Source organism: Typha latifolia, chromosome 2 (genome assembly GCF_019914945.1).
Source record: "Typha latifolia isolate L0001 chromosome 2, TyphaL0001v2, whole genome shotgun sequence".
NCBI lineage: Eukaryota > Viridiplantae > Streptophyta > Magnoliopsida > Poales > Typhaceae > Typha > Typha latifolia.
Genome location: NC_133087.1, coordinates 4,174,116 through 4,312,226, shown reverse-complemented (window position 1 = coordinate 4,312,226; position 138,111 = coordinate 4,174,116). Strand labels below are relative to the sequence as shown.

General features: G+C 37.2%; 16 protein-coding genes and 1 long non-coding RNA gene across 28 annotated transcripts; 9 read left to right on the top strand and 8 right to left on the bottom strand.

Moving 5' to 3' along the window:
* Positions 1-3,126: 3,126 nt before the first annotated feature.
* Positions 3,127-4,083, bottom strand: LOC140782579 (early nodulin-like protein 7). Its single transcript, XM_073129216.1, has 2 exons — positions 3,677-4,083; positions 3,127-3,583 (listed from the first exon to the last, which is right to left on the bottom strand). The coding sequence occupies exons 1-2, from the start codon at positions 3,864-3,866 to the stop codon at positions 3,231-3,233; spliced, it is 543 nt and encodes a 180-aa protein (XP_072985317.1). The 5' UTR covers positions 3,867-4,083; the 3' UTR covers positions 3,127-3,230.
* Positions 4,084-4,720: 637 nt separating this feature from the next.
* Positions 4,721-9,786, bottom strand: LOC140781542 (protein phosphatase 1 regulatory inhibitor subunit PPP1R7 homolog). The gene is made up of 6 exons (XM_073127557.1): positions 9,320-9,786; positions 8,034-8,264; positions 7,677-7,823; positions 7,452-7,594; positions 7,262-7,376; positions 4,721-5,104 (listed from the first exon to the last, which is right to left on the bottom strand). The coding sequence occupies exons 1-6, from the start codon at positions 9,569-9,571 to the stop codon at positions 5,024-5,026; spliced, it is 969 nt and encodes a 322-aa protein (XP_072983658.1). The 5' UTR covers positions 9,572-9,786; the 3' UTR covers positions 4,721-5,023.
* Positions 9,787-10,258: 472 nt separating this feature from the next.
* LOC140782646 (uncharacterized) lies at positions 10,259-11,153 on the bottom strand. 2 transcript variants are annotated; one of them, XM_073129334.1, is made up of 3 exons: positions 11,008-11,153; positions 10,811-10,922; positions 10,259-10,539 (listed from the first exon to the last, which is right to left on the bottom strand). In XM_073129334.1, exons 1-3 carry the CDS (start codon positions 11,013-11,015, stop codon positions 10,345-10,347), a joined length of 315 nt encoding a protein of 104 aa, XP_072985435.1. In that variant the 5' UTR covers positions 11,016-11,153; the 3' UTR covers positions 10,259-10,344. The 2 variants fall into 2 exon arrangements, with proteins under 2 accessions (XP_072985435.1, XP_072985434.1); XM_073129333.1 differs by having other exon boundaries at positions 10,811-10,870.
* Positions 11,154-15,960: 4,807 nt separating this feature from the next.
* Positions 15,961-23,936, top strand: LOC140782696 (homeobox-leucine zipper protein ATHB-15-like). The gene is made up of 18 exons (XM_073129414.1): positions 15,961-16,978; positions 17,061-17,220; positions 17,324-17,424; positions 17,505-17,595; positions 17,692-17,787; positions 17,880-17,993; positions 18,096-18,179; positions 18,297-18,452; positions 18,593-18,667; positions 18,903-19,009; positions 19,086-19,275; positions 20,092-20,277; positions 20,404-20,481; positions 21,784-21,918; positions 22,036-22,355; positions 22,531-22,636; positions 23,253-23,402; positions 23,573-23,936. Exons 1-18 carry the CDS (start codon positions 16,776-16,778, stop codon positions 23,717-23,719), a joined length of 2,499 nt encoding a protein of 832 aa, XP_072985515.1. The 5' UTR covers positions 15,961-16,775; the 3' UTR covers positions 23,720-23,936.
* A 159-nt stretch (positions 23,937-24,095) lies between these two features.
* Positions 24,096-26,620, bottom strand: LOC140782697 (uncharacterized). Its single transcript, XM_073129415.1, has 2 exons — positions 26,341-26,620; positions 24,096-25,987 (listed from the first exon to the last, which is right to left on the bottom strand). Exon 2 carries the CDS (start codon positions 25,981-25,983, stop codon positions 24,367-24,369), a length of 1,617 nt encoding a protein of 538 aa, XP_072985516.1. The 5' UTR covers positions 25,984-25,987; positions 26,341-26,620; the 3' UTR covers positions 24,096-24,366.
* A 6,476-nt stretch (positions 26,621-33,096) lies between these two features.
* Positions 33,097-34,184, top strand: LOC140781084 (uncharacterized). The gene has a single exon (XM_073126882.1). It carries the CDS (start codon positions 33,268-33,270, stop codon positions 33,943-33,945), a length of 678 nt encoding a protein of 225 aa, XP_072982983.1. The 5' UTR covers positions 33,097-33,267; the 3' UTR covers positions 33,946-34,184.
* A 4,721-nt stretch (positions 34,185-38,905) lies between these two features.
* On the top strand, positions 38,906-45,216 carry LOC140782348 (casein kinase 1-like protein HD16). Of its 3 annotated transcripts, none has more exons than XM_073128871.1 (17): positions 38,906-39,484; positions 39,836-39,940; positions 40,045-40,179; positions 40,282-40,355; positions 40,434-40,503; positions 40,617-40,672; positions 40,746-40,817; positions 40,928-41,022; positions 41,145-41,211; positions 41,347-41,476; positions 41,561-41,779; positions 41,873-42,015; positions 43,813-43,987; positions 44,114-44,204; positions 44,299-44,456; positions 44,562-44,750; positions 44,828-45,216. In XM_073128871.1, exons 5-17 carry the CDS (start codon positions 40,501-40,503, stop codon positions 44,885-44,887), a joined length of 1,458 nt encoding a protein of 485 aa, XP_072984972.1. In that variant the 5' UTR covers positions 38,906-39,484; positions 39,836-39,940; positions 40,045-40,179; positions 40,282-40,355; positions 40,434-40,500; the 3' UTR covers positions 44,888-45,216. The 3 variants fall into 3 exon arrangements, with proteins under 3 accessions (XP_072984972.1, XP_072984970.1, XP_072984971.1); XM_073128870.1 differs by having other exon boundaries at positions 39,344-39,484; positions 39,836-39,954; XM_073128869.1 differs by lacking the exon at positions 39,836-39,940 and having other exon boundaries at positions 39,023-39,484.
* A 1,534-nt stretch (positions 45,217-46,750) lies between these two features.
* Positions 46,751-47,317, top strand: LOC140782349 (uncharacterized). Its single transcript, XR_012107852.1, has 2 exons — positions 46,751-46,978; positions 47,110-47,317. It is a non-coding gene; the product is annotated as an uncharacterized lncRNA (long non-coding RNA).
* Positions 47,318-48,149: 832 nt separating this feature from the next.
* Positions 48,150-58,887, top strand: LOC140782493 (kinesin-like protein KIN-14M). Of its 3 annotated transcripts, XM_073129084.1 has the most exons (22): positions 48,150-48,683; positions 48,773-48,930; positions 49,016-49,102; positions 49,196-49,472; positions 50,734-50,861; positions 50,953-51,036; positions 51,181-51,258; positions 51,328-51,420; positions 51,540-51,569; positions 52,979-53,446; positions 53,522-53,603; positions 53,705-53,800; positions 53,895-54,074; positions 54,236-54,342; positions 54,444-54,623; positions 54,822-54,985; positions 55,059-55,312; positions 55,404-55,567; positions 56,695-57,046; positions 57,122-57,230; positions 57,924-58,018; positions 58,623-58,887. In XM_073129084.1, the coding sequence occupies exons 1-22, from the start codon at positions 48,662-48,664 to the stop codon at positions 58,685-58,687; spliced, it is 3,273 nt and encodes a 1,090-aa protein (XP_072985185.1). In that variant the 5' UTR covers positions 48,150-48,661; the 3' UTR covers positions 58,688-58,887. The 3 variants fall into 3 exon arrangements, with proteins under 3 accessions (XP_072985185.1, XP_072985183.1, XP_072985184.1); XM_073129082.1 differs by having other exon boundaries at positions 56,695-57,230; XM_073129083.1 differs by having other exon boundaries at positions 48,233-48,683; positions 50,764-50,861; positions 56,695-57,230.
* Positions 58,888-60,800: 1,913 nt separating this feature from the next.
* LOC140782037 (ABC transporter G family member 42-like) lies at positions 60,801-70,431 on the bottom strand. The gene is made up of 23 exons (XM_073128374.1): positions 69,869-70,431; positions 69,077-69,286; positions 68,891-68,975; positions 68,566-68,725; positions 68,374-68,450; positions 68,238-68,291; positions 67,548-67,638; positions 66,718-67,019; positions 66,063-66,344; positions 65,664-65,980; positions 65,380-65,540; positions 65,179-65,294; positions 64,822-64,975; positions 64,541-64,696; positions 64,253-64,431; positions 63,733-64,065; positions 63,065-63,355; positions 62,857-62,940; positions 62,508-62,641; positions 62,139-62,366; positions 61,851-62,022; positions 61,499-61,753; positions 60,801-61,421 (listed from the first exon to the last, which is right to left on the bottom strand). Exons 1-23 carry the CDS (start codon positions 70,285-70,287, stop codon positions 61,152-61,154), a joined length of 4,530 nt encoding a protein of 1,509 aa, XP_072984475.1. The 5' UTR covers positions 70,288-70,431; the 3' UTR covers positions 60,801-61,151.
* A 3,337-nt stretch (positions 70,432-73,768) lies between these two features.
* On the bottom strand, positions 73,769-78,061 carry LOC140782410 (B3 domain-containing protein Os01g0723500-like). Of its 2 annotated transcripts, XM_073128947.1 has the most exons (5): positions 77,853-78,061; positions 77,382-77,757; positions 76,497-76,738; positions 74,546-74,704; positions 73,769-74,165 (listed from the first exon to the last, which is right to left on the bottom strand). In XM_073128947.1, the coding sequence occupies exons 1-5, from the start codon at positions 77,940-77,942 to the stop codon at positions 74,106-74,108; spliced, it is 927 nt and encodes a 308-aa protein (XP_072985048.1). In that variant the 5' UTR covers positions 77,943-78,061; the 3' UTR covers positions 73,769-74,105. The 2 variants fall into 2 exon arrangements, with proteins under 2 accessions (XP_072985048.1, XP_072985047.1); XM_073128946.1 differs by lacking the exon at positions 73,769-74,165 and having other exon boundaries at positions 74,178-74,704.
* Positions 78,062-80,712: 2,651 nt separating this feature from the next.
* Positions 80,713-83,773, top strand: LOC140782645 (small ribosomal subunit protein eS24z-like). Its single transcript, XM_073129332.1, has 4 exons — positions 80,713-80,981; positions 81,068-81,238; positions 83,198-83,284; positions 83,524-83,773. The coding sequence occupies exons 1-4, from the start codon at positions 80,865-80,867 to the stop codon at positions 83,563-83,565; spliced, it is 417 nt and encodes a 138-aa protein (XP_072985433.1). The 5' UTR covers positions 80,713-80,864; the 3' UTR covers positions 83,566-83,773.
* A 7,500-nt stretch (positions 83,774-91,273) lies between these two features.
* LOC140782228 (protein DETOXIFICATION 51-like) lies at positions 91,274-93,222 on the top strand. The gene has a single exon (XM_073128697.1). It carries the CDS (start codon positions 91,488-91,490, stop codon positions 93,054-93,056), a length of 1,569 nt encoding a protein of 522 aa, XP_072984798.1. The 5' UTR covers positions 91,274-91,487; the 3' UTR covers positions 93,057-93,222.
* Positions 93,223-98,240: 5,018 nt separating this feature from the next.
* Positions 98,241-101,408, bottom strand: LOC140781009 (auxin-responsive protein IAA16-like). Of its 2 annotated transcripts, none has more exons than XM_073126757.1 (7): positions 100,972-101,408; positions 100,587-100,885; positions 100,361-100,466; positions 99,146-99,405; positions 98,810-98,957; positions 98,626-98,689; positions 98,241-98,516 (listed from the first exon to the last, which is right to left on the bottom strand). In XM_073126757.1, exons 2-7 carry the CDS (start codon positions 100,870-100,872, stop codon positions 98,475-98,477), a joined length of 906 nt encoding a protein of 301 aa, XP_072982858.1. In that variant the 5' UTR covers positions 100,873-100,885; positions 100,972-101,408; the 3' UTR covers positions 98,241-98,474. The 2 variants fall into 2 exon arrangements, with proteins under 2 accessions (XP_072982858.1, XP_072982859.1); XM_073126758.1 differs by having other exon boundaries at positions 100,587-100,882; positions 100,972-101,337.
* Positions 101,409-106,347: 4,939 nt separating this feature from the next.
* Positions 106,348-118,074, top strand: LOC140782650 (tRNA A64-2'-O-ribosylphosphate transferase). 3 transcript variants are annotated; one of them, XR_012107925.1, is made up of 9 exons: positions 106,348-106,697; positions 106,842-107,002; positions 107,690-108,410; positions 109,372-109,475; positions 109,575-109,683; positions 109,825-109,884; positions 116,988-117,216; positions 117,432-117,650; positions 117,782-118,074. XR_012107925.1 is itself a non-coding variant. In XM_073129341.1 (8 exons), exons 1-7 carry the CDS (start codon positions 106,415-106,417, stop codon positions 117,179-117,181), a joined length of 1,632 nt encoding a protein of 543 aa, XP_072985442.1. In that variant the 5' UTR covers positions 106,348-106,414; the 3' UTR covers positions 117,182-117,216; positions 117,432-118,074. The 3 variants fall into 3 exon arrangements, 2 of the variants coding, with proteins under 2 accessions (XP_072985442.1, XP_072985443.1); XM_073129341.1 differs by having other exon boundaries at positions 117,432-118,074; XM_073129342.1 differs by having other exon boundaries at positions 106,363-106,697; positions 106,847-107,002; positions 117,432-118,074.
* A 1,033-nt stretch (positions 118,075-119,107) lies between these two features.
* LOC140781639 (nuclear poly(A) polymerase 4-like) lies at positions 119,108-129,763 on the bottom strand. 2 transcript variants are annotated; one of them, XM_073127712.1, is made up of 12 exons: positions 129,504-129,763; positions 129,336-129,413; positions 127,431-127,538; positions 123,460-123,522; positions 123,212-123,373; positions 121,993-122,106; positions 121,843-121,905; positions 121,434-121,763; positions 121,171-121,335; positions 119,945-121,003; positions 119,757-119,833; positions 119,108-119,656 (listed from the first exon to the last, which is right to left on the bottom strand). In XM_073127712.1, the coding sequence occupies exons 1-12, from the start codon at positions 129,627-129,629 to the stop codon at positions 119,632-119,634; spliced, it is 2,370 nt and encodes a 789-aa protein (XP_072983813.1). In that variant the 5' UTR covers positions 129,630-129,763; the 3' UTR covers positions 119,108-119,631. The 2 variants fall into 2 exon arrangements, with proteins under 2 accessions (XP_072983813.1, XP_072983812.1); XM_073127711.1 differs by having other exon boundaries at positions 119,108-119,624.
* A 5,569-nt stretch (positions 129,764-135,332) lies between these two features.
* LOC140781112 (protein IQ-domain 26-like) lies at positions 135,333-137,091 on the top strand. Of its 2 annotated transcripts, none has more exons than XM_073126917.1 (3): positions 135,333-135,923; positions 136,014-136,223; positions 136,308-137,091. In XM_073126917.1, exons 1-3 carry the CDS (start codon positions 135,540-135,542, stop codon positions 136,899-136,901), a joined length of 1,188 nt encoding a protein of 395 aa, XP_072983018.1. In that variant the 5' UTR covers positions 135,333-135,539; the 3' UTR covers positions 136,902-137,091. The 2 variants fall into 2 exon arrangements, with proteins under 2 accessions (XP_072983018.1, XP_072983019.1); XM_073126918.1 differs by having other exon boundaries at positions 135,357-135,923; positions 136,311-137,091.
* The last annotated feature ends 1,020 nt before the right edge of the window (positions 137,092-138,111 follow it).

Sequence of the window (138,111 nt, the reverse complement as noted above, 5' to 3'; positions counted from 1 at the left end):
TAAATTATTGTGGCATTATCAAGTACTATTTGTCAACATCTAGCTTGGCTGTAAATAATAAACGTGTATACTAACAATAAAATCTTTGGGACCCCAAAAGCTAAAGCTATGATGATGAGTATGAGATATGTCTCAATTTTTTCTCACAATCATATGATATATTATAAACTGAGGCTTCTTCGCGACTCCCCCTAGTGGTTATCTTGGGATAAAAATATATTTATGCATGGTTGAATATTTATACATAGAAGTATCGTGACATTTATTCACATCTATCTCTCTCTCTCTCTCTCTCTCTCTCTCTCTCTCTCCTCTTATTTGTTGTTCAATGTTTGCCATGAGAGTGGTGGGATCTGAAACAATCTGTAATGAATTGTGGGATTTGAGCAAATAGAAGTGTTATGGCTAAAGAGGTCAATATTTTGTTAGGAGAGTCTCAGTTTGCTTGTTCTCTTTGATTCCTTTGAGGGTTTTCTTGATACGTATGCTTGGTGGAGTTTTACTGATATTAATTCACTTGGAATGCAACATGTGAATTAATGGTTCAAAGGATAACATAAAATATGAATGCGTAATACATATGTACGTATTTATGTATATATAGAGAAGTATTATAACATTTATTATAATAAGAGGTTATATATATTTATATAGGGCACTAGGGCTAGATTATTATTTTTTAGATTATAAATTTATGTTAAATTATTGAAGAATAGAGTATGTATTAAAAATAAACTTCAACTCTTTTATAAGTATTGAATATCCTCATGTGAAAACAATAGCAGACTTCTAATTTTTCTCCACCTTGGCATTTATTTTTCGAGACATATTTAATAATTTTCCTAGAGAGAAGCAAGAACTTAAAAATATTATATATATATATATTGCCTTGAGTAGGAACATATCAGTATTGTAGCCTTGATAATATAAGTTCACTACAATGGACTATCAATATAATAATAGAGAAAATCTTTCATAAACGAGAGGTTTTGTAATCGCCACGTCTCTCCTTTTCATGGCACCTCTCTCTCTCTCTCTCTATATATATATATATTATATATTATATATTGATGACATGCACAAAGAAGACAAATTAGTGGGTAGATCTATATACATACGTGGATGCTCATCTAGTTTACGTGGTCAAGTGTCCTAAACATTAACGTGAAATAACACTTGTCATGTTAGGCCAAATCAACGATCAAGAATTAAAGGCAAAGATGATGTATAAGATGGAACTTTCTAATGCTCTCAATGTCACGAATCATACCTAATATCCCACTCACTGTGGATAAATTAAGCTTCTGATCTTCATCTCCTTTGAGAGCTTTGTATATATGAGGATTCTCACCCATGGATTCTTTTGACATTTTGTTCGAGATCCAGTGGTGTCATGTAGCTGGGATTTGTTTAGAGATGACACTGTTGAATGATATGTGCCAACTTTCCATATCCGGAGCTATATCATCTTCACATAAACAAATTGGTGTGATTATATATATATATATATATATATATATATATATATATATATATATATATATATTTATAGTTGTGTAATTAGATTATATAGCTAAAGCTTTGGAATCTTCAGTCGAATTATATTGTATTTAGTCATAGTGTGGGTTTACATATCTTCAAAGTTTGATTGTGACATTACCATCTCAAAAATATTTATTCTTTATAAATAAATAAATTTTGTATTTAATATTCTGTCTTGAAATTAATCTCATGTCCCAAAAGAAAGAAGATAAAAGAAAAAGAAAAGAAAAGGAATTTTTTTTAATCTAATTTGTTTTGTTTCTTTTATTTTATCTAACAATATCACATTGTTACACATAAAAATAGCTAGAATTGAGTAGCCAACTAATTGACTGACTCACAAATAAAATTTGGATGGTAAAATATGACAAATGTATGTATGTATGTATGTATATATAATCAAAATAAATCTACTTATTAACTATAACTTATCATCCGATCTATAAAATAGGGATTTTCCGGTGAAATTTTTTTTACTTTGGCTTGTAGGAAGTGACAGAAGGGATTTTTCCTTCTAGTTGTAAATAAGGCCGTCATTATTGGAACTAGATCTAACATGATCGATCTGGTTTTTTCCCTACACCGATCGTGTGGGACCATAGGTACGTAAGACAACTACAACCTCAAAAACAGTCTTACGACGCAGGGAAGAAATAGTGGTAATATTCTGGAATAGTTTTATTATGATGTTTAACTAATATTTTAGAATAAGAGATATCCTAGAATAAGCAATTTTGTTACTGGTGCTTAGAGTCTCTTGCCTAAAGAAAAAGAAGTAAGATCATTCTAGTTATTTTAAGAAAAAATATTTGTAGTTAATAGAATATATTTCCTCTTTTTATGCCATTTGTGTAAATAGTGTTAGTGTTAACCTAACCTAGGAAGATATTGTGTATAAATTGCAAATACTTTAAAAGAGAGAGTGTTAAATATAAATTTTCCTGTAGATAATAGATCTGTGAGTAATTTAATACCACTACCACCTTCCAATTCGAAAACAATCGAGACTGGCCTAATCTCTCACAAAGTACAAGTGCTATCTTATACCAGGAAGGAGAAATGGAATGAATACTTAAATGACGTGTGCTGAAATATAACATAACACGTCAAGAAATAAATCTTTGGCAAGAAATCTTGGGCAGAGTAAATAAATTTATTTAATGTTTGATAAAAAGCAGTAGCTTGTTGAGAAAAGATGCTTTGCTGGCCAAATTAATACAAAAGAGAAAAAGTTAGGCTAATTAATGCAACAACTATTATTTATGCAACTAGTAGTCATTCTGGTGGTAAATGAACATATAATTTCTGTGGCTGTAGACAAGAAAAGAAAACATATAATTGTGAAGGCTGGTAGTTTCAATTATTTAAACATTAATTAAAAAAATAGTTGCTTCTACTCCAGAAAGACTGAACAAATTAACAACTCAGACATATATATGGAAGTTGAAATATAAACATGCATTTGCTTTTATTTTAGTTATTATTATTCTAAGAATGCATGTAAACTTTGTAACTTTTGATGTTGTTCTTAATAGACACACCAGAAATATTGAGGGAAAAAGAAAGTTCATAAAAAACGAAATAGAAATCTAAATAAAAACGTTAAATATATATCGAAATAATAAGCTCCCACAATATATATCAATTAACCTAAATCAAATCTGCTACAATATAATTAAGGCGAGTAATTAATTAGATAAATATTTAAAACACCAAGGCATCATCAAGACTGCACTTATACACACTAATGCATGACGAGATGCATCTCCCCGTGAGGCCGCAGCACTCGGAAGCGGCCCCGGCGAAGGCCCCGATATTGCCGACGTCGCCGGCGACTGCTCCGCCACCACCTCCACCATCAACCTCTGCCCTTCCTTGCAGTGCTCAAGGTATCCGCTGACAAAGTAGTAGTACCCAGGCTTATCGAGAATAACTACAGTGTTGCCATCCTTGAACAGAGTACCACGGCTTGTGCTCTCGTTGCAGTGGTAGTAGCCTCTCTTGTCCACACCGATCACTGAGTCATTCTTGTACACGAACACTGAGCCAAAATATTAAATATAGCCAACTTAATTACTTTGTCATATGTGCTAAGAGAAGGAAAAATTAAGGGATGATTACATAAAGAACTCACCAATTGAGTCACCGACATGGAAAGTGATCTTGCTAGCCCAATCCTCGTACATGTTGGGGTTGTTACGGTCCGGCAGCCGCCAGCCCTCGGCGTCGCCGACTTTGTATTGGTTGGTTGCCATTGTGGGGATCAGTGAGGAGGCGGTGATGATGGTGGTTGCTGTGACGAGGAAGGTGAAGAATGAAGCCATTTCTTCTTCCTTAGTATCTTTAACTCAGCACTAGAAATATATTATTTGTCTTCGTTGGATTGCTTAGTAGCACTTGTTGAGAGGTTAGAGGAGTTCTAACGAGAGGTTATAGAATTTTTGGGTTATGCATGGAACGTTGCAACGAAGGGAAGCGGAGGGTTTTAACGTGGACAAAATTAATGACCGTTGCATGGAGTTAGTTTTGGTTGCTCGGCTAGAGAAGCGGAGAACGTGGTACTGGAATGAAGGTAGCAGTTACAACGGTTATCAGACAAATCTAGATACTTGTCAAAAGAAAAAACTAATAATAAGATAACGATTTAAGGGATATATTTGTATTTCTCTTGTTGGTGTTTTGGTCTTTAGTTGGAAAAATGACGAATTTATATATCCCGTTTTCTAGGCTCAGGCTTGGTTACAAAGAAGCAGTCGGGTTACTAAAAAGGATCGTGTTTAGATCCTAATTCCTACAAGTAAACACAATACAACTGTTAGAATTCATTTTCCCTGCGAGTCCCATTAAGAGGAATGATGCCTTTTTAACAATATGAGAATTAACATATTCGCCGAGTGACTTATATTGGCATCTAAGTCACCAACAGGATTCGATCTAGATGAGAGGAATGAGAAACTGAAGGCTGGCTTGATTTGAGGCTAAGCCTCGAAATTGATTAGTTGATTTTATTTTTTGGTCTGAAATTTTTTGAAAAATAAACTTAGTTAAGTATAAAAAAAATTAAAATGATCTTTAGTTACTAAAGAGGCCCTAAGGTGACGCATGCATGAAAGCAACTATAGTGGCTTCATTATTTGTAACACAGGAAGACTAGTGCACCAAAAAAGCAAATGCTAAATTTGAAGAGATCAACCACTACTAATTTCGGCTAACATTATTTGAATATTTGCAAAGTCTAAACATCCATAGTTTCTTCCAACTTACAGGAAGCATTTATCCCAAAACTAGGTTACAATTACTGATGTATCATGGAAGAAAAACATTCGGCACAATGAGAAGAAAGCCTCTCTCCAAATGATAAATAGGATGCTCTCCAATTAGATAGTTCTGACATATGATTACCAGTCTCTAACTCTGTATGTCAGATATATTCATCTTGGTAACCTCTTTCAATTGTTGGTATGAGATGCTGATTGGTAGATCACATCAATATATCTGAATCAATCTGCTGAAGGTTTGGAAATATTTGCTTTAAAGTAGTAGAGTATTTCGGGGAGCTAGCCTGCAAAATATGTACCAAAAAAAAGCATTTCAATACCATGCTCCATCAGAAGAAAGAACAACATGACTTGCCCTAGTCGTCCACTTTCAACATATTGCAATATTTGTATACATTCATAATATAAGGCCAATATATTGTTAGCTGTGCATGAATCTTTGGCAATTAATTATATTTACAACACCAGTTCACATAACAAATAACAATTTTCAGTCTCCATCAAAACAAAACCATATTCTGTTCCTAGCGATGTATGAACCTTTGTTTCACAAGAAATTACTTAGTATGTAAGCAATCAACTTATATACTAGACTAATCATGTTTTATTACCGAGAGATTTGAGGAAATAAGCTTAGAAGCATGCCCAAAGCCAAGGTGGGAGTTCTGGACTAAAATGTCAGATAAAAAAGATGGACTCTCCCTTACAGTGTGGTCATGAATGAACTATGACAGATGACTGAATTTATGTTTCAGTTGCAACTAACTGTGGGAATACTCTTCATACAGACAACCATTTTGTTAAAATTTGCTGCTTCCTTTACTCATTTTGATGTATGTTTATCTGATAACTAAACTAGTAATTAGTCAAAAAACTTTCAGGTCCATCAATGCTGAAGAATAATAGAGGGTGCATATAACTTTGAAATTTAATGAAACTGGATGAAGTGAAAAAGAAAATGTTCAGTTAGGTAAAAGAGCCATCAATATAGAACTAAAAGATGAACATATCTATTGGTTACTACTAAACAATGACAAAATAAAATTACAAAAAAAATTATGAGGAACCATGACTCATTGTAAAGTTAATTCCCTGATAATTTGGTTGTTTCTTAGATGCCTTACGTTGCAGAATCGCAGATAGACTGATCAGATTTTAAGCAAGTAAGTTGGTACTTGGTACATGCTGACATTTTCATGAAAGTCTACAGCTCTCTCCAGATGGGTTTAACAAATAAGCTGTAGAGGAGACAAGACTTGTAGAACCAAAATAATTATGGGCATGGCTTAAGTTATAGCTGGCAGAAAAATCCAGTTAATGCCCTAAAAGCATGAATTTGTATGGATTGGCCTCCCACATATGCCAAGAACTTGGATATTTTTGTATTGATTCTAAGATATGAGGAACTCATTACTAGAACACTACGCAGTTAGAGTATAGACCTTAGTCCATATCATTCTTTCAGTCTTTCTTCCTCTTAGAGTCTCTATTCAAAATTATGTAAAAGCACCCTCGTGGCACCAATAAATTCAGTGTGATTTGTTCTCCCTTTATTCAATTTATTTTGATTGTGACCTTCAAGTTTCCAAGAAAAAATTTGATAATTGCAAACAACATTTATGTTACGATCCGACAACAAGAGTCGAGGCGAGTCGAGTCGAATCGAGTTAATTGGTTTTGCTTATTATTTTTAAATTAAAATTAAAGCGAATTGGATCCGACCTACTATAGCTCTACTCCTATAAATATGAGTAGTCATGGGTTATTTATTAGTTTAATTAATTTTTATTATCTCATATTTACCGTTTAATCGTAACCGTCTATTTTCCTAGGAGTAAATTTAATTTAGAAACCATAACTCTACCTCCAAACCCTAGCCCATCTTCTTCCTCCACGAGCCACTCACTCATATGGCCGATCTCTTACTATCCCACGGCCATTCACCACCTTCCGACAACCGCCGCAATTTGGTATTTTATTTCTGTCCAGATTTGACCTTTCTCTATTGCTTCATTAATATCTTTTCACTCCAACTTCGGAATCACTTTATTCCAAAGCTATTAGATTCGTGACTTCTAAGGCTACCACCATAAAATTTTCAAAAAATTTCTGCAAAAAGATTGGTCTAGATTTGGTCTGTAATAATGTACATTGAATATATGCTTTTAAATCCTATGATAAAGTCAATAAGTGTAAAGGAGGCAGAACACATCGTCTAGCTTATGGAAGGAGCAGAGAGACCCCATGAAGCTCCATAAAACCTAACAGACTCTTTTAAAATGGGCACCTTTAAGACAAGCTCCAGAGTCAATCTACTATATACTTCAGTGTTCAAAGTTTACGTGTAAAAAGGAAAAAAAATCCAATATACCTGAAAGATTTAGAGTCTAGGAAGTACAATAAAAAAATAATAACTTCCAAATAAGAGTAGGAAAGCTTACACATGGATTGCGTTCAAGGTATATGGTTGTAAGTTTCTCCCTTGAACCAGAGACAGCAACTTCTATTCCCTCTAGCGATGCTATTTGGTTGTCATTCAGCCATAAGTCTTCTAACCTGTATTGTGCAACCGAAAAGAATGAAAGAGCAAGAGTATTGACATATGGTAAATATAAGGACATGCATCCGTACCTTGGCAAGTTCTCAATATCGTCTATAGCAATTAATTTATTAGAAGAAATGTCTAAAACACGAAGATTTTGCAATGTAGATAAACCTTCCATCTTTTCAATACCATTATGGCTCAGATATAGTTCTTCTAATGCTATACATTCCTGAAAATAAAGAAGCAGTAAATGAGTATCTATTAGAGACATGTATAACATAATAGCAACAAGGATAGAATGAAGTTCATACTTCAAATCCTGACATTGAAATCAACCGGTTGCTCTGCAAGCTTAATTTTCTGATGGACTTCAGCCCACATAAGTTGACAGTCCTGATACGATTACGCCCCAGCCACAACTCTTGTAAATTAGTCAAGGCCTGCAGATTCTCCATTATCTGAAATGCAACTGGAACCAATCAACAAAAAGGACAGAAAAAATAAAAAAGAAAGGGGAAGTACAGATTATGAAGTAAAAGTTTCAAGCAAAATTCTACTTTGCTGAATGTTTACAACATTGATACAAGAAATTACATATTAAATCATCTAAAATCTTTCAAGAAACCATTAAGCTAATGAAATTCACAAATAAGAAGAAAAAAACTCACCCTTAATCTATTGGAACCAAGTTCAAGAATTTCTAATACATGGAACCGTTCAAGTTCCTCTATCTTTGTGACTTCATTCTTTGAAACATAAAGTTCCTTAAGTGTGCTTGAAACCTTTGACAAACCATTCAAGGATGATATCTCGTTGAAGGAAACATCGAATACTAGAAGACTCCTAAATATGCTTGCATCAGGTATCTTAGTGAGCTTGTTATCCCTGAGAACTAGCTCCTGCAGAACAGAAAAACTTTCAGATAACAATTCATAGCATGTAAGATTTCTCTTCAACTACATGAAAGCTCTAAAACTATTTTGGAATGATAATAGGTACTTCTCAGGTGCATTACTAAGATAAGGTACAAGTGTTTCCAACTAAATGTTCTTGAAGGGCCTCCAGAAATCCTGCACTCGTTCTAGTCCTTACTCAAGTAATGTACTAAAAGATAGGTGCTAAACTCTTTGAGAGAGCACAATATGGTATGCTCTGTGCTGAACAAGAGAATCACAAGTTGTCTCCTCAAGCCTTCAGGTTTACAGTTCTGAAGAGAAAATAGCACTGCCAGTACATTAAGTAGAGACTAAGAACTAATACCACAAATTCAGAAATAGAAGAACTTTAAAAAAGAAAACCCTTACATGCCTGACTCTCGTCACTCCATGACACCAGGTGCAGGATAGTCAATGGCAAGCCTTACTGAGTCAAAGCAGTCGCCAATAGCAGTAGAAGTAAAGAACTGGATTTTTAGGTTAAAGCCCTAAAAAATTAGTATGTGAAGGCATCCATATGCAGAAGGCTCGCACCAATGAGGGGCTTGGGGAAGTCACAACATACATAATCTTACCTCCATTACTGGAGAACTAGCTCCTATAACTAGAAGCAATGACTGCAAGGAGGCTAGCCTAACTATCCTTTTCAATTTCTGATAGGTTGGTATAGTAAATCCTTATACATGATTAAATCCAACCTGATTAAAGATGTCTTCCAAATTATTTTGTATTCTTCTAATATTGCATGCAATTGTCAAACCAGTAATTTGATTCCAACGAAAAGAATCGGTGCGTTACTATTAGACTATCACATCAAAATAACGCAAATGCTAAAAATCAACAGGATTCTCGATCAAGAAACAGCACCAATACCGACGCAATCATATAGTTACTTGTCTTCAACCAAAGTTACCAAACTCAGCAGCAAGATTCACCAAATTGCCGACACTCCTCGATTGCATATTAGGGGAAAACATCAAGAAAAATAAAGAAAATAAACGAAGTATGCGAGGGTTTACTAGCAATCCGGCGATCGCATTCCACCCGGAGATAGGCTCTATTCCGTCATTGTCGAAGAGATTCTGGCGAAGGGAGAGCTTCCTCAGACGCGATAAGAGAGCGATCCGTGGGTCCAGCTTGGTCAACCGATTCGCCGTGAGATCCAACTCTTCGAGGGTCTCGGGGATATCGACCTCGCTAAGATCGTGGAGTTGGTAGCTCGTGAGATCGAGACACTCGGCCTGCGTCTCCTCCTCCTCGTCCACATCCATCCTTCCTCGCCCAAATCCCTAGGGTTTAGAAACCTAGGAGGGATTTAGAAGACAAGGGCGTGGATGTGGTTACCGCTCCTGTGAGGTTACCCGTGAAGGGACGCTGGGAGAGGGGGGATATAAGAGAGGGGAATTCGAGAGTTGGAAAGGAAGAGATACCGGGAACGGTGACGGAGAGGTGGCGGAAAGTAGCGTAGGCGAACCTCTGCACGCGCTCCTCGCGTGCCATTCTTCACAGTAGTTAACGGGTCGGGTATGGTTCAACGAATCCAGTTTAATTAACTGATCAAGGTATTGAGTCACTAGTTTTTCTTTTTATTATGACATTAGTTATACGACTCTCTGAACTATTCTAAGTAGGCCCCTCTCTAATCGTAACGCATTGACTCTTTTAACTATAAAAAATCTTTCCATGAATTATCTGCTAGATTTTTCTATTAAAAAATAATATATAAGTGTCACATATTTAATCAATTTAAAACTCTACTGAGACTATTTTAATCTTATTTTAATGAAAAAAAGAAACTTAGAAAGTCAACGGGTACCATTAAAAATAACAAAGTGCATCAGAAGGTTCTGGTGTATCTTCTTTTTATTAGAGAATAGAGAGTCATAGAGCTTCTTTATTTCATTAATAGAGATTAAAAAAAATGTATGAATTGTATACATTCACTCAGACCACTCCAAGCAACCTATATAATTTATTGCTCCTTATGATACTATAATACATACATATATATATATATATATATATATAGATGAATTGGTACGTCTCAAAATGGAGATGATAGAGTCTCTCTTCTGGTGATCCTTTCAGAATGTTCTTCAGCGTTGTTCCAGGAGCATGAAGCATCCCAGGATTCACTACAAACTTCACTTTCCTCTTTAATCTCCATAAGCCTATGGACATTATTCTGCCTCTCCAACTCCTTTTCCTTTTCTTGTATGGTTGATATGCCCTTCATTCCCTACAATACTTAGTCAATTAATACTATTGAAAATTAACACACTATATATTTTGTCTTTACTATCTTTCACATCCTATCATATATAATAACCTTAAAATCTGTAGCTAACTTTTTTCAAGATAAAGATAACAGCAAAAGAGGTATCAGATTTTAAGTTCTAGTTAAAAAGAATCAAATGATAAAGATCCATATAGTAGAGCATGAAAAATAATAAAAGCAATATGTGTAGTGCTTTTGATAAATTTTCTTAATTTTTTTAGTACGAGATTACCTCAGTAAAGATGTTTGAAGCTTCCATGGGCTCCTTCTCTTGGATCTCCATTGCTTCCTCCTGCACGGCGTGCATATATCTTTCAGTGCCATTAGCACCAAAATAATCATAGCTATCTAACAAGAAACCAAGGGGATCTCATGTAACAATTAGAGTTAGGAGATATGCATGCATGCATGCAGTGATAATGTACATACCCTGGCATTGCTCAGCTCTCCTACGTTCAAGGTTCTCGGTTCCATTTCAATTGACCAGCGAAGCTTCTCCATCTCCAGCAATTATATATTGCATCCAAAGAGTGTTGATGAGATTACTAATAGTAAGCTTTGAGCTGAGAAATGGCTTTGAGAAGAAGAGAAGAAGAAGAGAAGGGAAGGGAATGAGAAGAGAAAAAGAAAGGATGGCAGTTTGGTCTCATGCATGCACGTAGTGATCCCCATGTGATGTTGTTGATGGCTTTAATTAGTTTCACATGGCTAATGAAGTTATCGTCGTAGTCCAAAACTTGGTGGAAGAAATGGATGGCCGAGAGGAAGCATCGATCACATGATCGATGTGGTTGGGAACACAATTTGTTAGAAAGACTACCTTTCGCTCACTCACTACTTATTGACACAAGTCTGATCGTTTGTTAGGTTGTGACAATACGCTCAGACTTGATGTGATAATGGTACAATGTAATTATCAATAGATCGATATTGTTAGAGATCACATTAAATTTTTTTAATCTATGTCATGTCACACATAAATAGATCTTTTGCAAGATAAATGAAAAGAATAGTAGGAGAAATAAGTATAAAGTGGGATTATAATAATAGCTTAGTGATTGAGTCACACTAACTTATGATAAGATATTATAACTTTGATTCCACCACTGCATGCTTATGATTTGGACTTATTATTATCATGATTTAGAAGAGTTTAATTTTTTTTAAATTTATCGCCATAGTTACAAAGAGTGTTGTTGATATTAGCAGCCAAAAGAGTAATTAAATGAGTAGAGTAAAATCTTTCCCAAGTAACGCCAAGGCCCATAGTTTTACCTAAGTTTGCGAGCTAGCCCGCAAACTTAAAAGCTTCACGATTGATATGGTATACATGGAAAGAAAGATAAAAGGATAACAAATGTTTGTAGTCATTGATGATAAAAGAGATAGTCCAAGAAGCTGGATGAATGCCATTGATGATGTTGACCAGGAGCAACTAATCAAGTTTGTAGTGACTACTAGCTATAATCGGGGGGAGCGCAAACTGAAGCTCATCCCACTGAGCTCGTTGGGACCCGAATATGAGTCATTAGTGTTGAGTTTGAAGAACCAAGAGCAGAAGATTCACAACGAATGAAACCAGCGGGAGGGGGGAGTTTGTTGGGTTAAGCGCCAGCGACTCAAAATATTTGTAAGGGATTGAGTTCTGCCAGATTAATTATGGAAGTTCTTTAACAGAGTCCAACACTAGATTATTTTGGTAATTCCATATTTTTCCATAGTAAAACACTAATTACAGTAAACGGCGGTTTTGTCCGGGCAGCAGAGGGGCATGGAGCCGGGACCCATCGGCCCAGCTTGGGCCTGACGGCCCAATGGGCCAGATACCATTAAGGCCCTTTCTCTATAATATTATGAGCCTATGGGCTCATTCATAAGGTGCAAAAGCCGCTGATGATTCCACGTAGGCTGCAGACTTCGGTTCTAGCCTCCACACGACTAGGGTTTTCATTTCCCTCGAGCTAAAACCCTTTCCTTTTCGTCCACCGCTCTCCTCCTCCTGACAGCCATGGCTTGTCGCTATAGCTCGATATCAGCCCGCGCCGTCTCTTTCCTCAGGCACGCCTCGTCGAAGTCCACTCGTCCCCTCCTCTCTCCCGCCTCGCTTCCTCGACCTCCTCCTCCGTTTCCAAGGTAAACGATCCACGCATCCGTTTCCCTTTATTCTCCAACTCGAATGCGTTCTTAGGGTTTTCGTGCCGTCGCCTCTTCTGTCTAGGATTTCAAGAGAGTTGGGTGCGCTCCAATCTCTTATGCCGTTCCACAGCGCGGTGTCGTCTGCTCGGCTGACCTCGCGGCTCGGGATCGATTCGGCGGGCGGTTCGAGATCTTTGTCGCAGGGTACGCTTTGCAGTTCCAACCCTGGGGTCTGATATCTCCCGTGTTTTGTTTTAATTGCTTTGAGTAAGGCACTGCCTCTTTATTTGTATTTTTAATTTACCAAAGTTTACTTTTGCCGTTTGTTCTTCTTTTAATTGATTAATTTTAAATAGCTCCCTTTTTTTTGGGTATTATGATTAAAATCTTGGTTAAATATGGAGGCTTGAGTAATAAGTGCATTGTCGATTTAATTGTTGATCTGATCGTGTTTATGTAGGTTGGGTGAATCCATTTAGCTATTGGAAATGTGAGTAAGTAAGTAGGTTTACTGCTTACTGGGAGTCTGGGAAATTTTAAGGAACAAACAAAGGTTGAAGTACCAAACTTATCGGGCAAGAAACTTGCAGGACTGACTTTGGACATTGTTCATGTGACTGACTTATGTGACTTATAATTAAGATGAATTTGGAAAAATTAGGTCGACCATTTGATGTATTACAATATGAATATGTTTTGTGGAGGCTTCCTCAACTCAAAATAGAGTAACGAGTTTCATATTTAATTTGCAAAGGAGTTGAAATTTTATTTGTGACATGAGCTGTAGGAATGTAAGGTAGAGTAATAAAGAGTGGGCATGGTTTTATTGTTTATACATAATTATGAGTGGACTTTCTCTTTGGTGGTAGCATGTTATAATTTCCTAAAAACTCGATGGTAAACTTAAACTGTGTACATGCTAACTTCAAATTGTTGATGCTTATAGTATTTGAGAGTCGTAAGGAAAAGTACAAGTAGAGCGATGTTACAACAACAATTCACTCATCATATCTATAAATATGTTTTGGCAGCATAAACTTTATAGTTTGGCTGATTGAACTGAAATATGATATGTGATGGGGTATACTTGATTTTGCCCTAATTTTCTTGTGTTGGACGAAACACGAGAGCTGTTCTAGTTGAATACATAGTGTTATGGTTAATTTTGTTTTGTTTGACATCATTGCGGTGGGACCATGGTTAGCACAGCATTTTTTGCTGCATGGGGGGCTGTTGGTGAGTTTTTGGCACACGTATTGATCTGTATGTTTCAGTGCACCAAGGTGGCTAGTCGCCATTGTATGAGAGCTGTCATCTTTCCTTGCTCCATAATTCTCACTTTCTCTATTGATGCTTGTTATATATGTTGTTTTGTCGATAGCATGATTCTTGAACTGTATTTGTTTCACATGAGAAGTTATCATATGTGGCCTAATTTTGTTTCAAAGGATTTGCTAGATATATGAAGAAATAAATTTCAGTAAAATGTACTGTGCTCTTACAGAACTAGGAGATGAACAGCTGAAACTAAGCTTTTATCAAGCTAGGACCTAGGTAATGCCTAGACTTTCATTGAAACGTCTGTGAGAATTGAGTCATCCTCAGGGTTGAGGCTTTTGCTGTCTTCCATAGTTTCCATGGTTCTGTGGCCTTCATAGTCCTGGAGTTAAGGTGTTATTGCAAGTTGGCCTTACCATATCACTTTTTGTTCTTTTGCTTTACATTACTTATAACAAAGCTTAATAATTACCTTTTTGGTATCTTTCAGAAACTGGTCTCAGCGTGCCTCGATGAAGGTTTATTATGTTGACTGGTGGAGCTTACTGTCTTCTGTTCCAATAAATCTCTTTTCACCTCCCTAGTTAGCTATATAATATGAGACATCAGCTGTGCGGTGTTCGGAGGAATCCAGGCATTTGTAGCTGCCAGACATTTTTTTTTGTAATCAATTTGGTCATGCTGGACCATTGTATGGCGACTAAAATCCAAGGATCAGTTTTTTCTCGGATGCTTCCAAAGAGACAAATAAAATGATCAGTTGCTTGGTTTATATTTTGCTTCTTCCTACAGTTTTTTGATTGTGGTAATGGTTAAAAAGCTTTCTGATTTCATAAATTTTGCTGTATGTCTTCTAACTAGAGTTTTGAACCTGTGGGTTTCTCCTATCATCATTGAGATGAAGTTTGGTTGGTTAATAGTTCCCAACCATCCTCATATTCTCAAGTTGGTCACCAGCTCAAAGGTTCCAATGACAAGAATTCACCATATCAAACTATGCAGTTAAAAGTGCATCAACGACTCATCCAAAAGACTGAAATGGTGGCCTTGCAAACACTTCCAACATGTGCCATAAATGATAAAGTCAAACGAAAGATACCAGTGGGATTATGTTGCCCATTTGGGGGCTCTTGTCATTAGAAATGGATTGGCAATCTAACCTTTTAAACCCCACCAGCACTGCAGCACATTGCCACCACTTCTGGTATATTTTTAAGACCAAATAAAGCCCAAGTTTGGTGGTATCAAGGTAAGAATAAGATATTATTAGCATAACAACTTTATTCAGTGAAGAATAAAGCTGAGCTTGGTGCTAATAAAGTAAGAATAAGACATGCGCATTTATCCGGTCACGTCTGAGTCCAGTGGATGCAAATTGCAAATGACAAGTTCACCCTTTTTCTTTTTCTCTCTTTCCCGCCGTCCGTGGGCCAAATGATACTGGCTATCTCCTCCGAGTTTCTAATATTTTATTGCATTGGATTTTATCCTTTTAATGCTCAATGATGATTACTGGGCACATAGCATGCATCCTTGTTAAGCAAAACTACTATAAGGATAAAGGAAGAACTTATCCATCTGGTTGGTTCACAGTATACTATTGTTTTATCTATATAAGAATTTTTTTTCTCTTTTACTATTATGAGTTTTTTTTTATTATTCATGAGCCCAAATGCTAGATTTAAGCGGGACAAAAATTTAACCCTTCTTAGATACAGAAAAACTTATGTCCCACCGAGCTTTTAGTTATCTAATCTTAACTTCAAGCTATATGCGTCGTCGAATAATTACTCCGAACTAAACGCTTTCGAGACCTACTCTAAGTTATTGCATTGTCGAGCTCAAACTAATAACCATCAAATAATTTTTTCACACTATTATTTGGGATTGAAATTGAACTCATAATCTCATTTATCATGCACAAGGTAGCTAGCTACGAGTTTTCGCTATTACGAGTTAGTAGTGAAATGTTTCCTCCCGGTAGAGCGGAAAAAAGTTTTCAGCTCTATTTTCGATTACCCGAAACCAAAAAAGAAGAAGAAAGAAAAAGTGTTTGAGAATGAACGTACGAAGTCAGCATGGATACTATTCTGGGTTAAAGACGAGATCGAGATCGATCTTTTTCCGTTCTCTTTTTCGTTGTTTAATCCCTCGTTTGTGTACTGGAGATGACTTTTTCGGCGCCGATCCGATAACGAGCTGCGAATCTTGAAAGATATCCAGATGCCGAGGAATCGCCTTTATTCTTCGATCTGAATCGGCGACTCGTCCTTGTCTAAATGGTTGCTTCTCAAATTTGTCCGAAAGCTAAAGGTACGACGGCTCCAATCTCGAGAGACCATTCTCTCTTTATTTTTTAGCTTCGGACAACGAGAAATCAGAAGCTGGGAGGAGATATTCTCGTAAAATATTTAAGAAAGGGGGAGAGAAAAAGAAGATTCCTCGGTTAGAATAAGAAAAGAACAAAGCAAAGCTTCCGAATCTTTGAAGGCATCTGATAAAGCTTTTCAATTATTTGAGGCTTCCCGCTGCTAGCACTATTGGATATACCGCAGGTCTACAAGAATCTGTGAGCCATCGTTGGTTTTGAACTCCTTGGACGACTCCGATCTCAAAGGTGCGGTCTTTCTCGTGCTCGCTGTTGTCTGGATATTGGATGATTGCTTATTTCCTCTGAGAAGGGAGCTCAGTTTAGGATAGAATGGTAACAAGGAAGAAAATGTTGTAAATTTTGGTGCTCTCTGACTTCCTAGTTTGAATTCTTGAGGAAGATTTGGGGCTAGATGATGTCTTGCAAGGAAGGGTCGAGCGGAATGGATTCTGGGAAGTATGTTAGATACACCCCTGAGCAGGTGGAAGCCCTCGAGAGGCTATACCATGAGTGCCCAAAGCCGAGCTCGCTGAGGCGGCAGCAGCTGATCAGGGAGTACTCCATCCTCTCCAATGTGGAATCTAAGCAGATCAAAGTTTGGTTCCAGAACAGGAGGTATACAATTTAATGCGGTTCTTGAGCTCTTCTATATATATATAAACTTTGTTTTCCAATTGATTTGTTTTGTTATTCTTAGGTGCCGTGAGAAACAGAGGAAGGAAGCATCGCGGCTTCAGGCTGTGAATAGGAAGCTGACTGCTATGAACAAGCTTTTAATGGAGGAGAACGACCGGTTGCAGAAGCAGGTGTCGCAGTTGGTGTTTGAGAATAGCTACTTCCGGCAACAAACTCCGAACGTAAGAATTGGAGTGATTAATGAATAATAGATAGGATCTTTGATTCCATCATCCTCTAATTTGGATTGTGAGATATGCTTTTGCTTTGTGTGTCTAATGGTAGGATACGGTAGCGATAAGAGACACGAGCTGTGATTCAGTTGTTACAAGTGGTCAGCTCCAATTGACGCCTCAGCATCGTCCAAGGGATTCTTCCGCTGCTGGGTGTGTGGACTTGGCTTTTACTCATTCACATATTATATTTGTTTTGGATTATGGCTCATTGTTTGCTATGCTTGCTGTAGGCTTATATCCATAGCAGAGGAAACTCTAACAGAGTTTCTAAAGAAGGCCACAGGAACTTCTGTGGAGTGGGTCCAAATGCCTGGAATGAAGGTTGATCGAAAATATCTCAGCTAATTAATTTACTTCTTAGAAGTTATTCGTGCATGTTTCCCTCCATGACACATTGTTACTTTTATTATCATGTAGCCTGGTCCAGATTCCATTGGAATCATAGCTATCTCACGCAGTTGCACTGGTGTGGCAGCACGAGCTTGTGGCCTTGTAGGCTTGGAAGCTACGAAGGCAAGTTCTAGTTTTCTTCAACTTTGTTGTAGTTTCTAATTCTAATTTTAAGATTGGCTAGTTAAACTTGTACTAGTTATTGTACATATCAGGTAGCAGAAGTTCTTAAAGATCGACTATCCTGGTTCCGTGATTGTCGGTCTGTGGATGTAGTAAATGTACTGCCGACTGGAAATAATGGAACAATTGAGCTGCTTTACATGCAGGTAAATTTTTTTGGGGGGTAAAGATTAATGTGTTTGGGCCTTTGGGTTTTGGTTTTCGAGTTACAGTATACATTTCAACAAACTTACATCTCTTATTGATAGCTATATGCTCCTACAACTTTAGCACCTGCTCGTGACTTCTGGTTGCTGAGATATTCATCATCTCTGGAAGATGGAAGTCTAGTGGTAAGTTAGCATGTTCTACATCACAGTCTGTGGGATCAATATACAATTGCTATTCTGCCCCTTAAGTAATGCTTTCTTATTTTGAAACTATTAGTCTATATTATTTTCATTCTCCAGGTATGTGAAAGATCACTTGATAGCAGACAAGGCGGTCCAAGCTTGCCAACAATGCAGTCCTTTGTCAGGGCAGAAATGTTTCCTAGTGGATACCTAGTAAGGCCCTGTGAAGGTGGTGGTTCTATTATACACATCGTCAATCATGTCGATTTGGAGGTACTAACAGTTTTAACTACCTTGACTGGATTCCTTGGTTCTTTATGTTCATTTTAATGAACCATTCAGTTCACTTCAAAAAAAAAAAAAAGGATTTTTCAAATATGTTACTGAAAGTGATCTGCTTCTTGATGAACCAGCCTTGGAGTGTCCCTGAAGTTATACGGCCCGTATATGAGTCATCTACTATACTTGCTCAGAGGATGACAATGGCGGTTAGAAGCACTTCTTGTACCTGAATGTTGCTGAAGAATAGAACTTGTCATAGAATGCTTTCTTTTTCATTGAAATTTGTGTATCAGTTATTTCAACATGAAAGGATGAGAATTGAGAAGAATCTCTCTAGTGCATGTGCTACATATACCAAAGTAGCATATGAAGGAAGATTAATACTGAACTGCCAATTTTTGTTACTTGTTTTGTTGATTCATCATTTCTTCTGTGGTTCAGGCTTTACGCCATCTTAGGCAGATTGTGTGTGATGCCAATCATTCTACTGTCAGCAGGTGGGGCAGGCAACCTTCTGCCATAAGAGCACTTGGGCAGAGGCTCCTTCGGTGAGCATATATCTTCACTTATTCTTCCGATATTCGTTGTTTTCCTTTCAGGAGGCTTACAGGTTTACACATGCAGGGGTTTCAATGAAGCTCTTAACAGCTTTGCAGACGATGGATGGTCCATGATCAGTAGTGATGGCATGGATGATGTCACTGTCCTTGTCAATCCATCACCTAATAGGATCATGGTTAATTCTGATGTTACCAATATATTTCCCTCCATCAATAATTCTGTGCTCTGTGCAAAGGCATCTATGCTTTTACAGGTCAGTCAATCGAAGTTTGAAAATTTCATCAGCCAAAAATTTCAAGGTTTGAAACAAACAATTAAAATGGAAGCGGCTTAGTAGATCTTTTATTGACTTTAAGCAAGTGATGCTTGATAGGGACACTGGATATGGCAGAACACAGATATCGGTTATATATATATATATATATATATATATATATATATATATATATATATATATATATAAGCCTCTACAAATATTACATACTTGTGTATGCTTATATTGTTGTTTCATTCTGGAGCAAAGAAGAGAAACTAGATATATAAATAATTAGTTGATTGTGGCGTGAAAATGCAAAGTTGGTCTTCTTCAATTTAGTGCATCATTTCCAATAGAATAGCATTTAGGAACAAGTTCCGTTATAAATAGAAACATCCAACCTAGTAAGAGATTTTCAAATTGACCTATCTTTGAACTCTCAAAGGTATCCCAGAAGTTTCCGGATTTTAATCTTGTTTTTATAAAAAGAAGAGTTTGTAACGGAAATGATACAATGCACATCTGTGAAGTATCCAACAAACGATTGCATTGGATGTGTCATCCGATGCAATGCGGATCGTAGTAGCTATGCATGCTTCCTCTTCAATAATCTAGTATACTCTTCTAGTCACATACATGGTGGTGTGCGAGGCTTTCCAGATGATAGTCTTGTGTAGAGTCCAGGGTAACTAGTTACAATACCATACTGCCTCCTTTCAATATTTTCTGAATGCCTAAATTTTTTTGTTCACTGAATATTCTAGAGATTCAGACCACCTTTATACGTGGGAAATTTTCTCAATTTCTTAATAGGATATATCTCCAGCAGTGCTCCTGAGGTTCTTACGAGAGCACCGATCAGAATGGGATGACCGTAACATGGATGCATATTCTGCTGCAGCCATCAAAGATAATGGATGTACTTCTCCAGTTTCTTGCTTTGGTACTGTTGATGGTCAGGTCATACTACCTCTGGCTCATACACTTGATCATGAGGTGGTGAGTAATTTGTTCAATTGGTACAATGAGTTCTGTAAGCATATGTTAGTAAAATTTCATCTTTTTTTTTCTCTTCTCTATTTTGCAAGCTTCTGCTTATAACTGTACTTATCCTTTTCGTAACAGCTTTTGGAGGTTCTTAAATTGGAAAATGCTGACCAGTACCAAGATGCTCTTATGCCTCTAGATCTGCTTCTCTTGCAGGTGAGTCTGATGCTCCTTGCTATTGTTCTATGCACACAAATTTGCTTGTCTACTCAGTGCTGAATGTGGTGCATGCTATCCTTCTCGAGAATGAGTAAGAAAGCATAAGGAGAAGTCAAATAACTTGTAAAAGCTGTGGTTCTTGTATAACTCCTTACAAGATTATAAAGGTTCAACTAAAACCTTCACGCTGCTAGGAAAGCACACAAATATTATGATCCAGAGAAGATAATGTTATGCAAATTAGCCAAATGGATGAACGAAGCGGAAGCAAGATCTTCACCCTAAATATCTTAAATGGGAATAGTGAAAGAAAACTAATGCAATGCTTGGGAAAACCTCCAAAAAGATGTTAATGGTGATAGAAAAACCCTAAGCAAGTTCTAATCACGGATTATACACCCTAATGCAAACAATCACCAACAATGGAGACAATAAAGAGAGTGAGAGACAAGATTTATGTGATTCGGCAATGTGCCTATGTCCACGGACGGAGCAATTTTCTTTACTATACAAATACATCACTTACAAAGAGTTTAACAACTCAAATCACTCTCAATATAATGGTGGCTCAACTTTCATAAATGTTCTTCCAACTACCAAGCCCTAAAAACCCTCATTGGTATTTAAATTCAGGTTCATATTTGGAGATTTTCTGCGTCGCGTTCGAACGCCCTCGGGGGCGCGTTCGAACGTGCCCAATATCAATACAGCAGAACCAAAAGGGCGTTTGAACGTAGGAGGGGGTCGTTCGAACTCCTGCAGAAAGTCTGCTCTCGGGTTGGCTCGCGTTCGAACGCAGCTGGGCCATTCGAACACCTTCAGAAAAGTCTGCTCTTGGGTTGGCTCGCGTTCGAACACGGCTAGGCCATTCGAACGCCTGCAGAATAGTCTGCTCGTGTTCGAATGCGGCTAGGCCATTCGAACGCCTGCATCACAGACTGCTCCCTGTCTGGAGCCCGCGTTCGAACGCCCTCAAGGCCTGTTCGAATGCGCGGTGCATAAATACTGATACATGTTGAAAATTTGTTGAAACTGAATTTGAGCCAAATTTTAACAGATAATGTAAATCTAGTAGTGACCATTTCTTTCTCTTCAATTTGTTAGTTCTTACTGGTACGTATGTGATTGAAAATCAAATTGTATGACAGTAACAGTAGAATCCCATTAAATCAGGTTGATTTAGTGCAGTTCGCATTTCTTCTTACTGGAATAACATTGTCATGTTTTGTTTGTACCATTTTGACTATACATAAAGTTGTAATGAACTAATCATATTCATGCTAATGCTTGCCTTGGCAGCTTTCAAGTGGAGTGGATGAAAATTCTGTAGGAACCTATTCTGAGCTTATCTTTGCCCCGATAGATGCATCTTTTTCAGATGATGCACCATTACTACCTTCTGGTTTTCGTATTATACCTCTTCATTCTACTGTGGTAAGAACCAACTGATCAAGAGAGAAGGGTTATCTTGTAGTTACAGCTGGTTGCATAAAGAAGTATATCTATCAATAGGCTTTCATTCTTCTCCTGTGGCTTAACTTTGCAACACAGGATTCCGCAACCTCTGATCGGACACTGGACCTCGCTTCTGCTCTTGAAGTGGGACAAACTGGAACCATGTCTTCTGGCGATCACTGTGGACATTGTTCTAGATATGTTATGATGATTTCATTTCAATTTGCTTTTGAAAGCCGCCTACTAGATAATGTTGCATCCATGGCTCGACAGTACATCCGAAGCATTATATCATCCGTCCAAAGGGTTGCACTTGCTCTCTCGCCTTCACATCTTTCTTCTTGTGATGGTTTCTTTGCAACACCTAGAGGTCCAGAAGCAGTCACACTTGCTCGTTGGATTTGCAGAAGCTACAGGTTTGCCATCTCCATCATCGACTTAAATCTTTATAATGTTCAAACTTTTATTCGTTCTAATGTAATGTTTTGAAGAAGCAAAAAGGCAACAATGACTCACCAAACAAGATTAGTTGGTTTCTTGCTTTCATGAAGCAAAAAATGTAAAATACTTTTTTATCTGTTTTCCGTACAGGGGTCATTCTGGAGTTGAACTTTTTAAACATAATATAGAAGGCAGTGAATCACTTCTCAAATTGCTTTGGCATCATCCAGATGCTGTCTTCTGCTGCTCTGTGAAGGTCTGCATTTGCTCTTATTCATTTCCCATTTCAATCTTTACAAAGAAACCATTTCTTAAAGTTTGGCCAAGGAACTGGTTGTGGTTTAACTTGGGTTTTGGAAAGTCAGCATTACTATATGCAAAATAGATGCATATGACACTTCTACCTTCTAGGTTATCTTAAAATTCTTGATTGGATTTTTATATCTATTTCTTTAATTATATGATTCTGCATTTGTTCATTTCTCAATAATTCTGGTCGAAATTACAAGGCCCTGTTTTGTTGGACATCATTTAGAGTGAATGTTACATCTTTCATTTTGCCTTCATGAGCTCCATATGCAAGGAAAGTGTAAATCCTACCAACAAAAAAAAAAGAAAGGGTAAAAGTATGTAAGGAAATATGGCCTTATTATGATGTTGCCTGAAGGGAAAACTGATGCCTTCTATATTTCATGACATAGTTTGTTAGGAGTTAGGATGATATAATATAAATTCCAACAGTCTGTCATCTAACAACTTGGAATAAATGTTGGGGAATTACTAAGGAAATATGCAGTCGTGGCTCATAACCTCTCTGAATGATTCTTCTCTTTCATGATCAGTGTGCTGTTGCTTCTGTGTATTTTATGCAGGCTCTGGCCATCTTCAAATGTGCAAATCAGGCAGGTATTAACATGCTTGAGACAACATCTGTGGAGCTGCAAGATATAACTCTGGAGAAGATATTTGATGACAGTGGAAGGAAGACTCTTTGCACAGAGTTGCCTCGCATAATGCAGAAGGTTTGTGTCATTTCCTCATTTAAGTGTTGATGCAATTGGAAAGTATTTGGATTCTATCAATTGGAAATAATGCTTACTAGTTTTCCTCAAAAGAAAAGAACGAGCTGTGCAGATTATCTACAAACTGTATTTATTTCCTGGGATTAACATCAGATACTTTCTCTTGGCAGGGTTTTGCATGCATTCAAGGTGGGCTATGCATTTCAAGCATGGGCAGGCCTGTTTCTTTTGATAAACTAGTGGCATGGAAGGTGCTGAATGATGAAGGCGATGCCCACTGCATCTGCTTCATGTTTGTCAACTGGTCATTTGTTTAGGTCTCAGAGCAACTAAAGCGAAACAAAAAGAAAAAATAATAATAATAACAGATGCTTGTTCATGCTTATTGTGCTAACTTCCAATCTAGCATCCCCATTTTGTACGGAAAATATTTTCCTCAATGTATACTAGCTTATCATTCAACAAAATGTATCTAAAGAATATATTTTGAGCTCGTTCCCTATTGTCATTTTATGGAATTATTTTCTTTCTTCATGTTTAAGTTGCTTATGCTCTCTCGAAATCAGTGGATATCAGAACAAACACCAGACCGTGCAACTCATGGCAAGATGTGCATATAGGAAGGAGGTTTTAAATTAATATATTGCTTAAAGGAGGTGGTGCACAAAGAAAAACTAAAACAAGTCCACTATATGGATATACTCTGCAAATTTCTTACTTAATCAATTCAACGAAAGATGCATAGAGAAGACATGGCAGTTCAGATATGAAAGGAAGAAAGGGCATAAACGTGACGAAATTTCAATGGACCTATACAGTTGCACTAAGAGAAATTACCCAGTTGCAACACCTACACCATCTCTCTTCCTTGCTTAGACTAACTTCAAAAAAAATTTGGCCGTTTCAATGTCTGTAAGCTCTTCATCATCCTTCTGAGGAATCATCAAATAGCTAAACGCCATTCTTACTCTGCACTAACTTCTTCCCCTTTGTCTTCATTCGCATTACCAGCCAACAGGGGCATATTATCACCAGAGTTGGAGCTGGTTTCGTTTTCCTCCTTCAGTTCTATCTGTATGTCCTCAGAGCCACCAGTGGTACTCGCAGCCACAGAAACACTATTACCTTGGGATCCACCTAGCTCACCATCATTAGAGGCATCAATTTGTTCATTCTTATCTGATGAATTTGCTGCTCCATCAACTGAGCTCTCGTCGGTCTTTGTTTCTTCTGGAGGGTTGTTGCCAACTTTTTCAACCTCGGAAGTTCCATCAACTGAGCTCTCTTCGGTCTTTGTTTCTTCTGGAGGGTTGTTGCCAACTTTTTCAACATCTGATCTAACTGCCTCTCCTGCAGTAGTAACACCATCAGCTGTCCTTTCTACTTTATCATCTTTAAGGTTAGAGACATCTTCTGCTATAGTAGCATTTTGACCTTCAGAGTGAACTGATTTCAGATCCAACACCTCACTGTTTGTTGTCATTTCTAGATTCTCTTGGTCATTACCAAATGGTAATTTAGAAAGCTCGTTATCAGATCCTGTGTCAGTATGATCCTCTGAAGTAATGTCTATTTGGGATTCTACAGTTTCCCCTTTAGCAGTCTCATTATTAGCTGGCTTCGCAATGTCATCTTGCTCTAAACCGGATGCAGTGGTGACTTCTTCCACAGATCTTGGGTTGGTTTTAGCAGCTTCCATCGTGAGCTGCTCAGTAGTTTCAGAATTAGGAGTGGTATCTCCTCGGGATTCATCTGTATCTCTCTGCGCATTCTCATCATTGGTTGATGCTGGACCTTCTTCATCACTAAAACTTACAATGTTTTTGGCATCTTCAGCTGTGTCAATACCCATAATATCGGACTTGGAGCTAATGCTTCCTTGTGAATCAATTCCTTCCCTTTCATGAACTTCATCATTAACGGATCCTTCCTCTGTGTTATCACTATTTTCCTTATCAAATGTGGAGTTTTGAACAACATTCTCATCCCCTTGGTGTTCATTCTCTTCTAAGGAACCATCTTCTCCATTTGTACTTTCACTTTGATCTGAAAAATTAATGCCATTCCTTTGACTATCAAGCCTGAGAGCACCCTCAGGGTCTTCTCTTGTACCCTCACTATTTACTTCATGTCCATCATTGATATTGGAATCGGTATGATCTCCATAGCCAATTTGCTCCTGTTCATGTTCTTGATTGAGAATGTTTGTCACATCTCCTTCTTGTAATTCCTCAGTTTCCTTCACAAAAACATTTTCACCATCCTTCTCTGGTTCAAAGTCATCAGGTTGACCTCCATTAGTTTCCTCAGATTTGAAGATCTCATCAAAGTGACTATCATGGTTGTCTAGGTTGACATTCCTTTCGTAGCCTGCTTTCTCCTTGCGCCCCGAGAATACGTCATCATCTCCCATCCTAATCCTCTTCTCCTCGTATTCATTCTTCTTATCATGTGAATGCTTAACCTGGTAGAGCAGCCAGATAACAACTCCCAAAAGCAAAGCCACCTGAAGTATCTTCTTGACATTGGACCCTTTGTTCCTCTGGCTCCGGCTTGTTGAATAGTGAGGCATTGTAAACATGAGACTGCTTTGCCAAACAAAACAAGAAATCGAACACATTAATAATTCAATACAGAATGAAACAAAAACACACAAGATCTATATTGTCTCAAAAGCTAGCAAACTAAGAATGCCACTCTATCAAGAAATCTCCGAAAAAGGAACCCAAAACAACTAGATCGAGAACGCATGACGTCGAACAAGATCAAGTAACAAAAGATTCCACCGCTAGAGAAAGAAACCTTTAAAACCGAAACAGAAACCAAGAGGGCATATGTCGAGAAATCCAAATCCGCATTTCCACTCACTACCTTATACAAATGCAAAGCTTTAACCTTGGAATCATCAATACGCTAGTGGCCAGAGAGGTTATCGTACCGAATAGTTTCCAGCAGGAGGAGGAGAAATCTCGGAACAGGGACCGGAACGAAGCGATCGAGGACAGAGCACTCAGTAGATCTGGAGCATTCGTGTCCTAAAGTAGCACAATGCGGAGAGATCTCGAACCTTTAATTGGACGAGACGATCAAGCGCGGAGGGGAGAGCCACTCAGCTACTGAGAGAGATCTGGGATAAAAAAAAAAGAAAAAGAAAGGCGGTTGCTTTCTTGATTCCTTTTCTTTTATATTTAATGGCTTTCGTACTCTAATGGAGTAGCGGGACAGAAGGAAGACGAGCCTTTTCTATTGGACGAAGTCCATCCATTCGCACCACCTGACTCGTGTCGGTTGATCCAAAATTTAAAAAAATTCACTTTGGATTCTAGTTTTGGCTTACTATGAGGTGTCCCATTTTAATTACATGATTTTCTTTAAAAAAATTAATTTAGTTTTAATTTAAATATTAAAAATAGGGAAGTTCTTTTAAGGCTGTAAACGAGCCCAGTTGTTCCGGCTCAGGCTCGGCTACAAATTAATTTTGAGCTTTAGAATTAGGCTTAAGCTCAGCTCAGCTCAGCTCAACTCGAGCTGAGATCGAGCCTGAAATGAGCCTATCATTAAGTCTCATTCAAGCCGAATTGGATCGAGCCTAAGCCGAGCTGAAGAAGAAGAAAGAGGAGGAGGCAATGAACCGCGGCGGCTTGCTGCTGCCGAAGGAGAAGGAGGCGGCACCACAGCGGCTTGCCGCTGCCGAAGAAGAAGAAGAAGAAGAAGAAGAAGGAGAAAGAGGAGGAGGAGGAGGAGGAGGAGGCCCACCATGGCAGAGGACTAGGCGTGGATTTATACCGAGCCTATCGAGCCAGTTTTAGCGGCTCGGGCTCAGATCAGCTCTGATCGAGATGAGTCGGACTTTAGCTTCAGCCGAGCCGAGCCCAAGCTAAGCCTGAGCCGCTCATCGAGCTTGACAACCCTAAATTCTTTAAAGTGAATACTTTCTTTCGCTTTCTAATAATCAAACACTAATTAAAAAATAAAAAATTATAGTTTACTAATGTCCAAGTTGCAATGATTAGACTTTCTATCAAAAAAATTAACCTACACAAATGACCAAATTATATCTATCATAAGTGGGGTCGATATATTTTTGTCATAAGCACTGGGTGTTTGGCATCACCACTAAAAGTTACTTTGGTAGTAGATCTAAAATTATAGAAATTCTAGTATAGAATTTTACATTCCTAGAAAAAGTCTTGTAATTTTGAGGTAAATACTTTTAGCTATGTACTTTCTAGCTATCCGGGACTAAAGGTGATCGTCAGGTGGTTCGAGCTAGGTATGGCCGAAGTTTTTCAAGCTAAATTATTTGTAGTCTGGTTCACTAATTAATCAAGCTAGTAGAATTCAGGCCAAGTTAAAATATTATAATTTGTTATTGTGTCATATATTGGTATTGGGCCGAGTGTAACATGCCCGATTATAACAAAAATATCATATGTCACTGTGGGTCAAGTGTAATAAGCTTTTATCAAAATAGTTTAGGTTAATTTTTCATCGAAACATACTCATATAATGAGCGTAATGAGTCGGGCTCAAACCGAGCTTGGGCCGAACTTAGCCCGATTAAATTTGAGCGGGCTCCGGTCAAGTCTAAACGGGATAATACTGTTTTATGAGAAAAAGATAGTTATTAGATCAGTTATATCATCACCTATTAATAACTGTTAGTTAATATTCATACAGTGGTATAATTAGGGTGGGTCAGATGAAATTTGTGACGAGAGTGGTTTGAAGAAGATAGAGCTAATATTTCGACAGGTGTCCAATACGTTACCATATAATATATATTTCTTTTGGCCATTATAAAGAAAGGCTGTGGCGGAAATGAACGAAAAGCGAGATGAACCTTGAAAATAGATTGAAGCTCCCACTCACTCGTTAAGATTGTGACATGAAAGCAAATGTCTCGATTTTGACAAACTAGCCCTCCAGAAATTTTCTTTTCGGTATTTAGTACAATTCAAGACAAATTTAATGAGTTTTATCGGTGTAAATGGTTGAATCGAAAATAAATATAGCTTATGTCTTATTATGTCTCTCGGAAACTGCGGAATTGGAGGATGACCACTTCTAAATATATGTCACTGAAAATTAAATGACTTATGTGAAAATTTCTCCCCGGCAAAAGTCATATAAATTTATATTTTTAATTTTGAAATGAATTAAACATAAGTAGACCCGCCCTGTATATTTATTGTGACTTGTCATCATTTTTTTTAATATAAATGGAGCGTAAATTAGAATAAGTGCTAGGATGTGAAAATGAAAGGAAGGAAAAAAAAAAAAAAAGCACTTTGTGCATAGGATTTTGATACGACTCGGTCGGATTAAATTCACTCGCGACACTGGGTTTATTGGGATGGGTATATTTATTTAGTTTAAATTTGCTTGAGAAAATAAGACCTTTTATTGGGGGGCGTTCGAACGCTAGGGATCCGCGTTCGAACGGGTCATGCAAACACTTGTACGTGTTCAACAGAACACGAAAATTGCGTTTTTGAACGGCCATGGCCGTTCAAACGTCTGCACGCATTCGCAAAGATAGAGAACGGTATTTACGAGTTTGAACACGATCAGGCGCGTTCGAACGCACTGCGGCGAGAACTTTTGATTTTTAGGATTTTAATTTGGTTGTTTGGATCAAAAGGGTGAGCTTCTATAAATATGTGGAGAAAATCTTAATTGGAGTTTATTTGATAATTGTATTGGCATTGTTGCCCTTGTCTCCCTTCTTCTTGCTCTAGCCATTGGCGCCCTCTCCTATCTCCCTTCCTCTACCGCCCGCCCAAGTCCTTAGTCGGCCTCCTCCAACTCTTAATCCCTCTCTTCTGTAGTAACTTCTTCCCCTTCACTCTAAAAGAGTTCTCCTAGCACTTATCTAGCCATTGAAGAGCTAATAAGCTAGGGTTCATCCAACCTTCGACTACTATTCGACCGATATCTTAAGATCTAGCCATCCAAATCCTGAGATCTTAGATTTGTTGGAAAATTCTCTTCAAGAGCGACAACATATTTAAAATTCAATAAAATCCAACAGCTAGATCCTCCAACATTCTATTCGAACATCTTCAAACCTATCCAGAATTATTACGGGTCGGATCAAGTCGATTATTTATAGTGAGAAACTTAATATTTAAATCTCCCCATAACTATAAGTTTTATGTCTCAACTTGCCTAATAATCAACTATTACGTACTTTGTCTTAATCCTTGGTTCTTATCTCTTATTGGCCCTACCACTTATTAATCCCTAATCCTTCCAACCGAAGAAAGAGCAAAGGACATAAATCTCAAAGTTAAGGAGGCATGGACCTCCCAATTGACTTTACTTTAAGAGTTTTCTCATCTAACTAATTAATAAATTTGCAGTTTGGTTCACTTCACTAGAAGATTCATAATTCACATCCGTTATCATATTAGAATTTAGTACTATTTTAAACAAATTATAGTTTATCTCATGTGATTTAGTTTGATTTTAACTTATATTTTTAATACTTTTATACATAAGCACTTAACTCATCGATCCTAAACTAATGATGTTATAAAATTATTTCTAGCAGTTAACTAATAATTGAAATTTAAAATTCTCTCAAGATAAACTGTAATTTTTCATAATACTTTTCTCATGTAATTAAATTCTTGGTTTGCTAAATCATACCTTCGCTCCTTGAACTATGACTCAGTATCACGATATATTTTTAAGAACAAAACATTTGGCGAATCATACATTATTATTCTTCCAAAGGGTAATGTGACATATATTGAGACATTATAAAAAGTGTTAAAAGTATAGTAATCTAGGATAATGAAGAACATCAAACACTTTGTTGTTTATAGTATGTTGTTGGATTGGAAGACTTCCGGAACCCACTAAGAAATTAAAGAGAAATCTCACTGAACCCAAACATAAAATTTAATGTAGTATTAGTCTCTATCCTGAGGAGAAAAGCAATATAAAAAAAATAACAATGAAACAAAGAGAACTCAATAATACTTTATTTATTTATTTATTTATTTTGTGGACATTGTTCTCCAGTGCAACCTCCATGAATCTATCAAGAAAGTAGGAGGAAAGAAAAGACTTTGATTTCATATAATATATTGGTAAAAGGTGCTTTCACTTTGTTAACACTACTAGTCCATGGTGAGCTCTGAGTTATCATAAGAAAGGAACATTAATTCCTCTATATATGGCTTTGCTTATAGTTGTAAGAACTATGAGAGATTAAAATATATATTTTTCTTAATTTTTTTTTTCTCTCTCTCTCTACAGCAGCAGTATTAATATCAATATTTTGTAAACTTCATCAATTTACAAGAAGCACAAATTCCTAATTCCATGGTTTGGTTTTCCTGCCAATACCACCTAATAAGTATAAGTTGTTCATGGTTTTGTGATAAAAGAAAACCACCATGCATGCATAGATAATATATTATTGCACACAATCCTTATCACTTCTCTCCCTCTCTCGCATTGTCTCTAATAATTATCCAGCAAAGGATCAAAGTTGGAATAAAGAGCAACACTTTGTGTCAGTGGAGGAAAAATAAATGAATAGATCTCTGGTTTTTCCCTTTGCTTTGGTTTCTTTGATAAAAGAATACATCAGTTTGGGTTCATTTGCTCAGTCTTTATCCTTCCAATGGATAAGCTTGAAGCTGTAAGGTGGATTCCCGGCAAGTATATATATATATATATAGTGTAACTTACACTTGTATTTTAAATCTAAGAATTTAATTACCATTACTAAATTGCAACAGTTAATTCTTTATTATAAAAAGAAATAATGATATAGATGGACAACTTATTCTTACTATTATCAAATCGGAGTATTTTATGTGGAATGATTAAGTCTTTTCGCATCCCCACTAAACTAACAGTCGTTATAATTTAATCTAGATTGGAGATTAAGTGAGTAACTTGAAATTTTTTTGAATCATTAAATTGATAAGGTTACTGGAAAGAATCTGCGTACTAAGTAGTACGTACCCACCACTGGATTGGAATTTGTCAAGATTTCCACGTGCATACTCAGCAGGCCAATAGGATTCCTTTTTGGCTGAATGGTGTTCAACTTTTTGCCAACCAACTCGGCCACTAACTTGACTGCTTTTAAGCTTTAACCCAAATAAGAATACAGAGAGTATATATACTAAGTGGGGGTGATTCGTATCAAAAATTTATTTAGTTTTTATTTGTATTATTTTGACCCATTTTTTATTTTCTTCGCAACTGAGACTTTTTTTTTAAAAAAAAATTCTTTCATAGTTTACCCTTATGCGATAGGCGATAGGCGCAATGGTTGAAATATTGACAATCGATTGAGTTTGAATGAAAAAATTAATTGTGTTTTATAGTTTTGTTACTGATTTGATAGTTATTGAACACTTATATTTTTTTTATTTCATAGTCTTTTTATATAATTCATAATTATTGAATATTTATAATTTTTTTACGAGTTTTATAATTTTATTATGAAATTCGTAATTATTAAATATTTGTATTTTCTATTTCATAGTTTTCTTCACAGTTTGTCGAATATTTTATATATATATATATTTTTTGTTCCATATTTTTATTACAAAATTTATTAAACATTTGTCTTTCTTTTTAAAGGAACCAAAGTATCATTGTCTTTCTTTATTCCTTTGCCTTTACTTCTCATATTGCCTCAAATACAATGGTAAAATCCAAACTTCCTCAAGAACACAAAATATATTTTAGTTGTTCCTTATTTGTTTAGCCAAATTCCCAAGAGTATTCCCAAGGACCTAATTAGTGGAATCCTTCATCTTTGTGGATCTCTTAAGGTGTGAATTAAGCAAGCAACCATCCATTATACTACTATAGCTTCTTTTTAGAAGCAAAAGTAATTAATGAATAGAAAAGAAAAATTAGAACCGCTTTAATGGCAATGGAGAGGTCCCCCACCCCACCCCACCCCACCCTATATGAATCATAGCAATTCCAATCAAACTAAGCAACCATTGGATTCATCAGCCTCAACTGGCCTGTGGAAAGCCAGCCCCAAATCCCCTAATACAAGAAAAAGACACTTAGAAAAGTCTTCTTGAGCTCTGAGCTCTTACCAACTTTTGGTGAAGAGGGTAGGGTGGAGGAGGGAGAGGGGTTGGAATAAAGACTGGAATTCCATCTCTTGGAGGCTAAGTAATGAGCTTTGTTTCCTGCAAAAATGTGCTACTAAAGTTGCATTACAGCTTCAGTAATTATGACCCAAAAAGACAAAGATGTCTGGGTTTGAAGGTTTCTAGGCAATCTATTGTATGCCCAAAACAATTAAATTGGGAGAGTATAAGAAATGCTCCCATTGCCATTATAATAAAATTAAGAAAAAGAGAAAATGGGTGTCCCCTTTTGGAAATTAATAGGAGAAGAGGACCGTTGGAGTCCAAACAGCGCAGACACCTCTTTCTGCCATTAAGGGGATACGGTGTAACGTACACGTCACATTTAAAACCGGGCCCACTTTGGCCACGTGGCCAGCAGGTGTCGGCCATTCATTGTCTCGGTGGTCCCTTTCGAGCTGGCCAAAAAACCACTTCATTCACGAGTTACCATTTCCACTCCGTCCTCCGATCTACAAATTTTCCCTTGTTCGAGGACCTTTTCGTAAAATGCGACGGCAACGTCGCTCTCCTCCGCTCTCTTTACCTCCCCTTTAAATACCCCACCTCCTCCTTCCATCTCACTCGCACCAAAACCAACATCGAAGAGATCTCTCTCCTCTTCCTCCTCTACTTGACTAGTACTATATACTACAATTCTCCCTCTTTTATTTATTTCAGGAAAGCCCTCGTGAGAAAGAGAATTAATAGAAACAAGGACAGAATCCGACACGGCCGGCGAGATGGAGTCGAGCGTAGCCAAGCGACTCTTGAACGTAGTGCGCGTAGTCTACTACATGCTACGTAAAGGCTTCTCCAAGAGGAAGCTGACGATGGATCTCCACCTCCTCCTCAAGCGTGGCAAACTTGCAGGAAAGGCCCTGGGAAACCTTATAAACTTCCACCACCACCACCACCACCACGCCACCGCCGGTGCCGCAGCAGGGGCAGCAGCCTTCTCCTGCCGCCAGGTGGACCCAAACCTCGCATTCTACAACCCGAGGGAGGTGGAGTTCAGCTGCAGTAACACCCCCTCCTTCCCTTCCTTCCACGTCACCAAGCGAAAGAATCGCCACCGCGACCGCCGCTACGGCGACGGCGAGGAGGACTACTACGAGTACGACGCGGTGGCGATCGCGAAGGCGTTCGAGATGCTGAACGACGAGGCGTCGGAGTGCGGGTCGGTGGCGGCGACGCCGATGTGGAGCTCCGGGAAGAGCCCCGCGGTGGTGCGCCAGCTGCGGATAACGGACTCGCCGTACCCGATAAGGGAGGAGGAGGGCGAGGCTGACGGCCGAGTCGACAAGGAAGCGGAGGAGTTTATTAAGAGGTTCTACGAGCAGCTACGGCGGCAGAGGAGCGTGGCCGCCACCCCGGAGTATAGTCACAGCCGCCGGGGTCCGGTGGGTGGCCGGGGTTGAGTTTTTATTGAAGGGTTTAGTTTAATTAATTATCCTCTTATGGGTTAATTAATTAATATTGGCTAGCTGGTAAGTACTGCAAGGGTGTTATGGCTGCAGTGATGATCATATTATTATATATAAGGTCTTGGGGGTCTCAGATTTTCTTGCTACCTTTTTTTTACACCTTTGTCTTCTTTTTTCATATGATCAGGGATCATAATGCTACATATAAAAATTTTCTACGATTTGGTTGCAAATTTGGGTAGATTTGCATAATGGAATTCTTAGTTTTTTTTTTCTTTGCAAATTCTTCTTTGTTCTTGTTAGAGTATATGATCAGAATATTCTTCAAAGTTTAATCTTACTATTACCAAAATCTAATGCCCTCCTATTTGTTGGTATGCTGTCTGGATTACTATATACAACTACTCTCTACTATGTGTGAAATTAATCATGATGTTTGTTTACAACTTAAGCCCTGAATTTGCGGTAGTTCTTCAATCCAATGTACCTAATGCAGTATATAGTTAAATTGCCAATTTGGGTCGACTTTGTCCACCATTGTAGATATTGACTAGTTCAAAAGAATCAATACCAAAATGGTACCTATCATCTCATCTACCATTGTTAACAAATATTTAATAAAATTAATATATATTTTTTAATATTTACGCCGCTCAGATTTGCTCTAAGCCGTCACCCTATCGAGCTGCTCCTCTAAGTTAACTGTAATGTCGAGTCATCAATCGAGTCGAGTCGAGAGCTAAGCTATCAAACTATCAAATAATTTTTTCTACAAATTCTTTGGTCTCTAGAGTAGATGGCTGGTTTAATCGTACCAACTTTTGGCAACTCATTAGAAGAGTGAACAATTGAAGTGGTGGGTTTCCTCCAATGACACTTGTTGCTAAGGCAACAGCTTTGATGGCAAAAGCCAAATCAATGGACGGCCAGGATCTAATTTGCAAGAAAGAGAAAAATCCCACTTTGCCCTTTGATGACCCACGTTATATTAGAATAATATGTACATGAGAACCACGAGAGACGCACACTAAAGTTAATAACTTTAGCTTTTTTTCCCCTCCTTTTGATGACCATGGAGTTCAAGTTGGTAGTTTAATAGAGACCATGCAATTCTGAAGTGTTCTCATTTAGGTCTAGCAGACGTCTTTTTCCGTTGGTTTTAATTAATTACTTAACAAGAAAGCTAACTCTTAGAGGGTTGACGCCATGGCCGGTGCTTCACATTTTCCTCTCCATTTATTTACTAGGGTTTATAATCACGGTCAAATTTGTAAGAGTTTCAGAGTTTATAGGGTTAGCGGAGATTCAGTGCGAGTCAGATCTGTGCAGATTAGTTTGGTGTATCATCAAAACTTAGATACACGTTAATACATCGATTACGTGCATCAAGTAACTAAGATGGTGCCCCATTAGTATAATATTTTATAAAAGAATGAAAACAAAATTATGAAAGGAGAAATGGTCAAATATGATGGTACCAAAGTGCTTTATTTTGTTATGGGAATTTCATGCTGCCATTTAAAAATTGCGTGTAATTAAAATTTGATATAAGATCAATTTACCTTTTTAACTTCACCAAATTTGGTGCTCAAAAGTGACCTCTTGATTCGAATATACCAGAGTGGGTGTGCACTTTGGAGAAGAATGATTCAATTGGATTCAAGGGTCAACTAAATTATGTCACATTGTCTTCTATGGAAAGCTTGTCGACCATTTTGATCAAGTGGTCGATCATGGCCCCAAATTGGCTGCCTAGCTTTTTAACACAAATGTTGTATCCATAGGATTAGTTTGGTTTTTATTTGGTTTTAATCATTAAATTGCATAATTACTAATCTAATTAAATTGCCCCAAAACACACTGATGTGATTTGCTATTATTCTCCTGCCCTGAATCAACCAGTTGTAGGGTCATTTCTTGCAAAAACAAAAGGGAAAAAAAATTATAGTTATGATGTGGATCAAGTGAAAGCTTTGCAGAAAAGGACCTTCTTGAAGAGGGAGGAAAGTTTTTTGAGGCCTTAGTTGCCTTTTGTGTTTGAGAAAAAGCCCCTTTCAATGCACTAAAGAAGATTCACATCAAGATTCCCAGGAGGGTTAATTTCCTAGCTTCGTTTCAGAAATTTCTTTTATGGACCAGATGATTATGATTGCTAATTAAGAATGGAGTACTTCTGTAAACCATATTGGGCCACATCTCAGGCCAACAGCCACTAATTAATGGAGATGGTTGAGAAGAAAAAAAAAATCTCTTGCAAAGATTCTATCTTTAGTTCATGATCATTATTAATCTAAACCACCATTAGAAGTTACAGTGACTAGCAACATTTATGGTAAAATATTGTGGAAGATTGAAAGTGCATGGCACTGCACTTTGAGGGTTCATGTGGTTTTTTTTAAAGGTTTGGTAGACAATTAACACCATAATTTATGTTAAGATAAGTGTCAAAAGACTTTATAAGCATGCTTGTGGTACTTATTCAAATGCTACTTTAAAGTAATACACCATTAGCTATATATTAATGAAAATAAAAGGTTTGTTAATTTCCATTAAGCACCACTAATACTCTTAACCATTCTCATGTAAAGCTTCAAGTTAAGGCATACTTGATTGGTACCTGATCATTAAGAGTTTTTACTGCATAAAATCCTAGAAGAAAGTAGTCATTTATTTCTATCTAACACTGCGATAATTTGAAACTTGATCTACTGAAATAACTATTAAACCATTCAGAAGAACATCAGGTAGATCTCAAGTTCTCAACTATCACTGATATTTACTTTCTAAAAGATATATTTGTTAGCAGCAGTACTGCATACCTGAAGGTTTCTTCGTTGCATGAGAGTGAGTTTTCTATTGGTCATAGCTTCCTTTTCATTTTGATAACTTTACAATTCAATACAATTGTACAACAAAAGGTGTTGAAAGATTATAGAGGCTTCTGCAGATGAATTGAAAAAAATAATTTGTGACACACTGAACATGTGGGAAACTCAGATTTACATATTAACCCCGCAACGTCGATGAGATTGTGCGTTTTCACCTTTTATGCCTAGCAATTGCAGAAAGACGTCTAAGATCTAAGATGCAACCTAATGAAAATATCTAAAAAGAAAGTCCATCTGCTTTTCTAGTAAGCTTTATCTGAAAAAGGTTATCAGACAAGCTTAGTGCATGCTGTCTTTCTGTCGAGCCATTCAAAAGGATCCACTACTTCACCTTATTGTGTTTCTTTGATCTACCATCTTTTCTTTCCTTTTCTTTGTTGTTTTCCCTTGGATGAGTATTTGCTCACATGAAGTGTTCAACACTATCTACATTCAGAAGACTACAAAAGTTAACAGCTAACTAGGCAGAACCACAAAACTTTATGCAGACGACAATACATTTCAGCAGTGAATAGGAGAGCTCTAATTCCATTAGGGACAGAAAACTAAAGGGAGCACAAGAGGTTCATAACAAATCCTTCTAGAAGCACAGAGTGATTGCATTTTGATTCTGAAATAAAGGCTCGATAGGCGATTAGCCGTTATCCGTGACAAACACCAATTATAGATACTCTAATTGTAAATGCTGAAGAAAGAGAGATATATGTGGTCTGTGATTTTGTTTTTCCTTGTTTTCCTAAGTGCTTCTTTTGGAATTCGGAGACATTTAAAAAATCGAAAGAGTAAAAGAATAGAAGTAATTAAATTTGCTCCATTCCCATAACATGGCAATTGTGTAACCTGATGGCATAAACAAATCTATCGTGTGAAGTTAGTGATTTAGTTCTGATGTAATGGTTTCAGATGCCATGATGGTTCTGACGATGAGTAGATTTCAGAGCCACTACTTCTGCAACTGGTGAAATAAAAGGAAACGTTCTAGCAGTTCAAAAACTAGAAAACTAATGCAACATATGATGGAAGAATTAAACGAATAGTCGATCTCCAATGATCACTTCAGCTCAAAAACAGGAATCATTCTTCTTCAAATTCCAAACAGCCCAAGTTTACCTGCCATATAGGCTGTTCAAGGAAAGCTTCCTAAAGACACAGTAATGGATATAATGGAGCGTAAGAAAACTAGATGTAAGATAATCAAATTGGCGAATTGCCCCCTCTTGATTGGTAGACTAGATTTAAGATGATCACAAGCACAGCCAAGCTAATAGACAGGGATCAGAGCCTGCTGTCTTCCTATCTTTTCATCCTTTGTTCCCAGATCCTTTCTGCTATTCTGAACTCGACTGCTTGGCTTTGGCTCTCTCCCTGGTTTTGCTTTCCCAGGTATCACCCTTCTTCGAACTCCAGGACATAGTGGAGTACAAGAAACTTTTACTGTAAAGAACTTGTGATTCATCTATAACGAATTGAAGAAAAGAGTGAAGCTGTTCATGTCTCTGTTCATCGAAATTTACTTGTTCGACTTGCTTTGAGATTTACTCACGAATCTAAAATCCAAGCGTTTGATGAATTTAGATGGATTTGGTTCAGGCCTAATTCCAAGTCTAATCCTTTTGTAAAGGCCCAACCTGACTAGGGATCTGCGTCCATATAACTAGTCGAGATTTTTTTTTATCCAATCTTGAAACCTGGATTCCTACTTGTATCCGAGTATCTAATAAAATATGATTTAAATCTCTTTTTTTCTTTTCTTTTTTGAGATAAAAGTCCTTAGACTCACAGCTCACTTTACATAATAAAAAGAAGAAAATATATCTACTCGATATTTTGATAAATGACTAACATATCCTATGATTGGGTTTATCCATTGGCACACACAAAAAAAGTAATATGGGCATTTTACTGAGAATAGTCTCTCTAATCAGATATTTACAAATATTGTTAAAAATATAGGAGCCGATTTGCAAATATTTTAGAAAAGAAAGTTCTGTAATAAGGTAAACGTTAGAGGTGATTTGTGCAAAAAGGAGTTCCTAAATCTCACTGATACTTCGGTTACAAATAGCAGTTACTAGAAATTTCCGTGCCTCTCTCTCTCTCTCTCTCTCTCTCTCTCGATCACCTCCGTAACCTCGAGAGCTCAATCCACCGTCTTATCCCTCCACTCTCTCTAAAATCTTCCTATACGTGAAATCGAATTCCGAATCACCCGTTCCCCCCTCGATCTCGGTCCCGAATCCGACATCCGTTCATCTTTAGGAGGCATCGCTGTCTTGTTCTGCGATTTAAAGGAATCTAGGGTTACCGGGATGGGATTGCGTAGGTGAGCGATGCCGGAGCTCCGCAGCGGGGTGCGCAGGGGCCGGGCACAGCCGAATCCGATAGTGCAGGCGGAGAGGCCGACGACGACAAGGAGGAAGAGGGCGGCGAGGAACAGGCAGGATTGCTATGAGAACGTGGTGACGAGGTCCGTTGAAAGGGAGGAAGTATTTAGGTTTCTTGAAGGGGTGGGTGAGATCGGGGACGAGAACAAGGAGGAAGGGGTTGGTGAGAGGAAGATGGACGAGTTTGATAGCGGAGCAAGGAGTGCAGATAAAATCCATGTTGCTGAGGACGAGGGGAGCAACGCGCCTCTCCCGGAAAAGGTTGGTTTTCTAGCTTTCTATCTGGTGCGATTTGATATAATCATGGAGTTCTTTGTTATGTAATGAATGATTGTTGCATTGGTTTTCTCCTGTTTATTTTTCCTTTCTCTACCAGTACGTTGATGTTGTGATGCTGTTTACATAGTGTTCATAGTATTGCAAGTAGAATATGACGGGGACTCCACATTACTGCAAGTTATGATGGAAGAATTCACTGTTCTTTCCCCCTAATGTGTCCTTTCTTTGATTAGATGTACATGGTAGTTTTTTGGTGAAATGAATTAATATCCAAATGATCAAGAATTTATGTGCCACCGACATGTTTATGCCTGGTGGCATTCTACTATGCAGATATAGGGTTCTCATGCCAGGCTGTGCTGGATTTCTGTAGTAGTGTGCCTATCCATTGATGGCTCGGACTGTGCCATCCTGCACAAAGATCGATGCTCTTGATATGTAAAAGAAAGAGTGTATTCTACCTTATTCATAGAGGATTTTCATAGCTTTCCTTGCTATGTTCAATAATCATTTCTCTCATTTACCTTCTTTCTTTGCCACAGGTCCAGATTGGCAATTCACCTATTTATAGAATTGAAAGAAAGCTAGGAAAGGGAGGATTTGGACAAGTATACGTTGGTCGTCGCATTACTCCTATCAATGCAACTGAGCGGGCTACTGGTTCCAATGCTTTAGAGGTGATACTCTTTCTTGTGCTGAGGCCTGATGATTTTTTCTTCTTCTGTAAATGAAACTAAACCTTATTCTTATGCTTGCTTTCATGCATCCATATATTTCAGGTGGCACTAAAATTTGAACATGGCAGTAGCAAAGGATGTAACTATGGACCTCCTTATGAATGGCAGGTGTACAAGTGAGTAGTGTCTATCCCTTTCTTTCTCTTATACAAATTAAAGCTTTTTAACTGAGTAGATGAAATGACTCTGTGCAGCACTCTTGGAGGCATTCACGGTGTGCCACGAGCCCATTATAAAGGACGCCAAGGCGACTATTATGTCATGGTAATGAAGCTTTTCTTACGATATAGTCTACAATGATATGTGATGTTAAAATTTCTCATGTAGGTTATGTTTCAGTTGTCTAATTTATGAAACAATGGCCGATGACTATGCAGGTTATGGATATTTTGGGTCCCAGTCTATGGGATGTTTGGAACAATAATTCTCATACGTGAGTGTGATTGCACCTTGTTTTGCTTGTTTTTTGACAACTTGACTGAGATATTTCTTTGGAGATTGTGCAGAATGTCTGTTGAAATGGTTGCCTGTATTGCTATTGAGGCAATTTCTATACTGGAGAAGGTGCACTCCAAGGGGTAGGTCTATTGCATTAGTTTCTTTTGTCTTCTCTAGACTTTTCACTGCTGCCTTGTTGCACAAGAAACATTTGTTTTCTGATGCTGTAAGCATGTCATCACTATGACAGATATGTGCATGGAGATGTAAAGCCTGAAAACTTCTTACTTGGCCCCCCAGGGACTCCTGAAGAGAAAAATCTTTTTCTTGTTGATCTTGGATTAGGTAATCTACTGATACTGTTGACATTTCATTCTGTTATCTTATCTTGGTATTTACTTTTTACTTAGTTCCAGGGTTTATTAATAGTGAAATGTCTTATTTATTTCCATTTATCTTAATACCAGCGACTAGATGGAAGAACAGTGCTACAGGGCAACACGTTGACTATGACCAAAGACCTGATGTTTTCAGGTGATATGAAACTCATTGTTGGAATTGTAGTTTCCATCAACTAATTTGTTACCTTGTCTTGTTCTTAAATAGTTCAGTCCTCATTACCCTCTTATTGTGCTTTTTGTTGCTTAATTTATTTACTGCACACTGCAGGGGAACTGTTCGCTATGCGAGCGTGCATGCTCATCTCGGAAGAACTGGAAGCAGGAGAGACGATATGGAATCACTTGCATATACACTTATTTTTCTCCTCCGAGGCCGCCTGCCTTGGCAAGGGTACCAGGTTAATTTTTGAACTCCATTGTGAATCACTAGATATGTTTCGCACTTGATTATCTCATCCATCCTTTTCTTTTCCTGTTTGTAGGGTGAGAATAAAGGCTTCCTTGTCTGCAAGAAGAAGATGGCGACCTCTCCAGAGTCTCTCTGTTGCTTTTGCCCTCAACCTTTTAGACATTTTGTCGAGTATGTGGTAAATTTGAAGTTTGACGAAGAACCTAACTATGCAAAATGCATCTCTCTTTTTGATGGCATAGTAGGTCCCAATCCAGATATTAGGCCAATTAATACAGATGGTGCACAAAAGGTACATTTAAGTTCTACAGTGTAAATCCAACTTTTAATTTTTTTTTTCTTCCCAAATGACTTGTCTATCTCATTGCTGGTTCGACATGTACAGCTAATTCATCAAGTTGGGCAGAAAAGAGGTCGACTCTTAATGGAAGAAGAGAATGAAGAGCAACCAAAGAAGAAAGTCCGAATGGGGATGCCTACAACACAATGGATTAGTGTTTATAATGCAAAGCGGCCTATGAAGCAAAGGTGAGTGCCTTAAATAATGAAGTATGCTTTATGAAGGTGGAAAAAGCAAAATCATGATGTAGAATTGTTAGTTATCAAGTTGAGTGCCTTTGGATGTCTTTTGTTAGGTGTAGAAATGGTTCATATCTTTATGCATATTAGCCCTTGTGGCGTTGGAAATTATTGGGTTTTTTTTCCTGTTTTACATTATATTTATTTTATATGCAAATGCTTTATTGCCATTGCAATTGAACCTTTATTCTTGAGTATGAAAGCCTGTTTGAGAGCAACCAAAGCAAGGTGCATTTGTCAGATGCACTTCCAGGACACTTTATTTGTTCACCCTATAATGCGATGGTTCACCATGCTTTGATCCTAAAAGACCTATCGTAGGTGCCAACTGCCAAGTGATCATACATGTAATTGATCCTTCAAAGTTCAGACTTCCTTAAAAAAATATGCAGTAACTCAATGAAATATAAAAATGATAAAATATTTGAAAGCAAGGATGGTTGTGCCAACCAGCACTTGTTGTGCTGGTGGTGGCACGACACTTGGCACGGGGTGTGCCTGTGGCACACCCAGGTGTTGAGCCGTGCCAATTTGGCACAGCCGCGTGCCAATATGGATGTTATTCTATGTTCAATTAGATATTAGTTTTAATTATTGAACTATTATTAACTAATATTATGTGTTAAATGTTACTATGTATTTAATAATATTATATAATATTCGATTATATTATGGAGTATTCTGGTTCTTGGCTTCATAGTGGAGCGTTGTCATCGACCATGTCATGACGCCACCTCCTTCTCTCCCTTGCCACCTCTCCGTCTACCCTCTAGAGCAATACCCCATGTGGGACTTGCAATGACTCAATGAAATATTAAAATGATAAAATACTTGAAAGCAAGGATAGCTGTGCCGACCGGTACTTGCCGTGCTGGTGGTGGCACGACACCTGGCACAAGGTGTGCCAGTGGCATACCCAGGTGTTGAGCCGTGCCAATTTGGCACAGCCGCGTGCCAATGTAGATATTATTCTACGTCAACTAAATATTAGTTTTAATTATTGAACTATTATCAACTAATATTATATGTTGAATGTTATTATGTATTCAATTATATTATATAATATTCGATCATATTGTGGAGTATTCAATCATATTTTGTGTTGAATAATATTTATATTTGACTATTGTTTAATCTTTAATAAAATTGGTCAGTTACAAAAATAATCTAAAAATAAAACACTATAATGTAAGTTTTAATATATATATATATATATATATATATATATATATATATATATTTAAACCAAAAATAAAAAATTGACATGCCAAAGATCCAAAAACATATTTAAATATACTAAATTTTTTATTAAAAATATGTTGAATGCGTGCAAATGACATGCATGAATGTGCTGTTCAGCACGTCGGAGCGTGCTGTTTGACACGCCCCATGCCACTAGCATGGGCTATCATTGCTTGAAAGAGTACGTAATTATATGTAGAAAACAAAGAAGCTCTTTAAATGTATTTCTTGGAGGAAAGAATTATTGGTCTGATGGAATAAGTCAACAAATATTATAGTTTGGTAATAGAAGTAGAAAAGCTCAAGGAAAGGTAAACATTTTTCTAGGAAAGGAGCTGCAAACTAATGAAATCGCTAGACTTTTGAAGAAGCTCAATTTTTGCTAATACAAAGTATAAGGTTAAAGTCAGAAAGCTACCAACAATATCTCGGAATTACTATGTATATGCATATTTTAAATATTAAGTATTTGTTAATTGGTTATTTTTGAATTGTTTGTCGTAGGTACCACTACAACGTCGCAGATGCTAGGCTGGCACAGCATATTGAGAAAGGAAATGAAGATGGTTTATTTATTAGCTCAGTTGCTTCTTGCTCAAATCTATGGGCCCTGATCATGGATGCTGGCACTTGTTATACTGCTCAAGTTTATGAACTCTCTCCGTGTTTTCTTCACAAGGTGAGTAGTTACTTCTTAATTCATTCTGTTTTTGTACACTTCAGGAACATGATAATTCCATTTAGGGAACTCATATACTTGTAAATCTCTCTGCATATTAAATTTTACTTTCTTTGTCCATGAAAGGAGTGGATAATGGAGCAATGGGAGAAAAATTATTATATTAGTGCACTGGCAGGAACAAACAATGGTAGCTCTTTGGTAGTAATGTCTAAAGGTAATTCTATTTATTTTTATCAGGTTGAAGCATAAACAAAAATGATAAAAATGTTTACACATATGCTCAAAATTTATGATATAATCTTCTTTAGGTACACAATACTCACAGCAGTCCTATAAGGTTAGCGATTCATTTCCCTTCAAGTGGATAAACAAAAAATGGAAGGAGGGTTTCTTCGTAACTGCCATGGCCACTGCAGGAAGCCGTTGGGCCATTGTTATGTCCAGGAATACTGGCTTTTCAGATCAGGTCAGTTATTTTCTCTACTAAACTTGGAGAAAAAGCCTGTGGGATATGTTCCAATTAGCTTGAATTGGGAGTAAGCATACTGAATTGTTGATTTTATATTTCCAGGTAGTTGAGCTTGACTTCTTGTACCCTAGTGAAGGTATACACCATAGGTGGGATAATGGTTTTCGAATTACTGCAACTGCTGCAACATGGGACCAGGCAGCCTTTGTCTTGAGTGTACCCAGAAGAAAACCTGCAGATGAAACACAAGAGACACTTAGAACATCTGCCTTTCCTAGTCAACATGTAAAGGTGAGAATTTCTCTTTTCCTTTGTCTTGTAGATTAAAATGATAGAGCACTTATAATGACTAAGCTTTATGCTTGCAGGAGAAATGGGCAAAAAATCTATACATTGCATCTGTTTGTTATGGAAGAACGGTTTCTTGAAGTTCATTTCTACTTGGGATGGTGGAGAACATGCAACTTAAGCAACAATCCTCATACATCTTTTCTCTTTGGGTCAAAATGCCCATATGAAATGAGGCTACAAAGTTTGATATGCAATATAATTTTAAACTTTTACTTGTCTTACATGTTAGTTATAGCTAACAAGTGGTGAAACCACTGTCAATTTCTGATATTGCCCTTGCATGATCTATCATATGATGTAGTAGGCATCTTTAATTATTTTTGAGTTTGTCGTTTGTACAGCAATTAAGTGTTTACTTGACGATTTAGAAATTTATGGATGTCAAGCTTAAAGCTTTAACTTTTTATGCCATGACATACAACATGCAGTTTGTCAATTGAACTTATGTTTACTAAGTTTCTTCTGGCTACTAACTCCACATAAAGAAAGAGAACTGCCTAAATTTTCATCTTGTTTGTTGATAGCATTTGCATTTGTTTTGCCTACTTCATGTACTCCCAAGGCAATGTTATCTCGTATTCTTTGTATTCTTATCTTTAATTATGGTGCTTTGGCTTGTTAATTTGTATTTCGCTGTTCCTCTTGTGGCTTTCAGTTAGCTTTTTGTAAGATTAGGCAGAGCATTAACATGCTTGCAGCATGTGCATCATAGTGATCTTTTTTCTATGTAACTATGTTAACCAGCATGTGAGATATAGGAATCTTATCTCTACTTCAACATTATCTCTGAACGACATTATATAAATCTAAATCATATCTCAGTGGCCCTTTCAAAGTGCTTTAAGGAACTGTTATACTGACATCCATATTCTTGATGCTTATTGAGAATGGACCTGTTATTGGCTATTTTTAAGAAGCTTTGCCCTGTCCTACTATTTTTTTCCGAAGGAAATTTGCCTACATTAGTTCACATAATCTGGAAGCAGTAAACAGTGGACGAGTATTTTGTCTTTCATCTTCATGGTACAAAATTTTGTACTATGCAACATATACATGGTAACCAAAATTATTTACTGCGTCTGAATGTACTCGTATTTCAATTATCGGCTTGGTAAACTGGTTGTAACTTTGTTTTTTACGTTGTAGTTCGCGAAGCAAGCATGAGCATTTCAATGGAGGTCTCACTCAGTCAATGAACTTCCTACAGTGATTAAATTTGCTTCTTTTTTCCTTTCTTCGATTCTTTATGTTTCCTCTAGCACTTTTGTGAATTTTATTTGATTATCATTTCAGAAAAAGCATTGTAAAATGGTTAACTTGACTCTTCGGCATGTGCTTCTGCGCAAGATGCTCAAGAGTACATGGTTGTGCACAGGAAACTAGTTGTGTTCTGTTAGTAAGATACTGATGACCAGATATGTTACGTTGGACTGGTAGCTTGGGAGGTTGATCTATTATGTCTGTATGTTAACCTGACATCAAATGTGACCCAGTTTTTGAGTTAGGACCGAGTATATTTAGGATATCAGTCTTCTGCTATCAGGCTAAAGTGGCTTTTATGAGATATTAATCATGAATTGTACTGTTTTTTTCATCATAATTGTGTCTATTCAGAACATGTAAGATTCTTTTGGTTGCAGTACCTCATCACTTTATCTTTCAGTGGCTTCAATATTCTCTGATCGTTCAGCATAAAACTATCTGAAGGATGAATTCTTTTAGCGTTACCTGCTTAATATCAAATGTTGGAACAGCTCCCATGTACCTAAGAATCCCAAGTGGCACAAATTTTTTCCCGCTCTTGTTTAAATTTGATGTTGTATGAGAAATTGAAAGTTCTTCACTAACTTTTGTGATAATTGCTAATCTTACTTTCATGGAGAGTAATAGGGTAAACATCTGCTCGTATTATTCTTCATAATTGATTAGAATATATGACTGATCTGTAGGAGAATCTTATAATTTTTAATGAAGTTTTATGAAATGGTCTTAGGTGATACTTATACCAGAATGCCGTCAAAGGGTGACAAATAAACTAGTGAAGTATAAAGCGACTGGAGCCGTGAACGGTGAACCATTATCAAGGATGCAGGATGAAGACTGGCGGGAATTCCGTTGGATATTGATATCATGAGGATTGGCCTGAATTTGACTTGGATATAGATTTGGTACACTGTTATCCTTGTGACACTCAGAATGATGTCCAATATTCTATGCGAATGACAATAATTTCATACAGATGAAAAGATCAACCTGACCAATACTGAGAATTTTTTTCTGCTGTCTTTTCTTTTATTAGAAGCCTTGCTGCAGTTACTGTGATAAAGCAGAGCCAGGAAAAACAAAATAATGGGCGTGTTTTATTTCTATTATATCCTGCACAGAGAGTCAGAGACCATAATTTGGTGCCCATGTATTCTTCTTCTTTAGTTTCAATCATGTCCTTTGTTTTTTAAATTCTAAAACTGCAATTAATGCCAATTATTCTACTTGCCAATTGCTATTAATTTTTTTTCATCAACACTCTATTATTTGATTCCCTTTTCTAAGGTTTGTGCTTTCATGTATCCCATATTGTTTAGACCAAATATCATTGCAGGGTTCCCTGTTGCATTGTTACTAAACGTGCAATATAGTTAAACTCGACTGCTTTCAGAAGACTACCGGGTCAAAATAAATTCCCGAGAAAGACGTGCTTTTATGGTTGGAATACTAACATTGCTTTTTCTAAAAAGAGCCTGTCTTTTACAAAAATTATCTAATTAACTCCCTACTGTTATAATCTTTTCGCAAAGAATCCTAAAGTTTAAATTGATAAGACTCTGAACCTGATACTTTAACTTCCAGTGATATTTATTGTAAGAGTGAGTGAAGACGTTATATTCTCAACAAAAAAAATAATAATAATAATAATAACAATAATAATACAATGCCCGTGCCCTAATATTGTCATATCAAAAATTAAGTAGATATACTCGTCAAATTATACCTTTGCTGAAATTATTATTTGAATACCCATTGTGATATAAATAATTAGTAAGAATATTAATCTAAATTCTTTTGCGGAGTAAAAATATAATAATATTCTAGTTAAATAAGTAGAAATTAACTCGGCAAACACTCATATAACATAACTCTTGTTAGCTCGGCAAACACTCGTATATATTTACACCGGGAAACCACAACAGTGCTCAATGCCAGACGCCGTGCCAATCACTACTAACTCCGACAATCGAGTCATATTTAAAATTTCGATTACACGTTGCCACGCCATTTCGTCCTAAATTACCTTCGTGCCCTCCTTAGCCGCGAAATAACTGCTCCTCGTCGAAAACTAACAACCTCGTCCGGATCGTTGCGAAATTAACGCCGTTATCTCAGCAAACGGAAAAGAAGAGAAGCTTTTCAGCTCTCCCTCCCTCCTCTCCGCTTTCCTTTCGTCTTCCTCCCTCTCCTCTACTTGTCTCTACGAACTAAAAATAGAATCCAAGGTTTTTCTTTCTTTACCAAAAAAAAATGAGAGGAAAAAGATAACCCATAAAAAGGTCTCTTGAGAGAAGTCCAGGGGTTGTCCACTTGGCCACGACTCCCGCGTCTTTCGATCTCCTCTCTTCCCTCTCCTCCTCTCCCTCTCGTCGCGCAAGATTCTGCCCTCCTCTTGTGGCCTCGATCATTTTGTCCTTCATTTCATTGATGGAACCGTACGATTCGATCCAGCTTGGTCAACGTCGGTAGGAATCGAAGCTGGATTGATGCGAGAACCGGAGCCTCGTCCTATGATTAGTCCGGTGTTGTAGGAACGAGGAGAGAGAGAGGCAGAGGCAGAGAAAGAGAAAGAGGGGGAAGAAGACATGGCGAGCAACCACGAGATGGGTAAAGTTTGAAACTTAGATTTGGTTATTTCGTTGATCTCTTCGTTTTTTGTATCTGAAGCGGTTCAGTTATTGTTCCGATGCAAGCAGCTAAGAAGCGATCGGATGTCATAGGATGGCTTAATAGCTTGTTCTCAGATTTTAACATGTCTTTGGATGCATCCGAGGAGGAATTTAGAGCGCGGTTGGTTGATGGAACAGTGTTATGTGCAATTCTTAGAAGGCTCTGTCCTGATTATTTGGAAGAGGTCTATAATTGCAGAAAACGGTGTTTTTTTTTCATAATTCTTGGACTGGGTATAGGCGGCAATCTAATCATGATCTATACTGCAGGCTCGAGGAGGTGATCATGTAAACATGTTTCTTTCAGCTCTAGAGAGATTGAAAATGCCTCATTTCAAGATTTCAGACCTCGAACAGGTATATTGCATTGATATGACTGAATTTAAAAAAGATTGCACCTTGTCTTCCACTAACACTTCGAGTTGTTTTATATTCTTTATATTGATACAGGGACCCATATCTGCAGTAGTAGTGTGTCTTCTATCGTTGAGGGATCGTCTGATCTCTCGCGTTGGAGAAGGCATGGAGCCCAATTCACCAGTCAAGGGTGACAGTGAGGCGAGAAGGAGATGGAGACTATTAGAAGGTAGTAGGTTGGAGGCTATGGATGTTTTAAGAAGGGAGAATGCTCAAGGTAGTCAGAACACTGAAGGCCTAGGACAGGAAAGAAAGCAAAGTTTATTGGAAACAAAGTTCCAACGGATCCTAAGGAATTCTGTTATGTCAGGTATGCCCATGCTCACATTTGTTTGCACTTGTACAATTGAAAACTTGATATGTTGAAGTTGGTTGGGCTAACGTAGAAACATAAGGAAATATCTGGTGTTGTGTATAAATATGTAGAGTTACAGGTAAAGATAGGTGATCTGGAGGAGTATTTATAACAATACTACAGGTGCTTAATATCCAACATGAAAAGGAAGAGATAAGTTTATTGTAGGTTCCCCTTATCAATTCTAGTTTCACACTGCATATATTAGCTTGCCTAACAGGTTATGGCAGAGTAGCGCACATCTAGTTTACTGATCAGATCAAAGAGTATTAAATTGAGAACTTTGACCCTCAGAAATTAATTGTATAGCTGATTATACTCTAGTTACAACTATACATAATCTAAACATAAAGATTTACTTAATCAAATTTAATCTAGAAACTAATGTAGTTCCTGGGTTTGTAATTTGTAAAACCTTTTAAACGAATTCCCGGAAGTGTTTAGACTGAAGTTGATCTGATGGCTCTAGCCCTAAAATTTCACCGATATCATAAATATTTTCCTGTAGATTTAATATTGTCAAGGAAAATCTCAAGTTTTTGAGCCAAGGTAGTATCATTAAGGTGATGTAGCCATTAGACATGAAATGATGATTATAATAATGTGCAATATTTGCCTTTCTTATGTGCCTTCAAATGTCTGATTCTGTCCCCCTCAGAGAAGACCTTTTTCTAGCATCTTCATCTGAGAATTTGAGCACAAATTATACTAGCATCAGTCATCTTTACATTCTAAAGAAAATGTGCCCGTTCTATAAGATGAATGGTTATGTTTCTGCTAATTGGCTGCTTACATAGTACACGACTAATTGTTGGATAAAATCTCAATATCCTGCTAGAAATAGAATTACCTTATCAAATTTTTGTTTCCTTTTTCAATCTTTTTCGCATCATCTTGCGCTTGGCCTCATTTTGTTTTACAGTCCTCAGTTCTGGCATGTAAGAGCTGAATGCTTCAGATGATTTCTGCATGAAAATGGAACTTCTTTTATCTGAAATTTTATTAAATAGTTCATATTAGTTAATTAGATGTATCAGAATAGATCATCGTTATGCACCACTATTACATATTATTGCTTACATTCTTTATGATGCCCATTAATTTCTCTTAAAAGAAGGCCATCAATTGTATATATGTAATAATGCCCTAGAAGAAAGTTCCATTGAAATATTTTCAAGGAATATATTGAGTTAAATGAATTACGATTCTTTTGTAGAACCATCAAGTCCTCTCTCCCGTCACGCAGGGCACAAGTTCCATGAGGTTTTCCAAATGAAACAAGGGGGTTATTCTGATATTCCTGCTGCTAAGATTTCTGAAATGATGAAATCAAATAGCTTGGATGTAAGCTCTAAATAATAGCCTCAAGAGTCTACTTCTTACTTCTAATACAAAATGGATATATGCCTTGTTTTTATAAGAATTCTTGCTGCAGAATGCACCAACACAGTCACTGCTGAGTGTCGTGAATGGGATTCTTGATGAAAGTATCGAGAGAAAGAATGGGGAAATACCTTATGTAGGCTACTGAAATCAACACAGTTAGTTTATTTATATCATCCAAATAGTTAACTTTTGTTCTTTTACATTTATTTCTTTCACTTATTATGAAATGTAACTCTCTCTTTTCTAACATAGTCATGCTACCATTGTTTTCATCTAGCGTGTAGCTTGCTTGTTGAGAAAGGTCATACAGGAGATTGAACGTCGTATTTCAACTCAAGCAGAACATATACGAAATGTAAGATGGGATCCTTTTGCATTCATACTTCCATGGAATATTTATTATGACTTACTTACATGTCTACAGCAAAACAATCTTATTAAAGCACGTGAAGAGAAGTACCAGTCAAGGATCAAAGTGCTTGAGACACTAGCCACTGGGACAAGTGAAGAAACTCAGGTAGTTATGTGGATGGTGATCATATCACGTGGGTAAATAATGCACTGTTAAGTCCTTGTTGCTATTAGAGCTTGCTGTTGTGAGATGATGTACTAATTGCTTTTTTTTCCATCTTTCAGATTGTTGTGAACCAGCTCAAACAGATTAAGGTCCATTTCACATCTATGAATCTGCTAGTTGTCTTTTATGCTCTTCATTTAAGTTCTTTTGTAAACTATTTCATTTTCAAGTTTTATTGAACTTATAGATTTCTATTTCTATCTGTCCAACACGTTGCTTCCTTTACATTTTGGTGGTCCTTTTTGTTTTTTTGATTGACATAATTTCATTGCTTTCCACAATCATAAATAACACAGTTTAACTTCTTACATAATCATATATACAGTTATGTATAGTATATACACACATAAATAGGTACACAAATGATGTGTGTGTGTGTGTGTTTATATATGTTTAATTGTACCTAATGGATAACCTAAATGAACACTCCGGTTGTTTTTTCTTTGCACAAGCATGATGATGTCAAAAGTTGATTTACCATGGAATAAAATATGTATTGTCCATTCACAACGATATTCCAGTTAATTCTATGGATTGATTGAATTCAAGTAGTTAACCAGGAGTACAGGTTTGCATTTCTTAGGAACCAATAAACCTGAGAATGCAAAGATCAGTTATATCAATCACATCTTGTTGCTGGATTCAATTGAAATCAAATTCATCTCTAGTTCAGCTTAATCCAAGGCACCAAGTACTCTATGTAGTATGTAGTATGTAGCATTGTATTTGCTGTTGTCTTGCAGTAGCATTCATGATATAACTTTACTGAAGGATCTGTGAAGTCTTGGTTTCTGAAAGGACACATTAGAATGACCATGCTTAATACCACTACAGGTTAACAATTGCATGAAGAAATTTGAGATAGATCAGACACCAGATTATAGATTCAGTATGAGAATCCTGTTCCAGTTCTTTAAAACAGTGCGCTGTTTAAATGCATGTGCTGTTTTATCTGTGACAACTGGCAAGTAATAAGTTGTGATTCTGTTGTTATGTTGTTTTAACTTTTAATGTAATTGTGGGGTGCAAGGATGTTATGCAATATCTTTGTTTTCTAGGAAATTTATTAAGTAATAACATTGAAGGCTAAACACCAATATCAAACTCCATAAGTTTAAAACTTTTCTAATGAAGAGGACTATATACACTATAGTCCACCTATGTATTAGAAATCCATGGGCCAATAGCCAAAGAGAATGCATAAGCCTAACTTTAATACCAGAAAGAGGAAATTTAGGTAAGGGCTAATAAAGGATAAACATACGTTATTTGTATGGTCAGAACTTAGAAATTAGAAGGTCAGCACTCAAGTCAAACAACTGTATCATTGTTGCAGACCCAGGATTATCTCAACCTAGGAGGCTAGGATGGCTGCATGAATAGATACAACTTCGTACATGTTAAATAGCTAACGTTCCTGAACACTATTCTTTATGTATTCTGAAATATGAAGCTTCCATTCTCTAATATTACACTATAACCATAATTCTTGTTTCAGACAGAGAAAAACAGGGTTGAAGAGAAAAAGAAACTTGAGGAGGAAGATGTGGTTAGCCTGATGAAGGAAAAGGAAAATAATGATTTTATAATTTCAAAACTTAAGCAAGACCTAGAAGAGACTAAAAAATCATATGAAGAACAGCATCGACTACTCGAAACTAAGAAGGAAGATGTAGTTAGGATCATGAAGGACAAAGAAAATAGTGATCATATAATCTCCAATCTCAAACAAGAACTGGAAATAACAAAAAGGTTACATGAGCAACAATGTCATTGGTTGGAAGCCAAGGCTATGGAAATAAAAGTGGAGTTGGAGCAGAGGATAAAAGAAGTTGAACTCTTATTAGAAGAGTCAAGGAGGAGGACAAAAGATCTTGAGACATTTTCAGAATCAAAATATCAGAATTGGAATGAGAAGAAAAATATATTGCACAAGTTTACGGGTTTGCAACTGCATTCAGTGCAGGTATAAGTTAATTTACTTCTGTTTTTTTAAGTTCCTTCCAAGTAGTTCAAGTCTAAAGAATTTCTCTTGCACCAGGACTTGAGGTTGTCTTCCGTTTCCATCAGGCATGAAGTCTTAAATACTCAAAAGAAATGGTCTGAAGAACTTAATAGCATGGGTAAAGAAGATTTACCTAACAAGTGTTTCTGTTTGCATACTCTTTGTAAAAGTTCACGTTTTTATTTGGATACTATGACACATATTTTGTTTCCTTTTTAGGCCAAAGGCTAAAAGTATTGACAGATGCTGCAGAAAATTACTATGCAACTCTTGCAGAAAACAGGAGATTATTTAACGAGGTTCAGGAATTAAAAGGTACCTATTATACTCACCTCACCTTATTATATGCAATTAATATCGTTTATTGATCAGTGGTAATCAGCTGGTTAATTCTGCACTTGTTGTTCAGGTAATATTCGGGTTTACTGTCGGATTAGACCTTTTCTTGCTGGAGAAAATCAAAAGTTGACAACAATTGAGTATATTGGTGACAATGGCGAGCTTCTTCTTGCAAATCCTTCCAAACAAGGCAAAGATGGACATAGGATGTTCACGTTCAACAAAGTCTTTGCTCCTGTGTCCACTCAAGGTCTTAATAACATAGCAATTATATTTGTACATCTTCCTCTGTCATGATCCATTTTCCTAATTTCAATTGGACGAACCGGCATGCAATAGTTTATGGCAGATGATATCATTGTTTATCATGCCTTAGGCACACTTCTGATTTCTTGCCCTTCTATCTGATAGAGGAAGTCTTCGTGGACATACGACCACTAATTAGATCAGTTCTTGACGGATACAATGTCTGCATATTTGCATATGGTCAGACTGGATCTGGCAAAACTTATACAATGGTATACAACTGTACTTTTTCTTCCAATATTTTTGACCAGCTTTCTCTTGGCTATCTGCGGAGCAATGTGCTTAGCTTACATTGTCCTTGACAATGTTTCAGACTGGTCCTAATTCTGCATCAGAGATGGATTGGGGTGTCAACTATCGAGCTTTGAATGACCTTTTCCATATTTCTCAGAAAAGACAAGATACGTTTATGTATGAAATCAGTGTTCAGATGGTTGAAATATACAATGAGCAAGTCCGTGATCTCCTCCTCAGTGATGGCTCACAGAAGAAATATCCTTTCATGCATACTTTTAAAGTTATCATATACTCTGGAGTTGGTGATATTCAACTTACCTACCCGCCACTTGGTAGAATTTGGAATAGTACATCTGTAAATTGATTCTCATTCCATTTTATATGTTTTTCCAACCTGAAATTGGTAAAAATCAGGTTTTATTAGCAACACTATCTTTTCTTTAACTTCCACACACTTGGGATTTTGCATACTTCTCAACCTAATGGGCTTGCTGTTCCTGGTGCTAGTATGCATCCTGTCAAATCAACTTCTGATGTGATCGAATTGATGCAAATAGGGCTTGCCAATAGGGCTGTCGGTGCCACTGCTCTCAACGATAGAAGTAGCAGATCTCACAGGTTTCCTTTTGTCTGTCTGCCCCTACATTCTACTGCTATCTTTTATGCTCCTTACCACTAAGCTCTATTGCAGTATCGTGACTGTTCATGTTCGAGCTATGGATTTGAAGACAGGAGCTACTTTGCGTGGTTCTCTTCATCTGGTAGATCTTGCAGGAAGTGAGAGGGTTGACCGTTCTGAAGTTACAGGTGATAGACTTAAAGAAGCACAACACATCAACAAATCATTATCTGCTCTTGGAGATGTTATATTTGCTTTATCACAAAAAAGTGCACATGTACCGTATCGAAATAGCAAGCTCACTCAAGTCCTACAAAGTTCTTTAGGTACTTTATTCCTTTTTCTACTGATGGATTATGTTTCTCTTATTTGGTCTTCTACTATAATTGTCTCGAACTAATAATCTTCATTGTTCAGGTGGACATGCAAAGACACTGATGTTTGTACAGATAAATCCAGATGTTCTATCCTATTCTGAGACTTTCAGTACTATGAAGTTTGCTGAAAGAGTATCTGGGGTGGAATTAGGTGTTGCGAAGAGCCAAAAGGAGGGGAAAGATGTCAGAGAATTAATGGAACAGGTTGATTTTTTTTCCTGTAATTATCTTGTATGTCTTACGCTTACCTTTTTGGGCAGTATTTCCTTGTTAATAACACAACTGTGATTTTGAAAAGAAACTGTAGCCTATCATTTGTGAAATAGGAATAGAAACAAATAATTAGAGGGTAAGATGGACTCTTCCCACTGCGGCCAGTAAACTGTAGAAAATATATGCTGTAGCATCATAATATATTGCTAGAGGAAAGTCTTAAGATTTTCTCCATCTGTGTTGGAATGGAATAAGCAGATAAGGGATGAGTTTTACTATTGGACAAAAATGAGATAGATTAGCCTGTGCCAAAAAAGTTCCTTGATACAAATATTCATTTTGATCAGATTCCAAAATGCATAGTAAGTAACTGGACATGTTGCTGTAGTGGTTTTCGACATTCATTAAATATTTCATGGTGTTAAGTTTTTGCAATTATTCATCAACCAATGTGGTCTAATTACTTGGAACCATTATCTTATTTCAACCCTTTTATTCCTTTTGGAGAGAGACAGTTGGAAGTTAAAGCATCCAACCCAACCAGAAATCATCGCTGAGGGAAGTCAAACTCCTGACATCCCAGCGACTCTCTCAGCCACTGGCATGCCAGTCAACCTTAGTACCTTTATTATCATCTGCACTGAAGATCACTAGTGATCAAGCCGACCTCATGTAGAGACCCTCAAAGTGATTTCTGCAATGGCATTTATTTTATGCTTTCTTGTAATAATAATATAGAAATAAATTATTTGCCTAATGTCGCTTGCTGCTTCACACTATTGGACATCTTTACCTGATGGCAAACCAACATGCATGCGCATATTATACAGTGCAAGAGAATAAATCAACTTTTTTTTATATTGATTAGCAAATGAAGTACCCACACTTGTTTTCAATTTGAAACCTAAAGCACTGGCAAGAGAGAGAAATTAAGGGACTTGAATTTATCTGCAGAGTGCAGATCATTTAATAGCTTAACTGGCAATAATTTCTCGTGAAATGCAATGACAACTTTTGGAGTACTCTTATCAAAGTCACTGGTCTTTCTCTTGATGAAAATCCTTCCAGTATTAGGTACTGCAAGAAGTCAATTTTTTTATGTTCTTTCACCTTTTCAGGTGGCATTCCTCAAAGATACAATAGCAAGGAAGGATGATGAAATCGAGCATCTACAACTGTTTAAAGATAGAAAGACCAAATCTCCCAGCTTAAAGGCCGAAAGACACAGCAATTCTGAATTGAAGCATTCATCTTCCTCCCCTGGTATGTCATCACTAGGTGGAACCACGCAGCAAGGCAAAAAATTGTATGGTAAAATGACATTAACAAGTAATAAGGCAGCTTCAGATCCTGAGGTCTTCTCTGACTATAGTGATAAGCACTCTGAATCCGGTTCACTGCAGTCTGTGGATGATATCAGGCAACAGAAGGAAACTGCAGGTCAGTCGAAGCTGGCAACAGGGGACACAGGTCAGAATTCTGTAGACCTTGAGCTTGTGGGTTTTGGTGATGCTGATTCTGATGAACGATTAAGTGATATATCAGATAGTGGTCTTTCAATGGGAACTGAGACCGATGGTTCGATAAGTAGTGTTGTTGAGTTCACCCTCTTCCCTGAGCGTGATAAACAATCAGACACCACAAAATTGAAAGTGTGAGTTTGTCATTCACCTCCAAGTTCATACAGAAAAATTATAATGATACCTAAACTGTTTCTTGTACATGTTAGCTGCACAAGTTTATGAAGGTTATGATATACTTCATTACTTTGTTCACACTTGCAAATCTCTTCGTCATGATTCATTCTTCTCATATGATGTCCATAAGGTAGCTCCAACAATAGCTTTCTTTTGCTAACTAAATTAGTATTTACAATTTAGTGTGAGTAGAGGTTGCATTGAAGTAGAATATGTATCAGAAGAAGTCTGGGTATGTCCAAAAATAGAAAGAGATGCTACTACTTTATACATAAATTTTCTCATAAAGATTTTACGAATCAACTAAGATCAAACTTAGAGAAAAATGTCATGATTGTGGACATTGTTAGCACACATCTTAACATTCCCTCTCATCTGAGGGGGGGCAGAAGGGTAAAATGCACATTTAGAGGGTTGGAAGGAAGCAGTATTCATCAGTAGTCATCGAAGAACAAAAGATGAGGATAGGGGGCCTGAACTAAGGCTTCAATAATTCTGGTATCCTTGTGAATTAGCTTTACTAACTTGTTAATGCAAAAAGTTAGTCCTTTAAGAATGAACCAACAAAATAGTGTTGCTTTTGCTTCTGTCACTATTTTTCTAAATATTTTTATTTTATGTAATGTCCTTCGTATTTATAATCCATGCAGGTCTAGAATTCCAACACGAGTACCTAAGCCATCTCTCCAGAAAAGGCAAGCAAATGTGCTCGGACATAAACTGAAAGAAACACCGAAATCACCAAGTATGAGATTGATCATCAAAATAATTTCTTTGTGAATTTATGTATACGATTTGTTCTTGAATTTTTCTCATCTACTGGAGTGGAACTGGATTGTTGCTTGCTTAAACTCATAAGAAGACTTTTGGAGTTGAACTGAAATTTCTGAACCGCAGCTTATTTCTTTGACATCCTTTGGCTAACAATAAATGGAGAGGTAATGGGGGATAAAATGTGCACCTTTTTGGTGGAACTATTTATTGTAGAAAGATAAAGCAAAGCGCAAAAATGTGTAATTTTTTATTTCAGAACAATGGAACAAAGAATCTTCAAAATATTAACTTAGCTCACCTGCTATTTCCACAGAAGAATTACTTATTCGAGACGACAACTATAGGAATAAGTGGGGATGAACACACGCAATATCCTTCTTAATTAGGTATCAGAGTATAGATTGTGTAAAAGAGATAAAAGATGTACACACATTTAATGATTTCTTATGTGCTTGTTGTGAATTGACACAAGGTTATCCGCCCCTTTTTCCCCTTCATGAAATAAGAATGTACATGACCAATTATATGTCGTTCTGTAATGTGTACTGATTCTTGTACATTCTCCTATAATGCAGGTCTTAGGAGAAGCACAGACAGCCAAGCAACATCTTCTCCCAGGACTCCAAAACGTTGGCAATAGAAGTGTATTTTCTTGGAAATTTTTTTCTGGCAGTATACTTTTGTATAGTGATTTAGAGAAAGCTACTAAGTATGTTTCTTTGATGGCTACTGTACTGTAGCTAGCCCACTTATTTATGGGATGACATTTCTTTATAGGATGTAATAGTAATATTCATTCATTATCTTCTAATAATAATGTTTATGGTCATTTTTGGTGCATATTAACTTATAAGTATGCATATATATTTTCAGCATGAGGATTCTCTTTGCATTTGTCAAATGAAAAGTTAATCTCCGTGTGGCCATTTATAATAAGTGTTTATAGTTCACCGGGCCTCATCACTTCATGTGAAACATATAGGATGATGATCTACTGAAAATTACCTTGTTTGGATATACACTGAGTTTTCACTATCGGCAATGTAGAAGAATGATTGTCTTCTCACTGTTCTATGACATATGAGCATCACCAGCTATGTGGGAAAAGATCTAAGAATTGAAGGGACTGATTTGCAGTTTTATGGTATTATACTACTATCACTTGTTGATGAAATGCCAGAGGAAGAAATTTAGAAGAATGAACAGGTATGCATGTTTGGCATTCAAGTATTTTGTCCAGTTAGTTAATTTGCAACTTTTATCCTGGCACGTAGTATTAATCTGTTTAAGTATTCCATGTTTGCAGCTTCCACTGTACAAACTAAAATCTGGTGTTGGACCAGGGGGCAAGGACCTCATGGTAAGAGCAATAGATATAAGCTTGTCAATGATATTACTTGTTTCCCAAAGTCTGCACCTCTTTTCCATATTATATGAGTCACCAATGAGGATAATTGAGATGTTGTGACACTTGAAGAGTGCAACGGGAAAGAAGAATCAAAAGAAGGTTAACAATGTTGGAACAGAAATGTTTATAACGACCGAAATATATTACTTTAGATTTAAACAAGCAGATGACAGGAGATAATTTGGATGTGGTACACTTAATTTCACCTATTTGTACTTGTAATGCTGATTAGACTTTTTATGGCACTTAGTTCAATAGCATTGTATTCAGATTTTCTTCTTTCATGGACGAATTTATAGTGTAATCTACAGGTCAATACAGTATGATATTATCAGAAGTTACAAGGAAGAGACAAACTAATTCTGTCAGTACTGTTGCTTAGAAGTATTATTGTTCAAGTATTTGATGCCACCTAGTAGAGATACATGAGAATGAGTGATATATATATATATAATAAGAATACATAAAGCTCCACTGCAGGAGTCTTAGTGAGGACATTGGAGCACAGACACATGCTGACTGATGCAGTCTTAGCAGCTGATTACTTCACCAATATCATCTACATCTGCAATTTCAGCATCTTGACACAGTGAGACATGACATTGGCGATTTAAATTGGAAGACGTCGACCAGAGGGTAGTAAGCAAGAGATGGACTTCAATCAGTAGCTGTGAGCGTTTAGTGTTGAGGATTGTAAATTTATAGTGTAATAGATTGATAAGTGTAGCTATTATTATGGATAATGTATGCATTACATTTCATTTCAATAGTTCCCTCTCTTGACATTGGTAAAAGCTGATCTCATTAGGATTATGAGGCATTATTATTTCTAGGTGCAGTTTCAGTAAACTGCTGCTAGTTATAATTCTTACATCTGTTATTATTACCAATCTGATTTAGGATTCATAATCCTAACTACTTTGATTGCATAGATAGGAAGTGTTCAAATTAAGCAGACAGTAGTGGCATTAACCTGATTATCAGATAGAAGGTTTCTAAAGCAGCTCTAATCTGTATGGTGAATCTTTCAGGATGAAGTTGTGAAGCTCATGCTGGCATTGAATTATAATATTTCCTACTCTTTGTTGAGACAATTGGACCTGTATTATTCTCCTTCTATATTGTTTCATCTAAAATATGCTGGACTACTGTAATCACAACAGTGGATATATCAAAATTAATTAATCTGTGCTACACCTTTTGTTATTCGTCCGACAATCTTATCATTTTAGGTTCTTCAAACTTTAGAAAATCTCATAGAAATACTACCTTGCTGGATAAATGATAGAACGCAATTTTAAGAGAACATATGCATAGAACGGCAATTTGCAAAGTCTACCAGATGTATACCAAGAAGAGCCATACAGAAACTCCTCATAAATGATGATGCAAATGTACTGTTATTCACAGGGTGCCATAACCAGTAATCATATTGGGTATGATACAACTATGCTGATTTCATGCCCCTAAAACACCTCTCTACGTTTACGCAGATTGGAGGAACATAATGAATATGTATGTATATATCTACAATAAATCAGAAAGAAAAAAAGAGAAAAGGTTACAAAATCTCAAGCACTCTTGCTGAAAGCATTTTGATATCGCAACAGCAAATCTCTCTCTCCCCTGATGCTTCAGCTTCTTTTCTTTTCTTTTTCTTTTTTTTCTTTTTTTTTTTTTTGTCTTCTGCGTGCTCTTACCTTTGCTGGAAATTTAGTTTCTTGATGAAGAAAGCAAACAATAACGCAAAGAAGACAGAGAAACCCACTAATACTACTGCCACAACACCCATGAAATCGGTGTTGTATCCGAAATGGTGTTTGATATAGTATTTGATTGGTTGGTCACCTTGACCAGGAACACTGATAATATCATCCAGGTCCCCGTATTGTGTTACTATAAGTCCATAAACTGTCCATGCCAAGGGACAAATCCAATAGTACCAGACCCACCACTTGGGGATTCTCTGCAGTCCAACAGATAACAATCATTAGTCTTTGAAAATTAATGAAAACCATAATGACGAAGGTTGAGCCAACTCACCGGTCTAGGGATGAAAAATCCTGAGAAGAGGTTGAAAAGCGAATAGAAGGTCGCAGCAAAGATTGCAGAAACTTCATGGTTCGGAGAGATTGAGACAGCCAACATCCCATAGTAAGTGAAGTAGAGGAAGGAGAAGAAAGATATGAAGAAGAACCAACAAAATTTAGCTGCTGTCCATTGAAAGCTCATCATGGAGTATACTATAAGCGTATAATACAACCCCTGAATGAACACATATGGTATCTCCATGATCACCTGCAGTAAAGCATACAATTATTGTGAATATTTATCGCAAATAGATCCACAGAACAATAAAAAGATGAACAATTCTCTACATTGCAGGAATTTTTACCTGAGCAATGGCATATGGCAGTGCAGAATACATTCCAGCAGCCCTTTCTCGATAGAACACTGTTCTCTCGATCGCTACGATGGGCTGCACAGTTGAACAATTATTAATGCCCACAAACATCACAGCTGTATACATGGACCCAATGACGATCCTAAGATCATTTGCACTTTTCCTGCACCATCAAAAATTTCAAGTCTTAGATCTCTGCAATTGACTAGTTGAGCGAAGTTAAAAGGCACAAGAAATACAGATCAACACTCTGGTGATCTAACATTATCCAGTATTTACCTCCTGTTGCCAACTTTCCAGAAGATGGTACCAAGCAGCAAAGCAGTGAACAAGGTAAAGAAAAATCTGACAAGGTTGTAGTCAGGGCTCCTCCAATAGGTCCACCATTGCTTCCAAAGGCAGGCTTTGAACTGCCCAAAAGTGGTCTGAGAGTACTTTGATGGGAAATACAGATCACTTGTGCCAGGTGCTGGTTTACTTAGCTCATTGACAAGTCCCTTGTTACGCCTGGTAGCCGTGGCAATTAAAGGTCAATCAGCAATCAGCATAATTGAGGTTGAAAAGGGTGGAGAAAATTTTAGAAAGCAATTAGAGCAGGCTTTCTGTAAAGGTCTCAACTCTCAACAATATGATTTGCATTTCACTCACTGGTGTAGATCTGATGACTTGTAGTATTCAGCAAAATCCATGCCTAGGCGTACTTCCGCAGCAATTGAACTTACTTCCAGCATCCATGTAGCAGGATTGTACTTGTCCTTGATTCTTGGAACCCCTGGAATCGCCTGGTCAACAAAATATATGGTAATTACGAATTTGTCCTTTTTTTGTCATTCAACATTAAAAAATAGTGATGGTTTCATACATTTCTTCTTATCCCTTTTAAGTTTTTCTACTTTCCAATAGATAAGTTGCACGAAACTTTTAGCATTACTATAACTTCAAATACCAAAAACTATTCATTCTACTAACAGATGCATGTAAGGAGAAGTTTGCACACCTCAAAATATTCAATCATCCTATGAGAGTTCCTGCCCAACGGTCCGGAGTATATAACTTGGCCTCCTCTCTTCATCAGTAAAAGCTGTCAGGAAAAGAATTTATAATGAGAGCGTCCATCGAAAATCACAACTTTCAAGCACAGTAATTTGAGAAACCAAAAGGAAAATGTAGTGACTGAAAAGAAGTCTCTTTTTTATTAGCATTACCTCATCAAAGGCTTCAAATATGTCGATACTTGGTTGGTGGATTGTACAAACAACTGTTCTCCCAGTGTCAACTGTATTTCTTACTGTTCTCATAACAATTGCTGCTGCTCTTGCATCAAGACCTGATGTCGGCTCATCCATGAAGATGATGGATGGATTAGCGACAAGCTCCACAGCTATCGTCAACCTTTTCCTCTGCTCTGTTGATAGCCCTGTAATTCCTGGAAGGCCCACTATACCATCCTTCAGATTTTCAAGCTCCACTAGCTCCATTACTTCATCGACAAATTTCTGCAAATGTGTTAAAGCATATAATCTTGTTAAGTCATTATTTCTCCCGTACTCAAAAAAACGTATAATTATTTAGTAATTAGTATACATTTCCAGTTACTCTTCTACTAGTTATAAAATTGTTATATTCCTTTACCTACTTCTTGGCTCAATTTACTTTTTTTTAATGATGTGGACGTATAAACAGGTAACCATGTTTCCCTTTCTGATATAAAACAAAGGAAAAGATAGAGACAGAGAGACAAAAAGACTACAATGATATCATTGCGAGAAGGAACCGAAGTATGTTTGTTCTTTTTACTGAATGAATGTAGAAAGCAACCTAATATGAAGAAAGCAGAACTTGGAATTAGTTATGGCTAATGTTCAGAACTTACCATCTTCTCTTCATCACTGACTTCTTTAGCAAGACGGAGGAAAGCAGAGTATATCAAGGATTCTCTAACTGTGACCTGAGGTGAATGGATATCATTTTGTTCACAATATCCAGAGATCCTTGCAAACGTTGATTGGTTCTTGGGGTAACCAGATATTCTAATGTCTCCTTCGATGTAGCCACCAGTTTTTCTTCCTGCCAAGACATCCATTAGAGTCGTCTTTCCAGCACCACTAACTCCCATAAGGGCTGTTAGGACACCAGGCCTGAAAGCTCCAGTCACCCCTCTTAGAAGTTGAAGCCTGTCTTCAGTCACTCCTTGTTCTTTCATTTCCTGCCATGCAAACCAAGTTTCCACCATTCATTGTTAATACTGCATCTGAAGCAGAGAAACTTGACAAAAATGTGAATTGTGATTTCTCTTCATCATAAATAAGAATCAGATGAAATTGTAAAATGCAATTAGTTCCTTGCCTAACAGTGGAACGTAAAAAAATGTTAAAATAAAGACCAGAACTCACCGCAGGCATATCGACAAAGTAATTTACTTCATCAAAGGACATTGCCAGAGGAGTGAATGGAAGAACCATTCCTCTCTTTGGAGCAACTGCAATGCCAGTGTCAATAGACATTTCCCGATTAAACCCATTGGACGCACCATTGGTAGTCTGACCACTCATGCGTACCATCATCATTTCGCCTGGTAGGATTACAGATATTTGCTCTTAATTTTGGAAAAAGTGGCATTTCTACATTTATACTTTACACTTTTCACTGTAAACAAAATATTTTGAACTGAGTATCCTTACCGGTGTTATTGCCATCTTTTGTTGACAAAGCACGAGGTAGAGAATCGCTACTTGATGCTGTCCTTCTAATCCTTGGGGTCCCTTTCGTTTCATCTTGGTTGGCTTCCATTTCCATTGCAGTTTCTTCAGATATAATAGCTTGTGGTTTGCCAAGAGCTGTTATCAAGCAATAGAAAGTAACAGAAGATTAAAATACTAATACATGGCCATACTTGTATCAATATTCCAGCATAAACAAATGGAACCTAAAAGTGCTGTATTTATGCTAAAAGAAAACTTACGATTCAGATACATGAGCGAGAGTGTGAAGAGCACATTGAAGAAGATGCTGAAACCTAAAAGTGCTGCGGCTCCAATCCAAAACCAGTTATTATCTGTGAAGATATTAGCATTCTCGAGAATCGCTTGTCCTAATCTTTTAGGCACACCATTTTCCTGTCAGCAAGCAAAAAATCTTACAAATCATTTTAACTTCCCAAAATACTAATCCTACAGATTAATGCTTCAATAGATTTGAGAATATAATATAGATGAAAATCATGAAATCATGAAAACAAGATCACTGTTCCAGCAAATGAGAGATTCACTATAAAGTGGTGTGCATGGTAAATATTACATATTTGAAGATAGGAACTTACATTCACAATTCCGTTCATCCACCTTGGAGCTGAGAACTCATTGACTGCTAGAGCATTATATCCGTACATCAGCGGTGAAATCCAGTAGCCCCAAATCCACCATTTTGGAATAATAGCTGGTAGCAAATAAAAATGTGGACTTTGTTTTTAAAAAAAAATGTCGTCATAGCTCCATCAAGTAAACGGTGGTTACAGTACTACCTTTTGGAAGAAGAAAACCTCCAAGAACAAACATGACAAGCAGTGAGAGAGCCCCCCCAGTGTGAGCAATGATCATAGATCTACAAATCCCAGCAATTGATCTGAAGAGCCCAGCCGCCATCTGCTGGGTTAAGAAAACCAGAAGCAGCTGTTTGAAGAACCTGTGGCATAAAGCATAAAGGTTAGTACCAAAAAGCTTCATGCTATAAGTATCATAACATTCAAAGCTACACTGCCAACTAAATGATCGTACACATTAGTATCTGAAAATATGGAGTTCTTACCTGCTAGCTTCAGGGGCAAAACCAATGGTGTAATAAGTCATGACAACCCAAACGATAGACTCCATTACTGATATAGGGATCCGCAGAATGACATTTGGGAGAGTAAAGATCCATGCAGGGTAGAAGAGGAGGTCCCGGTGCTTGTAGAACACCGGGAGCCTTGTGATGGCAAGAGAGAGCTCCGCAAATCCATTGAACATGTTCACAATCAAACCAAAGAGGAGTGCTCCGATATAAAGAAAACCATCATCCACATTCCTTGTGTGCATTCTAGTTCTTATGAACACAGTTGACGCAACGAAGGCTATCATGATGAGCTTCATATATTGATAAAGAAGGTTAGCCTACTGCATGAGAATATCGGTATGAAAAAGAGAGAAAACTATGCGACTCCCTCACCTGCACGGTCTTGAAGATGTATACAAAGGAATTGCGCTTCATAAGGAGCCACTCTTTGGCAAAGGAAGCCTTAAGGAGCTCAGAGGTGGAGACAGAGTGCTTCGAGAAGACGAGGGCAGCCTTGTGGCTGCGGCTCTTTTCATAAGGGACAGAAAGCTCGTTTTCCAGTCGGAGGCCGACATGGAACCGTTTGAAGCGCTGCGCAAACTCCGACACAGAAACGTAGCGATAAGGACTATGCTTGTCTGCCCAGTACTGCTCCTGATCCTTCTTTGATGTCACCTGATAATTGTTTGAGGTACAATGTTAGTTAGTTAGTTAGTTAGTTAGTTAGTTAGTTAACCAGTTAGATTATTAACTGACATACAGTTCAGACTTCAGAGGAAAGCAAGTTAACTATAGGGCTTTCACACATATACCCCTATACTTCTATAGGTGGCCAACATTTAACATTCCTAATCATTTAAACATAAAGAGACAAAATATCCATTTGTATATATAGTTATTAATTAAAAAAAATTACTTCCTTTTCACTCTTAACTGGTTAAGATTTTAATTCATAGTTGTCAAAAAAGCAACATGATTGCATCCCATTTTTTACATGCAAATATCAAATTTAGAAAAGTATATTCATAATTAAAGGTACTTAATTTACCTCCTGGAGGAAGTCAGCAGTGCCCTTCCGCTCAGGGCAGCAGAAGCCACAGGACTGGAAGAAGTCCAGGACATACTCACGCGGACCCTGGTAAACAACCTGGCCTTCAGAGAGGAGGATTATGTCGTCGAAGAGGTCGAATGTCTCAGGCGCAGGCTGGAGGAGGGACATGAGAATCGTGGCCTCACCCAGGTGCACAATCTGCTGTAGGCACTTGACAATTTGGAAGGTAGTGGAGCTGTCCAGCCCAGTGGATATTTCATCCATGAACAACACCTTTGTTGGCCCAACAATCATTTCTCCTGTGTACCAATTAAATCAAAATTTGATAGGCAGACATTGGTGAGCAAAATCCAGCTAAAAAATTGGAGTTAACATGGCTCTAATGGTTCACTTTACAGTATCTTTGACTGACTCAGTAGTACTCTCAAAGTGTTTTTCCAAGAACTCAGTCAGAAACTGAAGAGTAACTGAAACTTGGTGCACAAAACGTTTAGGAGGCTGGTTATCAGAAAGAATACTTCTGTGAACAAAGAAGCATTTCATTGAAGATATGGGATAAATAATTAAATATATGTTGGATAGTCGTTCCAACTAGTTATTTGAAGATGTAACCCAGAATACTTGGTACTGAATGTGATGCTATATAATTTATCAATCAAGAACTTCATTACATTTGAATGAATCGCCAATATGATACTATGGACCAGGCTAGAGTAATGATTGTAAAGCTGCGTACAAGCTTCATATAATTTGAACTAGTTTAGTCTTAAGTACTTAACCTAAATTTAACTCAAACCACAAGTAAAGATGGAAAATGAACTAATTACCAGTGGTAACTCGCTTCTTCTGACCACCTGATATCCCTCTCTGCATCTGATCCCCTACAATGGTATCCGCACATATGTCCAAACCAAGTATCTGCAACCAGTCGTTATGTCAACGTAATATTACACATCCTCCAATGATAAGATCGATAATTATAGCTATATATAAAGTAATACTTCTGACCTGTTTGGTTCGTCATAACAAAAATTCATCATTAAATACAAAACTGTGATAAAGAGGGGTTTATCCAATCAAACACTTTTGCGTGTATTCCCTAATTATGGAACGTGTCAATAATACTGCAATCTCTATCAATGCACCAACCTATCCTCCTCGACAAAACCACAAACAGCTCATCTGCATACCCCACCATTGGTCAAAGCACATGACCTTCCTGAAATAAATTTGGAGGTGGTTCACCAACCCATGCCATGGGCCCCACTATAAAGTGTACAGGCGAATCAGGTGGCCATCTATTTCCAATTCCCTCATACTAAAGTAGTGGACTAAATTTTTTTTACAAAAAAAAATAATAAACGGCTATACTCGCCAACTCTTTCCCATTTCAAAAGTTCTCCCACCACTCTAGTGGTTTGGTACATCTACTATTTTGACCAATTAAACTAAGTTTCCCACCAAGTATTACACAATCTTCTACAAGCAACACTTAATAGAGAAAGAATAATAAATACCCTTAGAGTGTAATCTGTTTGAAGACTGCTCTTGACTCCCTCCATGGCAGTAGCCTGTGAAATTTAAATATGTCAAGTAAAATACTTCTTTTTAAAGCACAATAAGGAAGTAATTAATTAATCAATTACTTGATACCTTCATGAACAGATCGACTTCGGCGTCTGGAAATATTCCAGACTCTCTCTCCCTCCACGCTAGCTCGGATAGAAGGTCTGTGATCATTTAATCTTTGTCAAATCTTTCCCAACTTTTTGAATGGCCCTTTTTTTCAACTTCCTACTTTAATTTTCACGCAGCCTTAGCCTCGTTTACTGAAAGAGAATTTACCGTATTTAGTTCCGACTCCTTGACATCTGGCCGAGAAATCAAGTGTTTCCTTGACGGTCATCTCGCCGACGTGGACGTCGGTCTGGCTGATATAAGCCGCCGTCTTCTGGGGCACGAACTCGTCCAGTGCATGTCCGTTGTACGTTATTTCCCCCCTTTCCTACAATAATTAAACATAAAAATTTAAAATTAAATTAAAAATTTTAACGTTCTTTATAATACCGTGGGTGATTGGATAGTATTATTATAAGCTGCGACAGGACAAGAACTGGTGTGGTTGGATTTGTGAACCCACTAGGTTTAAAGAAAGAGCGAGTCCACAAACCTTGAGAGTTGGGTCCAACTTCCCTGCTAGTGCAAGCAAAAGTGTTGTCTTCCCGGATGATGGTGGACCCAGTAACAATGTCATCCTAATCAAGGGAATCTATAGTTAGTAAAAATCCAACTCCAAATCCAACGTGGAATTTTGGTTATAGATTTTGGACATGATTTTAACTGATCCTGCACTCACCTTGATGGTTGGACGATCCCAGAGACGTCATTGAGGATGGTGAGAGTTGTCCTCTTTGCCATCCTCACACCCGTGAGGCCCACCGCTGACTCAGCAATGTTACGTGCTGTGTTCCACAGTGTGGGTAGGGCCCTCGTGCCGAGGTGGCATTTGGCTTCGATCGTTAGGTGCTCAAATCTCACCTCCACTGTTGGGAGTTGTATGCCAACCCTGATGCAATAAGCAATAGTTTATATTTCTATTTCATGAGATTCTCGTATCATTTGGCAAGAAGAATGGTTTTAGTGGGAGAGAGCCAGCCTGCAAATCCAATCACTTTCATCTCCAAACCCACTTATGATATTAAGAAACAAAGACAAAGTTTGGTTGTTAAAACAAATGGGTGGTTGGGATTCCTCTCTCTTGGAGTAGATGAAGTGGCTAAATTAATGACATTTTGCTTATCACAATTAAGACGTGTCAAGAACAGAAGTAAGTGGTCATCGATCTAATTTCCCAACCTTTTGTGTTTTCCTATTTATAGGCACATTTAATTGCAAGACTATGAGAGGACTAGCATAGGACCGAGCAACTAACGAGAAAAAAACTTTAAAGAAATTATCGCAATTAAGGTTTAAAGTTACAGTGAGTCTCATGGCGAAACGCTAGCTATGGGTATAATATCATGGCCACACTTCTTTAAAAGAAAAGAAAAGAAAAGGAGACAACAAGAACTCACTAAAATTAATCTTTTAAGTAAAAAATCTATAATAATAATTGAAAGGAAAAAAAGATAGCGTTAGCAAGTGATACCTATCGATCCTATCGCGGAGTTTCTTCAAGAACCTCTCGTTGTCCTCCTCGGCGATCTTGAAGAACCTCTCGATGAATTCCTGCCGCTCGCCGACGCCGAGCTTCCGGACGTCGACCTCCCGGTGCTCGTACCTCCCCACCTCGTCCCGGCCGCCGTCCGGCTCCACCGCGGACTTCAGTATCGCAGTGCGGAGGCGGTCGTACGTCGGCAGCCTCTCCAGCGCCGCCCACCTCAAGGCCTCCTCGTCGTCGTTCATCCCTCCTCTCCTGCTCCCCATCGACCTCCCGTACGAGTTGCCACGTGTGAACACCTCCTCCATCCCCCAGTTCCCCATGTTCATGCTCCTGCTGATGCTCCGGCTCAGGTTCCGGCTCGCGCGCCGGCCGGAGTCCCACACCCTTTCCATGGTGCTCTCCATCCTCTAAAGAAATCTTTAGAGAGATCAGAGAGCCAGATGAGTAGAGAGAGATAGAGAAAGGGGTTTAAAAAGAAAAGAAGAAGAAGAAGAAGAAGAAGAAGAAGAAGAAGAAGAGATTGAGATAAAAGAGTTTGGATGGTTGTGTACGTGTGGCTCTACTAATTATATTACAGTTTGAGGACGCGGTTGACTCGATGCGAGGTGTAGTTGGTGGTGAACTTTTCTAGGAGACCTTTTGGGGCCCAGGATGGTAGGTGGATGGCTCTTATCGGATCGCCTGCAAGACAAAGTTGCAGGAATTTTATGCGTCGGATGTACTCGCGCGCCAGCCTCCTATTGGCTGATAAGCGGACATTGGCACAGTTTGGGTTGCAGGAGATCGAAAGGGGGGGGATAGTGGCGTCGGCTTAGGAGATTGGCTTGGTGTGATCTGTATTTAAAGTTTAAGCTTTAATTAAATTAGGAGATTAATTAGGGAATTGGAATTGTAACTAAATTGCCTTCTTCTAGAAGGCCTAAAGATGAGGAGTAAAAATTCCGCAGGCCATTATTAAAACTGAACTTAAATTTTTTTTCAAAAAATTATTCTGCTCTTATATAAATTACTTAAAATTATATATTGGTGAATGATAATGGAATTTTGAAACAATTAAGATTTCGGTGAAAATTATGATATTTTAAATAATATAAAGTCAAAAAAATTTACATTTTAGAGCGTTGTATAGTATTAAGCAGAAATACAAATGATGCATAGAATATATTTTTTAATTACTAGCTTAATCAGCTATTACCATAGAGTAATCAAAGTTGTTAATTAGCCGTATAAGTACTATATTCTAAGTGTTCTCAATTAAAATTGGCTTAGCTTATCTCACAAAGCTAAACAATTTGTCCATCCATAGTGCTTGCACGACAAACTCACTTAGGAACAAAAAATAATATCACCATCCTAATTAGAGAAAACATGTCAATTAAGAAGATAATTTTATCAAAAACATCCTACATCCTATCACTGTTCTATCCAGTTATCACATAAGCAGAACGATTTTTTAATTTATTGGGGCACTAAAAATAAAACAAAAGAATCCAACGAGCTATATTAAAGAGGCAAATGGAGCTTTCCAACTTTGAATCTTTTAGTGTGTGCAATTATTCCACGTCCAAGAATTGTCTCCAACTCCCAGGAACTATTTGGAGGTGGTGGAGAATAGAATCATATCAACCTGACTTTAGCCATCTTGAGATTTAAAAAGTAGGTTTGGTAGATATAAAAAAAAAAGAATTAACTTTCCTTGCTCACAACTAATTGATAGGGCTAAAAAAGAAAGAAAGAAATAAAACTTTTTTGACCAAAGATTACTCCAATTAATGGAGTTTACTAGAATCACCATGACATCTTTGAGAGGAGTAATTAAATAAAACAATGCTTGCATTAAAGCAATCAGATCTTATCTAAGTAGCTTTTATTCTGTTGATTGGTAGTTGAGTAGACTTTTTCTTCATGTAGACTTAGCCGTAGCTCTTTGGATTAAGACAGGGTTACAGCCTTGAAGACTTGTTATAGAGTTGGGTGGCAATAATGGAGAAGAATACAAGACCATGTCAGATGGATTTAAAAACTTGGTGAAAATAAATCATACTTAATTTTTCAAAAGTGTACATATTTAAAGTTGATATTTGTTTGTATATATCTAAAAATACTGTATATATATATATAACATGCCTCATAAAACTCTTCTCTTTTCTTAATAAATACATGCCAAATATAACTAACTGTTAAAAAGATAAAAATATTCTTACTCTTACTTGCATCATCGTTCCTTTCTGTTAAGGATAAACATAAAAATAAGAAACCCTATTTCAGATAAAGTAAAATAACATATTATCCTATTGATATCTTTTGGTTAGCCATGGTTAAATAAGTGGCTCAAAATGTATACATATATTGTTGAAAAGGTAAATTTATCCATCCCAAGAGTGTGACAAGCTTTAGAGATAAGAGTAGGTCTTATCTTGACCCACTACTCCATCCTCAAAATTCCTTAGTATTGATTGGTATCACACCAACCTAGTTTTGCCTCTCAAGTCTTCCAGTTCACTGGGTCCAACTCTCCCAAGTCATAAACACCTTGAAGGAGTTTTTTATAATAAAAAAATTCAACTAGTTTACTCGAGTAGATGACTTTTAGAGGATATGTACACATATAGAAGAATCACCAAGTCAGTACTTTTGTTTAATATAAAATGTTTTCTCTGTGAATAATCTTGGATACTCATAGATAGAAAAGTATCATATTTATGTTGCAGTTCTAAACTCTCATCATGTTTGTGATTCTTATTGCATAAATAATTACCTACTCATACCATATACTCTTTTGGTGAAGTTTCCTTTGCTTGATTCTAGCCTAAGACCATTTCCCACTATAGTCCACAATGTTCATTCTCACTGGAGTCAATTGGCCTTTTGGGTGCTCTTTTTTAGTTCAAAGAAGAAAAGAAAGCAGACCACCAAACTTAGGTAGGGTTGTTGGTGGCCTTTTTAGTGAGTTCATATGGTCCAATGTGAACATAATGTTAGTCTAATTGACATGTTTAACACATTGAGTTGTGTGATAGCCATAGATATAGGAGTTGGTCAATATTTGTACACACACATCACTCTTTGGTAGTTGTGTGGGTTCGTATTTATTTATGTGATAGATAACAGGAGATTAGAGACCCCAAACTGAGTGGCCAATTCATCAACCAAATAGTCTTTCTACCTGCCGGCCAAGGGAAACTATTCTCTTTCCTTTTGAAAATGATTCAGGCTTTCCTTTCTGGAGCCCTTGGGATTCAAATCTGAAGACATTTCTGAGTATAATCCCATTGGCCGCCCCCCTCCTACATAGAAGAAGTAAGTCCAAGAATGATTCCTCTCGGAATAAGAACAGTTTGCAGGAAAAATTAAAAATAATAAAATACTCTCTATTCCAGTAGTTGTCCTTGGAATAAAATTAACTCTAGGTGTAGGGATCAAATATGGGTGATAAATAAATGCAAAAAGTAAGATATTGTTTATTTAAATTTTCTTATCTTTTGTTGATTTAAGACTACCCAAACTGAATTATACAACTTCAGATTACTATTGTTATGAGTGATGCTGTAAAAATTGCAACAAAAAAAAGCATTCTTCGTGCTAATAACCCTCAAATTAAATATCATTGATGATAAGAGGATATTTCCTTGTAAGCCCAAGTATGGGTTAAGTAATATACTCCCTGAATTATACTATTGGCCCCCTATGTCAACAGCATCTCAAGGAACCATCTTCTTTTCCCACTCTTATTGTAAATGCTTTCACGGGTCCTTGTAGTATCTACTGATGTGTTGATATTTGCCAAATATAAAAAATATATATAAAGAAAAAGGTTTCGCCCATGAAGACAAACATCTAATACCTAGGACGCAAGACAAGAAGACAAATATCTAACACCTAGGATTCTGCCAAGTCACTAAATAAGGTTTGTGAGAAATGTTTGCAAGCATAGCATTTACTAACAAGTAAATGCTAACATGCTGCCGTTACTACGACTATTTATTTTGATACGTTTTTATCCTTGTCATGCCATATGACAAAGCATTAATATATGCCCGACAACATGAAGCACTGCTTCTCTTACAGTCAACTTTTGCAGGAGGAATGCTAATAGGCACCTTATCCTCATATCATCTGTACGACTTGCACTTCAGTCTGCTGGGAATTTATGTGGAAAAAATCCTTCAGGAGTGCGATTGCGGCTGTTCTGGTGGAGTTCTGGTGGATCCACGGCGGAATCTTAGGAATGTGGGTGATTTTTTTTTGTTTTTCCATTCAAGAGTCCATGATAGCAATCCAGCTGAATTCAAAAAAGATATTTCATGTAGCAGCAAGGAGCATGATGAGCTCAAAAGGAAAGAGAAGAGGAGCAAACTTGCACGAGAGAATAACACAACTCAGTGGATCAAACAACATCAGTAAGCATAAGAATTTATCAGGTCATAAGAACATGTATCTTCGAGCTAGTCATGTCTACATTATTTTAACAAAAGAGGAGACTTCTATGAACTCCATCAGCAAAAGGCATTTATATATACTGGAAAAACTTTGTATGACAAAAAAAGGCATTCTTATGTCCTACTTCTAAGCCTGTGCTTTAGATTCCTCTCCCAACATCTTGAAGATATAAACGCGCAATTCAATAGGACCTATTAGCTCAAATGCACATAAATCGCCTACCTCAAGTTTATTACCACGTACGAAAGCGGACCATCCCCCAGATATATGGCTCGTCCTTGGAATGAAGATGATAACCCAAGCCTTCCCAGTAGGATCTCGAAGGATCAATCTTGTCTTTCTCTTAGGAAGATTTCCGTGTGAAAAGCTAATGGGTACCCTCTGTGCCAAGATAATTATAGTCAGTTATACTTACATGAAGCCTAGACCTACAGAAGTAAACTCAGCATTGCTACTTGAAATAAGGTTTGTAAGAAAAAAAAGGCCAAATTGAGAGCATATGCTTTTCTATCTAAGCTTAAATTATCTCTGTTGGCAAACTACTTCTACAGGCATGATCACTGTAAACAGATCTACACAAGGAAAAAAAGAAGGCAGCTGATGTCCATCATTTATATATCTTTTCTTTTGTATCAATCTATGACCAATAACAGCATTGCCAAGTTTTACTGACGCCTGCTGATGCCACAGGGTGTCACCTATTGCGGTGATTTCGAGTCAAAAGGACAATCTCCCTGTGCCAGAGTAATGCTATTGATTGTGGTTTTTCTCTTCCACTTCAACATCATTTTTTCAGGCTTTCTACCTGCGGAGAATTCCCATAACTTGGTATATAAAGGAAAGTAGATTCCAAGAGCAAAGATGTCAACTACTTACTTTATTTAAGGGAGCACCACTTTAAGTAGTAGGCCCAGCCATTTCATGATCATTCATAACTTTACAATACATTGATTTAAAAAAGAGTGGATATGCACTTTTTTTATGCCCTTTCATCCTTCACTTGACAACCATTATCTAGATGAAGATCAGATTCCAGCATGATATACTTACTGCATGGAAAGTCATCAATATACCCTTTATCTAATACAGATGATATTGAACATCGTATGCATCAAGTAAGCATATTATGTACTTATCCCTTAACAATGGATGAAATAACAAGCAAAGAAGATAAGTAGATCGTCGATAGCATTGATGCATTCTATAAGGTTTATATAATTTGCAATATGCTTAAAAATATGAAAATTGCATAAAAAACATCTAGAATCCTTATGTGAGTATATGCACAAGTTTTATGATGACTCATGCAAAAAATCAAAGAGAACGATAAATTTTAAAATTGTAGCTCTAACAACTTTGAAAGAGGTTTAAACCAAATATACAGAGACATTTTAATGTGCAAGCATTAGAAGATTGGTTCTAACCAATTAGGGAAAGAAAATCACAAAAATTGTAAGAAACAATTTTTTGGCCATTTGTGTTTGAATTTCTGTTTGGTTTGACTTTTTGGATTCTTTCTAATGGCTTCAAAAACTAAGTTTGAAGGTTACCAGCACTCTATTTGGAATGGATATTTAAGAGAGTTTACCTTGGAAGTTGTTTTCTATCTCTTTGGAACATCACGACTTTAGATGGAATATGCTAAATCAATTATCTACTCATCATATCTATATCAAACCTAAAAAAACCTATGTCTCGAGGGTCACCGAAATGGAAGGATTAACATCATGGGTCACATAGAAATCAATCACTAAAGGCAATGCATCATGAGCTCAAACGAGCAAGACCTTACAGATATAGTTGTGAGGACCGACGAGCGGTCTATAAGTCGTTTTTGTAATTGCTATGGTTATTAGTTATTGGTTTCAATCTATAGTTTTTTAACTAGGTTTGAGGTTTTTTCATGTAAAAACTTGTATTTATAATTATCTTTTCATGCTTTATTTTCACATATTATTATTGATAAGACTTGGTATTTGATCTCCAAGAGTGTTTTATATTTTTTCACAGTCAATAACTTAAATTTCATAAACAACAAATTATAAAACTTCTCCTTCAAAGGTACTATGTAAAAAATATTAATCCAACTAATCTACAAGAAGAGATTTTTACCGCGATAAATATTCATGATGAACCAATAAAAGGATATGAAAAATTAATGCACCATACTCACCAGCGTGTAGGACTTGTGAATACTGGATGGGGTCATTCTTGAAGTAAAATAAGGTAACTTCGAGCAAAACATGTAAGCCTTTTTTTCTCCTTTTGAGATTTGTTGTTCAGGTACATGTTTACTTCTTGAAAAGTAATCCTTCATGCATTTAGCCTTTGAACCAAGAAGACCGATTGCCGAGCCATTCTCTGCTGCTTCGGTTTTAGCATGCGCACTTAGTTTAGGGAATGGCACACTTCTTCCTGCATGGTATCACTTTTAAGAACATGATCAAAAAACATGAAGCAAAATAGGCACAATGGAACCTCAGTGATGTACTAACAAGTCAACTTTAAAAAAAAAAAGTACTTTTATTGTGTAGGGCAAACTAGTTTCGAAGTAAACAATGTCCTCTGTTTTTCTCAATAAGTCTTAAAATAGTTCCTCCACAAAAAATACAAACAGTCCTTGCCCGATAATCATGCTTAACTATAGTAGGTAAGAAAACATCCTTCATAATCCAAAATCATCTTCTTTGTGATGGTGGAGGCAATGGAGATATAGCCACCCAGATACTAATGAAACCCGGTCCTTACATAACAAGATAAATTACCAAATAATGTACATATGTTTCTCTAACACCATTGCTAGCAACTAAAGGTAAAGGGAAAAAAATGCATGGCCTTTTCAATCAGAAGTGTGGTTAAAATCATTTCAATTTATTGCTTGTGATTCTCTTCTGGTCCCACTAGCAACGGCTTTATGGATCTTTTATAGTTCTATCCTTGGAAACTTACTTCATGCAGTAGAATATCAATAAGTAAAATAAAGAGAACATTTGTATGCATCTTATATGATCATTTGTGTATACAAAGGAACATATGCAAGTAAATGTCAGCCAGTTACCTTCCTGCGGAAACTTATCTAGCTCACCGTCAATTTCACTTTTCTGCGAAAAGGAATCAAAATTCAGGGATCGCTTCACGGGGATTACTTGTCTACTAATCCCCTCACGAATCTTGGTTGCTTTCCAGCCCTCCTTCTCACACGCAGTTGTATCAAAAATAAGAACACTGAAATGCATATTTCCTTCATGTCGGAAAACTAGGAATTCACACTCCTCGAGAGAATGACCGTCTACAAAATTTGCCCACCCACTTGATAAGAACGTGCCATCGCCGCTTTTCTTTAACCCTATGCACCAAATCTTTCCTTCAGCGTCATGGAGGATGACTTCCGATGCTTCGTCTGGTATATTCCGCTCGAAATTTGGTGGAATTTTCTACAAATTACATTGTTTAACCAACACTTTGTATAGTAATTAAAGTAAAGGAATAAAGAATTTCTCCAAGAATAAGAGGAGATGAGAGGACTCACCAAGCGATGAGCGAAGTCTCCCAAGAGGACTTTAAAGAAGTGAGGCTTCCTCGTCAAAAGGTCGTTCCTTGGTGGCGTTTTTCCCGCCATTCCTCACAGTAGAAGACCCACAAAAAGGCCGAACTCTAAACCTTGAGATTATGATCTAGAATCTAGAGAGCATCAATGTGGTTTCGGAGAGGAAGACGAAAAGGGTCGGAGAAGATGGTTTGATGAATAGTGGTAGCTAATCAGAGACGCAAGAGCGCTGCTTTTGATGAGAATTTGTACTGCTCTGACCCTTCCGCCGCCATCGAGTTGAAGTATCAAGAGCACGTATATTAAATATATATTTGTTTTTTTCTGTTTCTTTTGGATTACTTTTTTTTTTTAGTGGACACTTTGATCACATTTCTCACCCTGTGTAAATTGATAAATCATATTTGAAATATAATTTTTATTTATACAACTTGTCTAGATTTTATGAACGAGTATACGCATAAATTATAATAAGTTATGAAATGATTGATAAAGAATTTAAGTGAAAGATTTATTTTGACTTCAAAGTATCAAAACGATTTTAAAATCGTTACTAAAATGCTAAAACGATGTTATAACAATTAGAGTAGTATGAAAAAATATTTGGAGGCATAGGAATAATCACTATGTATTCAACTGTCTGTTAATTCGAATTTGAACAGGTGGAGTTATGTTGGAACGGGTGAAGTTACATAAACAGCATAAGATTTACATGAAACATGCTTGGAGATGGTTTCTTAAGAGATATTTATTTTATCTTTTAAAAACATTTATACTTATTTTTATTTTATCTTTAAAAGTTATATAAACGGTTTAATCTAACCGTAGAGGAATTCATCGATCATTATTTGGAGATCATATTTTTTTTAGACTGATTAATCATAGTTTTGACATCATTTTTGAAGGTCATCCATTATCTTTAGTCATTGAGATTTATATCACGGGTCTAGCAAACAAGATTGATATAGATTGAGTTGTGAAAGTCAACGGGTGATTTATAAACTTCTTATTAACTGCTGCAAATTTTAGTAATTAGTTTTGATCCAAGTTTAAATCTACAGATTTTTATTTCGATTTGGGATTTTTCTACGTAAAATATTTTGTGTTTACAATTATTTTTTTCACACTTTATCTTTCACATATTATTATCGATAATGTGTAATAAATTCTATCTCTTAAGCGATTCTTATGTTTTTCAATTTGTATAAGAACAAACCTTAAGAATTTGCATAGGTTTATTTTTTTTCATAAGATATTAAATAATTATTTTATCAAAACTCGACGATCAAAGCAAACACTATAATTAATGAGCAGCTACAAGTCTATACCCATTTGTTATGACATGCTCGACTCTCAATTAATTGCTTCACATGCTTAGGTTGTAACCTTGGTAATCCTGTAGCCTGCCTTTATAACAATCACTCACTTGGTTCTCTTAGAACTCCCAATAAAACGAAAACCTCTAAGTAGCTCTTCCGTTTTCACAACGATAAATGATTACTCTATTAATCTCCTCCAAAACGTTTATGATAGCTTTCATGAGTCTACCGCAAACCCTTGCACGATTCCTTCCCTTCTATAAATCCTAAAAGAAAAAGGCAAGTCACCCAGATTACTTCAATTCGTATTGAAATAAGTCAAGGATATTTTTTTATATATAAAATTAAGCTTCATTTAGAAGGCCCAAAAATAATTACATAAGGCCATTGCGGCGATACAGAAATCATAATCTATCATTACTTAAAATGGTCTTGAGCTCAGGGAAATTCTCGCCTGACTGAGGCCACCACAAAAATTCGGATTGAGACGTCCGAGCAAAATTCTATGCATATCAAAAAAATTATCAAACACACTGGAACATACTTTGAACATTGAAGCTTGTTTGCTTTGAATTTGAGTTCGGACGGTTTTCTGGTTCATAATTTCAAATTAATTTTATTTTTATTTTTCACATGAATTGAATTTATTAATTCTCTCTTTTCTCTTTCTCCTTTTTTTTTCTAGAAAGATAAATAATTTATTATCATGGCTCACAAGAAAATAATACTAGAAAAAAATTCAAGTGAAAAAAAAATGTTGTTATTTAATATAATTTACTGATATGCATAATATGAGTTTAAAATGGCTCACTTGCAATTATATTTTATAATATTTTAGTACATTTTTTTTAATTTTTTTTAATTTATTAAGTCTATAATAAATTACATAGTGGCTATATGCATGTGAGCTTCTGGCAAAACTCACTTTTTTAATAAATTACATTTTCGATCGCACATAACTTAATCCACAACAAATTTTGTTCGTATGAGGAATAATCACACTTTTCGTATGAACATAGTATTTTATCAATACACTGTACTACTGGTTGCTCTAATATATATTACATAAGTAACGCTACGATTTTCCTTTTATAAATTATATAAATATTTTAAATTTATTGGAGGGGTAGATTTATTCTAACATCTAAGTTTTTTTTTGGCATGTATAATAATACACGGTACTCGTGTTATATACGAAAGAGCTCAAATTCGAATATTGTTTTCGGATGGACGAGCCAAACATAGATGATTTCTAAGAGAGAATAATGTCTTAATACTTGTTCATTAGTAATAGAAAGTGCAGTGAGCTACAAATTATATGTTAAATATTTATGAGATATTTAACACTTTTACGGTCACTAAAAATACACCTCAATTTTCGAAAAGGATTATGTTCCAATGATATAAACTACTTGATTTTTTTTAATATGAATTAACATTTTTATTTCTTAAATTACCAAATATAAGGCCTAGTCCGGCCCACTTGGAAAATATAGTCTGAGCCAACCCCTACTTCCACTCGCGAATCTTAAAGCGCTCTTTTCCATCCTAGGGTTTCCCTATTTATAAGCCTCGCTATTCGACAACTCACCTCCTCTACCTCTTCCTCTTCCTCTTCCTCCGTCTCCGCGCCGTCGCAGCATAAAAAGAAAAAAGAGAGAGAGAGGAGCAAAAGATGGCGGACTCGAAGGCGGTCACGATCAGAACCAGGAAGTTTATGACCAATCGTCTCCTCTCCAGGAAGCAGTTCGTCATCGACGTTCTCCACCCGGGAAGAGCCAATGTCTCCAAGGTATTAGATTGGATTTGGATTCGATGGCATCACTCGCTGCTTTTCCATGTTCTAGCTATTCAAATTTGTCCTTTTTTTGTTGGAAGGCGGAGTTGAAGGAGAAGTTGGGGAAGCTGTACGAGGTGAAGGACCAGAACTCGATCTTCGTGTTCAAGTTCCAGACGCACTTCGGAGGAGGGAAGTCGACTGGTTTTGGCCTGATTTATGATTCGGTTGAGGCGGCGAAGAAGTTTGAACCCAAGTACCGGCTTATTAGGGTATGAATATTTCTCTTTTTTCTCTTTTTTTGTATATTTATTTTTGTATTTTGTGAATTGTTGCTCTAATGAGTGCATTGAAAGAGATTTCTACTTCTTTTTGCTATTATTTTTAGATCTGTTAGCAATGTCATATCTTTTCTGATTCCTGATCTACTGCTGTCGTATGCTTCATTGGTTGAGATGATAAGTGCCGTTAGAAAAGAAAGTTCTTCTAGGTGCACGTTATTATGCTGTTGTTGGTTTGTATAATCTATTACGTAATAAAGATTATTTTGTTGCTACAGCATCTGTAGTTTCACGCAATGTGAATGGTGTTACTCTAATCTTTTTCTCCGAGCTATTCTTTTTTATTTTCTGCCTTTCTTTTGGAACATAGTGGGAATGCTGCAGCAGAAATAGCTTCCGTAATGTTCTAAATTTCAAACAGAGGGTGTTAAGCATGTGTATTATGGGAATGGATACCTTGTTAGCATACGGGCTGTATGATTGCAAATATAAACCCTGTTATCTTTGTTTTTCCTGCATATGAAAGGTTTAAGATAACCACAATTTTCTTGGTTTCTAGTCCTTTTTTTCTAAAAGATCTAGATTCCTGGATTGTGTTGAACTATTTGTGCACACTTACAAATTTTGATTTGCTTTTGTGCAAGAACATTTCCCATATATCTGGAAAAATTTTGGTCAACTTTTTCACTGTTAGCAATTATATGAAAGAAATTCAGAGAATGAATCTATGTAGAAATAGGTTCAGTGGTGACACGTATGGCATGTGTCTTGCATTCTTGCCCTAGTCCACAACTCTGCATAGGACTGTAGGAGCAGCAGCGAGATTTTTATAAATTATGGCAAGAGACATCTTGTCATGGATATTTTGTATTTCCAGTATCTTGATAGGAAATAGAGGTATGTGATAATAATCTTGGATCCCTTTTTTACGCAACATCTGGAAGTTAATATCTTAGTTTCCTTCCCGAAATCTTCATGTTTAAGGATGTGCTTAAGATGATGCAGAGTTATAGTAGCCCAGGTTGTTGGTGTTGATTTGCTGATGTCAAGTTTATTTTCAGATGATGTTTTGGAGATCTCTAATGAATCTCAGAACTGAGAAATAAAAAAATAAACATTCAGTTTGGTTGTTAAGAATCTCAAATTGAATTCCCAAATGCCACATCCTGAATACCCAACATTTGTCAATCCTAAGACATGTAGCTTATCGTCGCTATGTTGGCTGAATTCCATCTCTTTTCTTCTTGCTCTAAACGTTATAAATTAACTAGACCTGGCAATATTGTAAACTAATTCTTGAATCCCGACTTGCCGCTTTTCTAACATATTTCTTTGTTCTTGCTGGTCTTGCACTTTGAACGACAGTCTAACTTATTCAACAGGAAATGTGAGTCATAATTTTGTAAAATAATTCAGGATCCGAATCTCATACGACGAAAAAGTGATTCTAGAGGATTTTATTTCCACTGTTGGGTTGCAACAAGTTCAATCATCATATAAAAGTTTGTCAGGTAGTGCAATCCGTTGGATTATATGTTCATCTCATAAAGCCATCCTCGATATATAGTGCGCCTCTAGATTTATAATCCTTGGGTTTCTTGGTTTGACCCACAATTGGTGTCATTCTGTTCTTGTCTCAGACCAGTATTTTAGTGCCATCTTCACAATATTGATTTATGATCTCAAAAGAAACTATATAAAGCAAACTGCACGATGCACCTTTTCTGGAATACTCATGCCTTGTTTTCCTGGAGCGAATTGAATTTTCATGTCTGCTGTAGAGTATTGGTTACAATCTAGCTATAGTACCTTCCAACATTGATCAATATATATTCACATGGTATTCTTGCAGTATTGTTTTTTTCTCTGACACAAGAATTATATTGTTGTCTCATACTTTGAAAATGATTACGAGATTCTGGTGTTGATATGGATATACTTATTTTACAGAATGGACTTGCAACCAAGGTTGAGAAGTCAAGGAAGCAGATGAAAGAAAGGAAGAACAGGGCAAAGAAGATCCGTGGAGTCAAGAAGGTGAGTTAATATTTATTTGATATCTGTTCTGAGGAAAACTCTTGGGACTCATTTCTTCAGTTCCTTGAATGATTTCTTTTTTAACCAAGATTAGGCCTCCACAATCAACCTGACCATAGAAGGCATGGTGATCTGGTCTTGCATCCATTTACTCTCGCTAACTTGCTACTCATCTTGTAATTTAATCCGTTGTCTCTACAATCTGAAAATGCTGACTATACTTTCTCTTTGATTCACAGACAAAGGCTGGGGATGCTGCCAAGCAAGGGAAGAAAAAGTAAGGGAGTTATTTTTTCTTGCAGGCTTCTATTGCTTACTGTCCATTTTGTCTTGGCGAGACATTTGGATCTTGGAGTCCTGCTCCGATGGTTAATCTTAGTTGATGAGATTCTTAGGATCATTTTGTAACTCTCGGTTTTCATTCTGCAATGACTTTGTTAAGCTTGTTCTTGACTAATTTTTCTCATGAACGATATCATACTTTTCACATGTTTACAGTTTTGTTGGTGATACCTGTTATGCTATAAATTAAATGCTCATTCATTAATTGTTAATCATAATTTAAGCCATAGTTATCAGAACTGGGTGGGCTGATTGGTGAATCTATCAGTAATGTGCAGTCAGGATAGATGTTTATCTAGGTTGCTCATACATGATTTTGTTTCAACGGTCATCATATTATTAAAATGAAAACAGTAACTAATACATGATTTTGTCTGAAGTCATGATTTGATGTATTGAAACTTAGACATTAGTTAAAAAAGAAATAGCTAAATAATAGAAGAAATATAATTGCATTTTTTTATTAGTATTTTTTTTAAAAACTTTTTAGGATTATTTAAAACTATAAATGTATTATTGATATTTAAAATAATTATTGTCTGGTATAATATCTCTGATTCAAACACCCATTGGTTGAACTAGAGTTCTATATGGTGTTGTGTGAATGCTATTGCACAGCCTATCTTCTATCAGTATAAGGCTTATTTTGACTTGTAATGGCGAGACAGCGGTGATGACTTACGGACTTGATAACAACTCTTTGCTAATATTACTCTATACGTAAGGTAGTATGCAGTACGCAATCACAAGAGATCACGCTCAAGTTGTATTGATGAGTAGGATTCTCTATACAAACACACGATATCATATACAAATTTAGTCATCTTAAAAAATTTCTCTTTCTGTTTCTGTTTCTGTTGTTGAGTAGATTTTCTATAGAGTTTGCGGTTTTGCCTGTAAACGGCGTCGAAAAGTCCTCATCAACAGCATTTTGAACATAACTTGCCTAATTATCCTCATCAATGTTCAGCTGTTTGTGCATCAAGATGGGCCATCTACAATTAATACCTTTTCTTTAACTACAACTTGATGGTGAGATGCATTGCATCTCATGAACCAAGGCGATATTAATTCGATTATGTCAATTGCCAACATGCGATCCTTCTCCCCCACCACCAGCTGCCTTAATGGTGGATAATTCACGTCGCTATCCTGTTTCCACCTGTGTCAGCAGCGAATAGTTCCTATTAACTTATCCCCTATTTATCCGAGTATGGCATTTCTGGATGCTTCACTGTTATTCAGTCGTTATCCAGGTAGAGAGACATCATTTATCCCCCTCCCCCGGATAAGAAGTCAGCAACCGAACTTGCTTGCTTGGGGAGCCTTATCCCAGGTCTAGTTAAATCACTGTAGTATCCCAAAGACCAAAGTAAATTAACCATTTGTGTGTGGGATTTGGAATAGTCGATTGCAACTGTTGAGCATGGCTGGCTGCCTCTCTTATTCAGGCTTTATGGCAGGTCGATAAAGTGATCGATCCCTTTTAATCAGCGGTGAATGAAGTCTACTAAGACTATAATAAATTCAGTCTATATCATTCCTCATACTTCCATCTTGTTTCAAAAAGTTGTGGGCTATCTATGTTTCGTATTAAGTTGCTCATTAGCTTTATAAGGGAAAAGTCAGATGATGAGGTGGGCGTTAGACCAAGAGAATGTAGACAGTTGCTACACAAGAGGGAGATCGATCAAAGAAAAACGTAGTGGCATATCACCATCTCATTAAGATCAATCTAACCTTAAAAGGTTAATCACAGTGGAGATCTGCTGGCTCCCCTGTAAGTAATAGTTACGTACACATGGAAGGGATATATTAATTTTACCACAAGAAGCTAGCTTATGCCGACTGCTAAGTAATTCCTAGTAATATCTCTGAGAAGTAGGTAGAAGAATTCTTTATGGTTGATTGTCATGCCGATTAATTCAAAGCCCGTAGCTTTCAGAGGACAAACCATGCAGAACTAAACATCCCATAGGTCGGTGAGATATAAAGACAGCAGATATGAAACCTTTAATTGTTTAGAATATTCACACAGGTAATAAATACTTGACCAATGTGAACAAGTTTGGGAGTGTGACATTGCATATATTGACTAATGAGATTAGCTGCTGTTGATGTAGATATTTCCAGATTTATTTGGCGGTTGACGATCGACTAAATCATCTATAGATTTATCCTTACAAGTTCATAGTGAGACATATGAACTTAGGCAACTAACAAAGACATTATATCGAGAATAACAGCGGTGGATTTCGTCTAGTTTTGCATCACTCACATTGACAAAGAATAGAAGATCATGAATTCTGTGTGCAAAAAGAAAAAGAAAGAAACACTATCACGTAGAGTTCTAGTGTATATGATGTGAGGTGTGACATCATAACTTGAGTTGAGTCCTTTCATACACATTGTACTTGTAGCTAATTTTTAATATTTTTTTAAAAAAAAGGCAAATATTTTGGTGTCTTGCTTGTGTTTGAATAGCCATGCATGAGTGAGGCTATCATGGCAACTAGCTGATGAGCAGCAACAAAAGACGAGAGATAGCAAACAACATAGAGGTCAAGGTTAGGTGTGAGGCGACGATATATTGAAGGCGAATGAACAAAACTCCCACCATGCATGCAAACAGACTAGGCCTCTTCATGTCACGTCGCATTCTGCATCACCGGCACTTACGACTTCGAGTCACTGTTGAAAGAGATAACATCCAACTCTTCCTCCACAAATTACTCTCGATCATATTCTCACTCTTTCTCCTTGTTAGACTTTGTTTGCTCTTCTTATGTAATGCATAGTTTGGTTTTATATTGCCCACATGATAGCATAGCACTTGATTTGATCTGACAAATCCGATATATGACAGAGATCACGGGTTCAAAGTTACTACCTCCCATGCATGTTTATTAGAAATGATTTTGTTTAATGCTTTATGATTAGACTTAATTGTCCAGAATAGAAATATAGAATAGGTAACTAACTTATAATCAACTTACGAGTTGATAATCTATTAATATAATAATAATTAAAAAGTTTATGTAAAAAATCTGAGGGATGCGTTGCATCTGTCTCCCCTAAGGACAGCAGATTTCGTGGTATACCCAATGAGGCACCGACAAGTAACCGAGTGCACCGACTTCCTGCAACCGGGGGGTGTACGCGAATCTCCAGGCGGGAAAGGGAGGGAACAGTGTTCGTGATTGGGGGATAAGCCCATTATTTAATAGCTTTATCAGTGGGGGCCCACCTTATCTCTTTGGGCCTTTTGGGCCCTCCCCGGGGGCGCACTGTAGCGCCTCGTCTGCCAGCGCACATCGGACAACGGGTGACGACAGGGACGGCTACAGTGCGCCGAAACAGTGGACGTGCTGCTCTCCTGCGGGACAGACGGCGTGGAGTGGCGCCAGGTGGGGGGGCTGCCGTGCGCAGGTTAGGGCGGCCGCGCACGTTAGCGGCGGCAGCTGCTCGTCGTCGCCGTTATCCCTGCACGTCTCTGTCGGGTGGGCCTGTCTCCTTGTCACGGACAACGGTACCAACCGTACGTTTACGCATAGGAATCCTCTATGAGGATCTACTACTCCCATATTATAAATATATATATATATATATATATATATATATACTTCATTCACATAAGACTCCAAAATGATGAGAACATACTAAATATATAATGTATGTGATCATCCAATCAATCCATAGGCTAACTATTAATTACCGTTATAATTAACGATGCCTATTCTCGTGTGTGTATGTATGTATGCAGATACGTGCATGGCGACGATGATATTGGACGGTGTAGGATGACTGATGACGTGGAAGTGGATGTAGTATCAGGAGCCCACAAACACTCGATTAATTAGCTGATCAACTTGCCAAGCTGGTCATTGGCTGCATTCTGCTGCACTCCACGAGTCCAGCGAATCCACTCGACCCCACCCTAATCAATATCCTCAACTTCGCTCAAAACTCCTCCATTCTACTCCATATATATATACACACATATACAAATATAAACTTAGAATTATAAATATACTTATCTCACACAACGATAGTGGTTCAATGCACATACCATGGTAGGGTTTCTCTAGGTTCATCGCATGTGACTTTTTTTCTTTTTTTGGGGGGCTAATCATATATTACAAGTGGATCCTAGTACTGCACCATCCTTGTCATAGATATACTCACCTAGGCTCAAAATAGTATTCTATTCTTTCTCTCTGTGATAAAAAAATATAATAAAATACTGAATCTTAATTTGTAATGTGGTGCATTGAACGTCCCCTAAGTAGTTATCATTATATATATAATACGAGGTGGAAAGATAGAAGCAACACAAAATATGAATACATAAGATGTTAGTATATAGTGCATGTGAATATATAGGCGCTTAGATAACCATTTATCCTTATTTAGTGAGTGGAGGACATAACTGAGAAGTTTAAGAGGTCCAGATGCTCGAGTTCCGCGTGGCAGAATCTCATTCATTGGTTCCTCACATCCCATGCATCCCACCGACCTCCACAATTCCGCCACGTCACGTAGTAAAATTTGATGCAGTTTGTACAACTTCCGACATGGCCAATGTTAATTTTCACCGCCGTACGCAGCGGCAAAAAAGATTAATTATAACACGACGACGACCAGTAAAAGTAATTATCAATTAATACTCCTCTCCCACAAAAAAAAACAACGTCTTTTAAAGGGACCATGTGGCATAAAAGGAATACCAGCGCCCGTACGCACGTGCCGATTGGTTCCTCCTTGGATTCACCAGGGACTCCAGGGTGAGATCGCGGCCCTCCGTTAGGTCGATCGACGGCAGAGGGAAGGCCAGGCAAGCGAGTATCCGTCCAAAAGGGAGTTTCTTTCTTTCCTCTTTTGGGTTGGGCACGAGGCTACGTACGTAAGCTCCCTTAGCCAAGTCCCCACCGTACGATTGGCGAGGTGCAGGTCCACGATACGGATCGTGAGCCGCCAGATTAGTCCCCCACATGGACATGCAGGGGGGGGGGGGGGAGGGGGGGTGACGTCGAGTAGAGCAGTATATTAGTATGGTCCGTAATTAGGGAGGTCATCTGGTCGATAGTCAACCCTAAAAGAAAATTATGGGCAAATTCTAGTGGCGATTAAAAGTATTTCTGTATTAAGTGAGTGTTTTTTGCTCTTTGATTAGCTGGTATGTAGCTTTTGAGCTGCTGAATGATAAAAAAAAAGATTATTAGGATAATAATTATGTTTAATGTGAGATGAAGTTGACGTGAACAATACGACTTTTTCTTGTCTTTTATGAATTTGCGGAAATACCTTTTGATTTTGTATAAAGTGGACATATGAATAAACAAACTAACTCTATGTTTGTAATCACCGGTGTAAATGAGCTGAGTATGAGCGAGCTATCTTCAGTTCAGTCCAACTTGAGTCGAACTAGATCAAGCTTGAGCTAGGATCAAACTTTTTTATCAAGCCATACACTAGCCTAGTCAGACCAAGCATGAGTTGAGTCTAAGCCTGAAACCATGATGATATTGAGGAGGAGGAGGAAAAGGCTTACCAATTGATGGAGAAGGAAGACGAGGAGGCTGACCAAGATGAAGGATGCGGTAGGCAGGGTGCTTGAAGATGAGAAAAGGATCCGTTTGGGTTTGTGAATGCTATATTCATCAAATGTCGAGTTTCTAGGGATGTATTATATAAACGAGGATTCGATGGAGTTATGCTTAGATATGTCACCGTAGAACTGAGCCCAAGCTTTAACCAAGCTTGAGTTGCTCACACCTCTATTTGCAATACATGCATTACCAATTTCTATGAATGTAATAATTATATATTAAAATTCTTAATGTGTCTAATGACTACATTAATACTTTCTCTAGGTGTGCAATGCTTTGCGTACAATATTTGAGAGGTTGATGCTAGGTGTGCAATGTTTGAGATATTGTGGTGTGCTGCAGTGCAATGTTGGAGAGGTCATTGCCATATGTGCAATGATTGATTTTATGATAACCATACTCGATGTATACCATAACTGGATTCTATCATTCTCTATCTATGCAATGATAATATATTAACATCTATTCATAATTATGCAATGCATGTTTGACTAAAAACTGAGATAAGTGGGTGTTGGAGAGAAAATATAGGTGGAAAATTGAACGAAAAAAATGAGTGGAAACTTTCAGTCTTTTAATATCTTAGGTAGGTGATGGGTGATGGTGAAATAACCTTAGTGACTTAAATTAAAATATAATTGGATTTATGCGGTGGTATAAGATTTTAATTTGGACGAATAATATTTTTAATCTAGAGCATTGATAATTTAATATTTGCTTTTCAATTTAGAATGGTGTTTTCTAATTTAGAATTGAGAAAAAGATACTTTTGAAACAAAAGAGGTTAATATATAATCCATTTGTTATTGATGATCGTCGTTTGTCGAATCTTGCGCTATACTTTTTTATGTACCTTGCGCCATAGATGGTGACTACTTGGCCTCCTCCTAAGTTAAAGTATATACTCTCCCTCTTATCTCTAAATTAAACCCTTGATTCCTATTGTGCGTTGATGGTCTATTGCTACCGGACTGAGATGGTTGATGATATTGATCCTGCTGATAAGAAGCTAAATGTTATCCTTGAGTTTGATACTTTGCTTTAGTTATAGTTTAATCTATTGTAGGCCAAAGACGAGGCTTGTATTAAAAAGTCATAACTCTATGCTCTATTTTCTATTATTGCTGGGAGTTATCAGGCTAGATAACGTACAGTGATATTGAGGCAACAACAAGTTGTTGACTTCCTCCATTCTCTAATTAAAAAATAATTATGGTTGACGACTACTTTTATCTTTCTTTAGCGAGAGATAGCAAAATCTTATGATGGCATCTCAGCATCAAAACAAATCTTACAGTTGTTGATGGCTTATCAAATTCTATAAAACAAAAAATGCAAGGTCCAATTTTTAAATAGCTGTATATAAGGTTTGTAGCATAATACCAGTAAGGTGTTTAGTGAGAATCTACATAATGTTCACTTCAATAATCAAGAATGAAAGGAGTTATGTAAGGATATAATTAAACATAGGTAATTGCTAATCTCCTATGGAAAGAATTCAGATGGCCAAAACATAGCCTTGTGCGTAAAATTTCATCACCTTTTTCCTCTGATATATGAATAGTGGTAGGATAGAATATTTTATTACATTATTTGCTTAATGTATATTCGGATTGATATTGATATTTAATTTGTAAATATTGGAAAATATTGTCACTCAAGTACACAGTATAATGGTTTAATAACCATATTACTGTGATATGAACTTGTAGATATAGTCTAATATATAATAAAAATGCAGTGGATGTGTATATTTATCCAGATAGAATTATAGTTAGGAATACAAAACACAGTCGATGGGTCGGGTCGAGTTGGATCGGATGTTTATATGACTCGTTTTCAACCGACTTGTTGCTCAAATCAAACAAGCATATTTATTATTAGTCAAAATTTTGAGCTTCTTCTCATGTTATAGAAAGTAGACAGAGATAGTGATAGGAGGGCAGAATTAGAAAGATAGGATACGCTTAATAACAATATATTTACCTTAAATGGGAAAAAACGCATTGATTAAAATTAATCCCGATCTTACCTTCGCTTCCTCCTCTGTATTTATAGTCCCATACTCGCAAACGCGAGAGAGCGAGCGAGAGAGAGAGAGAGAGAGAGAGAGAGAGGAGTTTCATCAAAGAAACAGAGCATTCTCTGATCTTCTTCTTCTTCTTCTTCTTCTTCTTCTATCTCTCTCAAAGTTTCCATGAATCCTTCAAAGATCTCACCTTTCTGACTTCCGAAACTCCAAGCTATATACGATGTGCAACAACAGCAAAACCGCGACCGGCGCCGCCGCCATGGAGGAATCCATCTACCTCACCCTTGTCCCCTTCTCCAATCCGAGCAAAAACCCACTTCCCAAACCCACCTCTCTACCTTTCCTCTCAATATCCGAGATTTACCAAGAGTCGACTTCTCTATTTCGCCTCTCCTTCCCCATCGCTCTCATGTCCCTCCTCCTCTACTCGCGCTCCATCGTCTCCATGGTCTTCCTCGGATCCCTCGGCGACCTCCCCCTCGCCGCCGGCTCCCTCGCCATCGCTTTCGCCAACATCACCGGCTACTCCGTCCTCTCTGGCCTCTCCCTTGGCATGGAGCCCCTCTGCTCCCAAGCCTTTGGGGCCAACCAATCCAAGCTCTTGTCCCTCACCCTCCACCGCTCCATCTTCTTCCTCCTCTGCTCCTCCCTGCCCATCTCCATCCTCTGGCTTAACATGGCAAAGATCCTCCTTTTCTTGAACCAAGATCCCGAGATCACCCGATTGGCCCAAAGCTATCTCCTTTTTGCTCTCCCCGACCTCCTCTCCTTCTCCTTCATCCACCCGCTTCGGATTTACCTGCGCTCCCAGGGGATAACCTTCCCCCTCACCGTCGCGGCCGCCGCCGCTGCCGTCTTCCACCTCCCGGCCAACTTCCTCCTCGTGACCCACCTCGGCCTCGGCGCCCCCGGGGTCGCTGCCGCCTCCGCCGCCTCCAACGTCGTTCTCCTCGCCGTCCTCGTGCTCCTCCCGCCGCTCCGCCGCCACGTGGCCCTCCGAGCGCCACCCACGTGGGAGTCGCTCGTCGGGTGGGGCCCATTGGCTCGGCTCGCATTCCCGAGCTGCGTGTCGGTGTGCCTGGAGTGGTGGTGGTACGAGCTCATGATCGTGGTGTGCGGGCTCCTCCCGGACCCGAAGCCGGCTGTGGCGTCCATGGGCGTGCTCATCCAGACCACCGCGCTCATCTACGTCTTCCCCTCATCCCTAAGCTTCGGGGTCTCCACACGCGTCGGCAACGAGCTCGGCGCCAACCGCCCGTCCCGGGCGCGCTCCGCCGCCGCCGTGTCAGTCCACTCTGCCGGCCTCATGGGCCTCGCCGCCATGTTCTTCGCCTCCGGGATAAGGAGCCGGTGGGCCCAGCTGTTCACCGCCGACGGCGAGATCCTTCGTCTCACGTCGGCCGCCCTCCCCATCCTGGGGCTCTGCGAGCTCGGCAACTGCCCGCAGACAGTGGGCTGCGGCGTCCTGCGGGGTAGCGCGCGGCCTGCGCACGCGGCGCACGTTAACCTCGGGGCGTTCTACTTGGTAGGCATGCCCGTGGCCATCTTATTGGCTTTCGGGCTCGGCCTTGGTTTCGTCGGCCTCTGGATGGGCCTCCTGGCGGCCCAAGTATGCTGTGCTGGCCTTATGCTCTACGTCGTAGGGACCACGGACTGGGAGGCCCAGGCCTCCAGGGCTCTGTTGCTTACATCAGCACCGGCGGGGCCCGCGGATATCGAGGAAGGGAAGGAGGCGGAGGAGGGAGGTGAGCCATTGATCCCGATCACCAAGTCCGACATCCAAAGGTAATGGAGAAGGAGAAAAAGAGGTGGAGGTAATTTTCATGGGAATTATTGGATATTTATATGGTTTCTCTTCTCTTTGTTTTTCTTTTCTTTTTCTTTTTCTTTTTTTTTGGTTTTTTTTTTCTTAAATCTTCCACGAGTAATCCAACAGGTTTCTAAATTTTCTTTTCTGATGGGGTTCTGTTTGGTGGATATTGTACTATTGCTAATTTTTTTAGGAGTTAGAGGGGGGGGGGGGGGTGGGGTGTGTGCAAAAGAAGGGATTTTGTATTTTAATCAAATGTTATTTGTATTATATCCAGCCAACTCAAGTATCATAAATGTGATGGATAGTCTTAATGACATCTCAACCGATCCTTCATCACTCCTCATTAGTTTGGCAACATTCTTGCTTGGAGAGTATGGATGAAGTTATTCGAGTAGGGTCTACATATCCTCCTCTCCTTTGGTTAGGAGAATGCGTGGCCTAATGCACCTATCCACTAAACTCATTAACTAAGTTGGCAACAAATGCTCTAAGAATAGACTACCACTATCTTTCTCTATCCTTAAAACTCTTTTTGAGAGATATTAATTGCATGTTATACAAAACATCCTTTTGTCTTTTTCCTAAACAATTTCTTAACGAAACCTTGAGATTAATTATGGGGGGGAGGGGTTTGAGTCCCTTTCTGGTGCTCCTGGTGGGAGGGGTGTCAATCTTGTGCACCAATCTCAGTCTCATATCCTCTAAATAAATCGAAAAAAAGAAACCCTACCTGTACCTTTCTTTTCCTTAAATGGACGTGCTAGCTTATACTCACATGAACGTACCCATTCCTCTCTCTCCCTCTCCCTTTCTCTATCTATGTATCCATCTTATTTATCTTTATGTTTTTTGGTCCCCCCACCCATCTTCTCTCTTTCTGCATTTGATGTTAGTTACACCCCAAGTTCCCTGGCCTCAGACATAGCAAGGTAAGGATACCTTGGAAACTTTTCAAACTGTTTGTTTCCGAGTTACATCAATATGTCGGAATATTGAATTGGGTACTCTTGGAGAAAATATACTTCTATGTCCTTTTTTGAAATAAACTTGTAGACCCGCTCTCCTTATGGCCACTTGTTTTTGCTCCGTGAGTTGGATATTTTACTTTTATCATTTCAGATGACAGAATTCTAAATTCTCGTGAATTGCTTATGATGAAAATTGGATGGTTTTCATCTCTAATACTGTGCTAGAGAATATGGAATATAAGCCGGAGGTTAACGAGGTTTAAAACCCATGGCTTCAACAAAAGATAAGAAGCTTTAATATCATATTACATAATCAATTAATCTAAAATCTTAACTTGTTTACATAATTGACCAACAATAAATACATATCATGGCTTTAACATGATAAAGCTTAACCGCCAATGCACGTTATATATAAGGTGGTAGAGATGGGGATTATCTTGCACATAACCCATGTCATTTATCTCTCTCACCTTACATTGGGTAGAGAGAGAGAGAGAGAGATTGCAATGTACATTCCTAGCCTCATTTTAATCCCAAGCTTCATTAAAAAAAAAAAAGGAAGAAGAAAACAATAAATCAACTCGTGAAGATAATATCAAAGCATGTGATAGATATCTATATAGGTGGATGTAAGCTGATCTCTTAATAATGGAGATGTGCATGTAAAGCGTTAGGTGCTCCTTTGGAGCCTTATCGATCGCCTAACCCCCATTCTCATATAGGAAGATGATCACATAAACTACCAGTGGACCATGCAAATATTCCTACTAAGATTTCCCGAGTACAAGATGTCTACAGCCCAAGAATTATTCAAATGGTCCCAGGGATCTCAAACTGGGATTGCCCCCAAAGACTTCTTTGCACACAGTACGTGATAGCAGTCTTCCAACAAATCCCATATAGCTACTACCATCATCTGGCCATGTTCCATCTTGTCACAATGCATGGGGACCCAAACTTGCTTCAAAAAAAGCTTCTAACATCCTATATATATATATATATATATATATATATATATATATATATAACCTAAAAGCTACTGACTGAATAGTAAATATTCAGTTATTATTAAAAGTAAAAGTTGTCTTTCCGAGGGGACGATGATACTATTGCAGAGGTGAGTGAGACAGATTAACTTAAGCACGAGATATATAAAAGTAAAATAAAATATGTTAAATAATAAAAATAAAAACTTTTTGTTTGCATGCAAATCTCTCAAAACACTTGATTTTTGCATGGATACGCTTCACATATAGCTAATCCATACAACTCCATCAATTTAACTATCAAAAGGACAGACATACCCTTATTCTTGTTTGCATATATTATATTATTTCGTTTGTTAGATTACTACGATTTTATCTCGAAGATGTTAAAAAGTAACCCGAAAGGGCTGGTATATACATAAATAAGAATCAAAAAAGAAGAAACTATATGGTAGTAGGGCGTTAGTTATAATGCAAGCAAAAGATAAGGTATTATTTTTTTTTTATATAAAGGTTCCAACATGGCAAAGTTTGAACTGTTCAAACACATGCCTCTGGGATGTAGTTGCAATGGATGCAGCCATACATCCATCTACTAGTTCATGTGATGAGGGGAAGCTATCGATCTATAAATCTTTGGAAAGGAATTAAAGATGGAATTGTTATGATGTTAGATTGGGATGGGTGCATGTGCTTGCCTCCCTTCCAACCGGGAATGCCAGAAAAGGACCCGTTTGGTATTTAATTAGGGAGGCTAGAACTCATTCTAGTGATTGGTGAGGACCACTAGTGTCTATTAATCCAATCTTATTGCCACAATATTCCATTGTTTTGATTCCTAACCTAAGTGGTGAAAAAAAAAGAAGAGTAAAGCATTCCCCTTTAATTATTACCATTTTTTTCGTTTAGATTGTGAGATTTTCTCTAGCAGCATCAAATTCTATCGCATATGGATCCACATCCAGTGAGTAGTAGCTCCTTGTGTATGATCTAGTACCACATTAAGCTTTTGAATAATTAAAGCGAATAATTTCCCGCATATATTATCTAAAATATAACACTTTGCTTTGTACTGTGAGAATAAAGATTGTAACATTTTAAATAATTCAGAGAGCAAATTATTAGGCTATATTCAAAAAATACGAACTTGCATCCTATGAATAGATTATCACTTAGCACATGATATTCCCTAAAGCATCTCTCTGACCACATACTTGCAACTGGATATTTTTTTGCTTTACCTATATTGGAATGCTATAAGATTCCCCAAGTAAGTGGTGGGCATCTTTCCACTGCTCCTTAATTTTAGCATAACAAAAGTTGGCCTTTTGCTAATTCCATTTGCTTATCTTTTTCTAACCTTGTCCACCTGAAATGAATCTATTGTCAAGTTGTGGTACTTCACCTCTTTTTTGGGTCATGATATATTCATATATATATATATACACACACACACACACATCACCCATCCTTTCCTAACCTTAGCCTGTTGAAAAGAACCTGTCATCAATGGGCCATATCCAAAGAACCAAGCAGCTCCAATTTGGGCTTAATTAGTACCGACCTACTGACTCTATTAGATTAATGAATTAATTAACTTCTCTTCCTGGCCAAAAGTTTTATTCTGCATTGTTGTTGGCAAGTTCATTGCACTAAACTAGCATTGATTTTATGCTTAAAGTGAGGAGGTTTTTAACACAACAAGGCTAAAGATGTAGGTGGTGATGGCATACTGCCATACTTGCATGCAAAAGCATCACTCTGCATGTACTTCAGAAACATTATCATCATACGCAACTATGCATTGTCATATGCATAACATCTGTAGGTCTATAGGGTTATGGAAAGAAGGGCAGGTGAAGTACCCAATGTGATGGCATGGCCATGAGGTTGTCGACCCGAGGAGCAACAAAAGGAGAGCACAGTATCTCTAGGGCTTATCCTATCCTTGATTAACATATCTTTGCATGTGACCCGGGTGAAGCATCCATGCATGCATGCAATGCAGTGGTGGCAATGGCATTGTTGTCTATCCTAAATATGGCATTGATATGTCTCCCAACACATGGCCCCGACGTGGTACATGCATGCCGTTCATGCCCTCATGTCCTCTCGGTCCATCATCTCCATCCCCCTCTTAGGTTGACACAGGGGCCCATCTACAATGACCAGTTTGATGCGTGAAAAACTGGGGAGTCCAAGCTATAATTACATACAAGGGGCAAAGTACCCTTTGAAAGGAATCATAAGCCCTTTCTTGCTTTGTACTGGTGATCAAATCTTTTATGGTTTATATATAGTGTGTGTTGTCGTAGTAGTTACTAGTACTCCGCCGCCGCCTGGGATCGATGAAGAGCAAAAGTAAACTAGTACTAGAATGAAACAACCAAGGTTGGGTTTGAATGATGAACCTCGAGAGACTGTAACTTTGCTTCTCGGTGTGTCCTAAACCAGTGATGGTGGCTTCTTTTCCATCGCTCGCTCAAGGCTCAACCGATTGTGGTGGGAATCCTGGGCCGGCCCAATAGATTGGGGGAATTAAGCCCAATTTTATGTGAACCCAACTGTATTTATGAATTCATCCATTCCTCTATTGTCTGGTATCCAAATTTACACTTAAACCCCTTAATATATTGTTATTTCCATAGACTTTATTTTTCCTCACACGACTACGAACTATGGTCTATGTAAGACCTCTAAAATATCTGTTGGATTTTTTCTATTATAAAATATCACGTGTCTATAATATAGTGAATTTTAAAGTTTAGGGATCATTTCACCCTTATTTCAAAGCAAAGGAAAGAGAAAAAAAAAAAAATCATTCAAGTAAACATAGTCGAGGGGAAGGGTTGAGCTATTAGATAGTTGAAAAGATTAAAATATTATAAAAAGATTACTCCAAACAGCCCATATGGAGGACAAATTAGAGTCATCAGAATACCTCTTTTAGGCTAAAGAAGAAAATGGAATGGAAAGCAGTTGTCCTACATATAACCCTTGCTGAAGTGTAAACAAGTTCAAATGGACTTTGAGAACCCAAGAGGGTGATTGGCCTAAGTTAAGTTTGGTGATGCAGTGGGACCTAGTTAGGCTTTGTTACTTGTCGGAGTGTATAAGGTGGATGTGTCCCACTGTTTGCAACTAAGACCACTGTTGAAAGTGATATAATCCTCACCATTAAATTATTTTCATAAGCATTTCAGTATAAGAAGCATGAAGTAGAAATATTTGACAGATAATATAAAGGAAATTTCTACTCATGCATCTCTGCGGATGTTTCTTTTTTCCCCCTCTCGCAAGAACCAAAAGAGCGAAAAAAGAAGAAAATGCCCACACATTCAAAAAAGGAAGAGATAAAAAAGCTCTCATCAGCATGCATCTCCCAAAAGGAAGATCATTTTGATGGATGATCGACCCGAAGGCACCGTGTTTCCAACTCAGCACTGCGTTGCCGTTCTTTTTCTGCTGACCGTTCTTAACTGAAAGAAGAAGACGATGTCAAAAACCGAAAGTAAAAGTAATGTCTATCTAAATCTTGCAAGTGCTAAAAGTTATAAAGTTATCATAGGATCAAACTTGCAGACTTACTGATGATGCAGAAAGGTCAGAGCTTTTCAATACTCGCAATCGTTTTGCCGTCGAAACGAACATGCTGTGATAATTTCAATGAAAAATAAACATCGGTTCTCTTAGGATATAAAAGATATATTCATGTCTTATAGAGTAAAATTTGAAGCAAAAGAAAAGGAAGAGAAAGTTTGCAAATACTTACTCCCATGGAACATCACCAACCAGCATCCTGTCACCTTCATCATCTTCATAAACCAGAGTATATTCACCACTTCCATCGAGTAAACCAGTGATTGCTTGCTTGTCTAGAGAATTCTTCTGACTTCCAGCAGCAAGAGGATCCATTTGAGCTAAATTTAATGTAGAAGAGAAGAAAACACAAAATGCTCAGATTAGCACTTAATTTCTAGTGTGGCATCTAATTGATATTGACCAACGCTACTCTGCCTTAGAGGAAAAACTTTCGTACGATTTCTTGTATATAATTATTAAGAGATGTTGCCATAACTGAAATGTTTGGTTAATTTTAGCTGTATACCTGCAATAAGGCCTCGGAAGAGCTCATCTACAGTCAAAGAAAGCTTCTCATAGCTATTGTAGGCTTTCAAATCCACTTTTCTACCAATAGGTATGCCATCCATGTTAATTTTCACAAACAAGCCCTTTTTGTCATTCTTGAGCTTAGTGGCAGTCTCTGCAACTCCATTCTGTGATTCAGAAGATGGTTTGGAAGTGCTGGCAATGTTCTTTCTGAAAGAACGAATAGGAGGCCATCCAACAACAGGAGTGCTGGCAGTTCTGCTCATTAGAAACACAAAAGGAGTAAAGAAATAAGAAAATCTTCAAAAATATTTTTCTGCAGATTATATCTTTATTAACTTGAAGAATCCTGTGCTCTACTTTACTTTTCCAAGGAATACTTCAACTGAAGATAATTTACTGAAAAGTAGTTCAGAATTATACAAGAAGCCTGTAATCATAGGCACAGATATAAAGAGTAAGAGTAACCTGATAAACATTATCCATTATTTACATTACACCTATATATGAAAGTGTGCCAGATTTTACAGAAAGGATACCTCTGTTCTTAACCTAAACAGGTCAAATACAACAAGAAAGAAGACCCTACAAGCGTTATGAAAGTTTTGACAAGATAGTTACATACTTACATACTTGCAAGCAGGATCTCAGTTGTGTTAATTTTAAATAAGGATTTCTTACCAAAAGGCGGAATATGTAGTAAAAAGTTGAAATAACTAAATAAGAGAAAGTTAAGCGAAAAAAAAATCATATTCAGACATGAAAAAGGCCTACTTTTCCAATATCCTACAGAAGCAAAGCATTCTTGGCTGAATTAGTTCTCTTATTCTGCTGAATCTATTTTTTTTTTATTTTTTTTAAAGATTTATCCATGAAAGAAAAATAGATATCTAATGAAACATGAAAAAGAGCTACTCTTCCATCACCAACAGTGTTATTAACTCCTAAAGTTTCCAGCAGTATGGCATAGTAAAGAATGACCCAATAATACATCAGTATTCTAACACTTAAAACTTTATTCCTCTCTACATAAAGTTCAGAGCACAAGCTTGTGGGAGGAAAAATCCAGACATGACAAAGATCTGAACATAAAAACCCAGGAATTGAAAGCTAGGATGCCCCCACTGTCTTCAATAGAACAAGCATATGGGTATAAATATTTCGATCAGTTAGGAAGAGCTAGAGCTGGATATCCAAAGGTCTATGATGATACCTTGTCTGAGAGCTATTGTTGGATCCAGCTGCGTTCCCAGCAGCGGCTGCATGTGCTACTGGAGGACCACATGCTTTTCTCTCAAGGCTCTGCTGCTTCTGAATAGCTACAGATGCAGAAGAAGAAAAAGAAAAATTAAAAGTATGACAGGAAAAAGTAAAATTTCATGAGAATTAAAGAGACCATTGAAAGAAGAAAACCAAGAACTGATCATTTGTAATAATACCTTCTGTGTTTGGTTCAACAGCACCAAGAAACACTCTTTTGGCTCCAGCGCAAGGCTTGGAACCATTGCTCTTGGCAACCTTGGAGGAGTAACCCAGTGATAGGGTGGAGTCGATAGAGAGCCCCTCTTTCCTCCCTTTTGCTTGTAGCCAATTTTCTCCTCCAGGGAGACCAAGTTTTAGCTCCAGCTTCTTCTCCTCTGCAGCTCTAAAACTATTACCTCCCCCACCCATGAGTTCAAGAAGCTGAGGGCACCCTTCTGTAATTCTAGTGAAACCTTCCTCCATTAATTGCTTTCTTCTGGGCAAGAAAAAATCTATCAGAAACCAAAGAAGAGAGACAAAAAGCTAAAGCTCTCAACAAATGATATAGCCCATGGCACCTACCTTCTCAAACGAGCAGGAACACAGAAAAAAGTAATAACCCTTTGCTCAATCTCCCAGGAGACTAAAAACCCAAGCTAAGAAATCAAAGACCCACTTGGAAAACCACCATTATTGACCACCAACGGCCTCAAAATAAGATCTTGGGAGGACAAGAAGCAGGGAGAAGAAAGCTCCTCGGCTTTTGATTGTTTTGTTTTCTTCCTCTCCTCTCTCTCTCCTTTCTCCTTCGAAGAAGACACTGTCACTCAGACAAGGTTTAAGAGCACGGCAGACATGAGAGATTCCATGATCTCACGCAAGTATTCGACAAGAGGGAGCACCACAGGCGTGCTGCTCTCTATGACAATTGCGCGCTTACCCAAAACCAAGTCAAGCCAAAGCCAACGATGGAGATGTGTTATCCCCTCTCTCTCTCTCTCTCTCTCTCTCTCTCTCTCTCTACAATGACTACATCTCTCTTTATTGGAGGGGGAAAGTTGTACGTTAAAGTTGAAACCGCACAAATTAGAATCATAACATTTCAACTAATCCTAACATAAAGTTTCTAGATTGGTCCTACATTATTCCATTTATTCTCCTAGTAGCATGAGAATATCTTAGACATGCACCATGCTAAAATCCAATTATGAGAATAAAGATAGTGAGGATAGGATAAGATAAAGTGATAAACTCCCCCATTTAGTGCTCTAATAAATGAACAGTATATGCCATAATGAGTAATAAAATGTGCGTTATTCTTAGGAGATCAAAGAAAAGGTGGTGTTAGGGCCCTGTTTGATTGCTGCATAAAGTTCTTGATACTGTCATCAATGGATGGTATTATTTGTGCTATTATTGCAGTTTAATCCGGAGGATAGGATAGTATGGTATAAAGTTAACTTATTATATAATGAATATAGAGGGTTTTAACTACAAATAGGCTTCATGTTAACTCTCTAACCACATCAAAAACTAGAGTAAAACGTCATGACTTTGAAATTTAAAAAAAAAAAAAAAAAGCTTATAAAAACACTGTATATTTTATTTTTATTATTATTCACATCTACTCATATAGATATTTAACATTAGACCTCTAACATAAACTGTAATAAAGTAATTAGTGAATTAATATAGGTTGAAATAGAAAGCCATAAGTTTGAATACCCTATATATTTATTATACAAAATATATTAGTAATGACGAGGTACCTTTTAAGATATTTTCTGACTTCTTAAAAAATTTATATATTTTTTAATCTCTTAGTATCTCATAAAGGTTAACCAGCAAGCAAACTGATCATGTATATCCCTAAAAATATTTGAGGTATTTTGTGCCGTTTCCCGATAATATAGTTATCTTTCTCGGCAAAAGAACAGCTTAATTTTTTAGAGTATTAGTCATTAGATTATGTTTAAGAATAACTAGGTTAACTAATGAAGCAGGGGTTGAGTGAAAACTGGAAAAGAGTGCAGTGGAGAAGATTTGCATGATCCGGTTTAGGCTATTAAACACGCACATTCCATGATTTTGTCTGCCCACCACCTCCTCTCTCTCTCTCTCTCTCTCCTAGGAAAGCCGTCTCACTTTGACATAAAAGCCCTTGCTTTAAAAAATATTGTGTTTATTTAAGATTGTTTTTACATATATATACCCAAAAGTTTCCTATTTACATAATAAAGACTCAATCTATTTAATTTTCTAATTTCCGGGTGTGGGGCCCACTTTTTTTTTTTTTAATCCTTGTTCCGAGTCGCGTGAAGCGGTGATAGGTGCTCGGACGCAGGCGGTCAACTCTGCAGGACCTAACTGGTCCGACCCCGGTGTCCGGTCAATTGGTGTCCATAACGAAACCGAAGAGGAGAAGACGTTAACCATATAAATATATAAATAAATAAAAATTACGTGGCCCCTCACTAACGTACGCGTGGGGGTGGCTCGTGACCCCATTTCCCGACCAAACAAAACGTTCTCAGGGAATAATTTAGGCTCGCTCGCATTGGAAACTACACCACATCTGCAGTACAAGCTTCTTCGCCTCTCATGAACATTATTATAAAAAAGTCTACTACTTTTTTTCTTCCCATTATAAATAAGCCGGCTCGGGCTTTATTAAGCATACGATATAAGTTATAAGTTCGAATTTTCTCGTAAACTAGTCTCAGTGTGACCTAACAGCTCGGATTTTATATATGTTAGAGGTTGGAGGTGTTATTATTACCTTTGATTTAATATAAAAAAAAATAGTGGATTTAGGAGATATTTTATGTTAAGTGACTAAAATATTATTTATAGTTGATAGATGAGGAGAGAGACAGGAAATGAAGAATTAAAATGATAATTAATCATTAAACTTTATTAATTATCATTTTGAATCACCTTACTTCTGTCTACCATGATCATTACTAGAAAACTATATATGGTCAACTCTAAGACTCCAGATTTTGAATCACTTGCAAATGGAAGTCATTGTAATCAACTGTCATGTCAACTATACGTAGAATGATTATTGATAACAGTAAAGCTTGTACCCTAAATATTATTGTTATTACAGTAAAGCTTCTGTTGAAGGGTATGATATATATATATATACTGTGTTACGTTGCCTAAAGTAATTAATTATCTAAAGTAATATAAGAGTTACTTTTGTTTATCTATTCTTTTAGCATTGTGATTTAGATAATTGCATATTTTGCTATCTAAATATTTGTCCACGTACGATTTTATAGGTTATGTTAAAGCGTATGATATATATTATTAGTCGATAACAATAATTTAAACTTTTTAATCAACCAATTATCTAACAATTATAACTTTGCAGAGTTGTATTACACAAATATATACATATATGTATGCATGAGCAAACATCAAATGATAATAAAACAACTTGTGTTTGATCAAGTACACTTGGATAGCTACATATTAGATTGGCAATCTAAGGTTTATACAATTGGCAATGCGTTTTAAAATATACTTTATATATTAAAAATATTTAGAATATTTGTATAAGCATGCATATACACAAATCTTATGTTAGTCTGTAAAATATAAAAGAGAAAGACATATTTTCTAGAAGTGGGTCAAATTAAAAAAGTTTGAAACTTTTCAATCTATAGGCAATATAAAAGTGATGCTAATCAAACTGACAAGAAAAAAAATACACTTATAGAATGAACAATAAATGATAAATATTACTAATGGTGTTTACATAGAGCTAATCATTGGGTCCAACCTGCTCGAGCTCGGTTTGGGCTCAGCTTAGCCCAAGGCCGAGATGGTAATAGGTAGGATGGGCCGAGCTTTTGCTTGCGCAAATTAGCTTAAAAGTTTAACCACTATTTACGTCTATAGCTTGGCACATTAAGTTTTTGCATATTCCTATAATTTTATGATCCCACGTAAGATATTTAATTTATTGGATATCACTATATAAGTACTACTCATACGAAGCTAATTAAAATATTATTACGAAGATTAATTTTGCTCAGTCTGACAAGATATAATAATTTTTAAACCAGACGTATTATGTTAGTGGACAATAACGGACTATAATAATTTAGTCTCACTCGAATAAGATCCGGCTCGAATAATTAATAGGTTAAATTATAAAAAAATATTTAAGTCCGATTAACTCAAAAAGTTTAGCAGTAACCTGGCCCAGCCTGCAATATAATCACCTCTGGTGTTTACTATTTTAATTTATGGTACCCATAAGCACTTGCTAATTAAGGTAGCGATGCACTTTCTATGGTACAGATGGACCTAAGAGTTTAAATTTTTATTCAGAACTAGACAGGTAATGAAATTTCCAAGAAAGACTTGCCTAAAGGTAAGTACTTAGTAGCCTATCCACATATCACTCCGATTTTTTTTTCTTCAAAATTATCTGCTTCACAAAGAAAAAGTTATTTAATATTTAGGACTCCATTCCAGACTTGGATTTCACTTATAAAGGAATCAAGATTTTCTGTTATAGAAGACAGAGAAGATGGCAGATTAATTTCGAAATGTAATCTTTATTGCTAGATAAAACCTTCCCCCAATTATTTGGTCTAACAAAGCTTTCACCACCATCATGCAGTAGCATTATATACAAAAAACTATACACAATATTAGTATCTTATTCTTAGCTTCAAATTGTAACGAATTTTCTTCTATATAATTACACCTTTGAAACTGCATTATTGTCCACCTCTAGATAGACACTCTCTTTTTTTGACAATCAGGCCATAGCTCCTGTTTCATTGAAACTTAATTAGTGGCCATCCTCTACCGGAGAGTAAAGTCCTCTATTACACCAAATGGGTCATACCACAGCCCTATCATCATAAACTATCAAAAAGCATACTCCTCAATGTTCCACAATATTCACTACTAGATATTAAATCCATAGCACATGCCCAAACAGAACAAAAGTTTTTGCATCTAAGAAAATTGGAAGACACATTAATCTTTCTACATTCGCCACATCCTCTTTCGCTAAGTCCAACAATAGCTTGCGAGCCCGTTTCACCGCTTCTTCTTCCCGAGTCCCTGTCCAGCATATGAACAAGGATGTCACCCTATGTTCAAATACATCAATAGATTTTGCACAATTTTTAAATATTCTATTATTTCTTTTTAGCTACTTAGCCAAATATACCATAATTTCTTTTTCTCATTGTTCAACTTCAAAATTTTAGACCGAAACCAATCCTTTATATGCTTTATATGACTGTTAATCCCCATAGCTTTCTTCATATGTCGCAGCACATTGCCACCAAACTTGCACCTCATGAATAAACGGTCGCTCGTCTCCTTATACGACATTCCTGTCCACCCACTTTTAACTAGATTGTCTATAGTTAGAACCATATTGTTATTACATAGACACTTTCATTTATTTGTATCGACGCTTTTAATTATAGAAAACCTTTGGGGTTTAGGACTTCAAAAAAATATATTCATCATTTTAGCTAAGAGTAGGGAAACTTCCTTCTCCTTTTTTTCATTTATATTTTACTTGGATAAAGAAAATATAAAAGAAAAGAATAGAAAATAACTTTTTCTTATTTTATTTAATTGAGAGAAAATAAAAGAAAAATATGAACAAAAAAAAAAAACTGAACTGAACTGAAGATTTAAAAAAAAAATGCAGTGCCATTTTAAACCCAACAAATTACATATTATTTTTCATCGTCTTATTAATATTCTGTCTAAATAAAGTTATCTATTATCATATTTACAAATCATTTAGGTAGCATATGCATCGAATGATCTGCCTATCAAGATCCGATCTGGATGATCTGCCTATCAAGATCCGATCCAGATTGGATACGGACTGAACTGTACTAAAGCGACCCGATAACGAGATCATATATAAGATTCGTTCGGATCCGAACCCTAAACCCATCTATTCCTCCGAGTCGAAACCGTTTCCCCTCTTTCTTCTTCCTCCCTCTGAACCTCTCTTTCCTCTTCCATCGCCATGGCGGCGGAGCAAAAACTAAGCATCTACAAGGCTGCGAGATGTATAAAGCGCAGTGAGAACTCTCTGTACAACGCTCTCCGCTCTATCTATGAGGATTCCACCTTCGTTTCCGAGATCGCCGCGCTTTGGCCGGACCTCCCTCTCCTCGCAAATCTCCGCTGCGGCCTCTGGTATTCCCCTCGCTTCGATTCCACCTGCTACTTTAAGTCTACCGATGGCCACAACAACAACTGGTCCTTCTCTACCTCTCGCCTCAACCTCCACGTCGCACAACTCGCCGGTATGCGATTTTGTCCTAGGGTTTCTTGGGAATCGGTGAAATTCGGATCTTTATTTTGAGTTTCTCTAATTTAGAGAAAGGTTGGATGTTTTGGTGGGGAAATGTGTTAATATTTATGTTCCTTTTTGTGCATTTTGTGTGTAGGGCAGAGAGGAGGTTGCATAATAGTCGATTCGACCAGGAAGGGGAAACGGTTTCCGGATTCCATGTCGAAGACTATACCAATATGGGCTTGCGTTTTGAATCGGGCGATCAAGAAGCATTTGCAGATGATGGCTGGATATGTTGAAAGTGATGATGGACTGGTGAGTTTGATTATTTACTTTCTATGATGCTGCACCATTATTTACTTTCTATAATGCGACACGACCAAGCATAGACTGCTTCATTATGGAAGTGTTGGTAGAACTTATCCAAACTTCGAACTAACTTCTCTATACCATTATACTATCCTGCTTAAATTTCGCGAGCCTAGGGATTCATGATCATATTATTACAATATTGTTGCATCTGATACATCTACTTATCATTTCTCTGTAACTTTCTGTTCAAGAAGAAAGAAATTCTTTCGTCGAAGTTGTCATGAATTTAACAAAGAAAAGAGTTGCACAACTAGCTAAAGTGGAAGTACAAGTTTACAGGGAAAATGGAACAGCATTCTGCATTAAATAAGAACTTGTCCATATTATTAACATCTGTAGGTTGGGTCTCAGTAGGAAATGACACTCAGGAGGATTAAGCAATCCTAATTGATTGTACGAGTTTTGGAGCTTCTTTTTGTAAGTTTAATGCTATACATGCTTTAGAAGCTTCTTAGCATTCTATATTACATTACCATCATATCATGCTCCATTATCATTTGCAATGTGCTACAACATTAGTGTCTATAGGGTACTACTGAAAGATGTTCAACAATGGTTCAGTTTCTTATATTTCTGAATGCCTAGTTATGCATTTTCCTCTTGTCATTGTTGATCATCTCTTTCCTGTAGTCAAGTACTTCATCGAATGAGCCTATGGAAATGAGAACCATCCCTGTATATTGGGATAGCTCGTTACATCTTCCTCTGTGGGTTCTAGACACTGAGAAAGCTGCAATAGAAAGGCGTCTTGATGAATGGACGGAAAAATTTGAACTGTGTGGAGCTGATATTGCTTCTCTTGCATTTAATTTGAAAAAGCCTTTACGTCCATTGTGGATTTCTCAGAAGTCCCTTATCTGGATAAATGACATTCCTGACTCTGATTCTTGGGATTTCACTCCTATCATTCTACTGTCGTCATCAGCACCTGTTGGAATAGCTAAGCAAAGGACATCGTCAGAGTTCAGCTGGCATTATATTCCCGGAGCTGGAGATGATGAAGAGAGTTGGGCACGAGGTCTATCTCCTAAATTATTTTGGAAGCATGCATTTGATATAATTGATGCTGGGCCTGATCTTTGCAAGCATCGAGTCACTGAAATCGTTGAAAAAGAAAGGGTATATCATGCACAAAGGGGTGAATATTCTCCACAAGTTGCTGTTAAGCCTTCAAGGATATTGATTAACAATGAAATGAATGAACCTTATGTTAATGGGGAGTCTACCATTAGCTGTCAGTTTAGGGACTCTGATCTTTCTACCAATTTCATGAGTGTACAATCTTCTAACGACAAGCAGTCCATTTTCTGGCTTGCTTCAACTAATCTTGCTGTGGCCTCGACTTTACATGGTATGCTGATCTTTTATTCTAAACTTGAATTTGCTCTTCATTATCAGTATCCGATGCTAGTTTCGGTATAATTCTTGATGTATGACGACATTTACATGGCTTTGGCAAATATGTGGCTTGTTGAGTCATACTTTGAATTCTTCATATGGGGCTTAATGAGCCTCAGTAATGAGCCTTTTTGTTAATTCAAACAACAATAACAGCAACAAAAACAACCACCAAGGCTTTAGTCCCAACTATTTGGAGTGCAATTGTTCATGAAGTATGTGTTTCCTGATGCATAAGCAATAAGATTAAGGAAATTGTTTATTTTTGCATGAATGTATACAATATAAATAGTAATAGCATGATACAGGCTAGTGATTCTGGGACTAATTGATACTCTATATGCTGGTGCTTTGGACCATGTAGACCATCATCCAAAGGTTTATATTTTTGTTTTAGAGCCTCTATTTACGAAAAAAAAGTTGCATATATGCCCTGTCTTCTGATACATAAACAAATACAATCACTTTCTCCTTTTCTGTGCTGATCGAAGTTTGATTAGATTTTGTATTGATTTTATGGCTTTGGTAAAGACCCTCTTTATCTCAAAGGACATTTTGGAAAGTAGCAGTTTTAGCAGAGTTTCTCATTTTGTGGAGTAAGTGTTCACTTAGAGCTTCTCTATTGAAAGGCATGAAGCTTGGATTCACAAGGAACATGTATATATTGCTACAGTGAGTAATTAACTCTAAAGGAAAGTGCAACTTACTATGATACTGTCCTTTGATGGATGTGAAGAATAAGGGATTTATCACAAACTTAATACATAAGAATTGGTGTTACTGATATATTCATAGAGCATTTAGATTCAATTTTATCTAGGTACCATACTGCCTATTTCATTCTTACGTCATGAATGCAAGATTAGTTCCTTTTCTGGTCATCCAAATTTCAACATATACTTTTGTTTCTGCAGTAACCGATGTATTGGCTGATGTCGACTGTGTATTGAATTGTGACAGCGACTCTAATTTGTTTCCTGTGCCACCAGCTGATTCTTACTTGCATCTACCTATCTTGGTGGGTGAAAATATGAGTTCATTTCTTAAAAGATGTCAATTCCTGACTTCCTTTTGCAGTCATTCTTCTTTCCTCCAATATTTTTTTTTTTTTTTGTAGAACTCAAAGGTGGACCGATTTTCCTTGTTTAGAAATCTGCCATCAGCAATAGATTTTGCAAAGTTAAATCTCCCTAAAGGGAAAAAATTACTAGTATGCTGTCACAATGGTAAGCTAATATGCTAATTTTATTCTTTTTTCTCCACCAAAAAGGCTCAGTTCACTTTACTCTGATAAGATGATTTCTTAGTAATGTAATCTTACTTTGTTAGTGTCTAACAATTTAAAATGCTACCTACTCTGCTTGTAGGAGAAGATATTAGTGTTTGCGTGTGTCTAGCTATCTTGACCTTCTTATTTGATGGAAAAGGTATGGCAGCTTTTCTTCTGATTTTGTATTGCATATTGCACAACATGCTTCTTCTTGTTTGTAATGATAATTGTCTTATTATACTTTGTATTCGATATATGTCGTGGCAATGGTTTTACGACGACTCAAGTTGCTTATGCTAACTCTTCTCCTTCGTTGGGCTGGGATTGTCCACAAGCAAGATAGATAGATTATTAGTATGAAAACACTTAACTGCCATTTTTGTTATCCTTGTACCAGTTGTTGCTGTTGTTAGATTTAATGATTGATACTTTTGCCTAAAAAACTCAAAATATGTTTCAGGTTGTACTTTCTCTCAATTTTATGTTTTCATTGTAAATTCTCCATATTTCACCTTTTTTTTTTGATTTGCTATTGCCTTACTTTTTAAAAGTGTTTTGATAACGAAAAATGTGAGAAAATGAAATGATTATATTATACCGATTTTTGAGTTGTTTCTCTCTAAACATTACATAGAATAGAAGCCGAAGTTATGAAAATACATGTCCTCTCGATGTCATACTCATTTTGACGTGGCAACTTTAATGAGCATACTATTTGAGATTATGCTTCGTTTCATAAGAGATATGCAAGAGATCACATCCATTGCTTTTTCCTTGCTAGTATTGCAACCGTCTATCTCATTCTCAAAAGGATAGTTTAATTAGCGGATTGTTTCAAAGATACTCAAACATATTGAGATACACATGCATCATAGTCATCCGTTCTTTATTCCTCGCTAGTATTGCAACCATCCATCTCCTTATCAAAAGTATAATTTAAGTTTTGCCCCAACACAAGAGAAAGGCCATGAACTCTAATTGCTACTGCCTTCTCTACCCCACTGAGCTCTAATCTTCACTATTGATTTTCCTTAATAAATTTTGTGTTCTTGTAATTATTGAATACTCTTTTAACATGAGTTTTCTTATCATTGCTAATCGTTCATATCATTTGTTGTAAACCCTAAACCTCTATTCTTAAAACACTCAGCAATCTTCTTCGTTCATCCTATCTCAACATAAGTTTTGATTCGTCTTGTTGTTGTCTATTGTTCAATCTCTAGTTATTTTAGTTTGGGTTGCATGATAAACTATTTTTAATCCCACAAAGGGTTGCAATCAAATCAATTCTTAGGCTTTACGTTAATATCCAGTATTTTTGTGCATCTGTGTAATTTGCTGTTGATCAACGTGTTACGTAATTCTATAAATACCTATGTAATATGATATGTGCTAGCGTAACCCGTTAACAATCAACGTAATTCGTTAGGGCCCTACCTTATACGCAAGTCACCAACGTAACCCGTTTACACTGGTGACTTGTGTAAGATGCTTAGTACCAATATAAGTCCGCTAGATGCCTATGTAATTTCATAGATACTCATGTAAATGGACTGGCATAAGACTTTTAATATTCCTAGTTTTAATAGTAAATCTGTTTCCGTTGGACATATAATTTGAATAAGAGATGAATGTTGATGTTACTTTAAAGAGAACTAAGGTTGTTTCTCGTTGATAAACCTCCAATATTTCCTCCGTATACTAGCACGTTTGGGAGGTTCATAAGACAATACCAGTACGTTAGGGAGGTTCATAAGACAGTGGCAATCACTACACCGTTTCGATTTATTTTTTATTTTCTTAGTGTTCTCTAGGACTAGGTGTTGTTGATATACATTCTCAATTATTGGAAAGGTGGAGACATTTTTTAGTGATTGCTATACTATTGGATGAAAGTCAGAGGGAATTGTCGATATAGTGAATTTGCCAATGGACGGCGAAGAAGTTCATTTTACAATGAGGGCGAAGAGAGTTGAAGATAAAAGAATCACCAAATATTATCGAAGAATTTTGTTAAGAGAGATTCCTTTCTTAGCAAGACATTTTAATAACTCTATTCTAATCAATCACCAGAGACTGGAGATTGTTTTACATAAGCTCTCAGAGAGCAATGTTGAAGAAAACATCCTTGATTTAGTGAGGATGTATATATTGTACATTTTTTCCAGTATTCTATTCTAGAGGAGCAACTATTTTTGCTCACTTGAATTGTCTTAGTATTTGGAAGATATCCCTTTACTGAGCCGATATTCTTGAGCTGGTGGCTGGTGCTGACCATAAGTATCTTTGTCCTCCTTAATTACTATGATAAATAAGACGGAGAAACTTAAGGTGAAAAAGAATCGGCAAAAGTCAGAGATCTATATCTCTAGTTGTTCTCTCGTGCGTCATTACAAGTCCTGTACTAATCTATATTGTCTGCGTATTTTTTAATATGGAGTATTTTAGGCTCTAGTCGCCAACAAGTGTTTCTCTAGTTATCCCATGAATGAAGCGGTAGGCATGAAGAAATGCCGTTTTAAATTGGATAATTTTATGGCAATCCTAAAGGCCAATGATTTTGTTGAAGTGTTGGAGATCACAATGGAGGAGCAAGCATTGCTTGCAATAAAAGATTGGCCCTTTGATATCGTAGCGCCCTATGATGTCGTGAGGCCCTTTCCTGTCGTTGCCATAGTAGATGAGCAGCCCTCTGAGAATAACGAGGTATTAATAGGACATTGATAGTATTAGCGTAATTCACTACGTGGGTTGCCACAACTAGGGGTGTAATCAAGCTCTTGAATTGAAATTAATTTTGAGCCTATATTTGTGATCAAGCTTGAAATCATTTCAATTCAAGCTAATTTTGATCTCGAGCCTAAATGAGCTTATTAGTAAGTAATTCAAAGTTTTGATCAATTCAAGCCAAATTTTGAGCCTAATCAAACTTGAATTAAACTAAGCTTGATTTAGACTTAAATCAAGTTTAAAATAACGCATAATTCAAAATTATAAAGTAATAGAATCAAAATTATAAAGTCTATAAGATCAGATTACATATTAATCCACTTAAAAAATCTTAGAATATAAAAAATTTATAGTATAGTATAGAAATGTTAGTTATATTGTATATATATTATAATTATTTCAAGCCTTATAGTGTTCTATCAAGTCAAGCTCGAGCATGCTTGATTATTTTGATAGCCCTAGGCATAACAAGTGGAGGACAACATGAGGACAATCGCTTTGGCCTTAGCAAATTTAACAACCGAAATACGGTTGTTAAGATCTTAACTTAACCGCGGCAAAAAGTCGAGGAGTCCTTATTCTCCTCCGTCATCTTCTGCATCTTATTTGGACAACCCTATTCCCATTCCGAATAGAAGACAATTGAAGAAGACCAACCCGTAGTCCTTATGTCCGTAAAAAGAAGAATCTAGAGAGGAACCATCCAAAAATAAAAAGAAGGTTGTGAGCTCGGCGACTAACGTGTTACACTACATCCCGACAAATTATGCAAGTTATTTCGCTACCTAAAATTTCCCTCATCGTTACTCATCGGTAGTCAAAGCGAGGGGATGCAACCTTATAGATATTTACATTTAATTTATAAAAGTTTATTTTACAATTAATGTTAAAAAATGTATTTAATTAAAGAATAAATAATTGATTTAAATTAAAGGATAAAGAATTGATATACATTATAGAATGAAGAATTAATGCACTTTAGAATTTTTTTCTTCCTCGAGTTTTTCTGTGCTTCTCTTTGTTTCTCGTGCATTTTTCTTCTTCCACCGAGCGTATATAAAACAAGTATCATAAGATTTACACAGGTAGTGCAATTATTATGTAGACTACTAACAAATTACGTAACTTACTAAATAATTATGTAGCCTACTAAAGAATTACACAGTTTACTACATAATTACGCAGGTTACTAAAAATTACGCAGGTAGTGCAAATATGACACATGCCACTAAAGTTACGTTGGTTACTCAAAATTACCAAGGCTACTAAAGAATTACGCAGCTTACTAAAGAATTATGCAGGTTACTGAAAAATGTAGGCTATAAGAATTATGCAGGATACTCTCCTATTTTTTTTAGCTTAGGTTGCATATTTCGGATGTGTCAAAGAGTTGAAAATCATGCACAACTGTTCTTGCATGTCCATGGCAAATAAGTACCGGTGTTTGGTACGATGCAACAGGATGATCCAGTAACATTATGGATGAGATCGTGTGTCAACGTTCACTAGAGCATCTTGGTTCCTTTCTCTTCAATTCTCTCTTCGGCCTTATTCCAAAATGAACTTCGTCGCCGTTCATTTGCAAACCCACTATGACAACATTTTCCTCCAACTTCCATCTAATAGTATGGCAACCAATATTTTCCACCTTTCCAACAATTGACAATGTATGTCAATAACACCTAATCCTAGGGAACACTAGGGAAATCAAAGATGAACCGGAATTGTGTAGTGGCTGTTACTCTTGTAAATTTTTCGAACGTGCAGATATACGGAGAAAATATTGGTAGCATGGCAACGAGAAACAACCTTCGTTCTCTTTGAAGTAACATCAACATTCATCTCTTCTTCAAATTATCTGTATGACAGAAACAAATTAACTATTAAAACAAAGAATATTGGAGGTCTTACGTTGATTTATATTTTATTATGTGTGTATCTATGACATTACGTAGGTATCTAGTAGTCTTACGTTGGTACTAAGCGTTTTACGTAGGTCATCAACGTGAAGGGGTTACGTTGGTCAATAGCGAATAAAGTAGGGCCCTGGTGAATTACGTTGACCATTAACGGGTTACGCTAGTCCATATCCTATTATGTAGGTATTTATGGAATTATGTATCGCTAGCGATTTACGTTGGTATCCAACAAGTTACGTTTGTCAACAACAAATTACGTGGGTGCAATAAATATTGGATATTGACATAAAGCCTAAGGATTGACTTGATTGCAACACTCTTGTGGGTCCAAAAAGGGTTTATCATTTGACCTAGACCAAAATAAGTAGAGAGGTTTATGGTTTACTACAAATGAGATGAACAATTAGCGATGACGAAAACTATTTACAAGAATACAAATTTTATGAAGATAGATCAATAGTAAAGATTAGCACCATGTGGAAAAGGGAAGGAAGCAACAATTAGAGTTCCTGGTGGCACATGTGCTGAGGCAAAACTTAAACTATACTTTTAAGAAGGAGATGGACGGTTGCAAATACTAGTACAAAGAATGAATAGCTGATGCATGTGTATCTCAATGTGATTGGTTGCTATCTTTGAATTAGTCTACTAATTAAAGTTGTGTAAAAATTTAAATTATCCTTTTGAGAATGAGATGGACAGTTGCAATACTAGAGAGGAAAAAAATAACGGATGTGATCTCGTGCGTATCTCTTTTGAAACGAAGCATAATCTCAAATAATCTGCTCATTAAAGTTGTGGCGTCAAAATGGAGGTATGGCACCGAGAGGACATGTACTTTCTAAACTTCGGCTTTTATTCTATGCAACGTTTATATAGAAGCACCTTGAAAATCGGTATAATATAATCATTCCATTCTTTCACAAGTGTCATTGTCAGAAACTAGTGAAATATGAAGAATTTGCTATGGAAATATAAAATGGGGAGAAAGTGCAACCTGAACATATCTCGGTTTTTTAAGGCAAAATTCTCAAAAATATATTGCAAGTCTAGAAGGTTTTGGTTAAAGAATTTTAGTTTTCAAGTTTCATTTAGGACATTTGGGGAAATGTGCAGGTTTTCAAGGAGGAAGTACATCAATGAAAGGTGTAATGTCAATATTGTGTAGCGGTTGTGTAGTGATTAGAGGTGATCATTGGGCTCGACTTGCCCAAGCTTGGTCCTCACCCGCTTGATTTTAATCGGGCTAAGCCCAACCAGAGCTCGGTTTGTGTTCGCGTGGCTCAGCCCGTTATGCATGTTTATATTATTATTTTTTAATCCCACATTAGATATTTAGTAAACTAGATATTAATATATAAGTATTGTCCTATGAAATAAAACTAAAATATTTTTATAGAGGCCCATTACGCTCGGCCCGATAAAATATAATATTTTAAAATTTGACCTGTTACGCTAGGCTCGATATCTTATGGGCTAGTTGGTGTAACGGGCTTTAATATTCTAGCATGGCCGAAATTTGGCCCGAGCGATTAATGGGTTGGCCTACGAATAAATATTTAAGTTCGATCAGCCCGAAAAGCCCGACGTGCCCAAAGATCACCTCTACTAGTGAATTTTGTTGGATGAACTACTATATATCAACTAATTAGGAGTTTGCCCCATCAAAATCACAAGATTTGCATTTGTTTTCAGGTTTAAGCAGACACTTGCCGCAAATTTCACTGACTGTGCCACAAGAATAGAGGTCCCACTGCTAGCCCAATGTAAGAGAGAGAAAGGGAGAGTACTTACCATGTCGCGGAGCCTCTACCACTTATGACACTCTCCTTATCAAGCTCTTGTCATCGCTCTCCTCTCTCCTTATCGTAGTACCTTAAGAGTGATCCGCCACTTAAGTTAGATCTGTTTTGCGGATCCTTGTTTATTTTTTGATCCATTTGCCATCATCTTCTCCAGTTTCCATCGCTAGGGCATGACGATAAGAAGGCGATGACAATGAGGAGAGAGGAGGGTGATTGCTTTGCAATGACACTCTCCACCATTAATTGCCTTCTCCAGCCAATCTACTTATTAATTGCCTCTATGAGATAGATTGCTGCTAGTTTTTCGACATGCATTGTGGTACACATTAAATGACATATTGACTTGATCACATGCCCAAAAGAATTGTACCCATGTGTTACATTCTTTTTCTCATACTAATCTTAGACGTACTTAGTGGTTTATGTTAATATAAGATTCAGTGCATGAAGATGAGATACACGATAGGTGGGTATGTAAGGGCTTGACTTGCAAGCACACATCCCAGTTCCCTAGGAAGTTACATTATAGCAATTGCAGCTTAGTGGTGGACCTGTTGCTCTTTGTTTTTGTGTGTTTGTGTGCTTACTATAAGCACATCTAACAGACTCGCTTTACTGTATATCAATTTGTTTTTAAGCCATTCTTCATTCTTTTGCTTATGCATGCATTTAGTCTCTATTTCCTTTTAAATCGATACTAGGTTAACAATATTCCTGGAACCATTCTTGACAGTTGAGAAAATACTGACTATTTTTGTGGGGAATCTTTTTTGTAAAATATTTATGGAAATAATATTTTTCTTCAGGGTCTTTTGATAGTGGGAAGTCCTTCATGCACGATAACATAACAAAGTGGGAGATGAGGAAGAGGCTGGTATTCATTTGCAAGTTTGCAATAAATGCACGACCATCTAGAGGAAACCTGAAGCAGGTTTTTGGTTTTCTTAGAAGGGAAGAAGAACATGTAGTTAGCGTGGCAAACATTGATCATGATTCTTAGATCATCTGCTTTGCTGATTTGGTTCTACCTCCACAGTAAGTTGCCTCTTCTTCAATTACTTTCTCTGTACGAGTAAATTAGATTAACTGCCAGAATGGGCATGAAAATGCCAGAATATAATCAAAAGATTCATACTAATGGTCTGAGTTACTTCTATATGTCTATACTAACTAGGATCTTTCTTTTCGTGAAATTTATGTCTATTCAAAAACAGTTTTTCTTCATACGTTTTGCTTTCATTTCTGAACAGATGGTACTGTCTAGAAGTGCTGTAGCTTGAGCTGCAGTGTATACACTTTGTGCAGTCCAAGTGCTTGAGCTAGAAGAGTTCTGAATGCAGGGTTTCTATAAGTCCAACTTGCAGTATTTGCAGTCTGGTTTCAGATATATTATGCGAGGACAAGCTCCATTGCTCTGCTATGTGAAGCACTTACAGGCGATCATTTAACCCTCATTTTGGATTTGCAAAGTAAGTTCTAGCTACACACCCTCTTCAATTATTCCTCAATTTTTGTCAGTTTTTGCAAACTAAAATAGTGATCTTAAGTTATGTTTCTTCATATATTCTAATCTATCACATTTGAATTACTTGGAAAGTAGAGACAAGCATATGTTGTCAGCAAAGAATCCCAGTGGATAAGGACGACTTAAAGGGAAGTTGTTCTACTCCACCTCTTATCATAAATTGTAATTATTTAATGAACCAGGGCTATTAGATCTCTTGTGAATCAGAATTTCGCTTTTCTTTTTCTTCTCGTTGATTTTATTCCGTTAGATAGGGAAGGAAATTTATTACGCTGCTTAATTATTGTATAATATGGGACTTGTCGGTCTCTTAGACCAACCTCTTTATTTAGTCAAATATTATCTTAAAGAATTGATTTTAGGGAAAATTACTCTTAGCTTTGAACTATTGTTCATTTCTAAGTAGCTCTTTCAGATACGCTCAATGTGTGATCCTTATGAAAATGGATGGAACATGGGTCCAGCTTTCACAAGTATAACGCACGTCTTAAAGCTCAGGGATCATTTTCTGTTTTTCAGAGAGAAGAGAAAGGATGAGAGATATTAAGATAATTTATTTTTACCGAAATAGATTATCTCTTAAATTTTTCATCAAATAGGATCTAATTTACTGTAGTCTTAATAAAAATACTAATTAGTTAGCGATTTTATCATATTCTAAAATGTTAAAAGTTTTATGTATATAAATTTTTATAACTTAATCTTTCAGCAATTACAGAAATAAATTAGCGTTTTCATTTTGACTACAGTGAATTATATTCTATTTGGAAAATAAGTTTTGAGGATAGTCTATCTTGATAAAAAAATAAAAAAATTAGTTCTATTTTGATCAAAAAATTAGAAAGAAGTGCACACCTATGTTACTTTTTGCGCGTGTGCAGAGTTACCTATGTTATCACACTGATCGGATGACCCTCGTGTTTATTGGTAGAATAATATATAAATCCAAAATATATAATCTGTTAATTGGTCAATCCCACTCGACGTTGACCATAGTAAGTAATCAAGGTTAAAGTGTAATGTACGGAACCAGAGTGAATTAAGATTCGTTTGGCCATATTCATAATCTAGTGCATCTCCTAAGGAACCACAACTATTAATCATCCAAAAGCATTTCAAAATCCAACGCTAGATCCGCAAGGTTGACACAACTGATAACCCCAGGAAAATAATTACAGAAAATTCAATCCAAAGAAGAATACCATCTAAGAACATATTGAACGTCCCAAAAGAGAGCAGCTCTAAGAAACCAAATGAGAAAAATGTAAAATGGAGTAAGAAAGCCAATCAGACTGTTGTCGGCATATTTGTCAATAAACCTAATCATAACGGCAACTTAGGAGGTCGCAAGCAAATAAATGAATTCAAAACTAGATAACAAACAATAACGACGCGATAATGTAAGGGCAAACTTAGATTGTTATATTACAGGGGGAGGCAGTATACAAAGTATTTGGTAGACGAAAGTTAAGGAACATCACCGCTAGCCTAGTCTACATCTATCTACGAGGGAACATCCACCCTTCCAGCACCTGAACCCACGAGATGAAGATATTGAATGCCAAGAAAGACTGATCCTAACCAAAACCTAATAACCCCTACCAAAAGGAAAGGACAATGTACTCCGCCATGTCCTGGAGCACTAAATATAATTTTCCTGGAGCTTTGGTTGCTCAAATCATCTGGCCATTCCACTTCATAAAACAATTATTGTGCGTCATTTTCCCATGTCTAACTTTTGGTGAAGCCCATGCCACATTTTCTGGATGCCCCGAACGGTTTCCATCCGTGACAATCCATGTGCAAAAACACAAATCAAGGCCAGTAGCTTACCCACAGAAATGACAGGTGAAGCCTTCCCTTCCTTCAAAGTTAGTGATCCTCGTCGCCTTGCAGCTTCCAGCTCCAGCTGAAGCTTCTAAATCTCATGCAGTGGAAGTCAGACTTAACCTATCATATAATTAACAAAACAAACAACCAAACAGGACAGTATGAAGAAAACAAAGAATAAACGTCCCAAATGCATAACTTTTAGTTCAAGATGACGTGCCTCAGTGCTGGTTTCTGGGAAGAATCGGAATTCACACCTCCATGAGCTTCAAGAACCACTCCAACCGCAAGGCTTGGCTTCACAGATTGGAAAACAATAAAGAAGAAAATAGAGCAAAAGAAAATTCAGAGAACATGTAAATTACCACATTAAAATCTCAGAAGGTAAACATGCACCAGAAGCAAGACCTCTAACTCATCTGTAATGCCATTCTCTACTGCTCCATTTCCATTTAAATGCTCATTCTCCGAAAGGGCTTTTCCTATATCTGTCCCTTGTCTGTTCTCCTGCAATTCCTCTCCATCATCCCTACCAAGGTTCTCTCTGCCAACAAGCTGTGGTATAACCTTCGTGGATATGCCTTTTATATTGCTGCATACATTCTCTGGTGGAGCTCTGCAATTTTCTGTGTGTGAAGTCCAGTTGCCTTGCTTACTATCAACATCTACACCATCTATCGCCATAGATCTGGTGGTCATAGCTGTATTCTCCTCAAAGTTTTGATCCACCAAATCCATCTGTGAGCTTGACTCATAGGTTGGCCCTATGTCGCCATTCTCATCAGAAGAGAGTGTCTGTCTGTGCCTATTTGTGCTAATGGCGCCAAGATTCACTTGGTTATCATGCATACTTAAGTCATCATTTCTCTGCAGGCAAATCTTAGACATATCCTCAGTATTCTGTGGACTAACTGATGGACTGGCCACCTTAGCCCCTGTAGCAGTACAAACACCATGAACTTCAACTGTCATACTACCACCAAGTTCAGGTGCAGGAGACATCTGCCTGCATGGGCTAATGGATGCCCGTTTCTCAGGTCTGCAAGTTCTAGAATCATCTTTATCAGGATCACTTTTTCTCTTGAGTCGTAATTCTGCAGATCCACCACCCTCACATTCCATAACGCCATCTTCAGCACAAACTTTATCAGACTGCTGCTGGTTTGCAAGCCTGGACGGACGGGGTCGCTTATACCCTTCTGGAAATACATAAGTTGGAATATGCTTCCTACGAACGTGAGAAACATATAACTCCATTCCAGGTTTCCAAAACATGTACATGTTGACTGAATGCCTGAACTCCTCAACTGTTCCACGTATATCAAATTGTTGGCCTTCTTGTACTTTCACTCCCTCTTTTCTTTGCAACCCCATGAAAAAGGCACAGTGTGCACATTGCTTTGAAGGGTCTACATATTCATATGGATATGGATGGCATTGCAGCATTCCGTATGTGTCTCTCTCAATCTGTTAATAAAACACAATAGAAACAAACAACTAGAAGTGTGAGACACAACAACTTCTAAAGAAAAGTAATACTACTTAGAAGATTCCCTCCCTCTGCAGATATAACATAGTTAAATCTACCTAAACTATAAACGCAGTCAAGAAAACCCCAAGGAATAAGTGCTTACCTTCAGCGTCAACTGCCTCAGACGAGACTCAACCCATCCCTTCCACAATCGAAGATCTTCAACATCCACAGCAACAATGTCAACTTGTAAATAATTCTTGTATGTCTCAAAGAAAAGGTAAGGCTCGAATAAAGCACTCCAACTGGCCTTATTCAACTCAATATCCTACAAAAAAGAAAAGGAAATAAAATAATGAGTCTAGAACTCTAGATTGAGAATATAATTTATGCTACAAATTCCTTCGAGGAACCGATGCCGCATACCTCACAAATTTTGTTACCATTGTGAAACTGCTCCATCATAACCCTAAGCGTGCTCGTTGAGACATTATAGCTAGAGTTCATGCATGGATATGCTGGTGTAATAATAGGCATATGATGAGTTCGGTCGCGAGGATTCTTACGTGGATCCCACACAGGAAAACCAAGTTCATCCTCTTCAATGGCACACAGCATCACTGGATTTGGCCAGCGCCACTGTGTATAAACCCTGAAGAATCTAAAAACTAGCATACTTGGCACAGCATTAGGATAAAGCTGGCAGACGCGAGCAACCAATAGAGCCCAATTAACACCACCAAGAAACCCAGTCACCTGATTCAAGAAACAACCAGGAAAACAGATATTCAAAGATTTCATACATAGTAGAACAAACAAAAGGAAACCAGCTTACATTCGAGTAAACTCCCCGTCTTTTTGCCCAGTATTTCAGGCATCTGAGAGTTGTACGGAAATTCTGCCAGAAAAAGAAAGATAAATATAATATTGTAGAGGACAAAGAACTGTAAATACGAAAAGAAAAGGGGTTGTTCATAATAATAACCTCAGTATTAGGAACAAGACGAAGAATTTGGTCTGCAACCCTGCAGCCATTTAGACTTCTAACAGTAGCTTCATCAACATTGTAAAGCACAGATCCTTGTGAGATGTCCAAGTCCTGTAGAAAAGTAGTAGTAGCAACATTAGATGCATTAACAATACATATATCAAGATGGGCATGATTATAAATAAGTTGAAAAAACACTATAGATTTTACAGACACAAACATATATAGCATAATATGCATATGTATGACATTCATTTCTTTTTCTTTTCAACAACACAGAAAACAATGAACCACCCATGAAACCAATGGCAAACGGTGCATTGTTGACTAGATGATGACAGGAAATTTACCATCTGCAGATACTGAACACAAATAAGCAAAAAAGGTTTCATAAGAAAGCGTCTCCACACAAATAAATGATATATAGCTTCCTCATGTGAGAAACCAAGATCAAATTGATCAAGCAGAGCTCAACTTGTTTCTCCAGTTGGGATATGTAAACGAATGACGTAAACATCAAAATTCATAGATTGCATTGCTTTCACAAAGTCCTGAAGAGATATATGATCTCTCCCCTATCAGGCAGGCCAAGATAAGTTTTAAGAGTTCTGCTAATATTCAATACATCTCATGATGCATTTTTTTACAATCTTGAGGCAATATCAACATCTCAATATGTGTTACATTACACAAGCACACGCGTGCGCACACACAACAGTCGATGGATAAATTTACTTTTCATTGAAAGTGTATATAGTGCACAGAACTTTCAACAAAAGATGCAATAGAAAGGTAAAGTAAAAGAAGTTCCATTTCATGAGGACGGAAGGAAAGAACACTTTTCAATTAGGCTGCTTAAAGATAAAGCATAGAAGTGGCCCTCAAAGTAAGATTTTACAGCAAAATAGATCATTAGAAGAAAACAAACTTGTAGTTCTCAGAAGTTCTTGACCCAATTAAAAAACATCAGGGAGGTATGGCAACAAAAAAGATTGTTAACTGTTAACTAACACAATATAAACATGTCATCCGTGTTTCTAATAAAACAATAGTGCAGGTTACAGCATGGGAATTTGATTATAGTCCATAAAAGCGAAGCAAACTTACAGAGAAATGCACAGGCAAAATGACACTGAACAAATATTATTAGCACATGACGACAAAGATACATGATTGAAGAACTTGCAGAAATCAGTTTCCTTCCCAGTAGGTTTACCTGGGGAACAACTAAGAGAGAGACACTGGCGTAAAGGAGATCAATAGATATTCCACAAAATTTGAGTTTCATGACAGGAACATGGGCATCTGGAACAGGTTGTAGTTCAGTCACTTCCTCCATTTCAGCTAAAATGTCATGCAAGATGATAAAGAAGTCCTCCTGCAGGAAGTAGGTAGCAAATAAAGTGCCACTAAAGAAGATAATAACTAATAGATCAAACCTCAAAATAATAAGAGAGAAATCACCTCTCGGTTAACATAAGATGGCCCAACACAGAGAGTATCGATATCAGCCCCAGGTCCATGAACCTATCAGAACATATATCATCTTCAAACCTATACAAAATTCTTCCAGTAGGAAAAGAAAACAACGAAATGGAAGCATTTCCGATAAAATTCTTCCAATATATAAAGAAAACAATGAAACGGAAAGTCGAAAACATTTCCAGAATCTCGAAATCAGAAATTGGAACAAAGATTCAGTCATGATACAGAATTGTTTAGCATGCATAAGAACACTTCAACTTACAACAAACTACTAGTAAATTTCCAGATTTTATATATCTAAAGAATCAGACTAAGACAATGGAGTAAAAAGGATACAATAACAAGAACAATGCAAATGTTGAACAATACAAATCATACAATATTTGTACTAAAAAAAAAAGAGCACCGCCACTAATCGCGCATAGCCACCTCAGATGCATCTGTTGCCAACTTATCCCCTTTCCAATGGATTATGTTAATCTCTAACTTTTCCCTACGTTGCCATGCAGCAAACTCTGTAAGTAGGGATGACAAATATTGATCCGACCTGATAATCCAACACGATAACCTACCTCTTAGTCAGGTTTGGGTGTAATTTAATCGGATTCAGGTCATAAACTGGTCAACCTGCCTAACCCGATTAATAATCGGGTCGTGTTCGAATTTATATAGCTGATATGTTTTGACTCGTTTAACTCATTTAAGTATATGAGTCGGTTCGAGTCGGGTCAACCCGCCAACCCACTAACCCGCACTATATATAAACTAAACTAAATAACCCTAACTCACTATCTCACACACTCACTCCCTCAACTCATCCCATTCGTTCTCTTCCCCACGATGCCGCCGCCACCCTCATCTTCTCAATCCCCACACCGCTGCTGTTGTCGGCCTCATCTCCCCCACACTGTCGCCGGTGTCATCTTGACAAATCGGCATCTCCCCTACCTCTAAGGCTTTTCACCCCTTGCTGGCTCCTTCCCTCCCGATCCAACCCTCGTCGTCCCCTCATCTCCCCAGTTCCCACGCTGCCAATGGCCTCATCTCGGCATCTCCCCCTACAGCCTACCTATAAGGCTCTAACACCCCCCTTGCCCGCTCCATTATTGTATATTGATAAGGTGAGCTCTTCTTGTCTCTGTTACTGTATATTGATAAGATCCATAGATTATGTGTTGTTGATCGGGTATCGCCTCTTTGTGGTGTTAAATCTATAATGGTTTTAGTTGCTCCTCTGTAGCCTGATCCATCTACTAGGATAAAAGTTTGATTCTTTTGATGGGGGTTCTGTTCTGTTCTTGTTCTTGTTCATTTGACCTATTATGTCTTGTAATTGAGATTCGAAGGTTTCCACCAGTCCCCGGATCTTTTGAGGTAATGCATTACGATCAATTTCAAAGCACACTGGTTTTCCACACCATCAAGGACTTGTTGCAACGAGCAATATCAATTTGGAAACCAGCGCCAAACTGGAAAATTGTGATACAGCTTAGTTTATTGCAGCGAGCAATATCATTCAGCAACATGACAACTGTTTCTGTTCACAAGTCTAGGAAGTTTTAGATTAGAAAAGTTCTGCAGTCTGTTCAGGGAGGAGGTGGCCAACAGGACCACATTTTCTTATGTGCTTGGATTTACATTTGATGAATAAATAATTTAGGCTAACTGTTCTCTTATGTCCACCTAAAGTTTATAATAAATGACATATTATGGTTATTAACTCATGATATGTGACCAAAGTTCTATGAGTGCTGTATACTGTTATCTTCTAATTATCACCTTTGAGTATAAATATGTTTCTCATCATCCTTGCTTGAACCTAAATTGAAGATAAGCTACTGATATTTTGGCCAGTGGATTTGCTCCAAATTTCTTTGATGTACTGACCATGGTGTACTTTGATCATATTGTATCATTGAGTTCATTTTTAACTGTGAGCAAAATTTCATAGTCTATTACATTTTGGAATGTTCCAGGAGCTTGTTTCCCCTAACCTTGTATCTGGCTCATTGAAGGAGAAATTTTCTATATATTTATAGATTCATCTTATGTAAATTTTCATGCTTCTTTCTTGGCATAGTACTTTCCAATGGCATGATAATTCTGCTCTCCTTGATATCTCTCTCTTTTCTTGCAATATGTGTATCTTTTTCTACTTATTATCTTTATAGTCTCATAGATATCTTCATTGATTTGCATATGCTTATCTTGGTTATTAAAGATTATAAAACTTGAGGGAGAAAAATTAGAGCAAATGTATTCCAAAGTGACATTTTTGTCTTGAAGGATGAGTAGATTATGTTGTAGAAAGTTTTTTGTTCAATGAATCCAGTGAATACTCAAAATTTATTCTAAAGAAAGTTTTTCTCTCTATTTTATATCTTAGTTATTTACGTTCTCTTTTGTTCTTTTTGACAGGGTCATGATCTTTGGACAATAAAACGGAGGGCTTAATGTTACTGTTTACTTATTTCAAAATATTTGTAATTTATAATGGACTGTAAACTTTAAACTTTGTTTTAATTGTTATGGGATTGTTACATTTGAGAGTTGGAACTAAAACTTGTTGTATAGATTTGTTCTAAACTTTATTCTGAATTTTATTTCATACAATTTGTTGTATGGATTTGGGCTTAAGAGTTAGAACTTTGTTCTAAACTCTAAACTTTATTGTATAACTTGTTGTATGGATTTTTCTAAACTTTATTCCATACAATTTGTTGTATTGATTTTGGCTTAAGAGTTGAAACTTTGTTTTAAACTCTAAACTTTGTTGTATGAGCTTTTATTATAATGAATTATTAAAATTGTAATTTTGATGTTGTATGAGTTGAGTTGAAAATAAGTTATTTTGTTTGTATGATAAATCAATAAATATTGAATTTTATATAGGATTTATTAAACGGGTTAGTAGGGTCGTGTTAACGTGTCCGGTTAACACGACCCATTTATTAAACGAGTTAGATTGGTCGTGTTAATCCGACCCGTTTATTAAACGGGTTAGACGAGTCGTGTCGTGTTACCCGTTTAATAACAGGGTCGTGTTTGTGTCAAAGTGAAATTGACCCGACCTGACCCGAATTCGACCTTACTCGAACCGGCTTAACTCGACCCAATTGCCACCCCTATCTGTAAGTTAATATACAGATAAGTGAGATCTTCGAAGCCTCTTGAGAGACATGTAAATCTAGTAGTAGTATGACTAATATGCATGTTGCATTTCACATCCTAAAAAGATAAGTACCAAGAAAAATATTGATCCAGACACAGCCTTAATGTTCTTTTAAATCTATATTATTTATACCTTGTTGCTAATTGAATATTTATACTAAATAAATGTGGTTTAATTATTTAGTGTATTAGGAGCATAGGGCAAATGCGGAAGGTAAATCCTGACCCCATACGGGGAAGCCTAACTAAACCTAAATAACCATTGAAGTAAAGGTTATGTCTACTACAAAACAAACTCATTTAATCTAATCTGCTGATTCGACCCAAAAAAGCACATGCCAGTTTGTATCTATTCCAATTTCCAACTTAATCAGCAGATGATTAACTGAGTCATTAGTTAATCTTGCATTTCCTCTACATCAAACAATTACAGGGGACAATAGTTTCCCATAGTTCTATTCCTAGCTTCTTTAGAGCCAACATAAATTATCATTCTTCTTCTGTGGCTCAAGATCAAAACAAAGAAAAATAGAAAGCTAACAGTAAGCAATACACAAGAAGAGATATGCTCGGTAGTTGGAATAGGGTCAATGTCCTATGTTATTTATGATTAACATAAATAACATAGGACATTTAGTATAGCACAATCTTTCTATGTTATTTATGATTAATTTAGAATAGATATGCACACCATGTATTATTCACAACTACAAACTACCAAATAAGCTACATAAGAAAATAATTAAAATCTCCATAGAGAAGAAATCAACATGTATTACCCCTAGGCGGTAAGATCCAAATGTAAAAATGAGAGCATTTGCATCCTCCACCATTTGATCAGTGTACCCTCTTTGGCGAGTTAATTGCTTCACCCAGACCTTAACAATCTAAGAATCCAAATGAGTTTAAATAAGTTCCACTGATAGCTGAATGAAACTTTAACAACAATTAAACCAATAGCATATCTGCACATGATATACTGATAAATAAAGAAGATAAAGAGAACACATCAAATGAGAAAATAAGCAAGTTCTCCATGTTCATTCTGACAACATTAATAAAACAAAACTTGGTTCAATATGGATGAGCAAGATTTAAAATTTTAACCCAGAAAGGACCAGTTTACATAGTCATGTTTTATATCCTCTTTTTTATGTAAGGGAGAAATTTATAGTTTTGCTTGCCCAGTGAGGATGAAAAGACTTGGGTTCCCACATCAATGAGCCCAAGCCAAAAATCAGGTCGGGTCAGAAAGGTCAATTCTCTAAGGGGCTCTTCTAAGTTAACAAAGATATACCAAAAAGTTCAACCTGGAATCAGTCAATCCCTTTAATGAATCCCCTGATCAAGGGTGCGGAAGGGAAAGCAATGACCCATTTCACATAAAGGGAACGCTCAAGCCGTTGTGCCTTATAGCACCCATTTTCTTGCTCCCTTGGCAAGTTCTTTCGAGCCATGGAAATAGCAACTAACTATGGCTCTTGGCCTAGACGACGTCCTAGGAGAGATCTAAACAAGAGGGAACGCCTAGACGACGACGCCTGTCCTGAGCTACAATAAGTCGATAAATAGGTTGTTCCACCCCTTATCCCCGAAGATGGGTAATGTGTTCTAATACAATGTTGCTCCAACTTTCTTCATCAGGGCCTAAGCTGGTGAACGATCCCAGTCCAGTCCCTCTTTTTAAGGGTAGGTATGAAAAAAAGAAAAAATTACACTATAAGCTAGATAAGGCTAGAAAGTCCCGCCCTATACCACTACCACTAATTGCAGGTAAGCAAGAAGATCATCAATCCAAAGCACTATTTCGCTTCACAATTTAGGGAAAGCTTACAATATTATTCCTAGAAATTAGTATGGTGGCTTTTTTATAAGAAAGGAGTGTCTAGAATTTATGAGGATACTGTCAAGGATATGAATGATGAAGCTACAACTAATGAGGGATAAAACTTAAGATGAATTCACTATAAAAATCAAGATAAGTTATTCAGCACCCTGGTTGTACAATATATGTAGCTAATATCGCTTTAATTGATGAATCCATGATATGATTGATTAAGACGAATTGAGCATACAAGAAGACCAAGTAATGTACCAGGTTGGTGCAGCATCTCAAAGAGGGGATCCCAGGTTGTCATTCTACTATTTTACTTAACAACCTAACACAAGTTAGGTTCTCGGAAGAACACAAACCATGTCAACCAAAAAGAATCTTCATTACTATAGCAACTTGTGCAAGACCAACACAAATATTTTCATAAAAAGAAAAGAAAACTAATCTGGGAAATGGGGAACCCTAGTAGAGTGAACCTTATTAGATCTTGCAGGAAAAACAAAAGTTGAAACCCTTTAATACAAAACATTCAACCATTTCTCTGAAATTTGATGCATGATGTAACTAATGGTCTTTCATTAAGGTTGCTATATATGAGTGTTGTCTAACCTCACTGAATTACTACGGTGATTATTTGCAACACTATGAGTTTCCGTAAGAAAAATTCATCAATGAGAAATCTTATATAAAAGCTTTGTAGATAAATTTCATAGTATCCATTGTTGAAATGTAACGATGAGTAACTTATAAGACAGTACAACTGCTAATACTGCAAGGGCTACAATGAAGGAACAATCTTTAAAGCCAATGAACTTGATATGGCAAAAGCAAAAAAGAAAGAAATATCTACCTTATCAATTTCTCCTAGAACCTCCTCTCTCTTTGCAGCCTCTTCCTCGCTTTCATACAGCCCAGCATCAACCAAGAACTGTAATGAGATAAAACGCCACGCATAATCAGTATATAGACAGTATAAGATCAAGCTACGGAATCACATCAATCAGCGAACTTTCCAGACCTTTTCTAATTCTGCCGTCCTCTGGAGATCAGCCTCCGAAGGCCCAGCAGTTGATATTGGCTTTGTTATACCATATTGCTTCGGAACCCTTGGCCCATTGCCACCCATGTCATTAGAACCACCCATCCCGCACACGCGAAACAAATTCCTACAAAAAGCTAAAGCAAACTCCGCAAGACCCTAATAAGATACCTGCCCTATTCCTACCAAGCACTCAAGAAACTATCTTTTCGACTCAGATTAACGACAAAATCAAATAACTATTCCCTTAATTTTCCAATTAGGCCAATCCAACTAGCAAATAAAAATCCAACGCGATAAAAGAACAAAATGTCCTCTTTTCTTTTTCTTTCAATTCCACCGACCTAAGAGCCAGCCCTGATCGATCTAATCTCAAACCGTCAAATCCAACCCTAAAGACCCAGAAGACATCGTAACGGAACCCTAGATAACCAAATCTATAACTCTAAGACGCTAATCGAACGCAAACCAATAGAATCGACCGACTTGACCAAGAAATCTTTCGGAGCCCTAAAAAACTCAATCCGACATGGAATTAGAGGAGATCAGAGAAAAGATCCGAAGAATCTTCGGCGCCGACAAGATCTGGCGAATGGAAAAACCCTAAATCTGCGAGCGGCGAGCGGTTTACCCACGGCGGCCAGAAAAAGGAGAGAGAGAGGAAAGAGGAGAGAGGAGAAAGGAAGAGAGAGAAAGGACGGGTTAAGACTTAAGAGTTAGCCGGTTGGTGGACGAGCGCACGTTTATTTAATTTCTTAATTAAGAATAATAGTAGTATTAGGTTTAATTACTCCTACTGTGATTAGGAGAAAGTGAAATAGAAGGTGGTATAAAGAAGGTTCTACGCGGTCATGGGGACCGCGGCTTTCTTCGGTCGGCGAAGGCGTTGTGTTGATCAGCCGGAACAGCTTAACTCGAGGTGAAATATGTCAAAAATATCTCTGACGTTTCGTTGTTTTCTACTTAGAATCAAAACATCGAACGGTGAGTAGTGAGCGATCATGATTTCGAACGGCCATGAATGATTTTTCCGAGTGGTCGTAGGATTGCCAGGTCAGCGGACAGATCTTTTCTCATTTGGTATTTTTACAAATTAGCCCATAGATTTTATCGTTATAGTAAAACGATTCGTCGTTTTGACATTTTTGTCCATTAATTCTGTTTCTTAGTTATACTTGCAAAAACCAATTAACCACCTCCCCATAAGGCATATTTAAAAGACCCCTTATTTGATCTTAAAATATAATTCTCTATTTATTTTATATTAAATTAAAAAAACTCATTCAAGAGTATTAAGGTTATTTTGCATATTATCTAGTATATTCCTAGGTTTCAAAGTTTTTTCCTTTACAACTATATTTGAAAATAGGATTGGGGAGTTTTTAAATAAGAAGATTTTTTTTCTAGTAAACCTTGAGTATTAATATGTTCTCAAATTGCCGAACCTTTATGTTAGGACTCTAGGAGAGTATTTAATCTTGTTCTAATTTGATTGGAATAAACTTTCTATCCAGTAATTCAATTATATATATATATATATCGATGGACCACTAATCTACTAAACGGATTTGAATCTGATCCGATAATTACAGCAACTAATTAACTATTGGTTCTCAATTATTTTAGGATATCCCACCTGTTGCAGTGCATGTGAGAGTTATCCTTATCCACTATCTTATACATTAGAATAATTGTGTAAATCTGACCAATAAATCCACTTGTTGCCATGTTATTGGTCTAGAAAAGTCAACTCCAACTTTCGCAAGTAAGTATCAGCAAATTATCAAGTTTTGAAAACATAATTGATCCTTCTAATTCCTCTTCAATTGGATTCAAATATCTTATACAATTTTTTAATTATCAAGCAATTCCCTCAATTAGCTAATATTTTATATGTTGCCTATATCTAAAATTGTTGCCATAAAACTATGGCCCATCACTTAAAAATCACTTCAACCTATCTCTTTTTAAGGAAAAGCCGATAGACAATAAAATAATTATAGTAAGAGATTGATACATAAATAAGATGAGAAATAGAGCAACGACAGACATGAGCTCTACACCCGATTACATCAAGCAAAATTATAAATAAAAGAATGCATTCTGAGGGCATCAAGTAAAGATTGATAAATAACAATCCAAACAAATTCATAGATGTAGAAATCATCGAGTCAGTCTGTGACTTTATCACGATCTAGTAGTCTAAGGCACAGTCATATAAATCTCCAAGATAAGAGAAAAATATCACCAATTTATAACGGTGAAACTAAGGGAAAGAATAGAAGAAAAAAAAATTAACATAATACATTGATTAGTATCACGACCGCCATCGACAGTTCGTTGGAGGGAGTAAGACCTTCATTCTTCCTTAAGAATAAATTGCAAAGGATATGAGAGGTCACAAAAGGTCTCATATGAGCTAAGGATCATAGTGGGGAGGGTCTATGCCCCCTCCGGGCTTCAACCTTCTACAACCATCATCCGTCATGATGACATTAGAGAATTATGGAGAGAATAGAAAGGGAGAAAGATAGTGACTTAGAATATAGAAAATAACCCTCTGCTAGCTGGAGTGGCTATATGAGGAGAAAGTGAGAAGGTGCCCTAGTCGAAGCGGGCAAGAGACAAAAGTGAGAGGAAAGAAGCCTTACCTTTTAGCTTGTCCTGTCTAATTTAAGAAATTCATATTCCTTATAAATAACCAATATATTATGAAATAAAAAAATTATAACAAAATAATTCCAAAGCAACTAGCTACAACTTGTAGCACTTAATTATACTAGTTTAATAGCTAAAAAGTGTAGCAAAATATTTTAATCATCTCACCAAAAATAATACAAGCTTAATATTAAGCAAACATAATAGTCACACAAAGTAATTTTTCAAGAGACCCAAGATTGTTCGTACTATCTAAGAAATAGAAGAACATAAGACTTCTATTTAAATAAATTAAGTATAGGACTACATAACCATTGTCTACATAGTGTTAAAGTTTGATAAATTTGGGTCTAATTCGGCATGATAATTTTGGATCCGACCGAACTAGAGATGAAGAATTCATGAATGGGCAGAAGATTCAAATCAAATAGGCCATCCCAAGAGAAGATGGCTCTCTCTTTACTGCCCTAGCAGAGTGCTCTGATAGGGTTTGGTTTTTTCTCCCCTCACTGTTTATTTCCTTTCTCTCTTTTTCTATTTGCTTGTTTTATTTCTTCGATTCACATATTTACTCAAATATGATGTTTTATTAAATTCACTAGACTCCGTCAGTAGTGTGTCTATATTCATGTCTAAGCTTGCTTCCCAAGGCTCATACTATTCTACATGTAGTAGTGCTGGCTAGCCAAACGAGAGGCTTGCTGCTAGAGCATTGCTCTATGCCATTTATTTTTTTATTATGCTTGAGTATTTATTTTGATACTTGTATTAATTGTTGTTGGGTCTGTAATGTAGCCAAGTGTGGGATTTACTTTTATAATTTTTTTTTCTTTTCAATGTTTGTATCAAGTTATAATTAGTTGATAAAAATAAATAATATAATCAGTCGACAGACTTTTTTTCATGGGGTCATAATTCATATTAATAAGGGATTACAATTATCTTATTAATTTTAACAACAGTTGGGTTCCATCAATATATGATGAAGCTCATGGATTCGACTTCCTCCTAAACATTAGGATTGGTATTAGATGGATTTTCCCCTATTGTGCTATATCTGTTTGGTTTATATATATATATATATATATAAATGTTATGACTCATTTCTTATTAGGGTTGGCTCGTATAATACGAGCCAAAGCTAACCCATTAAGTAACAAAATTTGTAATTTTAAGACCCAAACTTAAAAGTTGCAGCTATCCAAACTTTTGATTGGATCTTGTTATATAGCCTTCATATAAATCTTCACACCCATGCATGCATTCGTGGATTTCTTAATTATGGCCCATTGTAACAATCCATGGTCCTAATTGGGCCAAATGGGCTTCATTGTTGTCGGGCTGGAATCTTTAATCCAGCAATAATTCTCTTTTTAATTTTAACAAATACACGTAAAATGAGGTCTCTATTTGGAATTCTTTATATCGGCAGATTGTTAAGAGATTGCATAAAAAGAAGCCATCTTTCTCCTTAAATTCTGCATTAAAACTGTATCAATCCCTCCTCTTTTTTCCTTCTTCTTGTCAACGTACGATTTCTCCACCAAACTCCACGGTTTTTATGCAGTGTGTTGTTTGTTTGACACTTTGACTGAGTTATCGAGAGAGCAAGCAAGCTGCTGCTCCTCTTCGTTCTTCTTCTTTTTCTTTACTTTTATATTTGACTTTTATATCATCTCACCTGCATCATATCTGCAATTTTATTTACACTCTCGAGAAACAAACTTTATTCTTCCTCAAAAGACTATCCCTTTTGTTTCTAGTAAAAGATTCCTACTTGCCTACGTATAATTTGATGTCAACGTTTCTTATGTCAACAATTATAACGTACCCACACGGATCACAAGGCGAGTATATTAGGGTCTAAATCCTATAAATGGACTATATAGATTTATAGATTTTTAGTATCTCTCTAAGTAACACAATCTTATATAAACTTTATTTTCTCCCTATTTCTCTCTCTATATCTATTTCAATATCTTCATCAACCCCAAGAACTATAGTGCAATACAGTTGCCAATTCATCAATTGGAGTTAGATTCTAGGGTCATTATCTTATCTCATTAATTTATGGCTAAATTATATTACACCCCCTAAAAGATGACTCGATATAACTTTTGAAAGAAAAAAAAATGATTTTATGAGTCTTACAACCTCATAAATTATTACTGTTGATGAAGAAGTTGATTTTATGAAATTATCCTCCATCCTCGTATTCATTGGACTTCGTGAAAGAATTTGATAAAATTTAAGAGATACGGAGATTGAGAGGAAGAAATTAAATTGTAAGCAAAATTATGAAAGAAATTGCATTGGGCCGAGATTGAGAGAGAGAAATATGGGAGAAGGGAGGGAGAGATAAGTCAGAGAGATTGGAAGTTTGAGTGAGAAAAGTAATAGAAATTATAAAGTTCACTATTAGTAGGAGAAATGCTGTAAGAATTAATTAAGAGAACAAGTGCTTACAAAAGATAAAAGGAAGAAAGTATAAATGCATTAGTGTAAGTTTGAGAAGAAAGATGTGGACAAATGAGAGTAGAAAATTGGTCATCTATTCAGTTCAAATAGAAAAACAAATAATAAATAAACAGAACGTCCATTTTGAAATAGTTAAATAGTTAAAGGGAGATTTTAGTATTATATAATTTACTTTTAATTTGTTTTATCTCAATTGGGTCTACGTTTTGCAACATAATTACATCGTAAAAAGCTTCTATGTATCTCCATTGAAGAAAAATCCAATCTTGTGATCTTTTTTCTGAGGTCAGCTTCCTCTTCTTCTCAATTCCAATTCATCTCATGGTCATTATGTGGTTTAACGTTTAAACAGGGGAGAGAGAAGTAGAAAACTCCAACCTCCTTTCCTTCTGGGTTTGAAGTGTTTTACTCTCTCTCCCTCTGTCTTCTTGCGCTATTCTTTCCCGGAGAATATTTAGAAGCAAGAGCTGCTTCCTCTCTGCAGCTACAATTTGAACTCCCAGATTAGAGCCCAAAATCTCCTCCCTTTTCTTCTATATTTTTTTTTCCTCTATCTCGTTTTTGAATTCTGGGTCTGGCCCTGGCCCAGTTTGATCCCATCTCTTTCCACCGCTCTCCTTTTGTTTTCTACTGCGTCTAAGCTTTGGGTTGTTTTCCTGGGACATCCCTTTTGTCTTGTAATGCTCTTCTTCACGAGGAGTTGACAGGTTTTTTCTCACGAAAAATCTCTCTCCTTTTTTTCCATCTTTTATATGTCACTGTGTAAAGGAGATTCCTTTCCTTTGAATTCTTATTCCGTTTGGTCTTCTGAGTGAAACCCATTTCCCTCTTCGTCTCTCTCTCTCTCTCTCTCTCGGAATCGCGAGCCACGACCGAGAGATGGGTCGGGCTATTAGGTGGCTAAGGAACCTTTTGGGTGGGAAGAAAGAGCCCAAGGAGCACAAGGAGTACGCTAGCTATGGCTGCTTCGATATGAGGGAGAAGAAAAGGTGGAGCTTTGCGAGGTCTACGAGGGATTCCGGCCACGAGGTTGACGACCCCAAGTGGCTGAGCTCGCTGTACGCCGAGAGGACCCAGGAGCAGGGCACGCACGCCATCGCGGTGGCGGCGGCGACGGCGGCTGCGGCCGATGCAGCCCTCGCGGCTGCGCATGCAGCGGCGGCGGTGGTGCGCCTCACGAGCCAAGGGAGAGGCGCCAAGTTCGCCGGAGCCCATGAACAATTTGCTGCCGTCAAGATCCAAACTGCTTTCAGAGCATACTTGGTAATGTAAAAAAGATCAACTTTTTTTGCAATTAAGCCCTTGTCCACTGTTCTATTCTCTCTTGGTTTCTTAATTGCCATACTATTGCAGGCAAAGAAAGCTCTCAGAGCTCTCAAAGCCCTCGTTAAATTACAAGCACTCGTTAGGGGATACCTCGTTCGCAAGAAAGCAGCTGCAACGTTGTACAGCATGCAAGCTTTGGTCAGAGCCCAAGCCACTGTTCGAGCTCAGAGATCTCGCAACCTCGCACCACCAAGTGATCCAAAAACCCAACCAGAATTCCACCATAGGAGATCTCTCGTACGTCTCATTTGCTTCAAAAAAATGGCACTCTTAAGCTCTGTCTAGCATCATCTAACTCTCTCAAAATTTCCCTATTTATAGCAGGAAAGGTACGAATTTGACAGGAGTCCAAAGATAGTCGAGATGGATACATGTCGACCCAGGTCAAGATCTTCCCGTCGAACTAGCCCGTCAGTTCTAGACCCAATGGAAGAACTCATCCAATACCCCACTTCCACCCCCTCTCCCATCCCGGCGCCGGCGCGCATTTCGGTACCCGATTGCCGGAAATTCCAGGACTACGATTGGTGGGCTACCGCCGCCGTCGCCGACAAATGCCGGCTCTCGGCGACGGCGCAGAGCACCCCTCGATACATTGGCTCCTTCCACAATGCCGATGCCACCAATTGCCCCAACTACATGACCAACACGCAGTCTTTCGAGGCGAAGGTGCGGTCTCAGAGCGCGCCGCGTCAGCGGCCGGAGGCCACGGCCGCCACCCCCACCCCAGCATCCAAGAGGCTTCCTTTGAGTGAAGTACTGGTGGAGTCCAGAGCCAGCTTGGGTTGTATTGGAAAGCAAGTGAATGAGAATTTTAACTTCAAGAGAGCAGTAGTTAACAGGCTTGACAGGTCCTTAGAGTTGTCGTGTAAGGAATCTGGAGAGAGGGAATTCTACTTCCAGAGGAAGTGGTGATCATATCTCATCTCATCTTGGTTAAAAAAACAAAAAAGAGAGAGAGAAAAAAAGAAGAAGATTAGTACGTAACGAGATCATCTCTTATGTTTTAATTATTAGCAATGTTTGTGTAAATTAATTTTTGGGTGTTGTTGGGAATGGCTGGTTAAATTTGCATGCTCCTGGAACATGGGAGGGTTAAATTCCATTTGAGTTATGTTGGTGTGGAATTTAGTGCATGTGATATGGGAATGGCTTTAACCGACCAGAGACACTGTAGCCATGTCATGTATGGTGATGGTAACTTGGGAGCTTGGTCGGACGGCCGTAGCTGCTGCTTCGTGACTTCTTATCTCCTTTTGTTTCAGGCCGTATGCTGCTGTTCTTCCCATCTTGAGGAATACCTACACTGATCTCAGAAAGAAAGTATAATTAATTTGATAAGTAGAAATTTAATGGTGTTTTAATTAAATCGGTGCCACTGTTATAATATGTTTTAACTATTTGAGTCTTATCTTATCGTTCATAATATGAGTATTAGTCCTAAGTTCTTAAAATGAAATGGAGAAGAGAGAAAAGAGTTGATAGTTGATACCCTAGCTCACTGTTTCTCTGTAGTAGAAGTAAATGTCAGTCGACACATTTTATGCATGTAAGTCTTCTAGCCTGTGGTTTTTTAATCATTATGTGCCAATCAAAGGACACCTTAAGATTCTCATATATATATATATATATATTTAATTTTTTTTATCTATGATCGTAAAAGGAGAAAATTATGGTACAACCTTTGCCTTTTCAGCAATATTCTTTTGGCAGATTCGACCCAATTCATTGTTTTAGTATAAAATTTCAGAGTACTACTGCTTTTCAAGTAATCAATGGAATTATTTTTTTTCTGCCTACTGCTCAAAATATTTCACTGATATATATAACACGAATAACTAAATCTATAATTTTTTTTAATTAAATTAAAAGTATAACTTAGTTACTAGACTACTTATTTTACATTAGATTAGTGCAACTTCAAAATAATTAACGTGCAATTATGAGAGGAGTTATTAAGATTGTCCTTGTCTCCCTGGGCATATCTAATTAAATCGTGCCTTATGGCACATGTCTCTTGGCACTGTGCGATGACCTTTTTGCAACTCATCGGAGGGAGAAATCATCACCATTTTTGTACTCCTCTATTTGGATGTTATCAACGCAGCGCTCCTTTGCTTCCTTC

What these genes read in the sequence shown, in the direction of transcription:
- LOC140782579 (XM_073129216.1), bottom strand. Translation starts at nt 3,866, where the DNA reads ATGGCTTCATTCTTCACCTTCCTCGTCACAGCAACCACCATCATCACC. An exon ending in CCATGTCGGTGACTCAATTG is followed by an intron (nt 3,584 to 3,676) that starts GTGAGTTCTTTA and finishes ATTTTGGCTCAG; the next exon opens with TGTTCGTGTACAAGAATGAC.
- LOC140781542 (XM_073127557.1), bottom strand. Translation starts at nt 9,571, where the DNA reads ATGGATGTGGACGAGGAGGAGGAGACGCAGGCCGAGTGTCTCGATCTC. An exon ending in GATATTGAGAACTTGCCAAG is followed by an intron (nt 7,377 to 7,451) that starts GTACGGATGCAT and finishes TGCACAATACAG; the next exon opens with GTTAGAAGACTTATGGCTGA. An exon ending in ACCTTGAACGCAATCCATGT is followed by an intron (nt 5,105 to 7,261) that starts GTAAGCTTTCCT and finishes CATATTTTGCAG; the next exon opens with GCTAGCTCCCCGAAATACTC.
- LOC140782646 (XM_073129333.1), bottom strand. Translation starts at nt 11,079, where the DNA reads ATGGAGAAGCTTCGCTGGTCAATTGAAATGGAACCGAGAACCTTGAAC. An exon ending in GAGAGCTGAGCAATGCCAGG is followed by an intron (nt 10,871 to 11,007) that starts GTATGTACATTA and finishes CACGCCGTGCAG; the next exon opens with GAGGAAGCAATGGAGATCCA. An exon ending in CTTCAAACATCTTTACTGAG is followed by an intron (nt 10,540 to 10,810) that starts GTAATCTCGTAC and finishes TAAGTATTGTAG; the next exon opens with GGAATGAAGGGCATATCAAC.
- LOC140782696 (XM_073129414.1), top strand. Translation starts at nt 16,776, where the DNA reads ATGATGTCTTGCAAGGAAGGGTCGAGCGGAATGGATTCTGGGAAGTAT. An exon ending in TCCAAATGCCTGGAATGAAG is followed by an intron (nt 17,596 to 17,691) that starts GTTGATCGAAAA and finishes ATTATCATGTAG; the next exon opens with CCTGGTCCAGATTCCATTGG. An exon ending in TGGAAGATGGAAGTCTAGTG is followed by an intron (nt 18,180 to 18,296) that starts GTAAGTTAGCAT and finishes TTCATTCTCCAG; the next exon opens with GTATGTGAAAGATCACTTGA.
- LOC140782697 (XM_073129415.1), bottom strand. Translation starts at nt 25,983, where the DNA reads ATGTTTACAATGCCTCACTATTCAACAAGCCGGAGCCAGAGGAACAAA.
- LOC140781084 (XM_073126882.1), top strand. Translation starts at nt 33,268, where the DNA reads ATGGAGTCGAGCGTAGCCAAGCGACTCTTGAACGTAGTGCGCGTAGTC.
- LOC140782348 (XM_073128869.1), top strand. Translation starts at nt 39,170, where the DNA reads ATGCCGGAGCTCCGCAGCGGGGTGCGCAGGGGCCGGGCACAGCCGAAT. An exon ending in GAGAAGGTGCACTCCAAGGG is followed by an intron (nt 40,818 to 40,927) that starts GTAGGTCTATTG and finishes TCACTATGACAG; the next exon opens with ATATGTGCATGGAGATGTAA. An exon ending in TTTGGTAGTAATGTCTAAAG is followed by an intron (nt 44,205 to 44,298) that starts GTAATTCTATTT and finishes AATCTTCTTTAG; the next exon opens with GTACACAATACTCACAGCAG.
- LOC140782493 (XM_073129082.1), top strand. Translation starts at nt 48,662, where the DNA reads ATGGCGAGCAACCACGAGATGG. An exon ending in TGCTCCTGTGTCCACTCAAG is followed by an intron (nt 54,075 to 54,235) that starts GTCTTAATAACA and finishes TCTATCTGATAG; the next exon opens with AGGAAGTCTTCGTGGACATA. An exon ending in AGAAGTAGCAGATCTCACAG is followed by an intron (nt 54,986 to 55,058) that starts GTTTCCTTTTGT and finishes GCTCTATTGCAG; the next exon opens with TATCGTGACTGTTCATGTTC.
- LOC140782037 (XM_073128374.1), bottom strand. Translation starts at nt 70,287, where the DNA reads ATGGAGAGCACCATGGAAAGGGTGTGGGACTCCGGCCGGCGCGCGAGC. An exon ending in AGGAGTCGGAACTAAATACG is followed by an intron (nt 68,451 to 68,565) that starts GTAAATTCTCTT and finishes AAATGATCACAG; the next exon opens with ACCTTCTATCCGAGCTAGCG. An exon ending in ACATCTTCAAGACCGTGCAG is followed by an intron (nt 65,981 to 66,062) that starts GTGAGGGAGTCG and finishes CAATATATGAAG; the next exon opens with CTCATCATGATAGCCTTCGT.
- LOC140782410 (XM_073128946.1), bottom strand. Translation starts at nt 77,942, where the DNA reads ATGGCGGGAAAAACGCCACCAAGGAACGACCTTTTGACGAGGAAGCCT. An exon ending in GAGACTTCGCTCATCGCTTG is followed by an intron (nt 77,758 to 77,852) that starts GTGAGTCCTCTC and finishes TGTAATTTGTAG; the next exon opens with AAAATTCCACCAAATTTCGA. An exon ending in AGATAAGTTTCCGCAGGAAG is followed by an intron (nt 76,739 to 77,381) that starts GTAACTGGCTGA and finishes GATACCATGCAG; the next exon opens with GAAGAAGTGTGCCATTCCCT.
- LOC140782645 (XM_073129332.1), top strand. Translation starts at nt 80,865, where the DNA reads ATGGCGGACTCGAAGGCGGTCACGATCAGAACCAGGAAGTTTATGACC. An exon ending in GAAGAGCCAATGTCTCCAAG is followed by an intron (nt 80,982 to 81,067) that starts GTATTAGATTGG and finishes TTTTGTTGGAAG; the next exon opens with GCGGAGTTGAAGGAGAAGTT. An exon ending in AGATCCGTGGAGTCAAGAAG is followed by an intron (nt 83,285 to 83,523) that starts GTGAGTTAATAT and finishes TTTGATTCACAG; the next exon opens with ACAAAGGCTGGGGATGCTGC.
- LOC140782228 (XM_073128697.1), top strand. Translation starts at nt 91,488, where the DNA reads ATGTGCAACAACAGCAAAACCGCGACCGGCGCCGCCGCCATGGAGGAA.
- LOC140781009 (XM_073126757.1), bottom strand. Translation starts at nt 100,872, where the DNA reads ATGGAGGAAGGTTTCACTAGAATTACAGAAGGGTGCCCTCAGCTTCTT. An exon ending in AACAATAGCTCTCAGACAAG is followed by an intron (nt 99,406 to 100,360) that starts GTATCATCATAG and finishes TCTAATGAGCAG; the next exon opens with AACTGCCAGCACTCCTGTTG. An exon ending in GTTGGTGATGTTCCATGGGA is followed by an intron (nt 98,690 to 98,809) that starts GTAAGTATTTGC and finishes AAATTATCACAG; the next exon opens with CATGTTCGTTTCGACGGCAA.
- LOC140782650 (XM_073129341.1), top strand. Translation starts at nt 106,415, where the DNA reads ATGGCGGCGGAGCAAAAACTAAGCATCTACAAGGCTGCGAGATGTATA. An exon ending in CCACGTCGCACAACTCGCCG is followed by an intron (nt 106,698 to 106,841) that starts GTATGCGATTTT and finishes TTTTGTGTGTAG; the next exon opens with GGCAGAGAGGAGGTTGCATA. An exon ending in CTTCTTATTTGATGGAAAAG is followed by an intron (nt 109,885 to 116,987) that starts GTATGGCAGCTT and finishes ATTTTTCTTCAG; the next exon opens with GGTCTTTTGATAGTGGGAAG.
- LOC140781639 (XM_073127711.1), bottom strand. Translation starts at nt 129,629, where the DNA reads ATGGGTGGTTCTAATGACATGGGTGGCAATGGGCCAAGGGTTCCGAAG. An exon ending in GGACGGCAGAATTAGAAAAG is followed by an intron (nt 129,414 to 129,503) that starts GTCTGGAAAGTT and finishes ATCTCATTACAG; the next exon opens with TTCTTGGTTGATGCTGGGCT. An exon ending in CATCTTATGTTAACCGAGAG is followed by an intron (nt 123,374 to 123,459) that starts GTGATTTCTCTC and finishes TACTTCCTGCAG; the next exon opens with GAGGACTTCTTTATCATCTT.
- LOC140781112 (XM_073126917.1), top strand. Translation starts at nt 135,540, where the DNA reads ATGGGTCGGGCTATTAGGTGGCTAAGGAACCTTTTGGGTGGGAAGAAA. An exon ending in CTGCTTTCAGAGCATACTTG is followed by an intron (nt 135,924 to 136,013) that starts GTAATGTAAAAA and finishes ATACTATTGCAG; the next exon opens with GCAAAGAAAGCTCTCAGAGC. An exon ending in TCCACCATAGGAGATCTCTC is followed by an intron (nt 136,224 to 136,307) that starts GTACGTCTCATT and finishes CCCTATTTATAG; the next exon opens with CAGGAAAGGTACGAATTTGA.